This window comes from Xiphophorus maculatus, chromosome 10 (assembly GCF_002775205.1).
Source record: "Xiphophorus maculatus strain JP 163 A chromosome 10, X_maculatus-5.0-male, whole genome shotgun sequence".
Lineage (NCBI taxonomy): Eukaryota > Metazoa > Chordata > Actinopteri > Cyprinodontiformes > Poeciliidae > Xiphophorus > Xiphophorus maculatus.
This window is the reverse complement of record NC_036452.1, coordinates 14097336-14219231: the sequence shown is the minus strand read 5'-3', so window position 1 is coordinate 14219231 and position 121896 is coordinate 14097336. Positions and strand designations below refer to the sequence as shown.

At 38.3% G+C, this 121896-nt stretch overlaps 7 protein-coding genes and 1 non-coding gene across 15 annotated transcripts in view; 6 read left to right on the top strand and 2 right to left on the bottom strand.

The window, feature by feature from the left end:
- The first annotated feature begins 438 nt into the window (after positions 1 to 438).
- Positions 439 to 552, top strand: LOC111609961. The gene has a single exon (XR_002753426.1). It is a non-coding gene; the product is annotated as a U5 spliceosomal RNA (small nuclear RNA).
- Positions 553 to 1984: 1432 nt separating this feature from the next.
- LOC102218069 (rho GTPase-activating protein 27) lies at positions 1985 to 32952 on the top strand. 3 transcript variants are annotated; one of them, XM_023341187.1, is made up of 19 exons: positions 1985 to 2090; positions 3698 to 4595; positions 18777 to 19217; positions 20699 to 20938; positions 22334 to 22414; positions 22538 to 22666; positions 23588 to 23668; positions 23782 to 23844; positions 25087 to 25154; positions 26988 to 27072; positions 28132 to 28233; positions 28401 to 28499; positions 29346 to 29451; positions 30031 to 30165; positions 30522 to 30620; positions 30707 to 30784; positions 30874 to 31005; positions 31154 to 31259; positions 31834 to 32952. In XM_023341187.1, exons 2-19 carry the CDS (start codon positions 3756 to 3758, stop codon positions 32009 to 32011), a joined length of 3063 nt encoding a protein of 1020 aa, XP_023196955.1. In that variant the 5' UTR covers positions 1985 to 2090; positions 3698 to 3755; the 3' UTR covers positions 32012 to 32952. The 3 variants fall into 3 exon arrangements, with proteins under 3 accessions (XP_023196955.1, XP_023196954.1, XP_023196956.1); XM_023341186.1 differs by having other exon boundaries at positions 28129 to 28233; XM_023341188.1 differs by lacking the exon at positions 23782 to 23844 and having other exon boundaries at positions 28129 to 28233.
- Positions 32953 to 34666: 1714 nt separating this feature from the next.
- Positions 34667 to 41309, top strand: vps25 (vacuolar protein sorting 25 homolog). The gene is made up of 6 exons (XM_023340405.1): positions 34667 to 34757; positions 35878 to 36023; positions 37084 to 37137; positions 37221 to 37309; positions 39669 to 39744; positions 40487 to 41309. The coding sequence occupies exons 1-6, from the start codon at positions 34711 to 34713 to the stop codon at positions 40597 to 40599; spliced, it is 525 nt and encodes a 174-aa protein (XP_023196173.1). The 5' UTR covers positions 34667 to 34710; the 3' UTR covers positions 40600 to 41309.
- Positions 41310 to 42406: 1097 nt separating this feature from the next.
- On the top strand, positions 42407 to 90810 carry wnk4 (WNK lysine deficient protein kinase 4). Its single transcript, XM_023341040.1, has 20 exons — positions 42407 to 42535; positions 42730 to 43383; positions 63727 to 63899; positions 65314 to 65534; positions 66821 to 66978; positions 70315 to 70403; positions 71087 to 71306; positions 73033 to 73393; positions 74994 to 75163; positions 75805 to 75878; positions 77261 to 77396; positions 78299 to 78415; positions 80436 to 80609; positions 82016 to 82070; positions 84406 to 85226; positions 85547 to 85634; positions 87929 to 88523; positions 89013 to 89218; positions 89294 to 89391; positions 89469 to 90810. Exons 2-20 carry the CDS (start codon positions 42763 to 42765, stop codon positions 89469 to 89471), a joined length of 4380 nt encoding a protein of 1459 aa, XP_023196808.1. The 5' UTR covers positions 42407 to 42535; positions 42730 to 42762; the 3' UTR covers positions 89472 to 90810.
- A 524-nt stretch (positions 90811 to 91334) lies between these two features.
- Positions 91335 to 93034, bottom strand: LOC102232249 (cytochrome c oxidase assembly factor 3 homolog, mitochondrial). The gene is made up of 2 exons (XM_005794710.3): positions 92791 to 93034; positions 91335 to 91943 (listed from the first exon to the last, which is right to left on the bottom strand). Exons 1-2 carry the CDS (start codon positions 92984 to 92986, stop codon positions 91840 to 91842), a joined length of 300 nt encoding a protein of 99 aa, XP_005794767.1. The 5' UTR covers positions 92987 to 93034; the 3' UTR covers positions 91335 to 91839.
- A 1092-nt stretch (positions 93035 to 94126) lies between these two features.
- Positions 94127 to 97105, top strand: cntd1 (cyclin N-terminal domain containing 1). The gene is made up of 7 exons (XM_023341622.1): positions 94127 to 94338; positions 94929 to 95004; positions 95086 to 95257; positions 95344 to 95506; positions 95970 to 96114; positions 96616 to 96712; positions 96853 to 97105. The coding sequence occupies exons 1-7, from the start codon at positions 94164 to 94166 to the stop codon at positions 96958 to 96960; spliced, it is 936 nt and encodes a 311-aa protein (XP_023197390.1). The 5' UTR covers positions 94127 to 94163; the 3' UTR covers positions 96961 to 97105.
- Positions 97106 to 97247: 142 nt separating this feature from the next.
- On the bottom strand, positions 97248 to 101586 carry LOC102217317 (E3 ubiquitin-protein ligase MARCH7-like). Of its 2 annotated transcripts, none has more exons than XM_023340343.1 (7): positions 101502 to 101586; positions 100326 to 100396; positions 99909 to 100045; positions 99240 to 99409; positions 99081 to 99163; positions 98865 to 98972; positions 97248 to 97398 (listed from the first exon to the last, which is right to left on the bottom strand). In XM_023340343.1, exons 2-7 carry the CDS (start codon positions 100359 to 100361, stop codon positions 97303 to 97305), a joined length of 630 nt encoding a protein of 209 aa, XP_023196111.1. In that variant the 5' UTR covers positions 100362 to 100396; positions 101502 to 101586; the 3' UTR covers positions 97248 to 97302. The 2 variants fall into 2 exon arrangements, with proteins under 2 accessions (XP_023196111.1, XP_023196112.1); XM_023340344.1 differs by having other exon boundaries at positions 99240 to 99406.
- A 5769-nt stretch (positions 101587 to 107355) lies between these two features.
- The window catches only part of LOC102231735 (protein TANC2), a 156606-nt gene continuing 142065 nt past the window's right edge, over positions 107356 to 121896 (top strand). For all 5 annotated transcript variants that reach the window (XM_023340301.1, XM_023340300.1, XM_023340299.1 and 2 more), the window contains exon 1: positions 107356 to 107759. The gene's annotated coding sequence lies outside the window, so the exon portion shown is untranslated. The remainder of the gene's footprint in view (positions 107760 to 121896) is intronic.

Here is a 121896-nt window from a genome sequence, read left to right as displayed (position 1 = left end):
AAACGCGTCTATACGGCGCATGCGTTAAATTTAGAAACCGTCTATAAAGGTTTTCAATCATTTAAAATAAACGTTTTCTCAGTTTATTTTAATCGTCGTGTCCGCCTCTAGGTTTTCGAACAAGTCGCTGATTTTGCTTTATTAATGAGCTAGCCAAACTTTGCTAGGCATTATGTAGCTGTGACGAAAGCGGAGTAATACCCATCAGGCACTGCGCGTTGTGTTGCACAGTTTATTTACGTTAATATTTAAGATACAAACTCTTTTCTGGCGCATTATGTGGTGATATTAATATCCTTTAACGTTATTTTTCAGCCTCCTGTAATATGCTAAAGTTTAAAGTCTGATTTTTGTTGTTGGCTGTTTAGGTTAATCGCTACCGTCAGTGTGAGTTGTATGCTGCAGTATAAAGACTCGAGGAGCCCACAGATAGGCATGCACTCATGTTTCTCTTCAGATCGTATAAATCTTTCGCCTTTTACTAAAGATTTCCGTGGAGAGGAACAACATGAGTTTCACCTAATTTTTTGATGCCCTGCCAACGGCAGGGCTCCTCTTTCTGTCAAATGATAAAACAATTGTTAATCCAGTTTCTCCAAAAATGTTTTGTTTCTTTGAGTATGAATTATCACCGCGGCCATAATGTGAGTGATAGCTGCTAATGTATGGATGAAAACTGGGTCAAACAAAAGAAACGCTAATGCTTTTACTTACTTTTAAGATTATGACTTTGTCAACCCTGGTTTTAAAGAACAAGCAACTAAGGATGTTGAAATTCATAATTTTTAATTCCTTATGACAAAGAGTGACTAAATATTATTTGGCTTTTTGTGTTAGGTTGCTGTACATATTAGTTAAACGCAATCTGAATAAAAGTAAATAAAAGCATTAGCGTTTCTCTTTTTATTTTACGTGTTTTGCTTTTATAATCAATAATTATACTTGTTTACGGCCTTGGATAGCTGTTCCCAGTGAACATTTAACACATAATCTATGTCTAATATTAAAATATGCCTATCAAAATTTTTTGACAAGAAAGCAAAATAAATTTCTAAGGGGGCAAACACTTAAGAGCACAGGATTTGACCGTCGACACTGATAGACATACAGTTCAATTGTGATATAAACAGATATGAATTGTTTTCAGTGGTTTCTACCTTTTACATTTATGGTGCCATTAGTTAGCAGTCTCGCTAGTATATTCAGTTATGTTTCCCTTTTGGTGTTGCTTAATATTGTTATCTTGTTATTTAATCACAAGCTACGTTTTCACTCCTGTTTCAACTACCACAACAATTTTATGGCGTCTGTTCTGTTAAAAAAAAAAAAAAAAAAAGCCACTGTATTGCTATGTCACACTGACTCAACGGCATGCCGCTCAGTCCAAGTCAGCATGCTGCCGTAAAAAGAATTGACATGCCAACTATTCACTAGGAAGTGTGGGTAAAGTCAGACTTCCCATTTCGTGTGGCTTTCAGAGCTCCGATGTTTCACAGTTGGTCTCTTTCGGTAAAGGCGCACAGTACAGGAAATCAGCCAGTCGAGCAGAAACAGTACTTGTGAGCAGCAGGTTCGAGCTCTACAACTCCACATCTCAGTTTGTTTGGACACAGAGGCTGTTTCCCTTCAGTGGCTCGTCTGATCAAGAGGAAACTTCAAGAAATCACAACTGCAGGCAAGTAGAAACAATTAGGCATGCAAGTAATCCTCAAGGCTTCAGGTTCCAGAATGTAACCTTTTTCTGTTTTATTCCACTTCACTGAAGCTACAACTGCTGAGGGACTCGATGTGTGAAACGATACTAATATATCAAATTGAGAAGGATTTTTTAGACAGAATTATCTTTGAAATCGAGTCAGAATCCTTAAAGTATCTGCTGTTCTGAATGCATCTTCTTTTTCTTATAGATTTTCACGCTATTTATATTTGTTGATTTTGTTTCTCACTCACAAAGTTATTTCTGCCTCTGTTTTTACTTCAGGAGGGGCTGTAAGCACCCCGAATATGTCGAGAGTTTAATGAATTAAATGCAGAGGGGAAAAAAGACAAACTGAGATTGCCAGATGACGTCGCACTGATGCCGAGCCAAGGTTGGTGCAGGCTTCCTGTTTTGTGGCCGAGCACTTTACAGTCTGCTGTTTTGTGTCTGTTGGTTGGTTTTGTTCAAGGTTGCATTTGCAGGCAACTTCCTGTGTATCTCCTGTGCATGGAGAGTGACTCTTCCATCTCGGCTTGCCTTGTTAATCAGCATTCTTTAGATTAAATCAAGCACCAAGGCAAGAAATGAATCCTTGAGCAATGCAAGGGAAAAAGAGACAAACCATCCAAAACAGTAGAACTATAAATTCAGAAACATGCAAAGCGAATTAAAACAACAGTAAATATCCCTTATAAAGGAAAAATAGCTGCAGTTACAATGAAACATAGGCAGGAGTTATATTACATAATTCCTTATAAAGCCTTTAAGCAGAAACATTTCCCCTCAAATTGATGATACATCATCGGCTACAGTTTCACTATTTGTTGAGTGAACAAATAGGTCAAAATTAGAATTGCAGTAAAAAAACAAAACTGAATAATCTTCTGAGGCCCTATCAGTCTGTACCATCACTTCATGTGATGCCATTCAAAAGTATTTACACCTCATTGGATATGAATACAATTGTCATGCTGAAAATACAAACAAAGCATGGACTCAATGTATTTTGGGGACTTCTTTGTGCTAGGTCAACACCAAGAAGTGTATAATGGCATAGTAGAAGTAAAAGCGAACATGATTTGTTGTTTACAATATTGCAGCACTTCACTGAGGATTGCACACCTTTGTTTATGCACAGCTCTCTTAAGATGCCTCTCCTTTTCTGCCCCTCTTAGACCTGTTCCTAATTTAAGTTCCTCCAAGCTTCGGTGGAAAGACAGACGGCTTCACATTTGGTTGTTGGTTTTGTTATACATAGAACTTTATGGATGATCATGTCCTGTGGCTACAGAAGAAGCTCAAATAATCACACTGTCACCGCCAAATTTGACGTTTGGGGGGGGAAGTGTTTTTTTTTTTGTTTTTCTTTTTTGCTGAACATATGCTTTGGTTGATTTTGAATAAACAAGGCTCTTTGTATTTTTGGCCAAACTGTTCCTCTTTGCTCTCATCAGACCTTAGAGAAGTCTGTGAAAGCAGTCACATCCCTGCAACATTTTCTCTGACACCCCATATTTAACAGCTTTGTGATAGACTAACTAACTACACTATGTACTACTGAACCATATACTTGTTTGTATTGTTTTAAGCTGTTAAAATGAAAATTAAAAGCAATCTCTCTTTAGAGGCTGCACACTACAACAACTGTAGACTTACAGCCAGTGCTACAACAAGTGCCTCAGATGGAAACATATTTATGTGGTAGTATTTAAAGTCCCATTAAAACTAATTGAATTTTGTGGCTATAACTTGAAACAAACATGGAAAAGTTACAAAATATATTACTAGCCTGTTTTTAGTTTTACAAACTGGGTAGGTTTTGGGACATAAACAAACCGTAGAGTGTAGCTTGTGTGTTGTCCATGTTATCAGGGGAAAGCCGGGCAAAAACAGAAACTCGTTTTGGTAGGCGGAAGAGTGAGAGAGTGAGCCGTGTACTACTTGTTGACATTTTCATTCCGAAACTTATTCTAACATCACATTTCCTCTATTTTGCAGCTCCAACATGTTAGAGCTGCCACCAAAGTAAGTGCGCTTCCACAGGAGGGAGGAGGAGATGGCGTTCGTGTTGGTGGAGTTTGAGTTTGAGTACAAAGCGAAGGATGGCCGGCGCATCTGCATCAAACCTAACGAGAGGTACATCCTCGTCTCCAAGACCAACGACCATTGGTGGCATGTCTCCAAAGACCGAGACTCCAAACCCTTCTATATCCCAGCCGAGTACGTGAAGGAGGTCACTGCTCCTCTTGGAGCCTCTTCTGGCCCTAAAAAAACAGAATCACCAAAGAGTTTGACAAAACGTAAACCAGTGGATGTGACTGGGAAGAACAAAACAGTAAACATGACCAAGAAAACATCACCAGATACAAAAACAGTGACTCATCCGCTTGTTCGGGATGATTCAAAAGAAACCTACCGCTTCTCCACGTTTGGTCTGTGGGTCAACTTGCCAAGTGAAACTTTGAAAGATGCACCAGCAGCCAGGAACCGCGCTCACAGTTTGGACGATAAAAATAAGCTCATGACTCCTAATTCTCCACGCCGTGCATCAGTCACTCCAGAACCATTAACATCTGAAGATCAACAACTTTATGCTACACCTCAGCATGGAGATAAAAAGCAGCAGGGAAAAAACACAAACCAGGACAAGTCCATAGAGAAGTCTCAGGATTCTGCGAATGATAAAGATGTGGATTTACCTCCACATAACATATATGAAATGGATTTTCCTTTACCTCCACCACACTTCTATGACATGACTCCAGAAATAAGCGTAACTGACTATGACTACTTTCCTGAGCCTCCTGATCTCGCCGGGTCTTCACCCAAAGAATCAGCGCCGCAGCAACAGAGTTCTGACCAGACAGCCGAACAGGCTTCTGTCACAACAGAGCAGGTAAAGCTTTTACACAATTATGACTCTGATTGTTTAGAAACATCATTTCTGGCAGGGTGAGATAAAAAATTTGTTTTAACTTTACAGCCACCAGATGGCGCAATTTTACTTGTCAATGTATCGGGACTACCACATTGTTTCTATTTGAAGAAAGTTTCGAAAGAAAAACAAAGAGAAAAAAAAACGCTCATCGAAATGTATTTGGAATCATCTTATTTGTGGTTGATAAACTTAAGGAAGTGTATAATTTAACAGACTTAAAGCATTACTTCACTTTAGTAAGTCCTACAATTGATAATAAACACTGCAACTCATAGAGAGGCTGTTTTAGTAGTCTGAATTTAACGACATTTATTTCCAATTTATGCAGAGGCTGTCGATCCCAATGGCTTCAAATAACTTATTATAAGAAACAAAAACTCCTCCTAATTAGTTGCATTTCATTGTATATTATTTGCAGGGAAATCGAAGCACCAGCTAGCTTTATTTCCTCTGGCTTCTAAAAATTATTAAATGAGTTCCTTTCAGAGGGGAAAGTCACAGGACTTGCATGTACAGTGCAAGTACGGTAAATACTTTTTTCCTCTTGAACTTTCCTACCTTTTGTCACATTATGATCTCAACCTGCAATAACTTTTATTAGGGTTTTATGACAGACCAACACAAAGCACTCCACACTTGTGCAGAGGCAGGAAAACAATGCATGGTTTTCTCTTTTTGTTTGATTAATTCATTATTTTTTTACAAATTAGGAGTCTGGAAAGTGTGATATGTACATTTTATTTGCATGCATAACTGATTTTGATTTGAAAACATGTATCCACTCTGTGTTGGTTTGTCATATAAAATCACAGTAAAGTATTTTCAACCTTTGTGACTGTAAAATATGGATATGATGTGGAAAAGCCCAAAGGTGATCTGATAATCACATCAGATTATTCATCAGAAGGTGTAGCTTCTACTACACCTAGATTGTAGTAGAAGCTGCTTCCTTTGGCGGTAAAGGAGGATCAATCCTGTTCCTGAAGATGTTAGACGACTTACTGGTTAAAATAAGGCTAGATGACCAGAATAAAGGCTTTGGGTTATCCGCTTTATGTTTCTATAGCTTCAAATGAAAAGAAAAGTACAATAATTTAAATAAAAGTTACGACTTCATCTCAAGCTAACTTAATACAATGTTTGAATGAAGCATCTTTGATTTGTACACCTAAAACTTCTGGGTATAGAACTGGCAGAATCAGAATATTAATGCAGAATTTTTTATTTTTTCAAAAGTAGAGTACATAAATTCTACATTTTGCATCTTTAAATCGGGATTTGAAATTCCGGTGTTCACGGAGACATTTTGCAACCAAGCGTAACCCGACAAATGTGTTATTGTGACAACTACCAAACAATAGAAAATCTCAATGCACGCCTGATAACTGTTATCAGTACAAAACAACACTTTGTCCACCTCTGTCTGAGAGAGAGGTACAACTGAAATTTCATCCCACTTCGACATTTTATTTAACCCCACATCATTTCACTTCCCACTCCGAGAAGCAGAAACAGAACTCAGTGGCATCCAAGTCTCAGTTTCACTATTTCATAATTAGGACGCTCTGTTAAATTCACTATTAATACAAGCGGATGATTTGTTTTGTTTGCTCTCTGATCTCTAAAGGGGAAAGAAAGTGATTTTGTCAACAGTTACACGAGTTGAAGGGAATTTTCTTGTGCACATATGGAAAAATGTCATTTAAATATAATTTGTTACAAGTTTTTTGAAAGTAATGCTAAAAGTAATTTAAATTTATTTCAATTACTGAGACTCTTTTGGGGTAATGTAATGCGTCATATTGTATCAATACCTATTTTACAAATATAGTTTATCTTATGGAAACTAACCAAAGTTTTCAGTAAATGTAGAATTAGTGGTTATTTCTTGAAACAGGTACATGGCATATCTTGACTACATTACTTCATTTCTTTGCCAACACTAGTGTCAGAATATGAGGTGACTAATAATACGACTAACTAGCAGCACCAGGTCCTGCTAGCAGAGTGGCTTGCAAAAGCATTAATATAGGCTACTTGTACCTTTTCACACTTTCTCTCATTGCAACTTTTATCTTCAGTAGTGCATTTTATTTGGATTTTAACACAAAGCAGTGCCTAACTGTAAAGTAGAACAGTTAAACAGTTACAGAGTTTTGATCATGTGTATTTATTTTTACTACTAGAACCATCTTTCACTGCAATTGCAGCTGCAGACTTTGGGAGGCCTGTTGTCATCAGCTTTGCACGTCAAATGTTTGCCAGTTCCTCTTTGTAGAGACGAGTCTGGGTTTAGATTGTAGAGCACCTGTGAAGAGTTTTCTAGTGTTACAGATTCTCAATTTGATTTAGGTCTGGGCTTTGACTGGACCAACACGTGAATGTTCTTTGTTGAAAGCATTCGTGGTTGAAGTTTTAGTTTTTTAATAATAATAATTTTTTTTAAAAAAAGTAAAGCAATTTTTCAATTGCACAATAATAAATTAAACAAAATCAGATTTTTTATGGGCCTCTCCATGGTGATGTCATAAATTTGTGATGTTATGTCCCCCATTTTTGTCTGCCCTTGAAAAAGCATGTAACTTAATAACCTAATAAGTGGATCCCCTACCGATACCGTGAGCCCAGTTTCCATCCAGCCAGAGCACCATACACATAGAGCCTACACACACAATATATCTAGTGAGATAAAATTTTAAAAAAGAATAAAAAATGAAGCTTTAGATAGTTATTTTTCAGACCTGTCAACTGGCTCTGGTGTGTATTCTCTAATGTAAGAATGATCCCAATCTTGATGTGGTCAGATTTAGGGGCTGAACCACCTCTTGCAGTTGGGTTTTGTTTTCAGCGCCAGCTCATTTGCATGTGAAAAGCTCACAAGTTCAATGAGGGTAGGGGGGTTGAAAAAAAAAAAAAAAAAAAAAAAAAAAAGGTCTTCCTGAAATTCTCCGGTAAAGGCAGCAGATTCAAGTTCACACTGTCTTCTCAGATTGTTTCCGTGAGGAATTGCCAGCATCCCGGTGCCTACTGGTTGCACTTTGATTTGATTTTCCTGCATTGCCGGCTGCGGATCTGAGGAGCGGGAGTGGCGGCCGTTCACTTCACGCCGTGCAGGAACAGGTTACAAACAGGTTGAGTGAGCTCGGTGAGGGAAGGGAAAGAGTTAAGTCCAGAAGGTGAGAGCCACTCCCAGACCTCCAGCTGTTACTGTACCTGCTTTTCCCCCCCACGGCAACACCGTCGATCCTGGGAATGAAATGATCAAACTCATGCAAGGAGGCACTGAAACAAGTACGAACACCGACTAACAGAACGAATTTGACTCATTTCCCCCCCCCCCCCCTCTTTGGATTTGATTTCTCCGAGAGTAAGCGTCGAAGACTCTCATTCGGGTAAGTTTCGCGTCTGTCTCTGTGTTTTGCACCTGTTGCAAAGGAAGGCTATGCTGTGGTTGAAACATCTTTCCAGCCTCTCCTAGTTTACCCAGTCAGTTTTGTATGCGCGACGCTTTTAATTACACAAGTACAGTTTGTTGATTTAAGTCGAGAGAGGCCTCGCACGTTTCAGTTTGATAAAACAATCTGGCTAAATTCCTGTACTCAAAACCAAACATATTTAAAATCTGGGTTTTCTACATAGATGAATGAACAAAATAAATGAGCCCAGGATCCCTGAAGTCCATTCTCGCCCCGCAATGGATGGGCCTCTCCATGGTGATGTGGTGGGGGGGAATCTGGCCTGACTCCCAGGACGCAGATCTTTTGAGCTTTCAGAGCTTTGCGGTTGGCCTGAGTGTGTGCATATGTAATAAACAGGACTTGCAATTAGCCCCAATGTAGGTCACTTGCTATGGAGGGCGTGTGTGTCGCGATGTGGTCTGTAAAGTATAGTAATTAAAGTTTGTGTCGTTCAATTTGCAAGTAGGCAAAAGAGAGTTGCAGAGTTTTGTATGAAACTTGTGAGGCTAAATGACTCATACGTGCTCCTTATCTTTTAAAGCTCAGAGACTTGTTGAGTCCAAGGTTTCATTGACTTTAGCAGCTGGGACTTAGTAAAAAATGCCTTGTCTGTTGCATGATTTGGTGTTTCAGGCCTCCAAATCCAGCCCTTGGGAGCTGGTTTCTGTCAGGGTGCATCACCTCAGAGAGACACTGCTGATACATCCTGTTCCTTAAAACAAGACAGAAATCAAATGCCAAGGAACTGCACCGACAGGTAGAGTGAGCATCTCGTCAGGCGTCTCCTTGCAGAGCTCACATATCAATCATTTATTTTAAGAACATGTGTATCTAGCTTCCTGGTACTCTTCATTTCTTTTGGGGGGGGGGGGTGAACTCTTCTTCTTGAACTACAAATGACTTTTTCCCCCCCCCACTGGAACAATCCAAATTATGTTTTTGAAATGGCACAGATCTGTCTAACCACTTAGAGATGTAGTCATTATTGCCATTATGATAATTACTGTACCGCCTTGTAGTCTGATTGGAGGGAGCGTTCCAAAAACATACTGCAAATCAACATCAATCAGACAAGGAATCACATTTGGTGTCGTCAAAACATTATTGTCATATGTAGTACTTCCTTGTCATGTCTGCATTTTTTTTAAAACCTGAGGATACATGAAATGTCGAGTTTGGTTGTCTAATTACTTATATCTTAAAATTCAAACATGTCTGGACTGACTTTGTCCCGTCCAGCCAGTTTTTGTGCTTCAATGTTAATTTATGCCAAATTCTGAGCCTCAATCAGAGGTTTGTTTGACCAGGCAAAGCTTTTCAATCTTCAACAAGTTGTGTGCAAATTGTACTCTCAGCTTCTAGTGTTTTTTTTTTTTTATGGCGCTAGGGGCCTCTATTCAACACTAGTCAACAGAGAGGGAAGGGGAAGGCATTAATCCTATGGCTTGGGGCTGGGAATTGAACCTGGAAGAGCCTCATTGAGGACGCCACAGTGCGCCTGCTCTACCACTGAACAGTATGCTGCATCAGTTTCCAGTTCTCAGCTGACAGCAATATCACCCATTGTACTGTAGCTGATTTTCACTAAGACTTAATGTGTTGCGCATTCAGAAAGGGTATTCTGTTTACCTTGTTTACAAGTGATTAGCTCATTTTCTCTTGCTAGTGAGATCAACTAGGCACCTTCATCCACATGATTCCCGCTCACTGGATTATTTATTTATTTTTGTCCATTTTCTGTAAGATCGAAAAAAGATTAGTCACTTAAATCCCTTTCTTCCTCATTCTAATGATCAGGTTGAACTTTATTAAGACATCTTCACCAAGGCGGGGACATGCCTAAAGGCATTTTTCTGCTGCTTTGTTATTGGTTGATTTCCCATTTTTGTTAACAAGCGACTGAGCAGGTGTGACAAGAAAAAAAAGACCTGTGTGTTTAAGCTTATTCAAAATCAAATACTTACTTTGCAATGATTACATGGTTGCAGGTCCAAAATGAAAATGGTGAAATGTGAATGATATTATTCCATCCCGTCCTACTTATTTTTCAGTTCTGTTAACAGCAGCAGCATTTTTTTTTTTTTTTTTTTTACATTTACCGTCGACTCTGACTCACCTGTAATGATCAGCAGCTTAGACACAAGTAGAGTTATGTCTCAAAAATATAATTACTATATATTTTAGACAGGGTTGTAAAGCATTGCTCACACTCTATAGTGATGAGAAAGATGACGTTTCCATGACTATCAGCAGTCATGGGAGACCCTGAGTCCACCTTTTAGCAGTAATTACTTGAAGTAACTGTTTTCTATATAATATTTTCAGGCTTTTATATTGTTGTTGAGGAATATTTCTAGAGTTCATTATATTCATTTCTGTCCAGCTGTCTTCGGGTCCAATTCAGTCTGATTATACAGAGGAATCCATGGTCACTGCAAAAGGCAGTAAAAATCCCAAATCATCACCTCTCCTTTACCATGCCTGATGATTCATTTTAGGGTTGGAGCTGAAATGATATGTTCAGTTGTTTACAAGCTACCCCCCCAATGACCGCTGGAGATAGGCATCGGGGCACCACCAGCCCCAATCCGCCTCCATGTTACTACGACCCAGCAAGGATAAGTGGGTACACTGTAAAACATTTGAGCCACAATTAGTTGTGCTTACTCTGTTCTACGCTTTAAGTCAAATAAATTTAGTGAGTTTTAGATTTTGAACCTAAATGTGTGGGTTTGCGAAAGACAAACTCACAGTAGTAAGTCGGGTTAACTTTTTGTTGTTGAATAAACTAGAGATTTTAGGTTGGCACTTAAAAAAGCTGAAAGAAGAAAAAGCCAGAAGCAGGAACTATTTTCCAGTGTTCTTAGTGGCATGTTTTTGTGACCTGCTTTGCATTGTGAGTGAGATGGAAGTGCGTTACATTGATCTGGCTCTTGTGTGTTACTATAAGTGTTTATTTTAATGCAGCTGGCAGTTTACAAAGCTCGAGGATAACGTCCTGTTCACACTAAATGTTTCGGAGCAGAGTCCGCTGTGATGTTTAATAAAATTCATCAATTGGCGTGAACTTTTGTTAATGCAATTTGAAACAAGAATTTTAATTATTCTAAAGTAAAATAACTTGATATCTTGGGTGAAAATAATAGAGAAATGTGTGCTCTATAACAAAGTCAGGGAAGTCTTTTCTTCCATATTGTGAAATAATTATTTGGTTTAAATTGCAGCAATTAGTTAAAACTCACGATTCAAGATTAATAAACTTAAAAAAAATAATGTTTGGACAACTTGTCTTTTGTTGTTAAATCAACTTCATGAACTTTAATTTCTGAGTCAAAACAAAAACTCAGACTTAAATTGCATTTTCAAGGCAGCAGGTGGACTTTCATGTTCAAATTAAACCACCTTCAAATGTCTCAGTGCATAGACAATGGATAGATTGATGGTTTTTACAAACTAAATACTATGCATTATGATGTCTGTTTCTACTTTTGTCTCATCGGTCTAAATAACATTGCCCTACATTGTGGTTCAATGTGGCAGAAAGTGAGAAGTGAGCTACCCTCAGACTGACGGGTAGCTACAAGAAATCAGTGAGTGCAAGATGAGTAAAATAAGGCTTATTGTAAACTAAGTTAGATTAAATTATTTTCCAGAGATAAGAAGGGGGATAGACAAATTCTATTTTTATTTTCAGATGCATAAATAAAGATAATCTTGTAAATCCTTTGGTTTTTTTGGGGAGGGGGGTTTCTCGTTGGAGTCAGAAGGAAAACATCTATCAAAGAACCAGTTTCGCAATATTTTCTCTTGAATTTGTTACATTTGTGGTTGTTAATGATGAAAAACAATAAATAAGAAAGGATACGATCTAACCTCTGATCTTTCGATCCCTTTGTGATCATAAATCTGGCAGTAATCGGCTAAACAATTTGGTGAAAATATGCCAAAGAAAGCTTGAATGTTGTCATCAGATAGAGGATTAGTAATGTGCTCTAGAATCTCAAAAGTTTACAAAAACATAGTAAAGTTCTAGTGAGCTGCTTGATTGCAATATTCCTGTAGTTTAGTACATTTTACAGTGAACACAAAGGGATTTCTGTTTACTGTAATTATTACAGGTTCCAGGAAGCAGAAACCAGAATCTGTGGACAAACTGTTTCCTGTCCGTTTGCATACTGCCTGATCTTTTACTAGCAACCCAATCTACATACTCCAAAAGGAGTCATGTTTTCCTCTTAGCAGAGAGCTGTGCAGCACCAGGTACGGAAATGTTTCCCCTCCTACACAAATACATTCCATCTACAACTGTGGGAGAAGGTGAAATCTGTCATTAGTGAGTTTTGCACATCAGGATACAGGCCTGACCTGGAAAGCAAAGATAAGATGATGATAAGCGGCTGAGCCTTTTCAGGATCCTGGATTCCACACAGGGATGAGTGTGATGTAAGAAGGAAAGGAGCCAGTTTGATTCAATAGCCCAACTGTGTGCTGTGGCGTGATTTGGGCCCCAATTTGGGACCCCATTGTTAGACTGGATGGGTTCTAATGCGGTTAAGTAATCAGGCAGATTGCTGCTTCATGCTTTGCTCAGGGCACAGAGTTTAAGGTTCTGGACTGAAGGAATTTCGCCTCAAACCATGCCTTGAAAAATTACGAGAAGTACTTTGCAAAGCTTTCCTGCAAATTATTTAGCTTTGTAGTACAGAAAGTGTTCTTTTCCCCTTTTTTATGCAGTACTGTGGAAGAAGCTTGAGCCATCTCTCTTTTCTTAACATTTTCTCTCCAGGAAAATGATATTTTTTTAAATTCTTCAATCAATGGTTCTCTTGGGTTTTGAAGGTTGTGCTGTCTTTGGCTCCTTTTTTAACAAATTTTTGCTCCAGTAATCACTCATGTTCAGAGGACATATTTTTCACAGTTGCTAAGGCACTTAGACCTTACCTTCATTTATTTAGCCATATAAAGACTCTTATATCTAATTTGATCTTAAAAACACATTTTGTTCCCTAATTCTTTTTAGGAAGGTATAGAAGATAACAAAGACAGAAGAGTTTAAGAAGCATTTAGTCTAATTACTAAATGCAATTTCAGCTAAATTGCATTTAGATAAAATATTAAATACAAATCTAGACTGCTATTGCTTGTTGTATGTATCTATTTAACTATGGCCTTTATTGGGACAGACCAGACTAAAAAACAAATCCCAAGTGAAATACACATATCAAGTCTTAATGTGTCCTGCTGCATAGTGAAGTGTCGTACTGTGTCATGTAAAATTGTGTTGTGTTGGGTTTTGTTGCATTATGTTGCATACTACGTCGTGTTGAATTCAGGTTAACTGTAGCTGTTTTGTAAGTTAGTTAATGGGACAGCCCTGAATTTAAAAAACAAATCCCAAAAGGAAGGCTACATATGTACATATGTTGTGTTATGTTTTTTTCTTGAATTTTACATATTTTCACTCATTCATTATCTGGAATTGTCAAAAAAAAAAGTCATACTTCTCCATGTCTCCTCAAACCTCATTTGAAACCAACTCTAACCCAGAAACCTCTAAAACATTGGCCACAAGCTTCATGCTGGGTATTTTGCAATCTAACCAAAACTCAGCTTCCTGTTTGAAGTTTGAATTATGTAGTACTTTCAGATTGGCCCGGGCATGGCAGCTCCCCTCTTTATTGTAAGAAATTATTGCTTCCCCTTTCTCTCCATTATTGTCTGAGTCACCCACCCAAGGAAGGTTAAAGGCTCACCAAAAGCTGCCCCTTCTTCTCCCAAGTGTTTGGTGTCCTTCTTCAAAATCTTTATTTCCATTAGTGTCATTTCTGTTTTACTTGTCATGTGTATACACAGACAGGAAGTAAGTTGAAGTGACCCGCAGAGCTCATGTTGTTCTGCCTACTAAAACTTTTTTTCCTTCCTGTCTGCTTTTTACCGACTCTGTTTTTTTTTTTTTTGTTTTGTTTTTTTTAGCTCTGTCAGACAGTTACCCTCTACCCTCCTACCCTGTGCACAGGAATTTAAGCACACACAAACAGTGACACACACACACACCCCAGCGAGCCCTCACACAGTCCCTTCCTACTGCTTATTGTAACAGACCTCAGTTCTCTTTTCTATCTGGGCTGCAACTATCACAGCTGCTGCGAGAGAAGGCTGCATGCATGAGGAGGGTATTTAGGAGTCTAGCATAGCGCATGTCGACTGAAGGTTGTTGAATAGTTAGCTCGTTGGTTTTGAGTCTATCCATGTTTGGCTCTATGGATCGTGTTGCTAGAAACGGATAAACATGGTGGAGATGTACTCCAGGGTTTGGACAGGTCATCAAGCCCAACGGGGCTTGACTCTGCCGGTGGCTGCCCAGGTAAGAGATTACATCCACCACATTGTAAAATTTAAATTTCTAATTTTACTACTGGTTACTTTGTTCGAACACTTCGACAAGTGTGCTACTTCCTGTTTCAATGAACCGTGCCTCCTCTGCACTTGTCTTTTCCTGTACATGTTGAAGTGGTGTAAATATAAACTCACAACACTCTTATCTTTTCAGCTGTTGTCTTTAATCTGTAACTCTTTTGCTCCTCTGGATGTGAGAGACACTTTGTAAGTGTGCTCAAATGTCATTGCAACAGTTTGCAGCGTACGGCTTTGGGTGAGATCTGAAGGCGAAGACGTTTGCTTGTGTCAGAGTACACTTCATGTGGGTTATAATTTCGGACTGTTCTTGAGGGGAAAAAAAAGACAAGCGTCAGCTCAAAACGTTACAGTGGATCTTGCAGGCAGCGCTTGCTGGATCTTTAGCAAAACACAGAAAGGTAGTTAGAGAGGACAGATTTTCTTCAGGCATGCTGCAAAAATGGGGTCATTAGAACCCTGGTGCAATAAATTCTGATATTATCAGCTCACACAATAAATGCCGTCATGTACAATAACCAAAGCCTTTGCAGAAGTACTTAAACAATGAGAGACAACATCAAAGAGTCACATTTATCTGATGTTGTCCCATCAGATAGATGGGACTTGAACCATTTTAAATGACAGATTACATCATTGTCTGGCATGAAATCTGATGAAGGACTCACTTCTATATCAGGTGGATACAGCGGATTTTCCAAGTATTAATTAATCTCAAAGCTTCTCCTGTTTGTGTCACATTACAACCACTAAGATGATTGTATTTTATTGGGATTTCATGTGGTTAATAAACACAAAGACATTCAAAGATGAGCAATATGACATGATTTTTAAATAAAAATCTGAAAAGTGCAGCATAGGTTTCTATTCAGTCCTCTTTCCTTATTCACGCCTAATTAAAATCCAGTGCAAACAATTGTCCCTAGAAGTAAACTAACTAGCAAAAGGAGTCCACCTGTGTAAAATGGAACTACATAAGTCCAACTTACAGTTTGTCACATGAGAATAAAGCTGATATGTGAAGAATGTGCTCTAGTTAGAGGAAATCAAAACTGAACTTTCTGACCTACATGTAGAATGTAGGCTGGAGTTAAATACAGGGCAAAACTGGAAGAAAACTAAACTTTTGTGGCTGCGAATGTTTGTAGAATATTTCAAAAAGAAAACCATGTATCCATTTCCTTGCATTTCACAGTTATGCACTACTTTGTGTTGGTCTAAAGCTGACATAATGCAAAAATAGTAACTAAATATATTATTTGAAAATGATTGTTCTTTGGGATCAACTCTTACGTTTCCATGGTGTGTTTTGAAAGACTTCAAGCGTAATTTTTTTATGGATCAATGAGACAATCCTTTCATTTCCGTGTCGCATTGTTTGAAATCAATCCGTTTTGAGGTCAGTTGTCCGGGTATCCACATCGATTGGTTTGAGATTACATTTTGATCAGTGACTGAGGCAAAGTCTGTAATGTGATAGGACCAAAACAGATGGATCAAACCACAACATTAAGATAATGTATCCCCTGAAGAACCATCTCTTTGTCAGCTGTGCAGAAAGCTCCAAGCAGAAACACACAGTTAGCTGGGTAACAAACTCTCACTATTTTATATGCTGTAGGTATTTTTCCCGCTGTAAATAATCCATCCTGTTATTTGAGGGACAAAAACTAGCAGGGCAAAGCTGATGTGCAGTTGTTTCCCACAGGTTAGCTTGAAACTGTGATCTGTTATGCTATGCTACGCTAAAGCACACAACATTCCATGCATCCTCACTCAGTCAGCTCCATCAGCTGCCTGCTTCCCTAATCATTGGGTATGCAGCTTTTCCTCCACAACAAGCCATCTGTTATAATCCAGAACCGGTTTGTAACAGATGGTTGTTATTGTTGGTGTCCTACACATAATTTTATTTGTTTTATTAAATAAAGAGCAGCAAATAAACTATGGGGATGACCTTGTTTCTCTGACTTGCTCTGTTTGAGATAGTACAAAGATTTTATGGCGACTCATCAGAGTTGGAATGAGGGTGGCTGCCAATTGTAATCTATTTATTGATAAGTTTGCAGCTAAATGAAATGTGTTTGATATCAGCACAGAGACAAGTAGCAGAAGTTAATAAAGTGTCACCTTTAAGAAAAAATAAGAATTTAAAATTCTTGTGCTTGTCTCTTCAATGCCCATAAATGTTGGCCAGTATTAGGTTTCTAGAGCAAGAGGTGCATGCAGCCATTCTTGAAAAATCCCAAAATATCTTAACACAACCTTTAATCCAGACCTTCCTGTAAATTTGTAACTGTGTGCTCTACAAATGTTTAAATTTCCTTACAGAAAAGCAATATATCAATGCTCATTCAAACTAGAAGAGAATGCAAATGTTGGAAACATGCAAAAAACTTGAAGAGCCTGTAACATTATTTTGTTGACTATCGAGTCCCATTTTTGGAAGAGAACACAATCCCAAGGCCTGTATTTCGTGTGGACTTTGCATGCCCTTTGATCAATCTTTCTTTCAAAAATAAAATGAAAACTAAAGCAGACCTAAAAACAATAAATAAATATAGAAGGTGGCAGATGTTTCAGATTCTTAGGCATCCTTTCTCTTTTTTGAGTTCTGATACTCTACAACAAGTTATTTTTCTCTGTACTAACTTTTGCTACACTTCTCTCTTTTTAGCATGCCGTGTTTATTCTAGTGGTCAGCATATACTGCGCAGAAACACACACGCAGGTTTTGGTAAATATAGCCCAAGAGTCTACAGTAGCTGTGACACAAGATCTGGTTAAAGTTTAGTCTAGAATAGACATGTCACTGCTTTTGTTTGCGCTGTCTTCATGATGGCGAACGAAAGGGTGCGCAGGACCATAATTCCCAGGAGTTTTACTCAGAGAATTAAGCGCCTCACTGGAGCAAAGGTGAGAAAAAAAATCAGCTTACAGAGAAAAGTCATTGCTTTTGATGTTGCCAAGAGGGTATTTTGATGGAAGCTACGACACATATGCATCAGGATGATCAGTTTCAGGAGCACAGAGACAGCCTTTCATCACTCTCTGTCACTCTCATTGGTATTCTTTAAGCAAATTCGTTGTGAAGGCCGAGTCTACTTTACATGCCGTGTTCCTGCCATGTGGAGCTCTGTTTACATACAGCTTCCCTTTCTCATCTGGAAACTGAACGCCTAGTTTGTACGCAAGAAAAACACTGATGAGCTTTTGTACGTGAAAGGTAGCCGGATGAAAAACAGAAGTTAATGCGTGACTGTTACAGTTAGAGAGGTTAGAGCTTAACCCAGTTAGAGTCCACTGAAAATGCCCTGTGTTCACATGTTGGTATTTGTGTGGCTGTTAAACTTTTATTGTCAATCCAGTACATAATTAAACACAACCCAGATTACACAGTTGACGTTTTAATTTGAGCTTAATAGCTTAGTTTAAACCTGACAAGCTTACAGTGGTTCACATCAGAAATGAAGTTTGGGTGCAACATTGCAAAATAAATGCAACTAGGCTCTATTATTGATTATTGGTACGCAGGAACGCCCCAGAGGTTTGTGGGTTTTTTTCAGTGTTAGACTTCCTGTGTTTCAGTTAGTTGCAGAACATAGATTTGGGGTGAACAACAGCTTAGCTTTAAGCGTGGGTGTGGTACTTCCTACAATAGTTTTTCCTGTTTAAACTTTATTTTAATTTACCTGGTATAGCTTGTGTGTTTTCAGAAGAATACATACAAGATACCCACAGGGATATCTACTGGGTAATTACAGTAAACCTATAGGGTACATGCAGGTAATGGGAGTTTAACCTAGCCTGTTATGTAAATGATTCTAAAACTGTGCCTGCAGGATATCTAAAGAATATTTAAGAGGAATTTTGGGAAATCATGAGTACAGGATCTTATTCAGATGCCCACTTGGTATGACAGGATACCTACAAGGTATTTATAGGTTACCTGCGTTGGTTTTTATTTACGGCTTTATGTAAAAACTACAGCAAAACATACTAAGTACTACAATTTACTTTTACCTTTTGTTAACTACTCTAACTTATACTACTCATTAAAATGTTAAACTCTCAGTAGGTATCCTGTAAGTGCCCCCTTGCCACCATGCAGTAAGTCTCATATATTTACCTTAGAAAAGTACCTTGTCTCAACAGGTAGAGGTGGATACAGGCCAGGGTTTCCTTATTCTACAATAGAAACACTAATAGATGTGTTCAGATGTCAGCAATTCTCTATTCTTATTGTATTGTTCTTTCTTATCTTCAGGTGCAGAATGAAAATCTCCGGTCAGGAGTGTACGTCAACGTAGCAGAGCTTCGCCAAAGCATCTCAAAATCTCCCCCATCGGACCCTTCACCCTGCTCTCTTTCCTACCTAAAACAGGAGGGATGGGAGGTTCATGTTGACGAAGACAGTGGACAGGAATACTACTACCACTCCGACACGGGGCGCACCACCTGGGACAACCCCTTCCTAGACTCCCCCACAGACCCTGAGCAATTCCTTCCAGAGGTACCTTTCCCTCCACCATCCCCTCAATCCGATTGGGCCTCAGAGTGGGAGCAGTTGGTGGATGAGACCACTGGTCAGCCATACTTCTATAACCACATGTCCGGGGAGACGTCCTGGGACCCTCCTGAGCAGCAGAGCCCTTACCCCTCTCCGATGGAGCCTATGAGCGTGCACAGGTTTCGCGACGATGAACCGGTAAGGACAGACAGCCTGGCTGCTCTACTTAGGCTTCCTCTGTCTCCTGTTTTAGCTTCACCCAGGGGGAACCTAAATACAGTCTGTTCTTAATGGAATGAAATGTCCTGCACCTACATAACAGACATGACTTAATTCATTATCTCCGAACAGAATAGGCTCAGAGGTAGTCCCAAATAGTTCTCCTGAAAGAACATTTGCCCTCATTTGGATTTCAAAAAGGGACAGTGAGTATTAATTTTTGAATAGCATGAGATTTCACAGGAATTTTGTCATCACAGGGAAAAGTTTTACCCTATCAATAAACATATAAATTCACTTGTTTTGGGGTTTGTTTTTCTTTTACATTCCAAGAAGCAAGTGACCCAATTTTTGCCCTTCAGTGACTTCATATGACTTGCAAAAAGAGGAAGAGAACATGAAAGTCAGTGTAGCTTGCTTCTCTGGAAGTCAAAGACTTGACATGAAGATCGTAGTAGTAACTGAGGAAACTGACATTATTCAGTGACTCTGAATTAAGCTGGAACATTTCAACATGAAGTATGAACAAACAGTTTGTGTCACTTGCTGCAATTGAGGAGCGATAAATCGGAAAACTTACGTGTCTGTTGAAATTCCTGTTTAGAGGTCAAAAGTTTCCATTTTTAATCAGAAATTCCTAGATATACCTAAAATAGAACAAATCTGTTTAAACTGCTCAGTAATCATTTATGACAAACTCTCATTTTGTTTGGATTAATGAAAACCAAAAATGTACAAAACATGCAGTAGAAAGACCATGAGGGTTACTGATTCACCTGTAGTACAGGCATAGGTGTGGCCATTACACACCATTCCTCCAGTAAAACGTGGTGTTGGCAGCATCATCACTGACAAGAAAGCTCGTCAGAGATAATGGGAGGGTGAATAAAGAAAAGTACAAAGCATTCCTGTGTGAGCATTCCTGTTTGAAGCTGAGAAAAGACTTGAGACTGCGGTGTAGGTAGAACAACAACTTTAAACACACAGTCAGAGCTGCATTGAAATGTTTTACATCAAAGCACATTCTGTGTCTATTGTCCGGTCAAGTCTTGACATAAATCTGAGAATCTGTGGCGAGATTTGGAAACTGACCATTACTGAGGCTAAAAATGGCTGAGCTTCTACTATGTTGCAAAGATCAATGGTTTATGGATCAAAGATTATTGGATTAAAAATTACCCTTATTCTTCTCCTTTCTCTTCATAGTATACTACGTTATGTTGATCAATCTAAATGTAATACAGGCAGGTTTATGATTGCGGGTATGAACATTTTTAAAAACATCTGACAAGTGTGTTTTTTCGACTAGATTTACTCCAGATTAATCCCATCTCTGATGATGTCCAACCTTTCCCCAATAGTTTGTTAAAATTTACCCTGCAGTGTAATTTTCACTAAAAAGACAAACAACTTCAAAATAAGCAATAAATTGTTTTAATTGTTTACACTGTTTTTGTTAGCCTCCCTTACCTGTGGAGGACTACCCATCAGAGGATTACCCCGGTGCAGACCAAGCAGAATTTTATGAGGATATCCAGAACACGGGACCCCCCACTCTTCCAAAGGAGTACGCTCTTGGCCACGTGAGTCGGACCACCATCCCCCGGGCCAACCTGGACCGCAGTACCCCGCCTGGCTGGAACCTCACTGTGGAACCCAATGGGACATGGGTTTTCACCAGTGAAAACTCTCCAGATCAGGTATGGACAGAACCTCAATATAACCAAAGAACATTTGAATTATGTGTTTGAATACAAGAAAGGTCGATGTGTCAGTTGGCGTTTGGTGGACTTTAACATTAAATGTGCCAGCATTGCAGGACTTATTTTCAGCCCTGGCTGTTCCTCCTCCGATTTCAGTAGTTCTGCTAGTAGCATAACAAAGAATAGAGCTGGAGAGAAAATGTTAAATGATGCTTTCCTTCACATCTAAGCACATCTTCTGAAGGGGTGGATAATGACAACAAACGTGGAAGTCTCACCTTTTCTGCATTACATACCTACATGGTTTTCTCTATTTTATTCTGAGGAAACATTCTGTTATGCCACTGAAAAGGTAAAAGTGTCTGATTTCTCAGAAAAACTCATCATTTTTGCCTTAAAGTTTAAGCCAATACTACACCAGTTAGAATACTCAGACGGGCACTACAGCCAAAAGTTTTCTCTGTTAATTGGCTCAGACACTGAGGAACAAGCAACGTGACGGGTAATTATCATGCAATGAAAGACATTTCTTACCTGGCACACTTTATTCTCACCATAAATAACAGTCTGCCTGCTGACTCTGCTTGAGCTATGACTGGTAACCCTGACACAAACTGTGTTCTCTCCTGAGTTCAGCCCCCTCCCCCAACCTTGGCTTGCACTCTCACCTAAATTCAAGACCCAATTTGTTGGATACTCCTGAGAGAAAAAGAGACTATTTTTGATGGATGAGGAGAAATTCATTTTCTTCATATCTTCATAACAATCCATGCTGTGATGATAAATGATAAATTTATAGACTCAACATTGTCATACATGCATGAGAGGGCCTTCCTGTTTAGTGGCTGTGACCTAAAAAAAGTTCATTCTTTCAGAAAAGTATGTTTTGAAAATCACGTCAGCTTTGAGAAATATCATTTGTTCATGTTTCGTCCTTTAAGAATCAGTTATGACATCTAAAATGTGATATATGCCCTTTAAAATCACATCCTGTTTTATTAAATGGCACCTGTTTTTCATTATATTGTTGATCTGTTTTTTAAAGCCCTAAATATAATTTGTTGTGAGATTTAAGTCGTCAGGCAGCTCTGGTTGAAAAACTGCATTAGAAAAAGAAGTTCAGTTATTACTCTGAATTAAAAAGAGGCGATCAGTGGAAATGTGTGAAAACAGTTTATGTTGATGAGCACATGACGTTTTTGAGTTACAAGAACTGACATTGTTTTGTCACCACGTTACTAAACATATGATTCAAATGAGAACATGTCTTTCTTTTTCTTTTTTTATAGAAAATATGTTATTCTGTAACTTTTTAGATTTTTTTATTTTGCTTTGTGGCTTAATAAGTTACAGAAAAATATGCCAAATAAAAATGTTTCTGTTGTCTAACAGTGGATCAAGTCTGTGGATGATCAGGGGCAAACCTATTACTACCTAAGAGATGGCACCAAGTCCGAGTGGAATCTACCTGAGGTAAAGACCCTTCTCTACTTTACAGATTTTTCTGGCAAATTAAGTTAAGAATGTGGAATCTCAGTCATTTTTGTGGTGTGAAATTTCTTTCTTACTTTTGTTTTGGTTTTTTTGTCCTTGAAGGCCCCTGCAGCTCCTTCCCACCCCAATGTCCCGAACGGCTTCGAAAATGAAAATGTGCATGTCATCAAAAACTGGAGAGATTCGAGGGTACCTGCTCAATTCTCCACTGGCCAGGAAGATGGGGTACATGTATGTACACACTAACACCATCACAGACATGTGCTTGTACACACAGGTTGTGTGACACATCCAGGGTGTGTCCAACAGCTAAATATAAAGTTATGCAGTTGGCAAGTAGTGTGAGTAAGTCTGTGTTTATCCGCCAACACTGAAAAGGTTTAACCCTTATTTAGCAAGGCAAATCAACTGCATTGCTCTCTGATTGAGGGAGAGGCAACATTTGCACAAACGCCAGTGAGACGCCTGTGTACAAATACGGGCTTTTGCTTTTCCTTACTACAAACCTCGGGATCCAAAGGTTGAACATTTTCCCAATGGGTGCAGTGGAGATCACTTAAACAGAAAATATTGAATTAATAAATTCTTGTCATGTGGGATGACATAGGCAAGGTACTCACGGGCTACTTTTCGACATTAAAAGTAGTCTAATTGTAGAAAATCAATCACTTAAGATGAGAAAGATAGAACAGATTTTGCAGGTTTGCCTTAAAAGAAAGAAGGTTTCTGTTTTGGTCTTGAAAGAAAACATTGTGGTTCAGTTCTTGTAGCATAAGAACTGGAGATGAGAAACTCTTTCTATGTGAACACTTCTTGTATTCAGCCAAGTTCAATACATGAGTGTTCCCAAATCTGCATTTGTGTGAAACTCGCAATGTCTCACTCTGAAACAATTGAAAAAAGTATTACAGCACATTGACAATGAGTTTTAATCACTTGAGTCATTACTCTAACTCCTTGAGTTGAAAATAATCAATCTACCAAAATAAGTTCAGTTTGACTAATTCTGGTAAAATTACTCACTTGTAGGAGGAAGTTGCACCCACTGAAATCTACGACACACTTCAGTTTTTTCCTGCTTATTCTTCTGTCCTGTTTTGTCTTACAGTAGCATAATCAACACTAAGATTTTCATTTGTGCTCTGATTTTAGAGATTCACCCAGAGTCATCTGAGGAACACATCAGACCACAGCAGCGACAGCTCCAGTACGGGAAACTCTCCAGAGCATAATGTAAGTGGACTTTTTGCTCTTCCATTTGAGTTTTGTGACATCAATAATGTTGAACCATTAAGCCCTCCGATCTATCCCTACATCTGAATGGTGTTTTGTTCCTCTCCTTTAAGGCTGTTGGGTTTAGGCCCTGGAGAAATCCTTATTATTTGACCTCAAAGTGGCTGCGCTATAATGTGGGTTATTAGTTTAAGCACTCACCTGAGCTTTAGCCATAGATAGCAGGGTCTATCTATGATGGGCAGAAGGTGTGATATTAATAACTTGATAAGCATTTTTTTTTTTTTATAATTTCCATAAAAACTTTAGCCATTCAAATCACCCTGCCTCTCATTAGCAAACCATCTTTTCCCTGCAGCAATATAAAAAGCATCTCCCATGTGCATCACCACCATTGCAGAAGAATATATTAATAAAGTAATAGGTCTTGCCTTAGTACCAATCCAGGAATACAGTATGTTGTGTTTACTGAAAGCAAAAGCAAAATTTCAATATGCTTGCATCTAGACGCTGATATGAGTTTAGCTGAACAAAATATATGAACAAAATAACTAAAGATTAGTTGATTATCTGTTGGAGTTTCAGATCTTTCACATCATTGTGATTTCCAGAACGAATCCAATTATTTCAAAGTACTTTGTAAGTAATCCTAAGCAGATGTTTCTTCATCCTGCATGGTTGACAGAATATGGCCTTGTTTATGACCTCAAAGCATCAAACTCTTAAAAGCTTCCCTAAGCCAAGTCTTATAATAACTGTGGATTAATAATCTTAACGCGTCTTGCACAGCTTCCCTCCCCACTGCCTGACTTTTACTTCCTGCTGTTCTGCTTCAAGCTTCCACGGCAACAACCTAACTTATGACCTAGCTATTAATTCGCTAAGTATTGGACTTTTTCGGTTAAAAGACTGAAAGAATATTAATCGAAAAGCCAAGTTTCTTCTTAAGTGTTGAGAAATATCTAAGCGGCTTGCAAAGCTGTGCTTTACGTTTCACTTTCAGTCTGTGCTCTTTAATTTTGGTCAGTGAATCTTAGGTCAGGCAGTCTTTTTAGCTTCTACTGACTGTGTGACATTTGTTTCACAATGTAGCATTTATTGTAGTTTTCTTCTACTAAAAAAGGTCCTAATGCCAGGTGATCTTTATACACTCAGTCTGCAGAACAAAATGTCTCGTCCTTGTCTTGGTGTCTATTTGCAAACTTTAGATGCAGATTTTTGTGGTCAGGGTGCAGAGGGTTTTTTTTGTCCTTTGCAGATGTCACTGCACTGTGGAATAATGCAAGAACACCCCAGAATCATTTTACACATTTCATTTTTTGTTTTATTTTCCTGTAGAACATCGCCTGCTCCATCTCATTTTTGCACAAACCAATCTTCAAAACAATGAAATACTGGCTTTTCTGATACAATTCCAGGTACAGAATTTGGAGAAAGCTGGAATTCTCAACAAAACAAAAATCAGTGAGAACGGAAAGAAAGTAAGGTAAGCCACATTGTTAATTTTTTAGACGTTTGTGTTCCATAGTTTATGTATATTTAGATTCTTACACAAGTTAATCTCAATAAACTATAACATTATTGGAAAATGTAGCCTTTATTCAAAAAGTAAAGTAGCATGTGTTTCTGTTAAATTAATTATTGTGGCTTACATCCCATGAAAACCCAAAAGTCAGATCAATAAAAAGTGATTTTTAACCTAGACTTGTAGCCCTCCTGAAAAGTATATTTATCTACTGTAGTGCATATGCATTTGACACTTGGCAAGGACTCCTTTGAGGTGAATTACTGCATTGGCGCTATGCTGCTTATCCTGTGTTAAAGGTGGGTGAAAACGGTTTTAAAAGCGATTTAAAAACTAGAAGGATGGTAAAAAGCAAGATGTTCCAAATTGTTTTAAATTCTCTCTCTCCTCTAAGCAGCCAAGAGCAAACTCTCTGCGAGGAAACGTGAAGCTCAACAGGTTCGACAGCAATTAGAGAGCTAAGCCATGTGGACATTTAAAAGTCACCACAAGTATTTTAAAATCTGTTCTCTGACACACAGAGAGCCAAGGAAGAAAAAACAGAGGAGATGTCATTTGATCAGATTTCCTTGACGGAGGTTAAAAGACAGGCAGCTGCGTTTTCACTTCTTGCAGACATGATAGTGAGGCATGACTAAGTCAACACAAAGTGCATTATGGTAATAAAAACTGCCAGCAATGATTGCTCAACACAGTTGATCAATCTCCCCCTACTGGAAATCATTGCTTGCTGATTGTTTTAGGCATTCTTTCAGAGAATATGGGTTGATTGATGAGGATTTCAGCTCATCTCCTGAGTTGATTCTGGTGTCACATGTTTTCTCCTGCCAATATTCCAAAGGTTACGTCTGGAGTTGACCCAGATTGTTGCCAATCCAGCACAGTGATACCAGGGTCATTAAAGGACCTGTGGTACTTTGTGAAAAAGGTGTGAAGTGAAAGTTTGCGAGCAGAGGCAAGCATTAAGTTCGCTAAAAATTCAGCTGCACTGACTTGGGACTTGAATAAGCACACAAGGGACCGCACCAGCAGATAGGATTAGTCATCAAATCAGTGTGAAAACTTCATACTATCCCTCAAACAGCTTGATTATATACCTCTGCACTATTCCTACTGATTCTGGGACCTTGATTTCCAAATGAAATTCAAACCTGCTTTCATCTGAAAACAGGAGTTGAAGACTTAGCACCAATTTTTTTTTTAGCCTTTTCAGCACAGGGTAAGACATTCTGACATTGTCTCTGGTTCAGGAGAGACTTAACATAAAAAGTGCAACAGTTGCAGTCCATGTCCTTCATAGGTATGTGTGGTGGCTTTTGAAGCCCCCACTCGAGCTGCAGTCCATGCCTTCTGAATCTCTTCCAAACTCTTGAACAGGCTTTGCTTCCTAATCCTCGTAAGGCTTCCGTTTTTCCTGTTGTCTGTGCAAACATTTTCCAACACAATTTTTTCTATTAACATTCTTGGATACAGAACTGTGTCAAACTCCAGCTCCATTGCCGATGGCATTTTGTGGCTTATACTCCTTGTGGAAAGTGTCACTGACTTTCTCCTTGTTAAGTCAGCAGTCAACTCTGTGATTGCAAAGAGGCAGCCTCTGTAGAAATCTGCTTTTACTGCAGTTAAGCCATATTTTTTTCACTTTTGGTTTTCATTAGTTGTAAGCCAGAATGATCAAAATGATCAGGTATAATCTTTTTGCTTTTAAAAACTTAATTATTAAAATCATTTTCAGTAATGTTATCAGTTTTTGAGATGCACCTAATTTATATGTGTCTTGTTTTTTTTTTCCAGGAAAAACTGGGTTCCAACATGGACAGTTCTCCATGGAGGAGTCCTGACGTTCCACAAAGACCCCAAACCCTCCCCAGGGGCTGTGGTAGGGTCCTCACTTTATTAAAATAGGTGCTTTATGTAGAAAAAAAAACAAGTTCTGGCACTTCTGTTATTGTCATACAAATGTGGGCCAGGAATGTGTGTAGTATTTCTATATACTTTTGTTTATCAATCTATACATTAGCAGTTTTATTGTACTTGGAACCACTTTTAATAACTTCAAGCATGGACATGAAAAATAACTGAAAAAACAAAGAAATAAAGGAAAACTCCTAAAAAGCGCAAAGAAGTGACAAGTCACCCTTAGACTCAAGAGTTCAATAAGCTTATTACTATTACAGCCAGAAAAATATATTTCTTCTCAGTATTCAGCCTAGCCTCAACAAACCCGGGGCACCGATGAGTTGTTCAGTCATCAGTTGATCTGATGAAAATCCCAAGTCGACTTTGCCAAAACAAAGATGCTTGTGCTTCCATGGTTGTTTGGATTTTTTGTTTGACTGTTTGATGGGGGTAATTTATGCGTCATAGTTTCTGCCATTTTAGCTCAATCCTTGAGGTTTATTTTCGAAGTTTATTTTTGTTTTCTCCTTCCTTAAAATGTATGTATTTTTTTTCCTGTCATTATCTAATTTGTTTTTAGTACAGCTCAGGACTTGCTATGTTCGATTCAACCCCTTGTATTAATTATTGCCCGTAAGGTCTTGTCATATAAATATATTCCTTTATATTTCGTTTCTTAGTTTATTCTTGCATATTGTTCTTTGCTATTCTGCTTCTTAAACTAGTTTTAGCCTTTCTTGATTTATTCTTATCTCCTTCTCATATTATTAGTCCACCTCCCGTTTCTCTTGCATTCAGGCTCACCAGTAATCTTCACTCTTGTGATTCATCTGCGCTGCCTCTTCATCCCCAAACAAAACCCTAAACCGCAGCACTGCCTCGGCTGTTCTGTCACTTCTATCAGAATCGCCGGCATAGACGAGCTGGCAGTGACAGTCGCGTCTTTTGTTCAACTTCAGCTCACCTCCTGGAATGTGGTGCAGTCAGTTTGGTAATCAGCTGATATTTTTTTTTTTCCCTTTTGTTTTTCAACAAGCAGAACAAGACCAATCAGATTGTTCCAGAGTTTACGGTGGAACTGAAGGGCGCTACGATTGGCTGGGCCACAAAGGACAAATCCAGTAAAAAGAATGTTTTAGAGGTGTGTTTGTTTGTTGACACTGAAAGCAATGTTAAGTGTTCTGCTGAGTGGATGAGTTTTACTTTAGAACATGGTCAGTTAAAAATATAATCATGTACATTAAAAAAAATTATTTGAATCATTAATAAAAACTTTGATTAAATCCCATTGATGTATTTTATTCCCAGCTCAAAGGGAAGAATGGTGTGGAGTTTCTTATCCAGTACGATACGGAAAGCATCATCTATGACTGGCACAAAATTTTAAAGGACACCATTCAACAGCTCGTAAGTCCTTACAGTGAACAGAACCATCAACAGGAAGTAGTTCAATGACAAAAAAAAAAAGCATCTCTTATGCAAATGTTTTGAATTTGCAAATTAGGATTGCTTGATCTTTCCAGGACACAAAGACTGATTTTATGTTTGGGTTTATTTTTAAACGTGAGCCCACAGGGAGAAAATGGTGAACTTTTCATAAAACCAGGAAATGGGAGGAACAACATATTATGGGTTTGGCTTAAGGTTAAAAAGATCCATTCTGTCATCAGCTAATCTCACTGAATACCTTAGATTCTGTTTTACATTTCTTCTGTCAGGTCAGAAAATGCCAAATGAAGTCTTGAATTGAAAGACCTTTACTTTAAGCCATTGAGGCTCTGACTGAGGAATTCAGGTGTTCCTGCACTGAACCCTCCCTGCAAACCTGCAGAAATGCTTTACTGCGTATTGGCTTAAATTTCTATGTTTGTGTAAAGTTAAAACCTTCTTGTCGTGGCCAATCACTCCTAGGTCATTCCCAGGTCCTTTATGAAAGTAAATACTTAAAGAAATTTCTTTTTAAAATTGCCCTCTTTGATTTCAGTATTTGCTTTGGATCTACAAACAATAACATATCTGAATTACGTTATTAATCTTAATCATAAATGTTTTTTTTGTCAAAAAATTGTAAAAGGGCATCTAGTAGCTAGAATGCAAATGGCACCAACTGTACTTACCCAACTGCTGGGAATATTCATTGTTGCCAAAAAATCAAATAAATAAATAAAACTAGTTCTTAATATACTTTGCTCAGATTGAAACTAAATTAATCCATGTTCATGTTTCAACACTGCATTCATCTCTGTTCATCAGGACTACCAGGAGCATCATTCTGAGGAAGAGGATGGGGACCTGTATGAACAAATTGGCAATACAGACAAAGACGAGAAACCCGGCGCTGCCGTAGACAAGCGAAGACGTAGGTTAACTTAATTTTGGTGAAATGGTTTTGATAAACTGAGCTTGGTTGCCTTTGGCGACAAACAGCAGCTTGGTACAAGATGCCCAGAAGGACAATGTTCTGTATGGTTGTAGAATCTAAAAATCATCTGTGGGAGTTTGGAGATTATGTGGAAAAGAACTTTTTTTTTTTTTACCTGAGTGAAGTTCTAAATAATTTATCCTAACTGGGAAAGTTTATTTAGGGTGTTGAAGAGGCTCAGTACTGCTGTTGCTGAGGGGTCATGTGTGTTTGGTTGTCGGGTCTATTTGTGTTTTGTGGATCTGAAGAAGACTTGAAGTACTACATTAGTAAGTAGTACTGTGAATAATTTTAAAGGCTATATTGCTATACTTACATATCCAAAAACAGGAACTGGTTTCACATTCTCAGCACACAGATGAACTTGTTTACAGTGTATACTGGACCTTCCAGGGACGCTTTATGTCTTCAATCCTGTTTGTGATGAAAAACCTGAAGCTAAAAGAGTAGCCTCATGATCTCTGCCTTTACCTATGACCACAAAATATGGACTCACACTCTGCGTATGTTTTTTAGACCCAAGGCCAAGCATATCTCAGTCGCCCAGCAATGCAGGGGAAACTGACCCGAAGAAGGTTCGGACCAAGCTGATGAAGTTCCTCATGAAGCGCCCAACCCTGCAGTCAGTCAAAGAAAAAGGCTACATCAGAGGTCAGTTTGGCAAAGATTTCTAACCAATGATTTTATGGATGGCTGACGGAAATATTCATCCCTTTATTGTTTTAGATACATTTTACTCTTTTGGTTTTTATATTTTAAAAAAATAGGTAAAATTAAGAACTTAAATGGATGACATTAGATTTCTTGTAGGTAATAATATAACTACAACAGATCAAAATAGCTGTACTTTGGTTAAAATTAAAAAAAAAACAGTAATAGTAAAGCTTGTTGCATAAATCTCAATCAATCTTACGCTTTTTGCTGTTTTGTCACGATCTTTGTATTAAGAAGATTGTTAGTATCTTTGTTTTTCATGCCGTCAAAAATAATGATCTTATTTTGTGCAGAAAACGTGTTTGGTTGTCATCTGCACACACTGTGTGCCCTCGAGAGGACCACAGTTCCAAGTTTTGTGGAGAAGTGTATCAAAGCAGTAGAGAGGAGAGGTGAGTTAAATAAGTCAAATATTTAAATCCTTTTTTTTTTCTCTTTATATTAAAGTAGTTAATCAAAAGCTGCTGGTAATTTCCAGGTTTAGACATTGATGGGCTATACAGAGTCAGTGGGAACCTTGCAGTCATACAGAAGCTTCGTTTCAAGGCTGATCATGGTGAGGTCCATTTATGGTTTGTTTTAATTTTATACAGTAGCGCCCCCTGCTGGGTTTTAATGCTTTGTGCGCATGTTGTCTTAAAACAGAGGAGCTGGACCTGGAGGATGGTCAGTGGGAAGACGTTCACGTCATCACCGGAGCACTGAAATTATTTTTCCGAGAACTTCCTGAACCTCTTTTCCCATTCAGCCACTTTAATGACTTCATCGCAGCTATAAGTAACTACATTTTTCACTTCTTAGATATGTAATTTCATGGAACAATTAGTAAAACTTTTGTTTGTTTGTCTTTTTTTAAATCTTATTTTGTTTTTATTGATTGCTCCATATTGATGCTGTATTTACTGGTTTTCTTTCATCTTTCTAGGAATTTCTGATTACAACACAAAATTTTCTCACATTTATGAACTGGTCAAATCACTTCCTACTGTAAACCATGACACTATGAAGCTGCTTTTTGGGCATTTACAAAGGTTTGAGTCATTTTTTCTGCTCTGATTGATTTTCTATTGCATTGCTTTGAAAATAATAGCATTTTATAGTGCCTTCTAAAGTTTTTAATACCACTTCAATGTTTCACCAAAAACATTTTTCATGTCATAGACCAACACAAATTAATGCAAAGTTGTGAAGTCGAGGGCAAATCATAAAAGTTTTTAATATCTGATGACAAACACAACTCAAAAACGCGAGCCAAGCGTCTTTCAGCCCCCCTTACTCTGACATATCTAAATAAAATCCATTGTGACCACTTGCCTTCAGAGGTCTCCTAAAGAGAAAATAATGACCACATCTGCCTAATGTAGTCTCACTTTAAATACAACTGTTCTCTGAAGATTTTACAAGCTTGTTAGAAAACATTAGTGAATAATCAACATCAAGAAGATCTAGGAACACAGCAGGAGCCTGACAATCAAATGAATTGAAATATAAAAAGGAAAACAACTTTATTTTCCTGCTAAAAATAAAAGATTGTATTTCTGTCCCTGGGTAAATTCCAGTTTACCCAGACTCACTGTTTCTTCTCTCTCTCTCTGTGAACGAAAGGGTAATTGAGTATGGAGAAGACAATCGCATGACCGTACAGAATGTTGCCATTGTGTTTGGCCCAACGCTTCTTCGGCCGGAGACGGAGACGGCGAACATCACCATGCACATGGTCTTCCAAAACCAGATTGTGGAGTTCATCCTGAATGAATACAGCCGTATCTTCCACTCTAGCTAAAGCAGTCGCTTGTGCACCCGGACAAAAGTACATAAAGTGCTTGACTTTTCTTTTTTTTTTATGGTTTCCCTTTGCATGTACATCAGCAGCTTGAATGCCACATGTAAAATGGAAGTTGTTTTCTGGAATAAGTTAAATGTGCCATTGCAATTAACCTGCCAAGATGAGGGATTTTCAGCTGTCGTTGCTCTGTATGTTTGTTTTTTTTGTTTTGTTTTGTTTTTACCTGAGGACGCTTGCACTGTCAAACTGTCTGCGCCAGTATTTTAGGAATGTGTCTGAACCGCACAGGTTTGAATTTTCTTCAGTGAAAGAAGCACTGTATCACACTGCTTTCTCTCTTTGAGTCTCTAAATTGTCTAAACCTCACAAGCCACTTTCTCCTATTTTGACTCTTGCTTTTTTTGTTTTTAGTTGAAGTCAAAGTGTCAAAACAAAGCAGGGTACACCTAGAAAGCATTAATGCTGTCTTAAATTAGCTTTCATCTTTATTTTAAAACATTTGACATCTTTTTTTTTTTTTACCTTTCGGATTTTATGCTACAGTATATCATTTAAGTCAATAACTGAGATTGTATTCTAATATTTTCCTTTTTTTCTCACCTTTGCCCTTGAATTTATTGTAATATAGACAACTGAAGTAATGCCACCATGTGCCAACGTGTTGGTCTGAAGTAGAAGATGAAATAGATATAGATTTTAAAAGACAGTAAGAGTATTTTTCAATTTTGCTGTTCTTAAAGAGATTGTAAAATAATGCCATGAAGATGAATAATGATTTAATGAGAGTTTGAAGTAAACAAAATCTAATAGTGAAATAGAAAAGTGAAAATTAGCATAACTGTATGTCCTGTAAATAGTAATAAATGGCATATTTATGCCGCAAGTTGGTGAAAAAAGCACAAGTTCTTTCTGTAATAAATTAACTTTTGAAAAAAAAACACAGAGGTTTCTTTTTTTTTTTGCATCAAAATGTGTCAAATAGTTCACACTCATGTCATTTGGGGGCCCACACCAGCTATGTCCATCACAGGTTTGATGCTTTGTCCACAATGCTAAAATTCAATTACTTGTTGAATTTACAAACAAACTCCAGTTCAAAAATTACTGACAGAAAAGTTTTAGTTTTTAAACAATGACTGGTTTCCAATTGGTTTCCTTAAGAAAACGTTGAACATAGAAAAGTCAGTGTATGTCAGTAACTCAATTCAAATTCAAAAATACTTTATTGATCCCACAGGAAAAATAAATGTTGTAATTCAGATTCTTCAACGAGTTATTGTAGATAGTGATGGCTGTTGGCAGAAAAGATCTCTTGTTGCACTCTGTATTACAGTGAACTTGAAGAATCCTCTGACTGAAGACTCTGTTTTCCTTAGACAGTCTCATGAGGAGGATGGTCAGGGTTGTCCATAATTTCCTTGGTTTTATGATGAATTCTTCATTGCATTGTCATCTCCAGAGGTTCCACAGTCATCCCCAGAACAGAACCAGCTGTCTTTATCAGGCTATTGAGACTTTTTAAGAGGGAAACTCATATAATTTCTTTGCAACATACATTTAAAGCATTTATTTGTTAATAAATAAGTTTATTTATTTGTAAAACAGGAGCACAATAAGAACGAGATGAGATGCAGGAGCCATAGTTCCTATTCACATTCTTATAGTCAATTCAGTTAATTTAAAATGACCCGATAATCTGTGTAAACATGTCTACATTTGCTGCACACCAAACAAGAGAAAAGATTCAGTGCTTCCTGTTCCAAGATTCTCCAAGCTCACAAAGCATGTACACGTTTTAGGTTTATAGGCATGCTGGTAAAGATGCCCTGTGCTTTACCAGTTGCCCTCAGCTCGACTGAATCGTTGGGCCTGGTGTCTCTCATCTTGTTCATGACAATACTCCATACTTCCTCTGTGGAGTTTTTCAGTTTGAAACAGCAGATGTTAGACGTTGAACTTCACGCATAAAAAGTTGTGAAACAAATGAGCACATTTACAGACAACACTTTTGCAGCTTTATTCATCAGCATTAGAAGAAAGCTTTAAAATCTGTTTTTCTTTCTCACAGGCATGAAATTACCATGATAACTTTGACTAGATGTAGTTCCAAAGTCTATACAGAAATTCAAATAAAAATATGAACAAAATCAACAATTATTTCTACTGCTGCAAAAATAATCCAGTATATCAATTATTATAACTATGATAATGTTTATAACTTTTTTATAGTTAGCTGTATGCAGAATAAGCCAACTAAATTTAGTAGTTTTCAGGTGAATGTGCTCATTCTACTGGGGAATATGCACTTTCTGCTGGTCTTTAAGTTTATCGACATATACTGGCTGGGTAATTTGTCAGATTATCTGATTTATTATGACTGTACCTTTTAGTTTTCAATTTATATCCACGTAATATGCTAAAAAAGTAACTTCTTGACAAAGGAATCCCCCCTCCTTCAACTACTTCTGAGTAGCAAAGCAACAAAAAAAAAGTTAAGAAGAAACCAATTCAGAACTTCTTACAGCCTGACGAAATACTGATTACAAAGCTTTAAAAAATTCCAATAAATTCTGATAGACACTTTAATAATGTGTTTAGTCTGTTAGTTCGCTCTGTTCTGTGTGCTCAGCCGGAACTATTTGTGTGGTCGGACGCTCTTCCGGACGCTGTCAACTGTGAACACCGCATCAACTGCGATGAGTTTTGAGTGGCCCTGGCAGTACAATTTCCCTCCGTTTTTTACGTGAGTCATGTTTTTAACAATTACCGCATAAAAAGAGCGTTAAACGTGCTTATGAACTATTGTTTTATCCCTATAGCTGCTTGAAGAAGCGTTGATTTTTCAACCTAGCACTACGTTAGCTAGCTAATTTCGGCTAAGATTGCTAAGGAAGTGAATTTACACTCAGGTTTTCTAAAGTTAAAAAATAGCTACTTATGGCTTGGTTTAATGATGGATTTACATGTAATGTTGATCAAATACCTGATCACATGTAAGTAGTGTTTCATTGTAGGTTTGTGTTGAGGGAAAATCTGTTTTATAGGAAGTGTTTCCGCTGATGTTGACTCACTGTCACTAGTGACATCTCAGATTCGCAGTGCTTGGACTCTGTTTTTTTGCCCTGTCGTTTATCTATCAGAATAACACATTTTGATAACGGGGTTTGCAGTTTTAGACATATCCAAACTATAGCACAGCTGAATTTGCTGAATCTGCACTGCCTCTTCAGTCAATACATACAGTATATATATATGTATATAAAATCCAAGACAAATTGAACATTTTAATACAATAAAATCAATACTTTCATTGTGGGAGCTATTTTGTAAAACACCTGTCTGCTACTTTGTCTGGGCTTGCAACAAAGGTTGAATTTTTTAAAAGTAAATCCTTAAAATACTTATTTATCAAAAATATATTTTTAAAAATGATTAAGTATGTGTAGTGAATATGTGCTGTCAAAAAATATTTACTCGTTAAAAGATTCTTTTCTGTAACCAAATTTGCAAGCTTCATCCTAATACTTGAACCTCTATGTCACATGTGTCAAACTCCAGTCCTCAAGGGCCGCTGTCCTGCAACTTTTAGATGTGCCTCTGCTGCACCACACCTGAATAGAATAATTAGGTCATTAGCAAGACTGTGGAGAACTGATCTACACAAGGAGGAGGTAATTAAGCCATTTCCTTCCAGCATTTCGTACCTGTGGCACATCTAAAAACTGCAGGACAGCGGCCCTCGAGGACTGGAGTTTGACACCCCTGCTCCATGTTTTCTAAAATAACCTGAAGTACATTGATAGCTGTTAAGCTATGAGTATGCCTTACATATCTCGGTTTGTTTGTTTTGTATTTTCGGACAGACTTCAGCCCAATGTTGACACCAGACAGAAACAGTTGGCAGCCTGGTGTTCCCTGGTTCTGTCCTACTGCCGGCATCACAAGCTCTACACTGTGGATGTCATGGAAGCGCAGGAAAGTCCCGTGTTCAACAACAAGAAGATAGAGAGTATCCTGAAAGCACACTTACACTATCTTTAATACAAGAAGTTTAAATTTACTCATTGGAGTTGTAATATTTATATAATTTGTGCCTGTAATGTTTATACATATACAGTATATATACAGTACAGACCAAAAGTTTGGACACAACTGTGTGTCCAAACTTTTGGTCTGTACTCAATACAGACCAAAGGTTTGGACACACTTTCTAATTGAATTCAATGAGAAGGTGTGTCCAAACTTTTGGTCTGTACTGAATTCAGACCAAAAGTTTGGACACACAGTTGTGTACACACTGTGTGTATATATATATATATATATATATATATATATTTCTTTTTGCAATGTAGAATGGCTATGACAGGTACAACCTGTGATTTCTTTCTAAGTATGACAGTTTGACTTTATTAAGGATTTTCTTAAACTTGCAGAGAGGAAAAAAAAGATGAAAACTGCCTCAAACATGTCCATAAACACCCAGAAATATTTGGATGGCTTAACAAGTTGAAGAAAAAAAAATCACACATTATTGTAGGCATACGACATGGAATTATTGTGATCTCTTTTAAAATGATAGGGGGGCGGGGGTTAAGCATTTTGCAAATAGAGGTCGAGGCTTTTAGTAGGCCATTCCAGAAGTGTAACCTGCTTTATTCATTCCAGTCCCAGTTGTGATGCGTTTGTGGAACCCTTGCTCTGTTGGAAAACCTACTTGTGTGTTTTCCTCCAACTTATTAAAAGACAGTTAATTACATATAACTGGTTTGTTGGTTTATGTAAATTGAACCATTTTTTTTAACCGTGATACGAGCTGTAGCTGCTGGAAAAAACATTTTAGCGTAAATTGCCAATGACAAGCTTATTGACTTTTTTTTTTTTCAGTCTTGCTGTTAATTCAAATGAGTGTCCTTTTTAGAGCAGTTCTGGTTTTCCCTTTTATGTTGCAATTTAAGCCTACCAGGTGAAATGTTTTTTTCTTTTGTCTTTTCCTCTATTGAGGTTTGTACCGTTTGATTTACATCTGCCTTTCTGAATGTTGGTTTGGTTCATCCTTAATGCAAGTCCAGGAAAACTCCCAGTGGAAGCAATTCAAGTTGTGTTTGAAGAGTTGAGGAAAAAAGGTAAACCCTCTTCTGTCTTCATGTTCTTGCTGTGTTGATGTTCCAGCGGTGTTAAACACGCCTGTTGTCTGCGACTTCTTCAGGCAACCTGGAATGGTTGGACAAAAATAAGTCGCGGTGTTTAGTCATGTGGAGACGACCAGAGGAATGGGGGAAGTTAATATACCAGTGGGTGAGTTACAAACTGTCCTCTGTTGTCTTGTCTGTGGGGCTGATAAAGTGAGAGAATCTGTTATTTATAGGACCGAGAGAAGAATGTTTCTCTAATCACATGTTCATTATGTCATGGAAACCTCTGAGATTATCAAAGCTCTAAACCAACCTGATCTTAACAACATTATTCTTATCCATGGATATGGAAACATTGAAATAATTGATTTAGCCAGTTAGTCTGCTGTAATCTTATTCCCCTCATGGTGTTCAAAAGACATACGATGGAATTACTGTAATTACTGGCCCTCTTAATTACGAAGTTAAAAGACACGAGGAGAACACTTAACGTGGCATCAGAACAAGGAAACTAAAGAAACTGATTGATGGAAAGGTTACATTCTGTGCACCAATCTCATTCAAAATCTTTCCAAAAGCCCCAATTAGACAGCGCCTCCTACTTTAAAGTTGAAATTGTGCTGCTGAAAACGACATTATTTGTGAACTTCAAACATCGTTGTTATTAAATACTGCCAGTCTAAAGTGAAGCAGTTATTTCCAGAAACCGAGTGGTTTTGTGGGGTTGCTGAAGGCTTGACACTCAATGTCATGATAGTCGTTCACTTATTGCCATTGTAAATCTTCATGTTATCTTCGAGATAAGGATGAGTCTGTGCAAATTCATAACTCGTTGAAACCAAACAAAGATATGGAGAGAGCGTGAGACTCTCCTCTCCGTCTTGTCTCTTAAGAGTCAGAATCCACACTGATTGTCTTTCCGTGGCAAAACTTGAAATATTAGAGATATGAAAACTGCTTATCTGAAACGGACTAACACACCCATTTATGCACTAGCTGACCTTAAACTCTGAGTTAGGCAGCTATGAAGATCACTAGGCATCACACATTTAATATATATTGAAACAAGAATGTATTAACACTACAAAAATAGATAAAGCAAGTATTTTCTAGCTTAAATGGATTGTGTGTCACTTTCTCTTTAAACTTGGGCAATATTGTTATATTTCTAATGTGTTCTTAAGATTATAGTTAATGTGTACACATCTTAGTTAATGTGCCAGTATTTTCTGTCATAAGGTATTTAAACAAGTAATTAACTTTTTAAAATATGTTTGTAAATCTAGAATGTTTTTCAAATAATTTGACAGCTGTTGTTTTGCATCCGACTCCTGTATTTCCCATTTATCTATATTTAGGATTAGGACTGTAAAACATAATCCAGGTCTGGCTACAATCTCCTAAAATATGTTGGAGAATATGGACTGATCAAACCATAACTTGGACCTTGAGCACCATTTCCCACAGTGACACATGGTGGTGGTGGCAGCATCATTCTGCTGGCTTTTTTTCTTCTTCAGATTGAACTGGGGTTTTAGAACCAGGTTATTACATCTTTATAATGTGTTTTCCATTGAATCGCACAGGATAAATGCTACCTTTAAAGTGAACAAGGTTTTGAAACTGTTTATGATTGTGAGACTTTTTGTTCACATCACAAAAACCTTGTTTTTTAGTTCTAGAATTTTTCTTTATGCATCATCAATGCCACCAGTTTCATTTTTCCAAAGGTGCTTGAACCAGGTAACAAAAAGAGTTGCCCCATGTATGTCAAACTTTCTCTTTATACGCAGTAGCAGCTGAGGGCAGTGTGCATATAAACAAACCCGGTGATAATGAATCAACATCATTACCTGTATTTTGGCACCCCGGATTATGTAATTGTATACATTTCTAACAACAAAGGTGCTATGTCACACCATGTGGGGTTTTAGATGACATAAACAGTAGATGTACTTTTGCACTTTTTCACATTTTGTTTGCCAAAATGTACCGGTGGCACATTTTGCCACCAGTAATAATAGTGTTGATGTTCGCTCTCTTTTAAGTTGGCTGACCTATGATGAAAATGCTTGATGTCTCAGTGTCCATTGTGCAAAAAGGAGAACTGATTCTCTTTTTTTTTTTTGAGATTTTGTGTAATTGTGTCAGCAGAAACCAATAGAATGATGAATGAAAATTTGTGTGAAATGGATCTGGAAATAAAGGTTTCAGTAAGAAGTATCAAAATTTCTACTAGAATGTCTTTTTAAATTTTTGGTTCACATTTAAATGTATCTCTGCAGATAGTTTTATCCTATTCTCTCTGTTCCTTTGTGCTTTCACTGCTATTTCCATGGTCTTGTTGCAGCATATGTTTTTAAAAGTTAAGTTGCAAAGTTCTTATGGATGAAAAGAAGTGTGTAGAAGAAAGTATTTTTAGTTGAGAAGAATCTCAGTTTTAAACTGTGCGCTTATTCTTGTTTGTTTTTTTAAGAGCAAATTTAAGGATCAACAGTGTTTTATTTTCTCTGTTTTTTCAGGTGTCCAAAAATGGCATGAACAACTCTGTGTTTACACTTTACGAACTCTCCAATGGTGATGACACAGACGGTGAAGGTATGATATGGTCCTAATTGCTCATATTTCACGACTCTAAAAGGAATCAGAACAATATCTGGAGAATTACTGTATGTACATTTACACTAAATACAATTTTGGTCATTTTTATCAGTATTTCTGTAATTCCCCAACGGCTGAGCTTCTAAGAGAAATAAACTGGTAATTAATGGTTCAGAGGATGTGTACATATTAGAAGTAGGCAGAGAGGAAATGGTCATTCATGGAAAGCTACTGTTGATGTAAACATGAACCAAAACTTTATACCACAATCGTCACAAGGGGGTCGGTGATGTTTCTCCGTCAATGTTGAGCCTCGTCTATCGCATTGATTATGAGTGAATATTAGTTTCATATATTGCAGGGGTCTCAAACTCCAGTCCTCGAGGGCCGCAGTCCTGCAACTTTTAGATGTGCCTCTGCTGCACCACACCTGAACAGAATAATTAGGTCATTAAGGCTCTGGAAAACTGATCTACACAAGGAGGAGGTCATTAAGTCATTTCATTCCAGTGTTTTGTACCTGTGGCACATCTAAAACCTGCAGGACTGCGGCCCTCGAGGCCTGGAGTTTGAGACCCCTGATCTATTGAATTGAATTGCTGAGTTTAAAATTAGACAAACATGGACAGACAAGATGAATAAATAAATAAAATAAGGCATCTACTGATGATCCTCATAGTTACAGAGCCGTAGCGCTCTGATAATACCATCAATTGATCGTGGTTCTTTTTTTATGCAGAGTTCCACGGTTTAGAGGACTGGATGCTGCAGCGCTCCCTGCAGGCTTTACAAACAGAAGGAAAAGCAGAGATCATCTCTATGGATGACGGAAAAGGTGTCAAATTTTTCTAAAGCGGTGCTGGAATCACGCTCGTACACTCCGACCAGGAAGCAAGGCGGATCTTTAGGATGGGTCGCACCTCGATGCAGAGGCCGGTGGATGCTGGCCCTTTAAATGTTTTTGTAGTTGCCTTTTTGGTTCACAACCTTCTCTTTCTGGGAGAGAACCATTATTGTTTGCGGGCAGAAACAACAACAAAAAAAGAGCATCTGAGGTGACACTGTGTTTATAAAATTATCATTGGTGACATTTGTTGCCATTTAAAGATGCAATGAGTATCAGGGGACTAAACACTATCATGTCTGAATATTTTAGGGGAACATTTCCCCATTAGCTGTCACTCAACTTCTTCATTTAGATTTTAAATGCAACTAGTTCTATCTCCATTTACTCTATTAAGGAGTTTACTGTGTATGATTAGCGCTGGTCCTTGGCTCGGCTGTCGTTCCTTGGTGCCCAGCCAGAATTCCCAAAGAAATCCCAGAACACAAGACCTGAGGGACTTTTTTAAATTTCTAAATAAATGCTTCCAGAGGAGGAACACCGCAGAGGCTCGAGGCAATCTTCATTCAACCTGACTGAGTGTGATAATATTGAACTTTGTGTACAGATTTCTGCCATCCTGTTGTTGTACTGTAGCTTCTGTGATGCTTCTGTTATCTTTCCCTCTGTTCTTTTTCATATCCTACAGAAAAAATAAATTAGGAATTTGTTAAATTTGCTTTATTGTCTTTTTTTTGTGTGTGTGTTTCAAATTCTGAGTCATTTCAAATGCTTCAGAGATGCAGTTCTTGCAAGGACACTACAAAGTGTCTTTGTAAGAATCTTGCTAAGACCAAGTGCAAAGTTTGGATGCAAAGATTTTCTTTGCATCCAAAACTGAAACCATTACAAGAAAGTGCCTGTTTGAAAGAAGATAGAAACAGAACTGCGCAGTGTTTAAGCCACTGCGCAGTTCTGTAAATGCCACAGGCAGAGCTCAGCAGAGTAAAACCTTTGTAATGGAGCTCTTTCTGGTTGCAGCTGTGATTAAGGACAGCACCCTGAAAGGTCCACTCACATGATGTGCTGTGAGGATGATACAGCTCCAAGGAGACGTGTATATGTGTGTATTTCCATGTATTTGCTGATCAAACCCTGCAAACGCACTTGTGGCACAGGTGGAGCCCAGTGAGGCCTTTGGTGGTAGAGGTTTCATGTTCCAGAGGCCGCTGCTCCTCCGCCGTGTGGCTCCCCCTGCAGGTCAGCCACGCTGCTCTCCCATTCTCTTTCTCCGAGTGCCGCTTATCTCTCACATTCAGGCTAATAAAAAGAGGTCAGATTTAAAGTGTAAGTAAAATGACTCATCGGTTGTGAATAAATTCAGCTCTTTGTAATCAGTGGAAATGTGGATGTGAATTTAACCCCAAAACATCAAAACTATAGGATGCCTGTGGCACCTGCTAACAAAATCCCATTTCTGTTTGATTTTATGTCAGTTTTAGACATCTTAAAATACATTTTATTTGTTATTAGCTATTAACTAAGTTTAACTTTTTTCGTTTTTGATCTAATTTAAGATCAGAACATATTACTTATGTTTTTGTTGCATTTCTATTTCTTATGTATTTGTATGTTTTTTATCATACCCTTTTATCAGCTTTATTTTTTTTCCTGAATTTATTTATGTAGCACATTTTCTTAAGGCCACAATGTATCAGTTCCATCTGGATGGATTTCTCTGCGCGTCAGAAGCAGCGGTGGGCGGAGCTGGAGCGATCAGGGCGCACAGCCCACTGGAGCTTTGTTGATATTGGCTGCTCCGTCCTTTCACAGGAGGTTATATCTTCAAGTCTTTGGAAAGACAAGAGGTTGAAAAAGAAAGAAAGAAAAGGACAACTAATGGAGACTTTAACTATGCGTTAAATTTGTGCCTCGCTTTTATGGGAGACGTCTTTACACGCACGAGTAAGTATAAAACATAAATTTGTGGATACTTCTCTCTTTTTTTTCCAATGAAGTTATATTTGCGTTGCTTTCAATTAGTCATTCATGTCTAATATTAAGCCATAGCTTGTGTTTTGCCACTGAAACGTGACCTGAAACCTGAATGTACTAATTCAGCTTTGTCCAAATGTGCCAAATGTCATTTCCACATTTAGGCTCTAAATCTGGAAGGTGTTGCAGCGGCCACAATGTCTCACGCACAGGTTGAGATCCCAGGACGCGGCTTTCCAGGCCTCTCCGTGGACATGACGGACGACTGCTTGTCCCGCAACGTGCTCAGGACGCACGGCTTGAACGCGCGGAGGAACTCTTACTGCCTGCAGAAAATCACCATGGACATTGATTCTCCCCTATACAGCAGCGCCCTCTCCAAAGCACTGTCCTGGTCGGCTGAGAATATCCTGTCGCTCGCAGAGTCCAGAGTAGAGGAGGAAAAAGCGGACGAGTCCCCGCAGCAGCTGTCCCCCGTCTCCAGCCGGGACGCCAGCACCGACGCGCCCTCAGGCAGCCAGGAGCCCGACGCGGTGGGAGGAAACTGGCCCTCGGAACGCAGATCCCAAGCTCACGATGCCAGCTCGGACTCTGACAACGAGCTTCAGAACAGACAAAACAAGGTCCTGTCCCGCATCACCTTTGACACCCAGTGGGAGCAGGAGGAGAAGGAGGACGTGGAGACCAAAGCGGTGGCAACCTCACCCGATGGAAGATATCTCAAATTCAACATAGAGATCGGAAGGGGTTCCTTCAAGACTGTGTATAAAGGCTTGGACACGGAGACAACGGTGGAGGTGGCATGGTGTGAGCTACAGGTAGGTGCGCCTACAGTTCACGATTTCACTTCAAACGATTAAAGTAATATTTCTCTTTGTATTTATATTAAATAATGTGTAAGACGCCCATACCTAGACTTCAGAACCCAGCAATACACGCCCCCTCCTCATGCTACATGCTAGAGTAACAAACTTCAGTGTGTTTGCCTTGGATCTTAAAGGATCAACAGGAAGTAGTGCACAATAATAAAGTGAGCAAAAAAATAATACCACGTTTTATAAACTAAAATATGAAAATTGTGGCAGGCGTTTGTATTCGAACTCCGAGAGTGAAATATGTCACAGGACCTCCACCAGCATTTTGTATCTAGAGACTGGAGGGGTTTTTTTTTGTTTTTTGTTTGTCAAGCTCAGTCTGATTGGATGGAGGTAATTTATGAAAATCAGTTTTGAGGTCTTTCCCAGCTTCTCAATTGGATTTTGGTCTGGACTTTGAAGAGGCTGCTGTGACACACCAAAATTATTTATTCTGAATCTTTTGTAGCTCTGATTGTGTATTTAATATCATCGTCCTGCAGCAAAGTGAACCTCCAGCAGAGTTTAACGTTTTTGCAGCATCAAACAGCTTTTATTCCATGACTGACCAGGTTTAACTGTGGTCTCATCTGTCCAGAGAACCATATTCTTCATGTTTACAACACCCCTTACATGGCTTGTGGAAAGATTCTTCCACAAAGGGCATTTGTGAAGTGTGTGACTTTCTCCATCATCAAATTTTCCCACCTGAGCTGTGGATCTCTCCTGCTCCTCCAGAGTCAGGGCAGGGACATCAGAACGAAGGGGAGTGAATGCAAATGCACATCCAAGATTTTCAGATTTTATTGCTGAGAAACTGAAATCCATGCATCACTTCCACTTTGCCATTATGCGCTGCTTTGTGTTCATACATCACTAGAAATTCCCATGCAGTACACTCGGTGTGTGGTTCTAAAGTGAATACATGTAAAGAAAAGTCCAAATCCTGAGAATATTTTTGCAAGACTTTGTGAGATTTTCCCCACTTTCCAGCTCACTCTGCTCCACTTCCTAACGTGAAGCAGCTAATCTGGTGTGTGTTATTCCTTACTGACCTTGTGTTTCCTCATGTAGAGGGCCTGACACGGTAACCCGGGTCATCCTGTTAACAGTCCGTTCCAACTGAACCACTCCTTATAGCATTATCCCCTCCTCTTTCTCTCTAATCCCTTTTTTTTTCATTCAGAACCTGTCGCCGAGGTCCACTTCACGTGGAGCATTTTATATGCAGCTCGGATGGTCTGTTGTGCGCTGTTTGCATGTGACAGATGAGCCGTTTGTTACACTTCCATCTCGCGAGGTCTCGATTGTGTTTTCATGCTCTGTGGGCTGCTGGAGCAGGCAAACACAAACCGAGAAGGTAGGCCGGAGTAAAACGTGTAGAGGTGTTAAAGTTTAGCATGCAGGATCCAAAACAGCCTGGGCAACAGCTGCCTCTCCTCTTATTTAAATGGTGTGATAGCGCCGTGGTGGATTTAAGGGTTTAAGCTTTTAACTCCACCCTTAACATTTGCCTTTGTGCTTGACCCTGGCCAGTGTTGGTGTCTGGCAGACGTGTGAGCCTCGGTAGGCACGAACACTGAGTTAACTGCATGCTTTCGGCTGTTGTTTGTTGTTTGAGAGCAGAGGCTGCAAGTTATTTTAGAATATCAAAAAGGCCTGGTGGTGGAGGTGGGATTTGTATTTTAACTGTGCAGAAGGTTGCTGGGTGCTCATTTTATGGGAGGGACATAAATCTACCCTAAAGCCCCAAGGTTTCACCTATAGGATCACAGAATATCTTTTAGGCTGTAAAGTCACTAGAAAATATTCTCTTCCTGCTCTGTTTCACTCATTCATTTGACTCTACACCTGTTATTCAAATAATGCACACGCCTAACTTTCCGTTTCTTAGTAGAGAAAACCCAAAGTTTATATTTTGTAACTGATCCATTGGCCACAAACCATTTTTTGCGACCAAGCTTTTTCGTTTCATCTCTTCACTCGAGACATGAGTCCAGTTAAGCTTCTTAATCACTGCTAATAAGCTTAGGGATTGCGGCTGTTGATATGGTTGCTGTTGTGATAAGTTAACCTCAAATAGATAGACTTTACCTGCCGTGGCGCTTCTTTACAGAAATTGCTGCCCCGTCCTGCGCCATGTGTGCCCCCCAATGCTTAAAGGGAAGCGCGGCAAGCTCTGCTGTTGGTGGCTAAACACAGTCTCTCCCCTAATGTTGATGGGGCAGCAGTCAGAGATGCGTCATCACAACTCTGCTAGGAACGCCTTAAGCTCCTTTAAATATGTGCAACAGAGGCGGAGATCTAATCTGCAGGAAGTTCAGATCTGCTGTTTGGGTATTTAACGGGGCTTTAAATCGCATCTACTCTGCTTGATTCCCACTTACACAAAGTTATCTATGTTTTTTATATATATGTATATATAGGTATATATATATATATATACAAAGATAATACACAGGTGTTCTTCAGTGTACTACCAACACAGTAAGATAGAATGCAGGTTTGTCTGGGCGGTGTCCACTTGAAATTTTTGTGCTGGCACACAATAAGTAAACAAAACATTTAGATTCTTCCGTGACGTGACACCCACAGCTGGGCTAGGACCATATGTTGGATGCAGTTTCTTCTCACCGCTCGGGAATATAGAGCAAAACTTTACTATTATGATTGGAAAAAACCTGCCTACTGAAGGAAAGGCTCCTATAAGCTTTATTTAGCAGCATTCACACCCCCATAAAACCCTTATCAGGCCTATAAACAAAACATAGCCACTCTCTTTTATGTTAACTTAGAATTTATAACACTGTTTGGAATTATGAATTACAACCAAGGATACAATTAATCTGTTACTGTCTCTGCTTTCTATAATATCAATATAAATCAAATGTAAGCCACGCTGTCTGAATGAATCTCAATGATTTATTTTGGACATTGCATTCAAACGACACATTGCCTCTTAGAAGTCCTCATCATCTTTGAACCTTCTCACATTTCATTACTTTACAACCACCAACTTCAATTCTACCACCATTTTATGTAACAAACCAGAAGCTTTCTCTCAGCACGGTGCTGCCACCACCATGCTTCACCGTGGACGTGGTGCGTTCAGGGCGATGTTCAGTGTCGGTCGTGATTTTTGGTCTTGACCGATCAGATCACATTCCTCCACGTGTTTGTTTTGTCCTCAATGCTTATGTGAAACTAAAAGCAGGACTTTTGGGGGGTTATATTAACGATGGCTTTTGTCTTGGCATTCTCCTACGAAGGCCAGTTTTGTGAAGTGCAACAATGTCAATGGGTGAGATGAGAATTTTGGATTCTCATCTAAAATTTGAAAGACAAGTTACAAAAGTGGGCAGACTTGCAAAAGGAAACCAACATACATTCAGACTAATTAGATATTTTCTTCCCTTTTTTGCCAGAAACCGTTTTGCAGTATATGTTTCGATCCCATTTAGGTTACTGTGAAGCGACTTGATCTCAAGCAACATCAACAACCATTAAAGATGATATATAATTCGGCAAATAAAATTTTGGACAGAAAACCAGTTAGATTTAATCATTTCCATGTTCTCAAAAAACTGAATTTGATGAAATTTAAGAATACATTGTTTAATATATATCATTCATTTTAAAAATGTTTGAAAGTAAGTGATCTTGTGGTTCCTCTTCAGTAATTGCATGAACTGTAAGGTACCTTCTCGTAAAACGTTTTTTGGTCAAACATGAGTCGTTAATATGCATAACGACTCATGTAGAGGACTGGAAACTGATTCAATGTTTATATTAAGACTGAAGCGATTTCGTAAAGAAGATCAGGCGTTCAGTCATGGTTAGTACCCAGCCCCTAACGGTTCCAAGATGACTCCTGTTTCATTGTGGTCTGCTTTAAGTTATAACTTTAGGATTTATGTTATGTAAGACATTTTATTTTGCTATGATGTTTTATTGACTTTTAAACTGTTTAAGTTGTTAAAGGTCCACATGTGCATTGCTAGTTAGTTAAGGCTATGAATGTTATAGTGTTTTGTACTTAACACTTCTCCCTATGCAAATAAACATTAAAGAAAGAAGGATGTTTAAAGCTTGGGATGTTACATTTTTCTAAACTTTTTTCCTGGCCTGTCCGCTGCGTTCCCTCGTCTTCATGATTATATGTGTTCACTAACGTTGTCTAACAAACCCCTAAGGCCTTCATAGTGCAGCTATATTAGACTGATATCAAATTACATACGTGAATGTTGTTTACTAATCAGGTGACCGCTAATGGCTGAGTTTGATTTTTTTCTTTCATTGTCTTTCTTTTCTTTCTTTCTTTCTTTCTTTCTTTCTTTCTTTCTTTCTTTCTTTCTTTCTTTCTTTCTTTCTTTCTTTCTTTCTTTCTTTCTTTCTTTCTTTCTTTCTTTCTTTCTTTCTTTCTTTTTGTTAAGGGGTACCAAAGTAAATGGGACTTAATATATATGCACACTTTTCAGACTTTATAAAATATAAAAATTTCTTCCCTTTCTGCACTAATTTGTGTTGGTCTGTCACATAAAATCCCATACAAATGAAAAACTGTTTGTGATAGTGAAGTAACAAAATGTTTTGCATGTTTAAAGAGAATGTGTTGTCTATACTTAACATGTTTTCTCTACGCAGCAAGTTTTTGAGGAATGAATTAACTTTGTGTCAGAGGTCTTCAAAAGGTGACAGCATAATGGGATTGACATACCTGTACTTGGATATGTTTAATTGTAAATGAGTCTGCAGTCCATCGCACTAGACTCCAGATATACAACCTCTGTTTTTTATTAAAAAATTTTTTTATCTCCTATCTTCCTCATTCTGTACGCATGCCTTATCACTTTAAATCTTGATTTATTAACTCCGTTTAATATTCCCTCTACATTCTTCGCAACCTTTGCAGAGTATGTTGACATTGATGTAATATTTTCAGGTCAAACATTTTGCTATAATTTAGAAATCTATAACCATGAGGAAATTAAAAACTTGAGAACAAAGCCACACGAACACATAATTAGAGTCTGGTGCAGTTACCAAAAAAAAAGAGGGATGATATGTCCATGTGGCAGGTTCCCAGGAACCGCCTCAGATCCACAAGTGACATACTGACATAAAGGAAACCTAGTCCGAGCTTTTGAAGGAAGTGCAGAAGTGATAAAATATGAATGAGCTGTTGTTTGCTCCCTTTCTCTTCCACACATGCATTCATTGGGTTGTGGTGCAAAAACTACCAGATTGCTGCTTTGATGTTCGCTTTAAACCAAGTTTAGTAAGCTGACTGCTGGTTCTTGATGAAACACAGAGCATAAAGCTCCTACGTGGTACCACTTTGATGACTGGATGCACCAGCCATACGAGCTGCTGAATAACCAATAAGAATGAGAGCATTCAAGCGCAAATCCTTGTTGGTGAGCCACTCTAAAGGGCATCAGTTGCACAATACCTGTTCTCATTCAAGGGCAGCGGCTTCCAGCGTGCTCCCCCACTTTGCACCAGACACTTGTGTCGTCTCACGTTTCACTTTTAAGCCCATACCAACTCACATTCTTTAGTGAGGCTCCATCTTATCAAGCTTCACCATAGCCACTTGTAAGTTCAGCAGGATGAATAAGCAACCAACTTTGGGCAAGCGTCATTCAGAATTCTAAGGAAAAAACTGCAAAGCCGACATGAAACGTCAGCTGAAATACATTATTTAAGGCTTATTTTTGTGATAACATTAAGTAGCAAATGTTCAAGAGGACAATTGTTAAATTATTTGTAATTTCAGTTTGGAGAGATTCACTGTATAAAGGTTTTCACAAAACACAGAACTGACATTACATTTTGCTCCAGTTCAGAGTTACACCAAAAATGTAGCGGTACGCCATATTTCAAGTTTTAAAATAACTATTTACAAGCTCCAATAAAACATGAATAATAACTCAGTCAAATTAAATATTTGACTGGAATAAGCTTGTGTTGTTATACTGTCTCATTAATGTGCAGGGGTCTTTAGGTGTTTTAGGGTTTGTGATAAGATGCATTGATATGTTTTGATAAGAGGGTTGATGCTACACGGTGAGAGAGAGCAGTCTATATTACAAAGCTCTTCAGTGAAGCTGGATTCCAACATTGATTAAGTCAAGAGGATTACATGATTTCATTTTAAAGGAGGTTAGAGTTAGAACCCCCAGAAGAAGAAAATACAAGATTACTATTTCAGTCAGAAGACGGTAAATCATACAAGGGTGATGATATAACAGTTTTTAACAACTTTTATTAGCAGCTAACTCCATTCTCAAACTCTGAGAGTTTATTTTCTTGATTGTAAATATTAATATAATTCTGATTGATTCTAGCAACTGCTGACACTCTCAGATTTGTATTTTTTTTATTTCATTTGGGAAAAGAATAAATGGGAAAGAATGAAAAGTTCCAGAATTTCCCCCTCACTTTGCAAATTAACAGTCAAACGGGACTGGCACACTATGCAGTTATCCAGTATGACTTGCCGGGTATAAACACAAATTTACAATACACACAAGGCAAAAGGGTCTGGAATGCAAACAAGATCAGTTTTTATGGTAAACCTCAAAACTACTTTGGCTTGAATTTGATATGAGGTGGATTAAAACAATGAAATTTAATAACTCTGTTTTTGTGGTCACCATTTTTCAGTTACAACCAATGTGATGACATAAGTCATAATTTAATTAAGCTGTAATAAAAGTGACTTCTTCTCTATATTTTCCTTTCCATGTCTAAATGCCACCGGTTTCTAGGAAGCACTGTAGTCTGAGCACAAAATCAAAGCAGGGTGTTGCGGTAAAACATTTACACCAGTCCTGCTGCAGTCGTAGAGCTGCAGCCATCTATGAAGCTGTAAAAGTGGAACTGGAAGCTGTTCTGTCTTCACTTCAAATTTGAAAACTCTTTGAAGTGTTACAGCTTTTCAAAGCCCTGCTTTATCTCGCTGCGTCTCAGTTTGTGCACAGAGTTATGAGCTCAAACAATGATAGCTAAAGCTAGTTTAACCCAAGCCCTTGGTTTATGCTGCTTGTTTGTTTGCCAGCGTTTTAAAGCACAAACCGAACTGTGTATCCTTTATCTGAAAGTGGCCAGTGTTCACTCACAGGCATCCTATCAGCCTGACTGCAGCCAACATCACCACTGTCTTTCCTTCTAGGGCCCACAGAGCGGCAAGACTTTATCAGAGCCAAGTCATGCTCTCCAAGGTGCCGTTAAGAGGGCTCACAAACGATAGCCTACATCTGCACTTGGCAGCACGTCTCTTTGACCCGAAGCCTGTTTGTTTGGATTAGAACTGCTAGACTTAGAAAGAAGGCTGCATCGGGTCACCTATAAAACTGGTACTGTACTCCATATGCGCACACTGCAAGATACGACTTGTCAGTATCAATTCAAGTGTATTTGGTGCCAAGTCGTGATAGCAGTGCCTCATTGGCTGTCTTTGATAGTGTGTCAATGTCTGACTTTGGGTGGGTACTGAAGGAACAAGCACAGGCAGCTTGGTGGCTCCTTTGTTTTGGCCTGAAGGTATTTGGCGTGTTTGTAATGACAACTGAAGGTGTTGTTGGGTGCAGGTTTATGCTACGTCTCTGTAACATATGGTTTAGTATTGCTTACTGCTGAGCAGTTAGCTCCTTATTAATTATTGTATGGATTTTTGTTCCTCTTCTCAATTCTGCAGTACGATGTGTTAGTCTGTCACATAAAGCCCCAACGAAATGCATTTACATGTTGGCTCAACTATGACACAATGTGAACAAACTAAAGGGGTTTGAACACTTTTGTGAGGTGTAACATGTGGACAAAATATTCTGTTTTGAAAAATCTGGAATATTAAATATGAACGCATTGCAAGTAAGACCCTGGCTTGTTTTTGTAGAGCTGGTGTGTGTTTCTGGATATATGGATATGTGGTCTGACCATGTCTAAAACGATTTCTGGTGCCAAAGGATCTGAGCCGAGTCACTGCTTTTATTTGGGTTCTCACAGTCAATCATTTTTTTATGCCAGAGAGATTTCCGTAAGCTGTCCATGTTTGTTGAGAGGTTTCCACCGCCTGCTGAGCTTTATGTTCTACAAATGGAAAAGCGTGTGTCTTGTTTCAAAGCTTATCCCTTTGGAGCCTTTTAAAATTGCATCTGGATCCATGTCTTTCTTTCTAATCACACTTGCTTTTTATCTGAGAGGAGCACACACACACTTGATCTGTTTTACATCTATGTTCAGTTCTCAGACGAGCTTTTCTTCCCAGGTTTTTATATGCATAACAAAACTGTTCTTTATACAGACCATCCCTAACACACTTTAAGTGCTTAACTGGAGGTTAATTGCATGTCCCCTTGTGAGAGACGAGACTTAAAACGTTAGCATGTCTAATTTAAGACTTTGGATGTGAGCATCACCTGGTTTGCTGTGGAACTATTTAACTGTACAAAGGACGTATATAATTTGCAAGTGTTTTATATTCCAGATTTAACCAAATGTATTAAAACTTAGAAACGAGAAACAGGGCCTTTAAGAGTCAATTTGAATTTTAAGAGTTGGAGTTACTTATCAAAATTTTCTTCTATCATGCAGCCCTTTCATGCGGTTGATTTCAATATTTGCCTGGAAATGGAGCACTGGACATTTTTTTTCCAAACTTTGTTCTCTGTCTTGCTGTTCCATCCATCCACGTGTCCATCTGTCCATCTATGTATTTACTTGACTCCTCTTCCATTTTTTTGTCTGTTCATCCATCTGTCCAACTTGACTGGTTTTTGAAACAATTGCAGCAATTTAAGGTATAAACAAATATACCTGGTGTTTTAACCTGGGCTCTTGGATGCAGCAGCTGTGGTTTTCTCTGCCACATTAGAATGAATAGTTTGGATTTATTTGGGCGGTGAACTCATGTCCTGGTATATTCAATAAAATTTTTTCTTTTGCAAGATTCCCTTTTTTTTTGTTTCTGTGTTTACATAATATTGTACAATTTACTTAAATTCCACTCAAAGTGCTTTTTGTTATTGAAAATGTTTCCTCTCTGGAAACTGATATAAATTCAGTATTAGTTAGATGTAAACTGAAAGCATGATTTTTCTGTCATAATAACTAATTAGTTGTGCTACACAACACAAAATGCATTTAGATAATTTTCCCAGCAAACTTTAGAACATCTTGTTGTTTTTCATCGTCTTTAACTGTGTGTTGCTGTGCAGCCGTTAGTTTGGTGAAAGCATGTGGTCACACTGCAGCCCTGCTTCCTGAACAAACCAAAAGACCTCGAGCTTTAATAGCTTCCCAGGCTCTGTTGGTAAGGGGGGAAAGGGAGACCTTCATGCAGAGGTTACTTCTGGTCATTTCTGAAGCGACCGTGTGTGTCGAAGTGTGCAGGACAGAGGTGTTAACAGAGTGAACGTGCTCAAAGGTACCATGTAAGATCCAGGGTGAAGAGTTTATTTAAAAATGGTTTGGTTCCCCTCATTAGCTATCTGCAAACACTGCTATGTGTTTTCTCTGTCAACAGAAAACAGATAAATTAGTGTACCCACCACCCTCTTTATAGCCTCCCCCCACCCCCGCAAAAGTAAATGAAGCAGTTTTGGTTCACGTTCATTTTGCATTGCGGGTTTCTAAACTCGGTTCTCCCTTTTACAGCTTAAAAATACATTTTTAGTGAGAGTCTTTATTGAAAACAAACTGTTGAGTAAAGAGTTCAGGATTCATAAATCTTTCATGCTGTTGCCTTCCTGTGACATGACCACCACTCGAACGCCGTCAACTCGTAAACTATATCCGGTCCTGCTTGCCATTGGCACTCGATAGCACATCCTTGTTTGTCAGTGTAACATGAGGCTCCGTCCACCTCCCGCAGTCAGGGTTGAAGTGCACTGCAAATAAGATGTTGACCAGACTTTCTTTTTTTTTTTAGACGTGGAACATTTCAGTTTTCTTTGACGCTCATAAGAAATCAGAGTTCTCCTAGGGATTATTTGAAAGAATTTTAAATCATCCTCAGATCTTTTCTCACTTTGAACAAGAGAAAGTGATATGACAGGATATGACTGAGATGAAAGCTTCCTCACTTCTTTCTGGTTGCAGAGCCTGAGGCCAAAACAACTTTCAGGCCAAAACAACTCTGATGCTCTCACGGTCTGATCTCAGTCGAATGGCAGCTTTCTACAAAGCATAACGCAATCTGCCTGTTGAAGAAACAAAAACCGCAATCCAGGGGGAAAGTTATGTGATTAAACTGAATCGTTATTATTAATTCACAGATATTTTACCGAACCTACACGAGCCAGTGGCAAATAATCCGTTGAAGAAATATGCGACAAGAAAAAGACTAACAATCTCCTTGATGTTTATTGATTTAAACACTGTGGGCTTTAATTTGATCATTTTTGTTCCCAACAAGTTTATTATCCATTACTTGTACAAATTTTCCACGCCAAACTAAGTGAAAAACCTGTTCCCCTCCTCGTCTGTGTGTGTGGGGGGGGGCACGTGCCTTGAAAAATGAACAGGAACTAGTGGATATTCAGTTTTGTTATAGTTTCTGCAATTTATTTATACAATGTCATGAAAAAGTTACATTTTCAACAGACATCTTTCAGATTATCAAACGAATGTGTAAATACACAAAGCAACTTATTATTTTTATTAAGATCTAATCTATTAAAACCAACCTGGCTCTGTGGAAAATACTACCCTCCTTGTTAAATTGTGTGCTTAAACTCATTTTTTGGTTCAGTTTCACAAGCTACCCTGAGACCTCATTTAAAGGGAATCACTGTTGACCAAAAGAAAGCAACGACCCATTTCAGATTTTCCAAAAATAGCTCTTGACAAACAAATACTTCAGAAAATACGTTGTGAACTGATGAGACAGACAGTTGGGATAGTGTGCTTCCTTTCATAAAGCGAACTCATCATTTCTGAAAAAGAGCATGAGACCAGTGGGTGTTGGTGGTAGTGTGATGGTCTAGGGATACTTTGCTTCACCTGGATGTGGAAAACCTGCCAAAATTGATGGATCTGAATTCTGCTCTGTTGCCAGAAAAATATGAAAGAGAATGTCCAGCCATCAGGTCATGACCTTAAGTTGTTTGACGATGCTACCTTATAAAGAAACTGGTTCAGGTGGATATTTAGCTTTAGCTGTGTAACATCTGTGGTCAAGTGGCCACTTTCTGCAGAGTTTAACTTTAATCCACCTCTTGATGAAACAAAACCCGAACCACACTGAAGAGGAAGATTGGATTGGGTTAACCTGATTAAATAATTGTTATTTAGAGTTTCTTTTCAACTTAACCTTTATTTTGGTAAAGATCACCCTTTCCCATCACATCCCATTAGGAGAAGGAACCAAGGCAGACCCAGAATTTTGAGGAGGGTTTGTGGATGCTTTGAGCTCCCCCAGATTAACCTGGAGAGTCACTAGGAGAGGGTTTTCTTGCTGCACCTGGTTCCTCCATGACCAGTTCTCTAAAAGAAAAGCAATGGTTGCCTGTAGAAACGTATTCCCATGGTTTTAACATAAATCCCAAATCTGTTTGTGTACACAAGACTGTTTAAAACTACAGCAACGACTGCATTTTTGAAACGAAAAGGGAAGTTGTGGGAACATTTGGCATCAATATGCTTCAACAATTCAAAAAATGGTCATTCAAAATGCTTCTACATTGTCAAGTCTTTGTAAGGTTTCTAGTAACGAAAACCAGCCAGAAGACACATAGTTTTAAAACCAGATATGCACTTTCATGGACTTGCAGAGGCCTGTACTCTCCCAACAGTAGTTTGGGTGATTTAGCTCACAAACTGTTTAAAGTATTTAGGGTTGTGGGTTTCTGGATTCATCTGAAGCAGTTGGGACATGACAGTGTTTTATGTGTGGTGCAAAAATGCTTTAAAAAAATTCTTTTGGACCTTTGTAATTGTTATTATTGTAAATGTGACACAAGAAAAATATTGATTTAAAATTGCATATTTTATTATTACCAGAAATAATCAGTGTTGTAAACATTAGCTGTAAAAGTGTCCTGTTATAGTGGATATTATTATTGACCCTTTACAGATGGATCTAGTTTAAAAGTGCCCAGCTCCGGTTTGGGACTTTTACAGCTGCCTAAAAGTGACAAAACATGGCACCCTGGTCTATGATGCTGCTGTGCCATTTATTGAACATGAAACACTGTTTCCGCTAATGAGCAATTAGTGGAAACGGTGTCTAAATCAGGGTTGATAATTTGTGGACGTGCAGGGATCTCACATGGCTGATTGTTAGTTATTGATTTGGTGCACTGCTGCTCCAGGAGAAGACACTTTGACATCAACTGAAAAATTCTTAGGTTTCAAGCAGGCACTTATTTTTTATTACATGTTTTTTTTAATTGTAGTGTTATAATAATGTGTTTTTAAACCATTCGGAATTTCTTTATAATTTGCCTTAAAAGAGACAACACATCTTGCAGCTTTTTCTAGTAGTCTTAATAATTAGTTTTTCAGGTTTTCTGACGGTCCGTTGAAGTTTTTCTTTGGTTTGTGGCTGCTTCACAAATACCTCGTCCATAAGCAACTACTAACAAAATGTAGTGCATTAAAAATTATGTGTTAGATTACCAGAATCTCAGTTAAAGATGAACAGTAAATGCATCATGTTATTTTCAAATGATGATTTCAGTAATTAACCATGAATTAATTGTGCTTAACCACATTTTCTGGTTAGCTAGCTTCAGATTCATGAGCCAGACAAAAGTCTCAGGATTGCTGAACCTGCATATTTAAGAAATAACTTGGAGATAACCTGTCAGCACAAAGTAAGCTAAAATATCTCAAGAAAAGTCTTGAAAGTATTATGAACGACTTTGTAAGTCCAGTTAAAGCACCATGAGAAATTACCACATTTTGGGAAAAAACATGAAATAGTGGTGAACTTTCCCCGGAGTATCCAGCCTACCAAAATTACTCCATCAATGACTCATTCAGAAGAACATCTAAAGCACTGCAGGCTTCACTTAACAGTGTTCATAATTCAGCAATATGACATCTATGAGGGAGTTTCGAGCAGAAAACTACTGCTGCCAAAACAATAACACAGAGGCCTCGCTTACATCTGACAAAAAAAAATCTTGATAATCCCCGAGACCTTTGGAAAAGTTATCTGCGAACTGATAAGTTTAGACATGGAACTTTTTGGAATGCATGTGTCCCATCATAACGGTAAAACAAACAGAAGAATGCAGTGACAGTCAGATGTGACGGCGGTAGGTGGTTTGTCAGAGGGTTTGTTCAACTTGATAAATTTAGCGTTTTAGCAGAAAATCCCAGAGGATACTGTCCGACCAGCTGTTCCTCCTCTTAAGTTCAAGTGAACCTGAGTTATGCATTAGGATGATTATCCATAGCACATCAATAAGGTCCACCTCTGAATGTCTCAAAAACAAAACAACATGAAGATTTCTGAGCGGCCTTGTCAAAGTCTGGAATAAAATCGGAATGAGATGCAGTGGCATCACCTTAAATGAGACATTCCTGCTAAAAAAAAAACCCCAAAAAACTTTAATATGGCTGAATTAAGACAATTCTGCAATAAAAGAGTGAGATAAAAGACTCAGTAGTTTTCGCAAATTCTATACGACATCAGTTTAGAGCCTAATTACTCTTCTGCATCTAGACAGAGTGATTATCCCCTTCACTCAGTGAGATTGTTTGAAAACTATATTTTGTAATATGTTTTTTTATGTCTGATAATAAGACTGGTTTGACTTGACCCATATAAGTTTCAGTAAAAAATAACAAGAAATAACCTTATTTAATAAAATCTAGATAATAGAAGAAAAGCGTAGAGATTTTTAACAGTACTCCATGTTATAGAGCCCATTGCTCACTTTTTGAAATAATCATTTTGAACTTCTGCTTTTAAGACAATACTCCTATAAGCCATGTCCTTCAGGGATCTTGTGATCTTTCTGTGGTTCACTTAGCTTCCTGACTTGGACAGAGTGTTTGTTTCCATTCATGCTCCTCTCCTGAAATGCTCTTTGTACAAATAAAATAGTCACCATCCCTCCCAGTGCCCCTTGAATCTCAAAACTTACCTCACTATTTGGGTAATACGATCAGACCAGATGAAGAATCTCCTCTGCATCTCTGTTTACGCTGGCCTGGGATTACTCAGACGTCAACAGAGTAGGTGTTTCGGGTCAAGCTGATTGTCACACCATTGCGTCAGTCAAGAAAGTTCTGGACGCATCATGGAATCTGATCAGCAACATCAGGCAATGCCACCTTTTGTGGAGAATAACTGATGTCTTTGAGCTACACTCCAACCATCTTTTGTCATCTGGAAAAAAAACTAATCACAAGACCCTCTCCAAGTAACAAAACAAAACAAAAAACCATGTCAGATTGCTTATAGATGGGAATGATTGAGATAAATCTGGCTTGCGGTGTGCAAGAAAACATGATCAGTTTCTGACATTACGCAACTCTGTGCTGAGCTTGAAAGGAAAGAGGATTACTGAAGATGAGATTCAGGGGGAAGAGGACAGTACTGTAAGTGCAAAGCAATTACAGGTCACTGCTAGGTTTTTAATGAGTTACTAAAAGCAGACACCAGAAATGTTAGGACAAGTTACGAAGACCAGAGTAAACGGACAATATGAAACCTAGGAGCTCCCTGATAAATGTGCTGTAAAAAAAAAAGTGAGGCAACTCTTAAAAGAGGACGGCCTTGCACTTATGTAAATATAGCAGCCCTAGATAGATGAACCACATCTATCTAGCAAGTCTGCCTCAGACTTGCTATTCCATGTATTAATAGGATCAATATTAATACTATTAATAATAGGATTAATAGGATCATTTAGGATCAGAGAATGTATCTTAGTAAAACTGACCACAAAGTTTTTGTGCTTTAAATAAACAAGACGCTGTGCAAAGCTGCAGGTTGATGGTAATTGGACATAAGCCACGAGTCATGTCAGGTTCTCTGAGTGAGAGCAGCAGTCAGGAACCTGGTTTGACTCTTCACTCCTGATGAGATTAATGGCTAACCTCCCTCTGGCTGCTCCATTTACGGAGCATGTCAGGTTTTTTCTTGGAACGAGCACACTGCCGCCTCAGTTCTCACCTGCAAACATCTAAAATACAACGCCGTCCCAGCACGAGCACCTACGTGCGTGTTGGTACACTTCATATGTCAGTCATGTGGCAGGTATGCAAGCTTTGCAGCTGTGAGGTCAATTTTTTTTTTTTTACCTGACCCCCTTCAGACATCTCACCTCTGACCTCAGTCCTAGCCAGTCGCCACAGCTTCGGATGGACTATCTGTAGCAGTTCAGGCTCTCGGATGTCAGTGGAAGGACTCTGTAAATTCTGGTTTTGACCTGCAGAACTCTCCTCTGTCAGCTAACATGTCCATGTTAGCTGGTCATGTTATGTTAACATGACCAGCCACATAACGAAAAAATATTATTGTTAGAGATGTACCAATCAATTGGCCACATATTGGAACTGGACAGTTTTCCTGTGATTAGCTCTGACTAGTGATTGGCACAGACACCGAAAAATATTTTTATTCTTCTCTTTTTACTTGTATTTTCTAAATAAATCAAATTTTGTGCTTAAGGTTAAAAAATCTAATAAAGATTAGAGCCATATGTCTATCAAGGATGTACCCCACCTCTTACCGAATGACTGCTGCAGGTTAAGCTGCTATAAACGATGGGTGGCTGGACAGATGGTTAGGGACATCTGCTTGGAAGGATAAATTAGTATATTCTTGTAATTCCTTCATTTCCTTTTAAATAAAAACTACAAATTCTGCGGAGGACCTCTTGTTTTTACATGAGTCACTCTATTATCCATAGAATAACAATTAGGTCAGTCAATATTCCCTAAATTTAAAGACACAACTGTTTGTTAAGCCTAATAAATGATTTAAAGTAACACATTTTAAAATTTATGTTAATTAAAGTTAGATCTTAATTAACCCTCCTTTGTGGACCATTCTACATGCTTCATTACATGGCTGAATTGTGGTAAATGTCTCAAACCTATAGCAAACCAAAAGCAGTCTTAGCACACAGAGCATAAAACCAAAAGGTTTCATGGTTCTATTTTATGTCACATCAAAGATTATCGATTGTCAAAGATCCTAAATAACTGCTCAGATAAAAATAATTGCTTGAAAGTGTACACTTAAGTAATAAAGATGTACATTAAATAGTCAAATGACCATGTTTTACTATGTGGTTTCTTTAATTCACAGTGCCTTCTGGAGAAGGCCTTAGAGAGTAAAAGCATTTCAAAATGCAACTTGCGAAATCACAAAAACAGGATGCAAACAAAACAATGTAGAAAAGTTGACTAAAAAATGAAACGCAAACAAAACCCAATTCTTTGCTATGACAGTTCATTTATCAGTGTTTACACTTGTGTCTGATACAGATGACTAAAAGCAATGCTAAACACTATCATTTTGAGACAAAAAAACTTTGAACCTTTTGATTTAATTATCTCTTGCACAATGTTGCGCAAATATTATGGAGAGCAAAGTGAAAGAAACACCTTCTCCAACCCTACATATTCATTTTTGCACGCTAGAAGTAGTGACAGGACTGATTTCTTTTTCTCCCCCCACTGGACCTATAAATACAGTATATATATACTGTATGTCTACATATATATATATATATATTTGTTTTTTTCTTTTTCAGTATGAATTCCTACAGATACCACAATCTGTCCACTGGTTGTTGCACAAACCCAGTCCAGACTTACTATATCTGTGCGAGCCTTAACACCAGCACACTGTTGGATCTCATTTTAAAACTTTTGAGTGTTCCCACATGGGTTGGAGCAAAAGTTGGCTGCTATTTTGGTGTTTTGTGTTCCTGTCCTGGTTGTCATAATAGTGGCGCTGACCAGGACTTCTTCATACCAACGCCTCCCCGGCCATCAACACACCTTATGTAACTCCACTTACATGGCAACATGTCCAAGTGTTTCCATCGGTTACTAGACCACCAGCCCACTTTTCATTGGCTAAGAATAACTGAGACTGTCATTCTAAGATGCTGTAGCATATTTTAAAGAGAGAGGCAACTTGTCTGATGTTTAATTTAAAAAAAGTGTGAGACTTTGGAGTGTGCTTCTATAAATCCTAGTGACTTATGATAAATATTTCTTATTTTAGTTACAGTAGCTTGATAAAGTATTAATAACTTCACCTTTTTCACATACTTCTGATGATACAACTTCAAACTTTAATTTGTTTTGTCAGGATTTATGTGGGTTAACCTAACAGTCATGTTTTCGGACTGTGGGAGGAAGCCGGAGTACCCGGAGAGAACCCATGCATGCACAGAGAGAATATGCAAACTCCAAGCAAAAAAGATCCCAGGCCGGGAATCAAACCCTGGACCTTTTTGCTGCAAGGCAACAGTGCTACCAACTGTGCCACTGTGCAGCTCATATGTAATTCCATGACAAAAAAATGATACATGGTTTCAAAACTAGTTTATAAATACATTTGGGATTCTAATAGAATCACCTTCTGTGTATTTTTTATTTTTGGAAATACATCTATCATTTTCCATCCCCTTCCAGTTATTTGCTACCCTAAGTTGGACTGTCGCATAAAATCACAACAAAATATGTTCCACTTTGTGGATGTAACTTGACAGAATGTGAAAAATGTCAAGGGATGTGAATACTTTTGCAAGTCTGTGTGAGGTAAAGTTACTTGCCTTACTGGAAGGATAGTATTTGATGTTTTCATAATATTAAAAGCTCCCTCTGTAATATGATTTCTGCTATTAGTCACAGCTTAATTTCCTGCATTCGCTGAGTAAGGTCAGCAATAACTTAATCATATGACTGCATGACAAGCTTAAATCATTTTATTGTTTTTGCATTTTTCCATCACTGCTTGATTTTGCAGTACATTTTCCACTTTTTGACTTTTCGAAAGAACATTGGCTGCTCTGAACATATGAAGGCTTCAGAAAGTCTCCTAGTGTTTTTGTAATCTGCAGCCATGCCATCCATCCATCCAGCGTGCCAAGCTGTGGTGTATCTTGGGGTTTTGGAAGTGCCAGGGTGTCATTTTTGTCTGAATCTTGTGCAACATTTTTATTCTGTAAACTGTCAATTCCTTTGCAGGAGACAAAGCTCACTATACAAAGGTTCTGATGGTATCACAGAGATCCACAAATATCCAGATGCAGATCAACCACAGAAACCCAGTGACTCGCTCATTCTGCAAACACCCATAAACACACACACACACACACCCCCATCCACCTTGTGGTTTATACCGTGTTGTGTGGGGTACCTTGTTTATTTATTTTTAGTCGGAGTGCACTGATCGATGGCAGTGGTAAACCACAGAGTCCACAAGCCTAAATTTAGTGCATCTGGTAGAAATTAACTTGAAACTGCTCTAAGTTATCTGGAAAATGTGTCTAAACTTGTCATTTTACTGCTTTTTGCAGTCTAGTCACATTTTAAACTTGTCAAGATCATTACTTTTCACCCTTAACCCGAGATACTCTGCTCTTTTGCTAATCATTCAGTTTTTCTGAGAAAGGCTTTAGAAATTGAGGATAAGCTTCAGTCCATGTTCACTTCATAAACTTATTTCTATTGACCTGATTGTAATCCGTTTGGTCAGAGGTCGCCTCTGTGTCTTTGCTTCCCCTGCTGGGATTGTTGGTGTAAAATGGCATTTTGACAGGTGAATGACGTAGGCAGAGAATTTTTGTGACCTCATGATGTCGCTCACGTCTCTCAACGGCGTGCGCACGGTGTCGGTGATCGGAGTTAGTACTTGAAGAACTTCGTCCAAGGGAAAAGCAAAAAAGAAGCCGTAGAGCTGATTGTAAACGTAAACACATGCAGAGCGTTTTTCCAAGAACTTTGCCTCAATGCAGGATTCATGGTCCTGTAGATTCCCAGGAGTTTTCCACTAGCCTCCCCACCGCAGTCAGAGTTACTCCACCGGCAGCTAAATCAGGTCATTCATCCTAGAAGAAGCACAAAAATGTCTTTGTTCGTTGAACTTGATTGGAGTGTTTAGTTTGAATTAACATGGCGCTTGGAGATCTCGCCCATAAATCTATAAAGTTGGTACTTCCTTTATTGGCTCTTAAATAAGGTTATGTAACTGGGGCTCACCCAGATGGACGTACCTGTGGTTTCCAATCTGACAGGGGACTCATTAGCTGAAGTAGCAGTGATTTATCCAGTTGCTTTCATTATATTGCTGCAAACTTATGCAATGATGCATGATTCTGAGAAAACCAGAGACCCCGTGCGTGTGCATGCGTGTGTATGTGTGTGTGCGTTAAGACTTCATACCACTGCCAAAGAAAAACATTTTTATGGTTGACAAACTAGTCTTACCTTGAGGTTCATTTAGTTACAGTTGTAGAGCTTTCAACATAATTTATGGTTTGTAAACGCAGTAAGTGCAGTTTAGACTTCCAACCTGGCTGGAATCTTCAAGGTCTTTTTGTTCATTTTGGCGCAAAAAATAAACTAGTGATCAGTTCTTGGCACAGTCAGTCATAGGAAAAAATTACTCTTGTCTTTTATTTCTAGGGTTTCACATATGAGAACATAAAAAGATGATCTCGTCTAAACAGTTTTATTCCGCTTGTGTGTTTAGTACCGATTTACAATAAATGTCGCCTCAATGCAAATTTATTTTCAATAGCCAGGCAGTAAACATTATTAGGACTGGGGTCTACAATTTTTACAATCCAGAGAGCCACTTTTTTCCCCTCCATCCAGTTCCATAAAATTTGTTTAGAGCTGGGAATGTTACATGACCTTTAAATAAACATCTCAGAACTTTTAAAGAGCCACTATTATTTTTATATTATTAGGCTTTAAAATATTGAAAAAGCGTAAATCCAGAATTGGTTGGACACATTTTCTTAAACTGCATATTGATATTTGTGAAAAATTGTTTTAAAAAACACATCATTTCCAACTTAAAGAGAAGAAAAAAAAATGGATTTAGAAATAGATAAAACTTAGTAGTGTATCTATATTTAAAAACATTTGTTTATTTTCTCACTTTTAGTCAAAGTTAGTAGGAGTCGTTGTGCAAGGTCTAAGAAATCACATAGGCTTTAAGAAGGAAGTTTAACAACCTTTATAACCAGATCTGGGATGGAGCTTGCAAGTGTGCTATAATGCAGTGTTAAGGATCAATTTGATGGAGAATGAAAACGAGGCTGTGCAAATCTGTTTTCTTAATTGTTTGTTTTGTTTCACTTTATCCCTTTGTAGACGCGTAAGTTGACCAAAGCGGAGCGGCAGCGTTTCAGCGAGGAAGTGGAGATGCTGAAAGGGCTGCAGCACCCAAACATTGTACGTTTCCACGACTCCTGGAAGTCAACGGTGAAGGGCCACAAGTGCATCATCCTCGTGACTGAACTCATGACCTCGGGCACGCTCAAGACGTTAGTATCTGGAACCTCTTCTTTTCATTCCACATTTTCATTCTTTTTGACTCAGATTACAAAAGTTTTTATTCTATGTAACACTTGTGTATCCCAGGAATAAGTACAGCTGTGTCATGTCTGACAGCTTAATTTCCACTTTTAATCTTTTTGTACCACAGCCTCTTTTTTTGGAAATTTGAAATTTGACAAAATTAATTCCATATATCTCAGGAACTGCAAGGTGTATTTGACTGGTTCAGGTATCAAAATAAAGGTAATATTCCAGAGCATAGAGGTCTAAAAATCAACATTTGTACTACTGAGAACAAATACATATGGCACACAGTGGGGAAAAAAAAGCAAAATAAAAATAATAAATTCTAATAAAATACATTACGTAATGTGGATTTTCCTGAGTCGGAAAATCAGGAAAACTGGTTGGAAAAAAGTCGGAATTGAGTCGGAAAACCAAACCTACAGGGGAGATTTTCTGCCGCCTATTGATTGATTTGGGTGATTGACACATCTGACAGCCAATAGAATCAGGGAGATTACAAAATCACGTAGCAACATCATTCACCAATCACAAACGAGCTTAAACGTATTTGCGCAAACGACCGGAAAGCTTCAGCTGTGCGCTAACAAAGGAAGTCGTTTGAGTGTATAGGCGGTATCCATGGAGACACAAAAGTTGAAAATAGTGAGAAATCACATCGGCGTGACACAAAAACAATAGATTATAGTACTTTAGTGGAAATATTTACTGTAACATGGATTATGACCACGAAACAGCAAAGGTAGGACTGAAGTCATGTTTTTAGCTTCGTGAAATGAGCTTTTTTCATCTTTTGCTGCTGGTTCAGTGAGTTTTGCATGTAGCCTGGTGAATCTAGTATTGATGGAAACGGCAGAGCGTCGGTTTTACTCAGATAGTTTGTGTTCATTTGGGCCATGTTGCACTGTCATTGCTGCATGTTTTACCGGGTATGCCTCTTTAGCATCTAATTATGTTTTTATTTATCAAGCTACTTAGTGTTGAAGCTGAGTGATGTTGAGGTAGAAAATATCGTTTCTGTCATTTAGATGAGCTTTTTCCCGATACGTGGATGTGCAATATGCCTATATTGGTAAATGTCATGTGTTTTTAATTGATTTTGTTGGGTCAAGTGCTGAGGCGCCAAATGTGGGTATTCATGTTAGTATAACGTTAAAGCAGTTGAAAATTACAGAGAAAAAAAAAAAAAAAAAAAAGAGTTCTACTTTCAAAATTCTTGGAGAAAATTCTGTAAACTTGCTAAGTTTAGAACTCCATTTTGGCTGTGAGAATACAGGATGAACTACTTTATGGCTCTTAAAAGCTTCCGCTTCTCACTGTGTAATATCTGGGATATGTTTAGGCCGATGTGTTGAATCATGCCTCTCTGTGTTTCAGGTATTTGAAGAGGTTCAAGGAGATGAAGCTAAAGCTGCTGCAACGCTGGAGTCGCCAGATCCTCAAGGGGCTTCACTTCCTTCACACACGCACTCCCCCCATCATCCACCGGGACCTCAAGTGTGACAACATCTTCATCACCGGCCCCACTGGCTCTGTTAAGATCGGAGATCTGGGGCTCGCCACTCTCAAAAGTGCCTCATTTGCTAAAAGTGTCATTGGTGAGTAATGCCTGGTAGTAACGGGACATCCGCAGAACACAGACAGCCTAGCATGTCGTGCGTTGTAATTGTTGGAAAATCGTTCAAAATGACACTCCTTTACTTGTTTGTTGTTCCTTCTCTCAAGCAATCATAGCCTCTGTTTAACTTTCTGCTGGATTTAAAAAGCTATTTAGTTCTCAGATTGGCTTTAATTAAGCTGGAAATTGCTCTATCAAGTTAATTTAGAAAGTTGCAGGAGTGAGTTTGAGAATGATTTGTTTGTTCCTTCACAGACGGCTGCTCAGATTTAGTCAAACAGGTTTAAGTGAAACACTTTACGGTCAAGCAAACTAAAAGGGGAAACAGCCTTTCACCACCAGCAGGACTCCGAGGCTTTTGGTTTAGTCAGTAATATGGCTTTAGTACTATTCATAATTATTAAACACATTGTCATGAGATGGCGACTACTGTTTTTGGTACTTTTTCATTTTTAAATCAAGATTTTTATGAGCATGTTTCTCAATGTTGGTGATGAATGGCTGTCTTGACACTTTTTATTTAGTGGCTAGGATGTTTCTGAAATTGCAGATGGGTTTCTTTTCCTATCATAGCTCGCATACTTCTGAATTAAATTTGAAGACTGCGTCCAGTTGCACCATAGACTTTGTAAATTTTTGTGGCTTGAAGAAGCAGCTTGTCGATTACTGTTGTTATTTTTAATTAGCAATTAAGATTCCGCACTTTTTTTGTTGTGGTGTGCATTTTTTTTGTGTTACACACAATATTTTTACCGTAACGTCACTATAAACAAATGCCTCTTCCCTTAGAAAATAGACTTTTGAGCTTAAACTTTTTCATTTCTTCTAAAGGTTGGTTCCGTGTTTCCTTTATACCAGATATCTACTATGTATCTTCAATATTATGTGGTCCCACTCAAAATATGTTACTCTGAGTTCACATGAACACCAACAGAGCGACTATTATCATCCAATGCTACTCCAAAGTCAAAAATACTATCACCCCAAATTAAATAACACATGATCACTTTTCTCTACAGCTCTCCATCTGCTGTTTCTGCTACTTTAAGCTATTTCTAATCCTGTACAGTATTGACAAAAACTTGCTAGCTACAGGTGATAATAACTTCTGATTCTGTGAATGCTTTAGATCTTTTGTTGGTTAGAGCTTAGAGGGCCCATTTAGTCAGTAATAAAATAATAAGAAAGTATCATGTTTGTAAGATGCTGTAAACATATTGATCCAAATACTTTTGAATAAATCTAATGCCCTGTAATCCCTGGCAGGAACTCCGGAGTTCATGGCCCCAGAGATGTATGAGGAAAAGTACGATGAAGCAGTGGACGTCTACGCCTTGGGAATGTGCATCCTGGAGATGGCCACGTCCGAGTACCCGTACTATGAGTGCCAAAATGCTGCACAGATCTACCGCAAAGTCACCAGTGTAAGTAAAGACGAAAAGCCTCCCATCTATTTAACATAATGGTCCCCATGTGCTAGCTTTCTTTCATCTGGAATCTAACCAAGACTTCCTTAGTGATAATGTTTGACATCCTGAATAATTAGATAGCAGGGTCTGAAGAACTTTGTCATGCCTGATAAATGTTAGGAGCTTTGTACAGAACACTACCAGGACATTTCTGTTGCATTCAGGCTATGATTAAGGTGCAACCATGCACATGCTTTACCCATTAAAGGTCTGTGTAAAGCTCCAGTTTGACTGGTTTTGCTTGTATCTTTCAAAGAAACTACCTTTACAGTGTAAAACAGAGGAATGTTTGAATAGAAAATTAAAGTGACAAATGTTTTGTTCCCTCCAAAACATTTGTTTTAAATGTTTTGGAGGGAACAGTTTAAAACAGAAGTGCATCTGTTTAAAGTGGAGTTGCATACATAAATGAATTTAATTTGGTTCAAAAATACATAATTCTTAAGGGAATTAAAGGTTGTGGTATCTTAAAATTTCTTAAGGGTTTTTACTGATGGTGTGAGCACAAAGTGTCTTCTGTAGCTGTTAACTATGTGGAGAAGCCTCTGAAGAGGATGTTAAGTGTTGTCCAGGTCATACTTCAATTTAGGAAGCATCCTTCTTTCTACAATCATCTCCAGTCCATTGAATAGATCCAACCATATTTATCAGTTTTTTGAGCTTTTTTAGCCACAAATTATGATGCTGCTTCTCCATCAGAAGATGGCAGAAAGACTGCTCTCTCTAAATCAGTGTGTAAAATATATACAGAAGGCAGGTTTTTATTCTTCTCCGCTACCCGTCCTTCTCAGACTGTGCCACAAAAAACAGCACATTAGTAGCCTCTTAGTTTTTCTTGCTTTTCTTGAGTACTTATTGCTGCAATGATGGTGAGGCTGGGTGAGAGGAGGCGATGGCAGAATTACATGTTTTGGAAATTGTGTCTCACTTTTTACTCTGCAAAAAGGCTGTTTCTTTCCCGTGTGTCGCAAATGAAAAGTAAACAAAGTCTGATGGAGGCTGGAAAGTGAGACTGCGACTACTGCCAATGAGCTCAAGCGCGTTTGGCTGCCTCACCAACAGAGCTATGATAATGTTCCCTGGACCGTCAGAGATGTGTAGCAGTTAATTTCTATAACTTTACATTTTTCCCACGATTAACTACAAACTAAAACCTGTGTAGTTCCCACCACTAATGGCTGGCGTCTGCTTGAAGAAGTTAGCTAATTAGACAATCATAAGTAATAAATGACCATAGTCTGAAAATATAAAACAACTGGAAGGAGAAATATTCTTGGGTCCTGTCTGCAGACTCATTCAGGTTCATAATTTGCCTAAAGAACCGAAAAGGAGAGTGTGCTTGTTTCTGTTGGTGTATTTGTGTTTCAGAAATATTGCAGAAAACATACTGACTTGACAAAATTACATTTTGAGAATAGATGATGCATGCAATTTTAAGGAGGTTCTGTTTTGAATATTCTGAAATTAGGGAAAAACAGCTTCAAGACCTTTTTGCCAAATCAAAAATGCTTTTTACTTATTCCACTTAATGTGGAATAAGTACAACGCTTTAATATGTGGATGAATCCAGCCGTTACTCATGTTTCACTCATATGTCATAATTTGCTCTTCTCAGGACGTTACCCTAGAGATATGGCTGGATTTACACCAGTTTACACAAGAATGCCAGTAAATTCCAACACTAATGTTTTCTGATGAGGCCAAGCTTGCTATGGAAGCTTTATTTAGCGTCGTCACAGTCAGAGCTCATTGCTTCTTCATCAACAAACCAGGAAAACTGTTTGTGCATGGAGCTCCTTCTCTGAATGGGGGTTTTGTCACATTGCACTAAAGAGTGGCCAAAACCATTTGAAATTGAATTATTTTTAATACATTAGAATTTAATTTGTAATTGAATAGTATAAGGTCCTTCTTAGTGGATTAAGCTGAAAATGGCAAAATGTTTGGGTGGTTGTAGTTGGAAAATTTAAATGTACGTTTTATTTAAGTAGAAAAGGACATTAAGGGACTTACGTTAGAAATGTGTGTCTAAATAAATCAAAAATCACAGAATATTTAACTTTATTCAGTAAATCAATTTAGAAAGTTAAACTCCTTTCTAGATTGTAGATTTATTTCTGTTAACTTTGCCTCTTTGAGTATAATGAATACCCAATAATTCAATTTCTTAGAAAATGTGCATTGCATAAGAATAATGAATAAAACAATACTTCCTTCATACTGACATGAGCAAAATGGACTAAAAATTGCACCCTAATTTGTTTTCAGAGATTATTAGAATAAATAAATAAATAAACAAAGCAGCAAACAGAGTTGGGATGACACCAGCGTATTTCTCATGATCTTATCCAAACCTCTCTCACCACAGGAAAGGAGCAGAGTCACAAATTTGATTTAGATCAAGGAAGGGCTGATTTATCCTGAGGGGTCTCATTATGAGGCCAGCTTTAGAAAGAATCCAAAGCTCTCTGAAGCAAGGGACATTTTACAAGTACCAGTAAGTAGTTTTTAGGTGTCCCCTGTTTGCGTCTTTATTCTTTAAAAACTTTAACTGAATTACGTTGAAAGGTTGCCTTTATCTAAGCTATCCCTATCAGTCGTCTAAAGATAAAAAAAACCCCCAAAAAACAAAGTGCACTTACGGGGGAAAGTAAACATCTTCATGTCATCTGCGCTTTGTCAAAGATCTGGTCTTTGTCTCTTTGAAACAGGAAGCCGGGAACATCTCTGATAAATTAAATGTGGTTATAGAACCCATCAGTCACTGCATAACATGGCCGTGTTTAGATGTGATAACGTGACGTAGGACTCTGCCTTTAACTGGTAAATAATTATGTTTGAGTGTTGGATCTAACATCTTCCGGATGCTTGCATACCTTTGTGCCATACGTCTTTCCCTGGTTTTTGCAGGGATTGTGGCTTCTCTGTAATCTATCTGTGCTCTCTTAATAGCGTTCAGACAACCAGCTTGGCTTTCCCATTTGTTTTCTTTTGTGCTTCAGGTAAAAAGATATAGCAAAGACTGAATTCTGGGGATTTTTTTTTGTCCCATATTTTTATGATCTGCTGGTGTGATTGCTCACCCACATGTCATTCCAGCAAGTGACAGATGTCACAAAGCAGAGGACTGCAATGACATGCATTGAATTGGGGAAATGGCTTTTACTGGAGATATATGCAAGTGACAGCCTAAATAGTTTTGTTCTTCCTGAAGACAAATAGGCAACGAGTGAATGAGCTGATTTATAAAAACGCGCTATGTGAAACTCTCGTTACGTTTTGTGTTCACAGGGCATCAAACCTGACAGTTTCTACAAAGTCAAAGTCCCAGAACTCAAGGAGATTATTGAGGGCTGCATTCGCATGATCAAAGATGAAAGGTGAAAACAAAAACATACATTGGCTTTTCATGTTCACACCTGTCAGGCTTTTCCACGGTTTGTCTGGTCACAATAGCCCTGTGTATGCTTTTTAGATATTTATGTGACACACTATCTCACAAAGGCATCTACCTATGAAGTACAAAGAAAAAGACATGTTGCTTTAATTTTTTAAACACATAATCATGTGGCATGCATTTATTTTTAGCCTTCCTGGATTTAGACCTGAACCTACGTCAGGTCTAAATTTTGACTGGGTCATTCTGACCTGTTGATATGCTTTCATCTAAACCATTATATTGTAGCTCTGGCTGCATAGTTTTCAGACGCACGCCAGCATCAAGTCTTTTGCAGCTTTAAACAACTGGTTTGTTTAAAGGTTTGTTTTAATGACTGCCCTGAGGTTAGCTCTGTTCGTCTTCCTGTTAACTGCAGCAGTTGATGTGCCAACTTCCCTATTGGCTCATCAACTATATATATGTAAATATATATATGTATTTATTTTTTTATGTGGCAAAACATAAAAGACTAGAATTTTATGACTAGTTTATCAAGGCAATGTATTTTTAGTAATGATCCAGAATCACCCTTGACCTATAAACATTTTTCCCCTAAACTTAAAATATCTTCAGGATTAAGTTACACAACATGAGTTGAAATAAACACAGTTGCTTGTATTTCAGGTATACCATTCAGGACCTTCTGGACCACCCCTTCTTCCAGGAGAACAACGGCGTTCACGTAGAGCTGGCGGAGGAGGACGACATGGTGAAGTCTGGCCTGAAGCTGTGGCTGCGCATCGACGATACTAAGAAGCTTCACGGGAAGTACAAGGACAACAACGCCATCGAGTTCCTCTTTGAGCTCTACAAGGATGTGCCCGAGGAGGTGGCTCAGGAAATGGTAGGCTGGCCCACGGAGATTGGACGTCATTTTTTTACAGCTCTGCTGACCCAGTTTGAAGCAGCCTTTAGCGAGGAATTCTTTCATAATTGGTTCCACATTAGAGTGTAACCAATCATGTAGATGTAGAAGCAGTATCAGTTAACCCAGAGACGTTTTCTGAGTTCTGGTCTTGATTGATGGAGTTGGTGCCTTTTAATGGGCTTTCAAAAAGGAAGCGATAGAAAGGAGTTCGCTAGGTCTCTGATGTATATAAAGCTAGACGCCTTGATGGGTAAAGAGAGCATCTGTTGGTCATTTTTAGACACATTTGTGGTACTGTACATACATTTTAAACCACTCTTGAATCCTTGTAAGCTTTCAATTGAGCCTTAGTCAATAGTTATCCAGACTTTCTGCATGTCTTGCAAAGCCTACCTTTCAACTTTGGCTGCTTTTTTTTAGCTGTTCAGTTTTTGTTCCAGAACAGCAGTTTGTGCAAAAAGGACAGTGGGCTAGTGGAGGTGCAGCCTGGATGTTTTGTAATTGTAGTCTGCCTGTAGTTTTAGCAATGGCAGCATAGGAAGTGAATGCAACCGTTCAGTTAGTGTTTGCCACACTTCCAAATATTGGATTAACATTAACAGCTGCCTCGTTTGGGTCGGCACTTTTCTCTTTGCGGTGGAGGATGGTTGTTTACACTGCAGGCAATTTCTGGTAAGCTTCTTATAGCCAAACTGGCTCATTACGTACGTCATGGGGAAATGTTAGCGAATGGGTAAAATTTAAATCTTCAACAGAGTCCATGCGTCCAGGAAGCAATCGTTTCTCAACAGTTGAGAGACCAAACCTTCTGTACGAAGCAGAGTGTAGAACAAGGGGCTGGTTTTTACCAGGCTAGTGGTCAAAGATCTACTGATTGCAGGCGTTACCAGATTAAATAACCAGATTAAATAACCAACTAATGTCAAAAGAATAATGTTCCTTCTTTCCTCCCTTCCCTCTTCCTTTCCTTTCTCTGTAGTTTATTCCTGACATTTTGAACTTATTCCTTAAAAACAAGCCCGTAAAATATCTGGAAAGTTTCAATGTGGAAAGTATGAATTTTGATCTTAAAATTAGTAGGAACCCTTGAAATGTAAAAGAAATAATTTTTTTAGAGAGTCAAGGTCACACCACAACATTTAATCATCACTGGCTGGAAATGTGAGCAAGCAACTCAGGAAGCAACTGAGGTCATCCCTTTAATAATACAGCGACTCTTGTGCTCGTTGCGAAACAGGCCCCGATGTTCTCAAAGCAACCTTACCCCTCCACACCCCCCTTAGAGGTCACTTTTAATGAAAAAGCATGCCCACAATTCCTTAATTGTTTACGCCTTTGTTAAAGATTTCATCAAGATCAAATTTGGTATCAGGAGGGGACATCTCGTCCGGCCGCTCTGCTGTAATCTGACTATGTGTTGAGAGGAAGAGCGAGCTACTCTGCTGGACTGAAGAGAACTCGAGAACCTGAAACGACCTAAAGAAGCAGACCGTGTGTCTTGTCGCAAAACAAATGTTGTTAGGACAAACGTTGTTAGCACAAATGTCAGTGCGTGCCTGATCCGGTCAGCAGACCTGCATAAATGTTGTACATATTGCATCAACACATGCGCATGCACACCATTTTAATGCACCGTAACCAATGTGTTATGTTTTTTTTTTTTTTTTTTTCCATTTATTTATTTATTTATTTATTTTTGCAGGTCGTGCTCGGCTTTGTGTGCGAGGCAGACTTTAAAATCGTAGCCAAGGCCATACGGGACCGAGTGACGGCCATCAAGAGGCAGAGAGAGAAGCTGAGGCGGCAGGCGGAGGAGCGTAAAAAAAAGGAGGCACAGGAAGTAATAGAGGAAGAACCAGAGCCGCAGCCACCTTCACCTAAGGTCACTGATGTTGTTGCAGCAGAGTCCCCCACCCCAGCCCTGTCACCTTTGGCTGCTGTTTCATCCCCCATCACCAGCTCTGCAGACTCTGGTGTCAGCTCCAGCTACCCTACAGAGCCAGAGGAGCCCGAGGCAGATCAGCACTTCCGTGTCCGCAACAACAGCCTGTCTTCGGCTAACTGTGAGCAGCCTGATGTTACAACCCAACATCATGAAACATGTTTTTTTTTTTCTGAAAATAGGGACATGAGTTGATTATTTAATGCTTACAAATCCCTTTCAGGTGTTAAGTGCCTGAAAGTTAAAGTCTAAAAACGTCCATTAACTTAAAATAAGAGATTTTTTAAAAGCAATTTTATAATAAAACATACAATGACAAAAAAAAAGTATTTAAGGGTTTATCAGAAGATTGTTATGCAATTTTATTATTATTACTATTGTTAATAAAGCAACATCTGGAGTGCAAGAAAAAGTATTCACACCACCTGAACCTTTTCATAATTTGTGATGTTACAACTACAAGAAACATAAAGTAGTTCACAATTGTTAAATGGAAGAAAAATGGTTTTAATTTTTTTTAGAATTAAAGAAAAAAAATACATGTTTTTATTTAACACTTTGATGCTAAATAAAACCCACTGCTACAGCTACCTGAAGAAGTTTCCTAATTATTAGATCCCACAAATAAATAAAGCTGTTCTGTGAAACCCTCCGAAGTTTGTTCCAGAACAAGCAACACAATGGAGACTAAGAAACGCAGGAGATAGGTCAGAGAGAAAGTTCTGGGGAGATTTAACGCAGAGTTAGATTATAAACAATATCCTAATCTTTGAACGTCTCACAGAGCTCTGCTCAGTCCATCACTGGAAAATGCAAAGAGAGTGACACACCTGGTGTGGTAGTACACCCTTCAGTTAGACAAGCAGTCCTAAACATACCCAGGGAAAACTACGATGCAATGATTTAGATCACAGCGTATTCATATTTAAGAGTGGCCCGGCCAAAATTCAGAACTAAACCAGATGGAAAATCTGTGGAAAGGGTTGAAACTTCACTTTCACAGATGTTCTCCATCCAACGTGTCTATGTTTGAGCTACTTTTCAGAGAAGAATCATGAAAAATCTCACTCTCTATATGTGCATCTCTGGTAGAGACATAAATAATACCGACAAGTATGAAGCAGAATATTGTTTTATTTATTAGAAGGAAATTGGATACTCTGTGTCATATTTGTTTCACTTCACAATTATGCAATACTTTGTAAAGAGTCTATTAAAGCTCTGTTAGTAGCATATACTACCGAAGCATGATCATTTTAAGATTAACTTTCGATACTGTAAATGAAGGTGCTGAGTTAAGTCTTTCAAACATCAAAATGAACTATAGAAATGTTTCCATTATATGAAATCTACAACTGCACAGAACAGAGATCATTCAGATCTCAATGTGTACTAGGCCAAAAGACAAAAGTGTGACACTGTAGATAACTGAATTATTCAACCCCTGTAGGTCTTATCTCATGGTGTGCGCGAGGGCTTTGCTGTAGTTACAAAAAATTCAGTGTCAACAACCTCTAATACATTCACAATCTAAGTTAATCTGATCTGATCTAAACGGACTATGAGTTTGTGTGCATGGTATATTGCTTTGAGGGTCATCAATTGCATGTTTGCATGCACAAATTAGGGTGAATGGTATAGTACAAGTAATTTCTTTTCAGGTCACAGCTGGTTACAGTCTAATTTTTTTTGTTGTTGTTTTTTTTGCTTTGTTGAAACAGCTGACTGTGAAACGGACGGCGACCTGAGTTCCTCTGGCCTTCAGGATCCGCTGGAGGCCGGCGGCTTCAACGGGCCTGCGACCCCTCCGACCCCCTCGACTCCTCTGACCACACACTCCAACACCCCTGCTGTAAACGGCCTCGCCATTCCAGCACTTCGCTTCCCCTCGGTGAGCTGCCTCAGTAAAGAGCTTGTTGTCAAAGTGGAATGCTCAGGGGGGTGGCAGAACACACGTCTTTACAAAACCTCATTTCTTTGGGGATGATTGTCTGCACCTGTTGCAACCAAAGCTGACACACACTTGCATTAACAATATGATGTCTGAAAAAAGTCACTGCTCTTTAGTTATTTTGAAAGGAAAGTAGTGCAAAACGTTCATATTGGACTTTGAGCATCTTTGAACATCGGGTTTCAGGGTTATGACACATTCTTAATTGGATTTTAGGTTTGGGCTTTGGCTGTTGTGTCCCTTAAATGACACGTGGTGAGTTTCTCGTAGTTTTCCTTTATTAGTGGCATTCTTCTTGAAATTCTACCTTAAAAGCTTGTTTTGTGGAAACATAATTAACAGTTTTTGCATCAACTGTTTCTCCTGAGCTGTGTTTATATTTGCAGTTCCTCCAGTGCCACCATGTTGTGCTTGGTTTTCTCTCAGCACTGATTATGGTTCATCAATTTACTGTTTAGCTCCATATCAATACCAAGGTTTAAATAGCTAATTGGATTGATATAAACAAAAATCTGGAGCAAAGAATTTCCCAAGCTGCCATCTTCATATAAAGCTAAACCAGTTTTCATTTGTTTTTACAGAGTATTGCAGTCTGCAGCAACACAGAACAAGGCAGCTCAGGTCCTCCAAGTGGGTTCAACTCTCCTGTGGACAGGTAAAGTTTATCATCTGTCTTCCTTCTACTGTCTGATCCTTATCATATTGCACAATAGAGCCTTGCTCTATCTTTAATATTTACATTAGAGACCTGAAAAATTAGCTTGGTATTTTAGGAAATGTAACTCCCCCTCCTTGCTCCACATCTGTGGGGCTGAAACAACATGCCTGGGGCAATCGCAGGCTGCTCTGTGTTTTTGTTGAAGCAAGGCACGGTGGACCCTTGCAGCTTTCTGTTCGACTGTGTCTCAGATGTTGTGCAGAACTGACTTTCCAAGTTAGAGAGATTGTGCAAAAAAGAAATGGGAAGAGATCATTTCGAGGTGTGGTATCATTTGAAAACATGACACTGCAGTGGTTTATCATTCAGCTTGGGAATTTGCTTTGCTCTTGAATAGTCCACATATCTTTACCTTTTAAAAGAAAACAAGGCCTCATTCTTGTTTCTGTCAAAGGGAAGACTATGTCAAGAGAAAAAAACAAAAACACCTGCAGAGGATCTTGGTAACTATTATGTAATAAAAACAAGAAAGTCTTCTTGGCCTTTTGAAAGAAATGGGTGTGGCTGAAGTCTTTTACGCAGAAGTGTAATGAGAGTAATAGTAATCAGAGACAATCTGACTCTGTCTTCAAATAAATCACCTTACAGTGTAATTTGTAACATCACCACCATGTTCTAGTGAGAATAGTAAACACATTCTGGCTCTTCCTCTGACACAGGTCCTGATTACCTCTGAACAGAACAGGACAAGTGTTTGCAGCATCACCACATAAGTTCACTCTTACTTTGTTTAGCTTATTCTCTGGAGGTGACAACAGGCTTCTCTTTAAGCTGAAGTCCACCATGAGGTAGAGAACATTTAAACAGAGGCAGGTGAAGGCTGCCAAGCAATAGGCTGTTAAACGGTTGCAGCTTTCGTCGGGGAGGTGGATGGAGGGGAGTTTGTAACCGCAGTGATCTTAAAAGACCCAGGAGATGCAATTAGCTGAAACTATTTACTGAATGCTCTCCAGCCATCTGAAACCCCAAACCTACTCATAGCATGAATACATGGATGTGTGCTGCTTCCGTCAGACATTCGACAGCTTCCTGTACACTTTGAAGAAACAGTTCAAACTGCATTGGTTTGACTATAAAAACATCCAGGGAATAAACAAATGCAACGCATTATGCTTTATGTGATACTTAGGAGTGCTGTTTATAATTAGGGATGCTGAATTTTACACTTCATCTGTCGATGACAGCTGTCGATGACGATTTTTAAAGTTCATTGGTGCTGGCTGCCATTAGATTTGAGGTGACATTTAGGCTTCTGAGGATGTTTGCTTTTCAAACAAAGAGGCAACACCAATTTTTTGTTATCTTTTTATTTTTTGCAGCTACGCTTCTGATGTGACATCGGGCTTGAGCGATGGTTACGAAGGCCTATCTGAGAAGAGCGAGAAAACAGCTGCAAGGCGAACGGCTGCGAAGCTGTTCAGGCGAAGGGCGCGCTCGCGGCTTCGCATCACAGGGGTACCGTAAATTAAATAGACTGTCTTCACCTTCAAACAGGCACTTTTATTTTCCCTCACAAGATTAACTAATAAATCAACCTTGACTGAATTATTTCATTAGGCGTTTCTCTTTTTGAGCTTGTGGCCCGGCTCCACGCTGTTTATTTGACTTTGGATCAGCGTCTTTGCTCTTTGTTTTCCCCTTCTGACGACCACACATTATTGTTCTCTTCAGAACACTGTGTGATCATTTTAACGACCATGTTTTGGCTGAGTCTAGAATCACATGCAACAACACGCACGTACAGTTCGTCAGAGAGTATACATTATAACATGGGGTTGCTATGTGGTCTGGGTTTGGCCTTTTATGTATATATATTTTTTTGGATCTGGATGCAAGAAAACAACACAAGCATATTGTTTATATTTCTTTTTTACTTACTGACAGTAATAACCTACAGATAAATTGACTGTAATTATCAAGGTAAAGTAAGATTTTAAAAAGTTACTTTGCTAAAATTTTTGTTCCTACAGTTTAAAGTCCTTTTTTAATAAGATGCCAAACAAATAGGTGGATTTACCTGAGTTTTTTGTTGCTGTCTCTCCCCCACCTGTTCCTGTGCTCTGCCGGTCAGCTGGCTAAAGGAGGGCACCTAAGCTTTTACTCTCACTTAGTAGAAAGAGATTCCATCTGGAAAAAGTTCAAGTGGCAAGACATATGAACAGATACAGTTTGGAAACTAAAGGAAATTTGAAAAATAAAAATTGAGTCAGGGAAAATGAAATAATTATGAAATGGAAAATGTTGACTTACTAATATAACACCAGACTCGTCTTTCTACAGTTAAATAAGAATATTTTATTCTGTATTTATCTCTCAGCAACTGACAACATTACTGTTGATTCCCTCTGTCTCTGCAGCTTTCTGATAAAGTGGACCGGGTAGTCGAGTGTCAGCTTCAGACACACAATGACAAGATGGTGACCTTCAAGTTTGATTTGGATGGAGATAACCCAGAAGACATCGCTGCTGTCATGGTGAGTCACAAACCAAAGCAATGATAAGCCTATTCCTATAGCTGTAAATTACTATTTCATACTGCATCTTTGGTCAACTCATCAGGGGTAGTCAATAGTGACAGTAAGTTTTTCTGCTTTGACCTGAAACTCCAGAAGAGATGAGTATTGAAAAGTCTCAATACTGAGAATTTCCAGCTAATTGTATAATCAAAAGGTAATTGATTTTACAATTAGCTTTGTAAAATCAAGCCTAATTTATTAAACTTTTGTTGGCTGGAGAAAGATAACAAAGCCAGTGTACGTTTATTATTTTTGAATGTGGACAGAATTTAGACTGACAGCAGCTTCTGTGCGCCTCAGGGTACATGACATGAGCATTTTTTAGGTAGATTAAATTAATATCACATTTGGAGACATGTCTGCCAGCCTAGCTGTTTTTTATGTCACAGGAGACAGGCAGTATACATATGTTAAAGGATTAAAAGCTGTCTTAAACCTTTATCAAGAAATGTAGAAATGAATTTTTCAGGACAGCTTTACAGCCACTTTACCTCGTCTGCAAATACACCTGATTCACCCTGTCAAAGTTAACAACTGATTGGCTGACATTGTGTCAGGTTGTCAGGGCGTCATGTAATGTCAGTAAGCAGTTGAACATGGTGCGATGGACTGGTGTTTTACAGCAGCACACTTCATTCACTCAGTTTGCTGCCTCTCTGACTCTAAAATACAGTGGCCTTTTGTTTACTGTGTCTGGGCACAGCAGGGAAACCTGGCATCACAAACAGCCCTGTGGTTCTCGGTACTGAGCTTTAAATGAGCTGAAATGTGCCATGCTGTCAAAAATAAAAAATAAAAAAAATTCACACACTAAAACAGCAGCTTTAAGCAAAGCATAAAATGGTACAACTTAGATTTTACATTAGATGTCTAAGTTATAATAATAAGCCTTAGGCAATTTTTTGTCAGATGCCTGTTTTCAAATGGAAAGGTCCTTAAGTTCATTCATTATTCCATTTTCTTTATTAAACCAGCAAGTCACTTGAGCTCGTCATCTCTTTTCTGAGACATTTCTGACCATAAAAGATACATGTTCACAATCTAAAAAAAATATATATGAACATTAACATACATAGATAAAATAAAGTTAGTCAGAGTCAATATAGCCAGGTACAAAGTCCAGCTTAAGAGCAGCAGTTCAGCAGAGATCTTAGACTTTTCATTCTTTCATAATATCTGAAGATTATTTTATGACATAGTGAAACATGGCACATTTATAATGATTTTATTTTGGCAAGATAATAAAATTGTTGATAAACTACACAGTTAGGGCTTTTCTATCAAATAGTTTCCAGTTTTTAGCTGGTTCTGTAATAGAACCGGTTTGTTTCTCCACCACCCAAAAGCCAAATCGGAAAAGTTGGTGTAAAAAATGTATTGATGTAAAACTGAGACCCCATAATAATCCCGTTCATATGAGTTTGCAGGAGCCTTGCCTCTGGCAATAAAACAAGTTTCCCTCTAATGGCTTTGTTTCTGGTTTAGTTCATTGCCCCTCCATATGTTTCGCATTTTTGGACAAGAAAGTAAACCCCCCAAAATATTTCCAGAGGCACCTATCTGTAATTTTGTGACCGAGAAATACAATTCAAACACTTTCCAAATCCAGCCTATTAGAAAGGTGCTATACAAATGGAGACCATTTATGATATACAGTATCTGTTGCAAGTTATCCAAGTACCAATGCATATGCAGTCTTTTGTAGGTCAAAGTCTTCACCTTGTGCTTAGATCATTAAAAGTAAAGTTATTCCTTTTTACATTTTCCAGAGGCGTTCTATGCTCACAGATCATTTTTCTGATGTCAGTGCTTTCCTGCTAGATTGGAGCATACTAATAATAGCTGCCAATTTATTAGCATTTATTTGCACCTTTGCTGTATAACTGTAAAACTGTATATTTAAACCTAGAAGGTGTGAGAATTGGCTAGTAATGAAGTAATAATTTTGAATAATGTGACTTCTCCCATTATCTTCTAGATTCGAAGTGAATTCATCCTGCCGTCTGAGAAGGAGGGCTTTATCCACCGAATGGGGGACATCATCAAACGTGCCGAGGCTCTGATGTCCAAAGACCCGTCGGTTCACAACAGCGGACATCGCCTCGCCCAGCTGGCTTCCAGTGGTGTGGCTAACTCATTGTCTTCTTCACAGGTTAGCAGCTTCTGTGCAGAAACTGGTAAACAAGGTCATACTAGCCTGGCCATTGTAAATTACGTCACATTGTGTCTGTGTTGGGCAGAGCTGTAAATTTAAATAGTAAAAAGTTAAAGGCAGTGCTGGATTTAAACAGTTTTTAAGACGGAAGATTAAGTGTCAGTGAAGCTGGTGATGGTACAGCTGTTATTTGGAACATTGTGTTACTAAAAGCACTGGTGATGTAAAACCATGTGATTTCTGGTTGATATAAAGAAAAAAAAGCCACACATCCATCTTAAGCTTTTTTTGCTCCCACAAGCACCAACTCTTTCCAGCTCTTAAGAAGCTTTCCAATGTACCTGCCAACACTAAGTGGGTAAAATAATTTATGTTCCGACGTATTAATCCCTGATGAATGAAGCTTCTGTGAAACTGTAAAAAGAAATACTTCTTTGGGGCAGTGCCATCCCAAAGCTATGACCTAATGGCTTATCAGATATGGTTTGTCCATTTAAGGGAAAGAAGTGCTCATTCTGTTGTGCTCTGTTTCACTTTGTGGAGGATAAAGAACAAAATATTCTGGTAACTTCAAGCAAAAGGATAAAGAGGAGTAAACATCTTTCCTTTCCTATTAGATAAGAGACACAAAAGAGATAAAATCCTTTAGTGCCATATTTTACTCCAACATAAGAAAAGTGCTATAGATGTGTGATGCATTAGAGGAAAAATAAAGTATATATTATTAGTAGTAGTAAGCTCCAGAAAAAAACTGAAAGCCAGTTTGCAGGACCACCTGTCTGCAGGCTGTTTTATTCTTAGTTCATTCTTAGGTAGGCTACTATTTTTAAATTCTATTATTATTTGCTTTAAATAGATCTTAAATCCCTGGAAAGCTGTGCTTGTCTGGCTGCCACAACCTTCCTAAACAGTTTAAAGTCAATGTCAGCGTGACGGTATGATAACTTCCTATTGACACCGAAAACGGCTACAACTAAAACAGGAAAAACATTCTAAAGGTAGTGGTGCATCGTCTTATAGAAATGAGTGTTCCAGATATTGTTAGGCTGTAGTATTTGGAAAATATTTGACGTTTTCTGTTTGTGCTGTATTGCTGGCTGTGGAAAGAAAAAGAAAAGCTTGAACATTCATCCATTTCCTGCATCTATTTAGTCCCGGATGGGCAAATCTGTGACATTTTGTGTAATAAATACACTCACTGTGAAGATCATTTTTCGAAATTGGTTTCTAAACACTTTTTATCAATATTTAATTTTTTTGAATGCACCCAGGAATGATGGTCGACTTTCTACTTCTACACATTACTGTGTGTCCCGTGCTTACCTAACAATGAAGTGTTAATATATTGCAATAAAATGCTTCCTGACTGACTGATTTTTATTGTTTGTGACTTTTTTTTACAGCCTAATCTGCACAGTCACTTTATGCCTCGAACACACTCATCTTCTTCTCTCCCCGGTAAGTCTCCTGTGTTTTAATAACTAAATCCACCACTAATGTGGAAATTAACCACTGATCTTCTGCTCTGAAAATTCAGATTCAGATTTACTGAGACTCATTAAATGTGCTGTCGTTCTCTCAGCCTGTCCTATTAACCTCCTGCATCTTTTTTTTTTTTTTACTATGCATGATCATCTTGTGTGTGCGTGTGTGTCCGCAGTTTTGTGTGACTCAAAGTCTTCTCATGTATGTGTGTGTCTTGTTGTAGAGGGTTAGGGTTAGGGTTAACCCTAACCCTAACCCTATAGACTACAGTATGGCTAACCCCAGTGTAGAAGCGCGTGGCTCCCCCCTTATCCTAATGGCGATGTCCTGAGTTCAGATATTACTTCACCTGGGCGACCTCTTGTACGCTCACAGTCTTTCTACAACACCCCAGGTAAACAGACCGTGGCCCTCCCTCCGGTTCCCACCTAAAGAGACCCAGCATTGTTTACTGTTGCTGAAAAATCGTAATGGTCTTCTGGCAGCGAATAAGTCAAAGCTCGGTTCACCCAACTCACAAGCATCCCCTACAACCTCTCACCTCCCACCCCTTCCTTAGTATTGTTCAGAAATCCACATGGCGCCATCCGCCATCACTGCACCTCAAAGAGTCAGTCTGTGTCTGCTTTGCAGCAGGGCCTCTTGGGTAATTACCTCACCTGAAGGGAGCCTTCTGGCTTTCAGGGAGCTGTGAATGCTGTCGCTGTAAAGCATGAGGTCTCTGCTGTGTTGTGATAGTCAGCCACATCTGTTTGCCAGCACAAACTCCGGCCGAATTTCCAAGAATTTTCTCTCCTGGCCTCCAAGTCCTTCGTAAAACTCACAGCAGCAGCGACATTTGAAGTTACTCTAATAGCACACATGCTGCATTTGGCTCTAGTATCAGAACATCCTCATTTCTTCCTGTCCTGTGTCCTTTTTCTACTGGATGTCCATTTGCATGGCAGTTTTCGCAATGCTTTATGGCTACCCGCCACCATTTACAGTGTTGCCTAACTCATGTTTCCGTCAGCGTGGAAAAAGTAGAGGCTGGTTTGCATCATCACCGAGTGGAGCTGTGGTTTATAACTGTGCTCCCATTGTTGAGACATCCTAAACCATTCCTCAGGGATGATTTAGAGATCCTGACTTCTTTAATCAAACCCAATAAGCCAATATGCCCATACACACACACGCGCGCGCACGTTTTCCATTTAAACTGCTGAAACGTGAAAGCTTCACTTGCTCTGGTGATGCTAAATCCCCGCATAGTCATGCAAGCCTTGTGTGCAAATGTTCTGGCTTACAAATGCAATTACAGTCAGATGGAGCTTTAAACAAAAAGTCTTTGTTCAGCATGGAAACCCTCACTTTAATACACGAAAGATTTATGTGCTATAAGATGACAGAACCCTGTTCTTTATTAATAAAGTGTTCCACCACAACTCTTCAAGTCACTTTGATGGACAACTTAAACATATTAATCCTACTTCTTTTTTTCAACAAATTCATACTAGCAGTGTAAACAACGCTCTATTTGACAATGACTGAAAAACCTAGGGAGCCTATACACATATAGAGGGACTGAATTGATGAGAATAAGTAATGGAATGTGGAGCTGAATGACACTAGTGGAGAATGTTCTTCAAGGAACACATTACAGAAATAGCTTCTCTAATTTTTTGACAATAAAGGATAATCTAATTTTCTAAGAAAATTCAGCATAAACTTGATTAGCTGAAAAACTTTTCCAGCTCTAGAAAATAAAGGGTTTTTTCCTACACAGTGAATTAATACAATTACTCCAAATATAAACTATAGCAAACAACTGCAACTTCAAAACAACCGAGGTACAAATACCCGGAGACAGTGATGAAGCATAGTAATCTAGTGTGAAAAAATAGCATCATATGCCTTCAATAAGGTGGTTAAACCCAGGGCCTCTGTTTAACCAGCTTATTGGTTAAACAGACGTTCTATTACGTCCCAAGTTCTGTTTTTTCCATTGTGTTTTTTTTTTGTTGTTATGTTAAATTCTCCAAAATTGATTGGGATTTATTCAATGCTAAAATTTATTTTTGTAAAATAAAAATGTACGTTCACTCAGCATTGTATAATTATTACACGGTCAGCAAGAGCATTGTAATTGAACTGTAACCATTTAACTTACTATTTACAATGTCCAGCTTCCCTTGCTCTGATACAGGTTTAACTGGGTTAACCCTGTTCCTTCTGCATACTACTTGGAAAGCTGTAAATATTAAAGACTAGTCTTAAACCTAAGATAAGTTTACATGGCAATACTTATAACTGTTGTTTCCTCCTTTAGGATCTCCTCTTCATTATCATCAGCATCAACGACCTTCATCTCTCCTGTCCCACCAGCAGCACTACCATTTACCCTACATGGGCCAAACTCATTTTCCATTCCCATATCCAGGATCTCCAGGTTCTCCAAAGCCAGCAGGGCTGCATCCTCCCCTTACTCGGGTAGCCAGTTACCCTACCTTTCCCTCTGTTCCCTCACCAACACCCAGCTCACCCAGTCCAGTGAATGAGACCCCAAGTGCCACAGTGGAAAGTGTCACCATGTCCCCACCTGCACCACAGCCTCCCAACATGTGGCCCGCCCACTCTCAGCCGTTATTCTCTTTAGCTAACGTCATCTCCATGGCCATGAGTATGGCTCAGTCATTCATCCCCCCTCCAAACCTGCCCACTCAGGTGATGCCCTCGTATCCGGGCTTCCACCCCCACCTGCAAAGTCCCATCGCTCCTCCGTCAGGTTACCCATCCGTCTACCCTCACCATTACCAGACTCCACCACCGGTGGGCATCCCAGCTCAGAACATCTATCACAGTCCAGAGCATGCGCATCAGATGGATGGACTCGGGTTTTACCAGAACAATCATCCACAGTGGCAGCATCCTGTGTCTCCACCTTCTATGCCGTCCACTCCTCCGCTGGCCACGCTGGAGCCTCAGCAACAGGTCCGACTAAACAGTTCACCCATTCCACAAAAGCAGGATAGCAATATGGCCTCATACTTAGCCCAGATTTCACCCCAGCTTCAAACTGGAACAGAAGTATCCATGTCACAGTCTTCATCAGAGGCTTCCCCATCTCCACCAGTGAGCCCAGAGAACACTGTGAGTTTCAATGAATTTCTTTTATTTTAGAAACATATATGATTAGGGAGACTCTCTTCAATATTTTAAAGCTGGGGGGGGAAAAATCTGGGAGCTACCACAGGATCTCCTATCAGTCTAGCTCTCACCAAAATAATGAACATTTTTCTGATTATACTTGAACTGAATTGGCACCAGGTGCCAGTTCAGGGGAGGCACTTTATATTTTCCAAAATTTTTATTTTGACATGTTCATCAAAGAAATGAAATGTTTTACTTTTTTTTTCACTTTGGATTGTTGTTGCAATTTCTTTCAGTCGGCTGTGTTTATGCTTCTTCAGGTTTCCTCCTTCAGCAATCAGTTGCACTCAGTAGGATCTGCAGCCAGGACCAGCAGCCCAAACCTGAAAACTTCTTCCACTGAATGTGGTAAGAGTTTCTGTGTACGTTCTCATGTTGCTAAAACAGATCTCTGCATCACTAACACCTGAAATAGGTTTTTATTTTTCACTAAAGGCTCTGAGACCTGGAACATGAAGTCCTGTACTACCTTTATGTTTACACCCCAAATAAACCAAACAAATAAATGCCAAAGTCCAACTTGAGACATTTACTAGCTTTCTTGCATTTTTATTTAGCACATCATGGACTTGGTTAAAAAAACGACTGACATGTCTTTAATAGACACTCTCCTGTTCTATTCAGTCCCTTTTGTGTCTCTCTGTGGACGTTATTAGGGGTTGTTGCGTAACTGGGAGTCTGGATGTAATGTTCCATTCGACGTGAACTCAGACGTAGGTGTAATGGCTGCCCGACCCACTGGCGGTGACCAATCAGTCAACAGCTTAGCTCGTTACAGGCCTCTCCTCCCACATCTACACCTGTCAGTATTTATACCCTCCCCAGAATCCCACAGTCAACAGAGCCCCTCTGTTTTACAAGGTACAAATACAGGCACTTTGTGTATTCACTGTAAGAAGGACCCACAGTGGGCAAACTGCAGCACTGCAGAACTTCAAAGTCTCTAATGGTGTGCAGATGTGAGCATAAATTGTTTTAATGTGGGTGACAACTTACTGCAAAAGAGAGAGAAAGAAATAAGGATTAAATTGATTTTTAGCTTTTGATAAACATCACCCAATCAGGTTTTTATGTTGGCCGTTTAATAGCGATATTTTGGCTTATAGATTAATCACACTCATTAACCTTTCCCACATTTTTTCACATTACAGCCACAAACTACAACGTATTTTATTAGGATTTATGTCGTTGCTTTCAAAAGCCATTGAGTTAGAAAACAAAGTCCATCTGTGTTCAATATAATCTAAGTATAAATCTGGCTGTTCTTGGATTGTGTTCCTTGCTGTTCCTTCCTTGAACAAGGAACACAGCAGATGCTGGTCAGGTCATCAGTCCATCCTTGACCCAGTTAGATGTCTTTAACCAAGTAATTATTTTTGGAATGAATAATTTGAAAGAAAAATGTAAATTGATTATGCTGATCGCTTTTTTTTGTTGTTGATTGAATTGTAAAAATCATCAAATCAGTCCCATTTAATTACAAGACACGTTTATATAACATGTCCATGCTATTTATGCAGTTTAAGGATTTTCATGTTTTCTATGCAGTGTGAAGTAGTTTGTGTAAAGAGAATAGGTCATTCTGGCCTTGTAAATGACGCTTCAAGACTTTAAATGTGTGGCTGTTCCATTAATCCTATTAGCCTGCAACTTTAATCAAGCTAGTTAGAAGACCTTGACATGAGAGGTAAAGAAAGCATTCAAAAGTCGATCACAATTCCAGCTGCCTGCTGTTAAAGCACTTAAGTTTAGAAATGAGTGGAAATTTATCCAACAAATTCTCATCACTACATTATAGTGTGATCAGTAAGGCTTTTTGGGGCTCATCCTACAGATCTTTCAGAATCTTTTTGTTTACATTGCTAACAGTTTTGTAAAAATTCATTGTTTAGTGCAAATTCAATTCACACAACTCCTATTCAGTCTAATACAATCTAATGATAGTCAGATTCAATTACATACATTCAAATTCAATTTATTTATTCATTACAAAAGCACTGTCAGATTGAGTTGTTGAATTGAAGCCCGGCATCGGGGATACTTTCTTTAGCAAAGAAAAACTGATGGTTTCATCAACAACATAAACAGCTAAACACTGAATCGCAAAGTCAGAAGTACTTTCTATAAGAAGAAAAACCTCTACATTAGATAATGGAACAAGTGACTCTACCTGAGGAGAGGAAAAACTGCTCTAATTTGGAATCATCTCAGAGTCGATATTTAGTTGGATCAACTTCATGGCTGCCAGCTTTGCACATGTAGAGACTTCAATTTTTCTACGCATTCTCCTTCACAAAATAGCTTAGTAAAAAAATAATGTGGTGTAGATTTGAGAAGTCTGTTACTAATTTTATAATAGAGCTGATCTACCTTGGTTCAGATGCCATGAGGTCATTGAGATACGCCTTTTACAAATCTTTGAATTAATAACCGACTTCAGCATTGTCTTGTTTCGTGATTTGTGTTAATATTATATGTAAATTATAAATATTATTGTTAATAATATTTCCCAATGATATTTTTAGTATTTAAATGCTCACAGATTCTTAGAAGGTGTTATTCAACTAACTTTACAGAAGTTAAATTCTGTGTAGAGCACATCATTTTCAAACATACCTGTTTTTTGTCTTTTACCATCACAGAAGTGAAGTCAGCACCTGTGACGGTTGGGAGATTCCAGGTGACGCCCAGTGTTGACATTTTGGACCCGCCTGTCCCAGTGGTCGCTGCACCACAGCCAGCCAACAACAACAGGACCTCGTCAGAGAGCAGCACAGAGGAGGTGGGGGGTTCTGAAACCAGCCTCAACACCTCCCTCACCATGTCCCCTCCTCAGCCTCTGCCCCACAGAGGACCCACGGGGGTCCCCCAGAAGGTGGACAGGCCGGCGGGGTGGGCTGTGAGCCAGCAGCAACGTCAGCATCATAAAAGAGACGATGAAGAAGATGAGGAAGAGAGTGAGATTTTAGGGGAGCGATCGAGGGTGAGGAAGAGGGGTCGGAGGAGGACTTGCAGTCTCAGTCTGATGGGGACCTCTGCGGACAGCGGCCTCTCTGTGACGGCCGCTGAGATGGAGGGGAGGCTGTGGGATGGAGCAACGGGGAGCCCCCAGTACAGCAACGCCCTTCACAACCTGTGGTTGACGACTTATAACCGCAGCGCCCCCTATCTGAGCAGTGACGACTCGGACAGCGAGGACGAGGAGATGATGGAGGAACTTCAGGAACTCAGAGAAAAGCAAGTGATGTTTCGTCTCTGGACAGACACTGAAAATACAATGCAAACTACTGTAACTATATAGTAGGAAAGCAATCTCAAGGAAAGAAAAAAATGTCAGATTTTGTGCTTAGAAATAAAATGGGTTTTTTTGGTCTCTTCAAGGAACTTTTTTCAGAGACACTTAAACACTAGCTTGCCCTTTTTAGATGTACTTTTTGAGGATAAGCTTCTCTTTTTGCTCAACTTTGGCTGCGTTCAGTGTAGGCATGGGTTATATGGCATGAAAAAAATTGTTCATTCAGCTTAAGGCAAGGCAATTTATTCACGTTGTACATTTAAATAACAACTCCACATAGATTGACCTGTAATTGCCTAGAATTATTTTAGTAGAATTTAAATCCATTATTTTAACTTCCAAGAAATTAAGTAAATTCAACAAATTGCAGATTTTCAGAACCTTCTTTACGCATGCCCTCTCTTAACTTTTTTTTTTTTTTTCATTTACAGACACCTATCAGAGGTTCAGGCTTTGGAGGCCGAACAGAAGAGAGAGATCGAGGAACTGTATGCAAGGATGGGGAAGGTTCCTCCGCCGGGCATCGTCTCTCCTGCAGCCATGCTGTGCAGCCGGCAGCGCCGCCTTTCCAAAGGGAATGGCTTTCCCTCATCGCGCAGGAACAGTCTGCAACGTGTGGACATACTGCCTCTCCAAGGTAAGAAAGGACTTTTGTTTCCCTTATGACAACTTACTCTCTATGTAGATTTATTGAGAACCACTTTTTAACCAGGCATCATTAGGAGAAACTCTCTCGGAGGCAGCAGCAGCAGCGGCTCGCAGGATAAACCCAGTAAAGGCGTCACTTTTGCTACCGACATCAGTAGAATGGTGAGTAAGATGAGCATCAACTAAACTTCACCTGCCTCCTCGCTGCCCTCATCATTGTTTTCATTTCCTATTTCCAGTAAGAACCTGGGCCAAGAACTCTAAATATCCAGACTACCTCATCTGAAGTGTGACCGCAAGAGGTCAAAATCCTTCAGCCCTTTCACTGGTGCACCATCCAACAATCTGCGCTTCTCTGTCAGTGATCATGTGGTTCCGCCAGCTGCTCATTTACCTCACTTGTACAGAAGCCGTTTCTGACCAGGCTGGAGACGATACAGGACAATCCAGTTCTCAGTGTTGACCAGTCTGGTTCACTCCTACAGTACAAAGGTAAATCTGCCATAGCTCTCTGCTGATTATTCTCCCTGATAACAATGCAATGACGCAGTCAAGCGATGGTACCATGTGCTGCAGAAGCGTGGGGTCTACCATGAAGCTGACCCAGAATGAAATTGATGTTTTCCTGCTTGTCTGACTTGATGTTGTTCAGATTAACAGTAACAGGAGCCACTGTGAGGCTGACACACTTGCTGTACTTTATAATGAACTCACATCCTCTGCTGAATGAACAGTGAATATATTCTCATTCAGAAGAGCGGCAGTTACTTCCTTCCTTGAACTAATGCGAAGAATCTACCTGCATCATATTCTGATTTATTCAAATAGGTACTGTTAAGACAACTAATTTAATATCTGCATTCTGGGGGGACAAAAATGTGACATTTAATGTTTCTGTTGTGCAAGATTTTTCTCATTAAGGTACTATCAAGTGAGAAAGTTGGTGCAGAAAGCACATTATGTTAGGGATTCTCTAGCTGGGTTAAATTGTTTCAAAACTACTGGCTTTCCTGTTGACTGTACATTTGTATATAGCTGAGTGCATTTAATATAGATCATGTTTACAGTTTCAAAAGTAAACCAAAATATTTCTGGTACCATAAATCCTTTTGGAGCAAAATGAAACATGCAGGTGCATCAGTGTAAATTAAAAATATAATTGTACTCAATTTATTTTAGTAATTCAGCTCAAAATGCTCAACTCTTTTTAGACTCATTACACACAGAGTGAATGTAGCTAATGAAACCCCAAAATTCAGGTTTTCTTAAAGTTTTAATGAAAAAAATAAATTAAAAATTTGAAAATTGAAATCTCCATTTGCTAAGGTTTATATGTGCAAAGGCTGGTTTTGCATAAATTATTGAATCGGCATTGCTTCACATTCGTTTCTTCCACAAATGTTTCATTTTCATAAATATGTCTGGATACAGCAGTATGACCAGAAGCTTTTTTAGCTATTGACCATTTCTGGCATACCTACATTGTAATGGGCTCTGACTGTCTGCAGGACAACGGTCAAATTGTCGTCTTATGCTTCATTATGCAAAATCTTCATAGCAAAATCTTCCAAAAAAAAAAAAGAGACAAACGTCACGCCATGTGTAATGAATCTGAATTTGTCTTTTTAACTGAAATGCTAAATAACTTTTAGATTGTATTCTAATTTGCATTTATGTGTATTATTTTATAGATCAAGCACCTTGTGCACTTTAGCAGATTCAATTGTAATTCTCAGTCAGTCCAACAACTTGCTTGTGGTTTAAAAACTCAGTTGTCCATCTGTCCTGCTTCGATTCGGACTGTGTTCAAGAGTCCAAGCTGTGAATCTGTAGCTGTTGCCTTATACACAGGATTTTCTGGCAGACAAACTCCTGAAATGCATTAAAGATGTTGAATGTAAATACATAATCATATTGCTCACTGAAGCTGCTGTCCTGCCAAGCTCGATCTGTGCCTTTCTCTTGCAATGTCTTACTTTATATTTTTATTCTAGATCAGATTGCATATATAAATAAATTTTGAACAAAATAAAAGCAATTGTAAATACTTCGGCTCTTGTCATTTTTACTCCGATGTACAATAACTCAAACAACTTGTAAAGATATATTGTTTTGAATTCAATACATTTATATAGTACAAACACATTTTATCAACATAAATAACATTTTATCAAGCTGATCCATGTGTCTTTTTACCAGTGTAGTAGTAGTTATTTTCATCCAAGGCCACTAGTATAAAATGTTCATAGCTAGCTTCTGTTATGTTTCTCAAACATGGTGCAATTGCATGATTAGAAATGGACGAGTCAGGCAGAAATACCATCAAGGCCTTCCACAGAGCACTGAAAGGCCATGTTGAGGTCAGTAGATTAAAATGTTGCGCTGACTGAAGCCTAATGACGCTCAAGACAAATCAATGATTGAAACAAAACAACCACCCCTTAAATCCTTGTTATCAAAACAAAGCAAAGTCCTGCTCTGTCTCAAATAAAAAAAATTTAAAAAACACAGCCAGGTATGGAATATTACTCAGTGGCATCATCCATCCTCTCCTTATTAAGAGCAGGACAAAACACACAGTCCATAAAGAGACTAGCAGCCTGGTTTTCCTCAATTGGCTCCAGTCTTCGGTCCCTTCAGTCTGGCACGCTTGGCCTCCTCATCGATTTCGTCCATGATCCGCTCCTGGGAGACTGAATAAAACGTGTAGCCATCTGAATTAAGAGCGATGGGTCAAGGCAAATGTTTGAAATCAGAAGGGAAACATGTGACGAATGAATCAAAAGATCTACTTAGTATAACATATGAAATGGGACAAAAGCACAAACAGATGTTTAAAATAAAAAATTCTTAGACATTCATCATCATTCTGAAATACAGCGGTATGTAAAATAATTAATTGAACTTTTCCATATTTTTTTATGTTCAAACATTAAATTCCAATACATTTCAGTGGGATTTTATGTGATAGACTAACACAAAATAGTGCAAAAACAGTAAAGTGGAAGGAAAAGGACAAATTCTTTTACGAAGATCTCAAGATTGTGTTTTTTTCTTTTTGTTCAGCCCTATTTATCCTTAAACTAAACTAACTTCTGAGAGCAAATAATTTCTCCTCAAGCAGAACTTTGCTTGAGGAGAAATTATTGGCAGCATGCGGATATGGGGGCGATTTTCTTCTTCAACAATAAAAGGAAAGATTGATGGAGCGAAATTAACATTGTCCGCTAAATGTTAATTTCCGGAATTTTTAACTTGTCTATACTATGCTAATGAAAACATTGAAATGCAACATTGAGTGACATTCATTAGCAACATTAGTGAGTTAGCATACTACACTACAAAGTTAGACGTAAGCAAACCAAGAAATCTACGTAGTAAATGGAACAGTTAACTCAGTAAATTTAAAGACGGTTGATTATGATTAATGTGTTAATTAGTACTAAAATTCAGTGAGTTTTAGAACTATTTATTTATTTAGTATTTTGTACGCAGTAGAAGTAACATTAGCATGCTAAGCTAACGTTACGTAGTTCACCTTGCAGTTGACGTAAAGGATACAGATACCGAGCACGAGCGCTCCTATTGCGAGTCCCGTCACAACGTTCCGCGTTCGGAGCTTTGATGTGTTCTTCTTCCACTGTTCCAGCTCCGCCTGCCTGATGAAATGCATCTGATCCTGGGAAAGATTCTCTTTGGTCGGGTCTATCTTGGTGGCGAACGGAAAGTCAGACTTTGGAGGTTTCTTTTCAGCCATGTCTACAGTCAGTGGAGCGTCAGGGGGCGGTTCCAGACCACGCTACCGAGCTTTAAATCATCTGCTACTACGGAACTTAACGATGTCACGTGATTGCGTACTGCCTCGTCACATGATTGTCAGATCTTTTTTCCTCTTCCTTTTCATTGGTGGGTGGCAAATCACATTTCAGATGTAAGAGCAGGAACAGATTTAAAGACAGATATATGGTTAATTTCTTAATCATATACTGTGTATTTTTATTAAGCGAATACTTTTCAAAAGTGTTCCGTGGCTCTTTGGACCTTCCACATGACTTTTAATAACTTTGGCTAAAATGAAAAAGAACCAGCTATTGTTTTTAAATTTAAACATAAAAACAACACTGTTAAAGTTTTTCTTAGAATACAATTAAAATTAATGACAAAAGTACCAGTTGTACTTTTAATTTCCCACAAATATACAAAACAAAACAACCAGAAATAAAATGGAAACACGTTATAGGAAGCGTATTTACTATATAACATAAAAAAAAACTATACAGTTTTGCTGGATTCATAGCAAACAAGGTATTTTGACTGTAAAGTTTGCTGACCCCTGCAATAGACAAATTACCAACCATTATTTTAATTCAAGTGAAACCAAATATGCCTAGTTGTGTTGTAAATGTTATTCACCGTGGATTACGGATTTACTTTTGAAATTTACTTAATTTACGTAATTTCCCCACGGACATTTTCAGAATAAATGGGATTTTTGTTTTTAGACAATTGGCTGCTATAATCATGTGCTTTACATTTCCACACATGAGCTTCACAGATTTTAACTGACTACCGAGCATACGTGAGAAAGATTCATCAACATTTATTGAATGCAAACCTTTGTGTTTGTATTAAATGGAGACCGTGATTTTCAATACTAGTCTACTTGTGTCGGATTTACGGACATGCTTGCCTTTCACAATATGGCGGATGCTTTGGCGTGTCCGGTGGGGAATAAAAGTCGGGTACGTTGGTTCCTACTAAAGAAAGGTCCTAGAAAGGAGCTTTCTTAACAGTGCCATCTTGTGGTAGATATAATTCCCAGACGAGGGGTAATATTTGTATTTCGGAACAGAGTAAAATGTCAATTCTGTCTGTAATGTAACACTTAGTATCTAGGAGAACAGCACGTTAAACGTTAGGTTTGTCAAAGCAGCATGTCAAAAACGTTAGCTTATTTTCCGCGTCAATGTGGCGTCGCACGTCTACAGTTTGGCGAAACTCCATTCGACATTCTCAATGATTTCCTCAATAATTTAAACAACATTAACAAGGACTATCTTGATGGCTTACCGAAATGGAGCGGAACCTTTAAACAGAAAGGACTCGTTGGTAAGTAAAAAATGTTTTATAAAATTAAGCCATCTTTTTTTAATTATTGTTGACTATTAAAAAAGGACGGAAAATGTTTTTTGCACTTTAAGAAAATTGTAATACTTTTTACTCGTATAACTCTAATTGTACCATTCTTTTGGATATACAATAACAGCCGTTAATTTTGTTCAGTAAAACAATTTTAAGCAATGTTTCCCCCATGTATAGTCGCTCATAATTTAAGATTAAGAAAATATGCTTTCTATATTGTTTTATTTTATTTTTTCTCTACCTTAAATAAATAGAGAGTAATAGTATGTTTTCTCGTTTTTGGAAGGTGACAGAAAACACCAGTGTTTTTTTTTTTCTATAAAAAGTTACTTCTATAGAACTTTAGAAAAAGAATGTATCTTGAGAATAATTTTTTTCTTTCTGCATGTTCCTGTAATGTTGAATTATTATTTCTATAAAACACAACAATACTTTTCCTTCACAGATGTTTGCTCTACATAAAATTAACTTGTCAATGTAACAGAATTATTGAAACAAAAAACACCTCGGTTTTCTGAATTTATATACTTCCATCCTAAAGTCGTCCTGTTTCCTAGAATACATCTTCTTGATCACTCAAGAACTGAAACTTGATCCATCAGTAGGATACCATGCCATTGAACTGCTGCAGAGGTAAGAAGATTACACACCTCTTGCTTTCCTTTTCACATGTTATCCATTATTAATGCAGACAGTGTTTTTAATCTCTTCTAGGTTTATGGTAAAGCATGTTGCAGATACACTTGCCAAAATCCCAATTCAAAGTGTAGCTATTAACAAGGCAAAGAGTTATGGGGATCTGATTTTTGACAATCTCAAAGATAAATTCCCTCTGATCCTCTTCTCTTGTGTGCAGCTTGCAAACAAACTGTTTTTGCATTGTCATGTAAGTGTTTTAGTGCAGTTGACTGATAATTGTCAGTATTTTCAAATAATAAAAAAAGATTTTACAGGACTTTTTCTTCATTGCAGATGATAGACGCCTCCACTGCTGTACAGTTCCTGTATTCTTTCGGCCTCAGTGTTTCCAAACAGACCCTCCTGGAATCAGAGCTGATGGTCTTTAAAGGCGTTGAATACAGACTTGATGTCATTAACTCTCTGACGTACGTGGAAGTTATTCTGGAGGTCCTTGGTAAGGTGTTTTGTTGATAATGACTAATTTACTGTACATTAGGAATGTACCGTTCCAGTCAAAGGTTTGCATACACTCATAATGGGAATAAATGTCATGTGAATTTTGATCTTTTAATTTGTGCACTTGAAATGTTTTCTTAGGGTGGATTTATTCAACAAACAACTTTAATTGATTTTTAAACACTACTGAAACCTATTATTCAGTAAGTAGATAAGTTTGAATTGATATTAGATCTTCTCTAATCCAGCAAATTATGTTATGTGTACTGGCTGTAATATATAAAGATATTCACTTAAATCTGTTTTAAATTAAACTGAAGGTTGTTAAAAAGCATTTTAGCTTTCAAGGATGATTATATTCTCATAACTAACTGTGTAAACCTCTGACTGCCACTGTAAGAAGTATGTGAATTAAAATACATGTGATGTATATTTTGAATTTGATCGGTTCACTTTTGTAGGGCACAATGAGCCGTCCATGCCTGTAGAGCACCTTTATCAACTCTGCCATAATGTCCTCCAGTACGTCACCCTGAACCAGACTACAATCTATGAGTCTCTGCTAAGAAGTGTCTCTCAGTGTGTCAGCCCGTCCAGGGAACAGAGGTATTACAATTGTCTAGCCACTGAAGTTTTCCATCAGGTAGTTTATGTAACAATATTCTCTAATTGATGTAGATCTCTGTCGCTCCAATAGCATTTTCAAAAAAAGTTGTTGCTTGGTCAGCAACATCTGTCCAGTGGCTTGCTTTCAATCTCTATAGTCACTAAATGCTCTACTGGCCAGTAGATGGTGATATCCTCAACAGCATCAGGTCATAGACACATTAGATCCACGATTTTGTTGTTGAACAGAAGAATGTCAGCTGTTAGCACTTGCAGCAAAGCCAGTTGGATTCAGATGTGTAACAATGAAGCCAAACATAAAATCACAGCAGTTTCCTACTTGTGTCAATAAATGCTGCACTTGTATTTGTAGCTATACATCCATAAAGCTACAAATACATAGGAGGAAGACCATTAGAGGGAAAAGCAGCTGTGTGTTTGTTTTATAAGATGTCCCTGTCTTGCTATGTGGTCTTAATGTAAATGATTTTTTAACACCAGGGAAAATTTTGTGACAGTGACTGAGGATCGCATGCTTCTTGGAGTTTGTGTCATTGCAGTGGCAACATACATCCTCTGTTTCAAAAAGTGGAGACAGGTGAAAAGCATACTTTCTATAAATAAGTATCTGTTGTATTGTTAAAATAGCCCCATGCTTCTCTGTGTTATTCTTTCTCTGATGCTTTCTGTCAACACAAAACAAACTGAGTGATTTCTCTTTCTGCGCTTATGCTACAGGTGGTTGATGAGCTGAGCCACATCACAGGAATCACCAGAAGAAACATTGCTAATTTTGCTCAAGTGGTAATAGAGCACATTCTTGAGACCAGTTCTTCAGCGGTGTAGACTAGGAAACTCACAGTAGTGACGCTGTTAGAAGTTCAACATATCTAGATGGAAAATGTCCAGCATGCAATTTAGGGGAACAATTTCTCCATCCCCGAAAACGAATTACAACTGTGTTCTAGGAATTGAATGTGTTTCGGGAAATTTCTGTAAATGTTATATTTATTTTGCTGATCAGAAAAAAAATGGGAAAGATTTGTAAATTATTTTTGGTCTCACTTTGTTGACATATTTCACAATAAATCTCATCCTGTTTCATCTGCCACATTGATCAACTCACCAGAATTGCTTTACTGTTTATTGCTTAGTTCCCCAGAGATTAAGATGGACTTGGCTTCTTGATTAGGTATCAGGTGTGTGTGGACGAACATTTAGTATAACCTCCCATCCTATAGTTCTTAGCGGGCTCCCTATTCTGTTGAAATAAGTTGTGTACACCTGTAAAAAACAAAAAGAGAGAATTTTATAAAAACTTTACAGATTCCACTGCAAGTCCCTGGAGGTTGGAAATACAGATGCATGACTGATAAATTAGATTATCATCGAGAGATAATCTATTTTAGTCATTTTAAATCAGAAAGTTAACTTGCATACCTATTTATAACAAATCAAAAAGATACCATGTGGGGAAGGTCGCTGACACCCTTGACAAGAAGGTAAAGTCAAATGAGTATTTGTTAAAATAACTGGCTTGGGTGTGCCGTGGTGGCGTATAGCGTGACCCATGTTTGGAGGCCTTGAGTCCTCGACGCGGGTTCAACTCCTGGACCCGACGATATTTGCCGCATGTCTTACCCCTCTTCTTCCCCCTTCCTGTCAGCCTACTTTCATATAAGGGACACTAGAGCCCACAAAAGACCCCCTGGAGGGGAAAAACAAAAAAACTGTCTGCTCACAATGCTATTTCCAAACATGTTCATGGAAGACTAATAAAAGTGGACTGTTCTGTAGTCCAAAGTCTGCTTTTCAGGAGTAAGTAATTTAAAAAAAATTTTTATTTATTTATTTTTTCAGAAATCAAGATTCCACACTGGAGGAAGAGTGGAGAGGTACAGAATCAATTTTCCTTAAGTTCCAGTGTGAGGTTTTCACAATAAATAATCATTTGAAGATCATTTCTTTTTTGGTCCATTGTGCTTTATCACGTCCAAAGTCAATATCGTCTCTCAAATGTCCAGCGGAACTTGACACCTGCCAATGTTATCATATTATTGCAAGATTTTGCAAAAATAACTGCACTAATGTATTAACTCTTGAAAAATGACTAACCCATTGTTGGATTGAAATACATTGACAGCCTTTTGTGTATTGAAAACCATCTATAATTATCCATACTATCGTTGTCCCTGCTACTTGTGCACCCTTTTTTCCCCAGGCTTTTTCCTTTTGCTTAATTTTCTAAGTACTTATGGCATTACATGAGTACTTAGCTTCTCCAGCAATCAACTTCTGTGACCTACTTTACCTTTGAGCAGTTCTAAAAACTGTTTGCTTGGTAACTCAAGATAGCTGTCTTCCCTATGATAGTATGCCATACCATTGTTGTATCAAAAAATATTTTATTATCCTTGCCGAGCATTCTAAATTTCATAAGAAATTTAATTTGGGTTTTTTGTTAGCTTATATGCCATAATAATTGAAATTTACTGAATCAATCACATATGAATCTGTGTGTAACTAATCTTCAATTGAATTACTGAAATAAATAAATTCTTCACAGATTTTCTGATTTCTTGCTAACCTCACTTATTCAAACCAAACTGTTTAGTTGGGGCATTCTGGTTCCAATAAACTGGAACTATGTTTTGGAGGTCTTCCAATTCTGAGATTTTGGTAAAGCTGTATTTCACATTACAATAAACTCATTAAATACATAAAAGCAAGGTTAAAGAACATTACGTTACCATAGGTGATAACCAAAGTACTTTGTTCATAAACAACGCAGTACTCAGGAGTTCCAGTTCCGACATCAGATGTTCCACTTCGAATATGAGTTCTTCGAAGTCATTCTGCTGAAAATGTTAGGACAGCATTTTTTCAAGAAATGCTCCTCTTAATAGCTGCTATTTTGTCTGTTCTACATTTTACTTTGTTCAATAAGAGGTCCTGTGAGTGTTTACCTCTGACTCTTGCTGGTTGTTGTCCACAGAGTAAAATGTTTTGGTGCAAATCTCACATCTTGTGGCAGCACCCAAGGTGGACCCTGTAAAAAGTGTTGGCAGGTTACCCAACAACATGATGGCAGACTCACTTTTATCACCTACTTTTCCGTAGCTGACCTGACTGTAGTCGGGTCCTGATCCATGTTCTCAGGCAACTGCAGTGAATATATGTCAGACTTCCTGAACACTGGCAGGGTGACAGGAGGGGGTCAGCATCTGAATGGTCTCCGTAGCAGATGCGGCACTGGTTGTCCTCATTATCATGTGCTGTATCACCTGGTGTACTGCTAAGACAAAGTGATCCAGTCAAGAGTGTGCAATATGACACCCAATAATTTCTGTACTTTTAGAACTTCCTGTATGTTTTCATGAACTAACTGGTCAATACAAGAAATTATAAATGCAGTGTTTTGCTGTGCAGGAGATACAGTTGAGATAGGCTAATAAATAAAAGAGTTGATCAGTTTTCATAACCAGCAGCACAAGGCTAATAATAGAAGCAAATAGTTGCTTCTAAGACGACATTTGCACCTTATTTACATATATTTTCCAAAATGCCATGTAAGACCACAGAAATCTTATTGAAAAGAGTTTGATATTTTAGGATAGTGTTATCACAGTACATCTTTACTGTTATTACACCAATTACATTCCTAAGGAGGCTATTTTTCAGTTGTTTTTTTTTTTTTTTAAAGAAAATAACATCTTATTAGATTGCAAGAAATCAGTCTTGCAATTGATTTCGGTTGCAAGAAATCAAAAAGTTAAACCTTTTTTTGTTATTACCTCTCTTTGTGATCGCAGGCAGCATCATTTTTTAAACTTTCTGGTGATTGAGCTGCTTCATCTGTAGCTGTGGTCCATTGACTCTGCTCTCTTGCTGACTCAGGTAATGGACTGTCCTCAGAGGTGTTGAAAGATAACTGAAAACGACCACCACAAAATGTCTTAGTTTATTAAAATGTGTTTAAAGATTTGACAGTTCTTGACATGTTTACCCCTGTCTTACAGTTTATATTAAACAGTTTCTATGGCTAATTAGAAGTCTGGCTTTAAGTGAATAACTATGCAGTGTTAACTTTCTACACTTCATGTACTGTAAGTACAGTCACTTCGTTAAATCCAGCTCGCCAAAAAACTTGAGACATTCCTATCAGGTTTTTAACATTTTAGATAAACAAGAGATCATAAATGTGTCATTACCCATTGACGAATACGTTTCCACAACTTGTTAAACATTTTTGAAGATCCTCTTCTTTGCTACTTAATTTAACCTGTAATACAAAAGGAGTTAAAGTCTTTTTTTTTTTTTTACATAATTGTAACAGAGCAGATGGAGCTATAGTACCTTGTTTTATAAAAGTAATAATCACAATTCTGAGCAAAACAAAAGTATTTTTAACAGAACTTTAATTAAACAGGAAACGGGGTGAGGATTCCTGAAGTTGAATTTAATGAGAAATAGGTTGGAAACTTAACAACACTGTGATTGACCATGGTGACACACATGTAACATAATTTCAGTGCTGTGGAAAATTCCTCCTTGTGATGACATGATTTTTAAAACGTGTCTGATCAGCTGATGCGATAGAACCACATAAATTTGAATCGTATGTCTCAAAAGGTCAGATTTGTCTAATTTAGTTGTTACAAGACTATAAGAACATGTATTAAAACATATTACTAACAACTCACCTAAATGATCTTAAAGTTAGGAAGAATTGCTCCTCATTGCATTGGAACACAGACTCGCTTGCTAATTTTGGATATTTTTGAAAATAAACAACTCTTTGTTTACTTTATTTGAAATAGCAAAACAACTGAATCTGGACTTCATTTAAGTAGATGTTTTTTTTTCTGAAAAGCTTAGACAAAAATGCCTTTGAAGATAATTTCAAAACAAATATTATTTACTCGGTATTGTTATAAAATTTATGTTCTGGTTATTTTTCAAGTTAAATACATTTTTACCACAAAAGCAAACAAAAAAAATAAAATAAATAACATGACTATCCAATCAACTGAGCATTTTTTATTACATAAACAACTGGTCTGGGATTAAAATGTTTACTATACCTGGTCTTGCTATTCTACTCAATGTTCATCTAAGATCCACTGTAAATATGGAGATGCAAAATATGCCATCTTGTGGCTACATGGCTTAACGAGGATCTCATTGATGAAACTCAATCATGAAACCTGACTAATTTAATAGAGAGGACCTTCGGTGAGTAAAAGGAGCATGGGGCTTCAGGGAAATGGCAGAAATTATATAAATTCTCTACTTCATAAATCTTCAAAAGAAAATATTGACAGTTTTAGGTATAATAATTATGGACACAAACTGAGAATAAACAGTTGCACAGCAGTTTTACTTACTTTTCAAATGAACAGTTGTGGAGAGGTCAGCTTTCAGAGGGAGTTGTGGAGATTAATGCTTTAAATGAAATTGTCAGTGTTTTTTGTTTTTCAAATGATGTGTTTCTATGGAGATAAGAAAAGAAGCCTGAAATGTTGCACAGTGACCCAAAATATCTCTTTTCAGATCAGAACACATTTGTCAATTGCTTTTGGAAATCAAGTTTCCAAAGTCTGGAGGAAGAAGGGTGAGACATGGAATCCAAGTTATGTGTTGAGCCATGTCATCTACCGATGATGGTGCTCTGTGATTTTTCAAGTCCAATCTTAGCACAGCTATCTAAAGATTTCATGTATCTGCTGATAAAATTCTATGGAGATGCTGATTTAATTTTCCAGCAGGAGAAACTACTTTCTCACATTCCCACTAGTACCAATACCTGCTTTAATGAGGAGGATGGTTTTGCTCCTCTTGATTGGGCAGCAACCTGGTCTGACCTAAACCCCTAAGAATCTTTACAGTATTGTCATGAGAATGACCCAAGCCAATTATCCTGACAGGCTCTAGGCCCTATTAAATCAACCTGGTCTTCTTTAACACCTCAGCTGGGCCACAGGCTGATCACTTCCACTCCATGCTGCATTTATGCAGTAATTTATGCAGAAGTTGGTTAAATCACATACTGATACTGTGTTGTGGCACATGGACATACTTTTCAGTAAGCTGGCATTTCTGTATTCTAACTCCTTTTTACTGCTTGTTTGCCATATTTTCAGAGGAACTGAATATCTTGGTAATGTTCTTTGTGTTAGCAAGATTGTACCCAAATCAATAATTTATTGCATAACTAAGCACTTTAAGTAAAAGAAGAAGGTTGAACTGCTTACACAGAGAATCCAGCTGTAAACACTTACTTACAGTTAGATGGAGATTTTTGAGTTTTTGTCTGGTCACAAGTAGAGCAGCAAAGAAGCTATTTCTGTCTAACAAAAAAGATAAAAGACACGTGTTTTCAAAGAAGTAACATGTTTGGGCTGTTGAGACTTGATAAAGCTCTTTTCAGACTGGCTGAGACATCTAGAAAAAAAGTCTGTCTGAAGAAGAAAACTTGAAGGTTAACATGATATGTCTGACAAAGAGGCATCCAGAAACCATTCATGTGTGGGGTTGCCTCCAATCAAAGAGTGGTCTCACTCACAGTTTTGCCTAAAACAGTGTAATAAAGAATGGGATGAAAACACACTTTAAGGAGCAAATTGGTATTGAACCTTGTCTGACCTAATGCTTTGTTTCAGCATGTCATGAGGCAAAAGACATCAAAACATTTTGGTTTTGCCTCATTAGACAGGTACATTTTAGCTCTCAATCCCATTTAGAACCTGTTGATTTTTCTCCATTTACTTGAAGGCTAAGAACCTTTGAAACATGCAAAATATTTTTTTAACCAAACTTTGCTATATTGCAGAAACAAAAAGAAGTAATAATACTGAAAACCAGATTTATTTCAGTTTAAAAATGTTTTACCATAACTGTATTCATTTTTAATCCGCTCTGTTCTTGTCATTCCCAGTGGCTAGCTTGACAGGTTGAACTCTTAATTCATTTGATCTGTTCATGTAGTCATTTGAATTTTCATTTCTAACTTTTAAGGTTTAGATTCAGGTTCACAAACAGATTCAAGTTTTTTCGAGTCCGAAAGAGCAATTACTGTTACAGTAAATGAAAAAAAACAGATGTAAAAATTAAGAGACATAAGTCAAGTTCTAAAAGTGAGGGACAATACATTCTGCCAAAACAACATCGATAGCAGTCCATACAAGACAGAGCACCAACACTATATATCACCATCAGTAACACATGTGGAATAAATAAAAACAAAAAACTGCCTATCAAACCAACAATCAGATGCAAAGACCTAATATGTAAACGGAGATCACGATCAAAGTTAATCAAACTATGGTAGTAGCACATATTAGATTTTATTGTGATTGATAAACAAAATTTGAAATGGAAAGTAAGAGAATTATTTTATACATTTCAAAACGATTTTGTTCACGAACTCTTGTATAGTTCAGCATTGCTTATGTTTTTATGTCAGAAAAGTATGTTTTAAGTGTATTCTTCAATCAAGTTGAATCTTGAAATTATTCTGCACGCTGTGAATCTGCCTTTTTCAACATTAAACAAAGCAATCCTTTGTCTTTTCTCGGTTACATCACCCAGCCATGTGCAACTTATAAAAGCAATAAAGACACAGACTGTAAATTCTTTATTCCTCATAGTGGCACCGCATCTAGTGAGCCAAAGTAGCCAAAGCTCCAGTAGATTAGCAGAAGACCCAGAGTCAGAAATGACTGAAACACCTCTCTGGCTCCCCGTGACTGTGATGATCCTGTTTCAGGACCCCTCATTAATCTTTTCTCCTCCTGCAGTCTGTTAGAGGAAGAGTGGACTCCACACTCACCTTCAGTGTTTTCTTTCTTTATATTCATGCGGAGGGGAAGATCTGGGAACTGCAGAGGCTGAGAAATCTCTGCAGGGATTGAGTCAAAGCCAGGACAAGCATATGTGTTTCCAGAGGTGAGTGGAGGCTTAAACACTCTGCTATCTGTGACCACTTCATCCATCACTCCGACTGACACACAGAGTTCACATACACATAGTTAGTCTAGGACTGTACACACAAAAAAGCACAATTTTTAGGCTCCTCTTTAAAAACAAAATACAAATGCTTATCATCTGGACCCTGTTCTGGCATGTATGCTATATGATCTTTCCTTCAATCTAACAAATATAGAAGGGCATTTCCTTAAAAATGATTTTGTGCAATAGGAACACAGCATTTTATATTATTAGAAATGACAAATATTTGTGTTCCAGGTGTACAACATAGGTGTCACTAGTAAACCCATTGTACTGGAAAAATGTCCCAGAACATTTATTCTTTGCCACAGTAAAATTTCTGATCACTGGCCAAATGCCACGAGAAGAGTATCTGACTGCTTGGAAGGAAAATACAAAGAAGCCTAAAAATCATTCACAGTAGCCTATCATTTGTACGAATGCAATAATGATATGCTGCGCTGATTCTTTATAAATTGACAATAAAAATTTGGAACATGAAAGAGATGTTGCAGATGCTTTGTCTGGTCGTTGTCTCAATTTCAACATTATCATTTTACAAAACAATAATTCTGTACCTGTCATAATCTCAAGAATTATTATGGCAAATATGCGGAGTCAGACTCAAGCAGTTTGTAAAAGGTAAAATATGGGGTTTTTTACAAGATGGCAGGGATATGTGCAAAGAGGTGAGAGTCTGGAGTTTTCCAGCAACATGGTTCGAGGAGAGCTTTTGGTGTGATGAGGGCAGAGCTGGATCCCTGGAGGCAAGACGTAGTGCAGACTGAGTTGTGTCTGTCTGACCTGGTTTTTCGTCCTAAAGGGAGAGAAACTGTGGAGGATGACCCTGGAACACAGGAGATCCGGAGGAGAAGCAGAAGGAAGTGACTCTTGGTTAACAGGAAACAGAAAGCAAAGGTAAGCTGCATTTGGACAGGAATGGGGGAAACTTGTAAGCCTGAGAACACCACCCCATCTGTGAAGTACAGGAGTGGCAGCATGATGTTTGGTGGGCGTTTTGCTGCAAGAGGGACTGGTGTACTTCTCAAAATGGCAGGCATCTTGTGGAAAAAACATCATGCAATAAAACTGAAGCAACATCTCAAGACAACACCCAGGAAGTCTCCTGCATAGACAATGACTCTAAGCACGATGCCAAATTAATTACAAAGGATAATGCCCAACAGAATCAATATTTTGGAATGGTCATCTCAAACCAATGACCTGTGTCGTAGAAAATGGAAGGTTTTGTGTGAGTAAGCAAAGCTCCAGACCTGTAGCCTTGTTTGTAGCTACATGTTACAGATGATCTGTCAGATGGGCGAACTTGTGAGAAGCTGGGGTAAGGATACGTATGATGATAGGCTATAGTCAATCAATTAAAGGCAATGTTACAAACACTAAAGAACTGTTGTTTGTTCCCCATAATATTTTACCTCTCATAATCATGAAATGATTGTGGCAATGTGTTTTAATTTTGACATATGGAATGTAAATCCTTTCAAAAAGTTATTGGTCAATATCTTCCAAACAGATCAGAGTTAAAGTTAAACTGCAATAAAAAGAAGAGTGAGTAAAAATTTTTAAATTATTCCTGCATAGTGTAGAAATAACCTATATTCAATCTGGACTTTATTTTTATTGCATGGAAATATGGACGTACTTGGAAGTATGACTTTATGTGTGGCAATGCCTGTTTTCAACATTATTATCCTATAATACCATATTGGAATCTGTTTAAGTTTTGAGGGTGATTCATAATAACCAAGAATTAGCACTAATGTGATGGTAACTAAATAAGTAATTAAAATTAAGCATCACGTTTGTTCAATTCCCACAGTGTTTAAATGGTGCACTGCTCTCTTTGAAGTGACAGTTCAGCTAACAGGCTGCTTTATAGTTTAATTATGATGCATTCAGCCTTCACAGCATCCCTTATTCTTATTCTGGCAAATAGGCTTGTAATTTCTTTTGACTTATTGGACAACGGGGCCAGAAAAATCTCCGACATTCGCCGTCGTCTTCCCCATTTATCATTTCAAAAGTCAGATACTGCGATCTGCAGGGGGACGAATTGAGTTTTGATTGACACGGACCTTGTTTCTCCAGAATAATTATGAATGATTGAGGTATTAGTGCCTGCTTTCATCATAAATAATTCATTAAACCTGCCTTCCTTCTGCCCCCCACTTAATGCTTGCTCCTCTGCTGTTTCTGCATAAATTTATTGTTGGTAAATGTGATACGTTTGGTCAAATATTATTGGGGTTCTAAACGTTGATTTATAAATAAATGATCTGGCAGTCAGCTGCACTGATGTTGAACACAGTGGACCAACACCAGCAGATGGCATCATTCTGAAATCATCCCAGACAGTGGAAACATCACTAGTCTAGACTAGCAACTTGGATTCTGTTCCTTTACAGACTCCCTCTAGACTCAGGAACTTTGATTTTTCAAATGAGATGCAAAACTACTTCATGGGGCAGCAGTCACTTTTTCCTTTAGCTCATGTAAGACACTTCTGGCTCTTATAGCACTGACTCCAGCCACTGTCTACATCGTGTGGCACTTACCTTCTGTCCTTATGGTTAGCATTTTGAAGACATAAACAACATAGATTTTTTATTTTATTTTATAAGTCGTTGAATGGAGGCAGATTTCATCTCCAACCTGTTTAGAATAAGAACTGCATACTGAATACTGTATGCCTCAAAATAAAAATAAAATAAAAACCAAAGGGATCTTGTTTATTTCACTGTTCTGTGTAGGCGGCAGTTATCCATGTTTCTTTTGCACCTTTTTCTACCACACGTTTTCCTTCCACTTACTTTTCAATAATATTATCAGATACATACGAACAACCAGCTACTTTAGCAGTAACATCTTATGGCTTACCTTCCTTGTGGAGGGTGTCAATATCTGTCTGCTGAACAAACGTTAGGTCTGATCTTAGCATTTCTGTGTTGAAAATCAAGTTTTTTTTACTGGTCTCGTAATTTTCAGGGGGAAAAAAGAAAGAAAAACAAAAACATTTTTGGTTTTCATTAGCTGTAAACCGTAATAATCAAAACTAGCAGAAAATAAACGTTGACAACATATCTTTTTGATGACATTTGTAATTCATAGGGGACGCATGTGTTGTGTATATTCAGTCTGCAATAAGAATCGATTCCCATTCTTCAAGTTAAAGAACCGGCCAGTTGAGTCGGCTCGGCGTCGAGCAACACGTGAGGATTTCAGTGGCAGGGAAGGCGGCTCTCCATGTTGCGGCGCTGCGTGGCAGTGGGCACCGATCTGCCGCTGGCTGGCTGCACAACAAACGCACGCGTGGCTTTAGTCGTGAACGGCCTTAACGCCTGGCACTTACATTCGGCGAGAAGCAGCCGCGAGTCTCGGACGAAGCTACCTGCTGCGGAGCGACTTTGCGCTTTGCGTCCTACACCCAGGAGGACAAGGTGTGGGGGGGTCGCTCCTGTGACCGGGCTGAATGTGGTCGCTTTGATCGGTGCAGTTATTCCTAGAGTCAGTGGCTTGGGCTGTTTTGAAGCGATTGGACGCGGACAGGGAGAGCGGTGGACCGCAAGCAGCAACACAGGAGCCGTGAATGTGATGCCCGAGCTGGAAAGAAAACCCCAGCTTCAAGTCTAGAGAAGGTAAACTCTCTGTTGTATTCTGCGACTTTTGCTTCATCTCAGCAGTACCCGTTTGTTTCCCAAATTTTTTTTTTTTTGCTTTAAGCAGAAAGTTTCGACATATATTATTATTACATCAGTGCAGATATAATCTGTTCTGCCGGTATCTGGCGCCTGCTCAAGCTAAGCCAATAAACAACCCCCAGTAGTGTTTTAATGAGATAGACTTAGCTGCTTCTTTGAACACAACGAGAAGCGTTTTCTTCTTATGGGTTAAATGCATCATGTGTGATGCTACCAAACTACACAAGGCAACACACTGTGTTGATCTACTCTATAATCAAATGATCTTTATTCCCACTTTTAACCTCCCAGACTGAATGCAGAGCGATGCTGGATTTATTTAAGGTTCAGCCTATAAATCTAGATTTGCATTCTTCTAACCTATTTTCAGCAGTTTCTGTGTAAGAGGGACTGCCCACCCAGACAACAAACTGTCCATAAAATGAAGAGGTCTATATAGAAGAAGCTGTTTCTACTTGTTCACTCGCTCCAGGCCAGCATCTACCTCCCTGTGCACAGCCTATTATCTGACATCTGGTCCCTCTTTGACAGAGACTTATGTGGTAATAGTATGTTTCAGCAGAGGCACTTAATCTGTGTAATGCCTGTTGTTTGGAAGGGGAAAACACTTATTTCCCCTTTGTTCGCCATTTGGATCATCATACAGAAGAAATTGTACATAGATTTGGACATTAAAGCTGAATCCTGTTTTCCCCTTATTCGTAACCCTCCTCCCTAAGTCTGTGAGAAAGGTGAAGGTGAATTTAGCTGTTTTAAAATGGAGACTTGTAGGGGAACAGTTGGAAACAAAGAACTCTGAGCTGTACTGTAAATACACTGAAATATTTTCCTACTTAACTTATTTTGATGATGCAATAACTTCATCAAGAATAAAAAAAAAGCAAAAATATGTATACATTTTTATATGCTTTTCTGCTTACTCATAGTTAAATTCAATTTATAGGAATATTACTGAAAAGTCATTTTATTTTAGTAACTCGGTTCACTAATTGAAGCACATTGTGTAGATTAATAACTCACCAATGGGTTTTCAAATCTTTATTTTTGTTAATTATTATGGTTTCCCACTTACTGCTAATTAAAACATCATCCCATTGGTAGTTTGTCCCGAAACATCCTTACATGTTTGTCCTCAAACATGTATAAATGTCCTCCGATCAAATTAGACCAAAATGCAACTTTTTGGTGTAGATGCAGAATGCTATATGAGGTAGAAAACTAACACTGGGCCTCTACTGTATATGGACACACAATCTCCAGATAATGGTCCAGTCAAATCCAACTGAGAATCTGTTGGAAGACTTGAAAATTGCCAGTAAAAGATACTCTCCATTCAGTCTAACTGAGCTTGAACTATTCTGCAAAACAAAAAAAAAATAAAAAGGAAAAATGCAACAAATTTAGTTTGATGTGTTATATCACATAAAATGCAGTGGATTTTAAGCACAACATGGTAGGTTTGCTTTTCAATAGGTTCAAATTGGTATGATTGTTTGTGTCCGTCTTTAACAATCATAAATACTGCCTAGATTTTGTAGGACACGTTCAGGCATATTAAGTCATTCTATGTGCATGCGGTAGGAAACAGTAATGATAATTCTTGTAGAAGTGTCCCATTTCTTAGCGGGATATTTTAACCACTATCTGAAATAATAATTGGGTCGTGCAGAGGGGTAACCCTACGAAATGGCAGCTAAAACATAATGAAATGTTAAATTATTTAACTATGTTACAAACACAAAGTTATGCCTTTTCAGCGGCTGATTTTTTTTTTTCTTTCTTTTTTTTTTAACAAAGCACTTATCACAAGAATATGAAGTGTGCTTCAGTTTTCATGGTTTCTGTGTGAGGCTTGAGATGACTGCTGCCTCGTTGTAGTTTTTTATTAAAGTTCTTGGTTGTCAGCTCTTCTCTGCACAGATGAAAGACACTCATCCTCAAAGCGTTCTCTCATCACACCACTGACATGCGCTGGTTTTGCCTCCCTGTCCTGACACACATCTGTGAGCTCACAGTGTGTATGTTTTCCATTGTGAGATCACCATGTTCTCCCTTTTTTTGTCGTTCAGGCCTAAACCTTTTCTTTTTTTTTTTGTCTTGTGCGGTGCTTATCTCTCCCTTCTCAGTGGGGGTAGTGACGAGTCCTGGTTTTTCCACAGTTTGAGCTAGTGCAGTCCTCGTTTTTTTTTTCTTCCCCTTCACAGCTCACTGACAGGCCAAAGGTCTGTACAAAAAAAGGATTCTGGTGCAGAAAATGGGTGATGGATTTCTCACAAAACTAAGCTGTCACAAAACACAGCCTTCAGTCTTTGTGCCACATGAATAAAACATTCCTCACATCTTTAAATCTAAACTGACCTCTCTAAACTCACAGTGTAAGTGTTGTTGCAAGTCAAATGGGGAGCTATTTTTCACCTATGATTAAGAATAAAGATCCCAGTTGGAGGCAATCAAAATAAATGCTCATATTTGCAGTTACGTTTCAGAAAACTGAAATATTTACTCCTTTTAATTCACAAAGTGAAATTCATTAATCACAGAATAAGTTACAAATGTAATTTTGATGATTATGGCTGACAGCTAACAATAGTCCAAAATTCAGTTTGTTTGAATGTTTGTATATGATATCAGAGCAATGCAGCAACAGAATTTCTAAATTTTACCCCTCAGAGTACCAAGACTTTTTTTCCCCAGTGTTCAGTATGTACAGGTTTTTTTTTTTTATGATGAAACATGGTGCGTCAGTCTGCTCTTCCCCATCAAAAAGTTCTCCCTTACAGCTCCTCACCTCAGAATTCTCGCCCACAGCCCGTAACCGGTGCACTCTGTTCTGTAGACAGCTAGTAATGAGAGGCATTAGTGAGAATTTTTTTTATAAACAAACAAAACGTACAAAACTGAGGGACAGGAAGAACGGTGCAAAGAACTCGATGGAAATCATAAAAACGGTGCCGAATAGTGACAAATCAACGGAGTGGCAGATCAAGGGACACGGGGATGATAAGGGAGTGACGGTGAATGGCAAGAGAAGAGCTCACTGCTGAGTTTGAATACAATAGAAACAAGAGGCAGACTAAAATCGTGAGAAGATAAACTTAGAGAGGCTAAGAGTAATATAAGGAAACTAAATAGAAATCCACAAAGCCACTTATTGAGGGTGGTAACATTAACTTGGGTTGCTGTCTGAATTTATTTGTCCCAGTTTCATTGGTTTTAAACTTTATTTAATTATTGCCCTGGCTCTTAAGTATGGGCAAGCTTAGGCGAGCTGGAATTTTCTTGTTGCCATTTCCCGACTGAAGATCAACACAAATCTGCCCAACTTGATTACATGTTATCTTATTTTCTTTTTCCATTTTAAAGTAAGGCTACTTTATCTGTTTGAATTGTGTTACCTAATTTGGATAAAACAATTCTCTCTTAACCTGGGAGAGAATTGAACCCTCTCCATTGAGGGTGCTGTAAATTGTATAGTAAATAGTGTTCTAGACCTGCATGGCTGTACCAAGTCAAGCAGCAAGCCTCTCCTTTATTGACTCTGAGGAGGTCATGTTCATTTTACATCTGTTGGTGAGAAATGCCTGTTGGGTTACCGTCGCAACACCCGTAAAACTAGATAACCTTACAATTAAGATTTTCAATTAACAAGTAAGTTGTGAGTGGTGAAAAAAAAGTGCTGCAAAGTCTTAGGAAAACATGCAATATGTGGTAATATTGGTGAATCCTGCTATAACTTACTTGGAAAATTAAATGAGTTAACAGTAGAAATGTCAACCATAGAATCCCAGATAATGAGTAGTATATCCATCTACTGGAAAAATATTATTATCATTTCCATCTGAATTACAAGCTTTTATACAAAAGGTCCCAGGCATCTCTTGTTTAGCACTGAAATAGTTTAATTCTTCTGAAATACATTTTTCCTTTATGACTTTACTTTCAACCTCTTACCTTCTGGAATGATTCAGGTAACAACCGTAGGAACTTTATGGCAGACGTTTTAAGGGATTGTAACACAAACTTTCCAAAATCTTACTTCTCAATACTGGCTAGCGGGAAATACCTGTATGAGTCCATGGAAAAATAATTTCACTCCTGTTCTTTTCCTGCATCATTGATTATATCATAAAATGAGACAGCTGAAATCTTCAAGCACACCTTGATGAGCTTCTGTAGGTCAGTCTTGGAAATGTAGAGCATCATTGATTCAATCAGCTGCACACGTGTTAAGTTGAGGCCTGTTAAATTGAGGCACTTCTTCAGAATAATAATAACAAGACATTATGTATTAATTTTTGCAATCCAGATTTAGAGAAGTGTAAATTCAATTTATTGTCTAATTGTGCCCTCAATGGTAGCTGGAGTTAATTAAAAGGCATTTAAATGTCTTTGTGCTCTTTCAGAGATTAAAATGTTTTCAGTTTAATTAGATAAAGCAGCTTTGCAAGGCAGATAGTCCTGGATGTTGCTCTCTTACTCTTATCGGCTGCAGAAATGCTATAAAACATCATCCTCCTGGGGTTTTTGATCTATGTTCTCACCAGCGACACTTTTTGTACTTTCTTTATGTTTTTAAAACTGCATTCTGTGTAACCAGTAAGAGCCTACTGGGAAAAATGTTTGGCAGTGTGTGCACATGCCTGTACAAATGGAGCATAATCATCAGTTTAGGAAAAATGCGAAGTGAAGGGAGTTATAATTGATATTTTGGCCATAATTTATTTTCCTCTTGGTCAGTAACTCAGCTTATGCCCCAGAGTGGGGAGGGCAATCATCCAATGCCAATGATCCTGAGCAGTTTTGTTCATACTGCAGATTGTTAGTTTTCAAGCCTTGCCAAGTTTCTCTTTTTGGTTGAGGTCTGGACTTTGACTCGACAATTCTAATACATAACAAAATCTTAAACATTTTTATTATTTCCTTCTAGGATTGTCCTGTATTTAGCTGTATCCATCTGCTCTTCAACTCTGACAAGTTTCCTTGTAATTGCAGAAGAAAAATACACCATCTCCACCTCTCAGCTTGATAATGCATTTTGCATGTTAGCAAGAATCTTCAGTTTTAGTTTTATTTGACCAGAACTTCTTCTCAGACATGTTTGCTTTGTTTCTATGTAAACAGCAGAGGGTTTCTTGGAGGATCGGGGGTTCTTTCATTCATTCCATCTGCCCAGTCTTTCATAAAACCTACATATGTGTAGTACACCGCTAATATTTAAGAATGTCTCCCACCTGAGGTGTGGTTCTCTGCAGTTCCTCCAGAGTCATTATTGTTTTACCTAATCATGCTTTAAACTTTTCTTCAGCCTTGTCTTTGACATCTCTGGTGTGTTCTTAGATCTTCATTTGGGGCTGTTTGACCACTCAGGCTTTCACAGAACAACTCAGGTTAAATATCACACAAATGGGCTGTTGTTAGTGATTTAGCAACAGCAGGAGGCTGTAGGTTGCATTGGGTTTAAATTAGGAGTATCAGTGCAATGAGGGACTGAATGTGTGTTACACGTGTATCATATTTGGATGATACACATGTAACATGTCATGTCAACATGTAAATAAATCCACGAATGAAGATATTCCTGATCAGTCTCCAGTCAAACAGTGAAATTGTCTCATTTGGAAGAAATCTTGGTGCGTGACCTAACTTTCTTTCTTTCTTTCATTCTTTCTTAATGAGAGACAGATTCTCTTTCAGGCATGTCCTTCTTTTTCATTGTAGCATTTTGATTATGTAAGAGTGAGCAGGAGGAGGCGTTTTCTTAGCCCTTCCTTCTTTTTGGTTACAGAGACATGACTTTTAGGGAAGCAGGATTGTTAAATCTTGGCATTCCTGATTCTCTGAGAAGAATGACCATTTTTCATGTGGGAGCCATTGATGTGTGCATATATATATATATATATATATATATATATATATATATATATATATATATATATATATATAATGAGTGCACTCTGACTCCTCGTTTATATTTTGGTTAGAGAAAGTTTTGAATCATGTAGTTTATATATACATATTTCACAGAAAAAGCACTTTGTCAAAAAAAAAAAAAAACTAACACAGCTGCAGTGTTTCTGGGAAAGATATTTTTGGTGTTAAAAGTATATTACCATGCTGGTAATACTGTTGTGTTACTTGTTGTCTGTTTCTCTTCGAAGGATTTTCCTATACACCTTAAACAGTAATCCAGCAGCTTTGTCTAAAATACATCAGCAGATCAAATAACTTTAGTGTTTTGGATTGCTACAACAGAAGGTTGTATAGGCTGTTGACCTAGTTACCGTTTCATAACAATAGAAGATAACATAGCATCAGTCTGGTCGCATATTTTAGCTTAGGATCTGGAAGCACTTTGACAATGCTGTTTTTAGCTTGACATGGTAGTAGTGATAAAATGATTTCCAAATTTATCTGTTACCAATATAGCATTTTTTTTCAAACAATCCATTACTGTGCATCAAATGCAGCATCTCAGATGTGTCGTCTCAGACATGAGCAGAAATGAAAGTAAATCAACAAAGAACGCCGAGTTTTTCGTGTAGCTGTTTTCGAGACTTTCTAACTGCACAGGTTAGACGTTTTGAAGATGTTTTTTCTACTCTCCGTTCAGAAGGAAACTCAGTTGTGTACCTTTAGCTGCCTCTCACTGCCTCATGGCTAATCCAATATAAATGAGCATTTGGCCAGATGTATGTGGCCTTGAGAACGGCTTGGTTTAACTTGTTAACAGCTTGGAATACCGTTATTGTAGTAGCTGTGAAGCTGCTTTTACTTACCAGTCAAAATCCTACCACAAGGCTTTATGTCTTTTTGTCTTTGTCTTTGTGTCCATAATGTCAAAACAGGAAGTAGACGGGGAAGCAACTTCCTTCAAACCTCCACAATAAGAGCCTTAATCATTCTATATGCTGCAATTTTACCTTCATATTTGAAGCAAATAAAATATGCTTAGGTGTCATCTCAGCTTGTGAACACATATTACTCTGGAGGTTGAACCCTGGTATGTCATATGTTTCTAACTTTAATCACCATTTGTAAAATTATCTTGACACCAGATGCATCAAAATGAGCTATAGGCCACATTTTGTGATATTTGTTTAACTTAAGTTAGTAGTTTATATAAATTTCCTCCCATTTTGATGATTCTTTTTGATTAAATATTTTGTGGAAGACAAAATTGTAACTTTCTGGATAGTGTAACCTATCTTACATCTGGCGTAATACTAACAGCCTGTCAGAAAATAGTATAATAGTGACAGTCAGATAGTAGGATTATGTTTGTCTTACTGACTTTCTGTTTATGGCATTAACCTTCGGGAAATCACTGTAAGCATCCTTGTGGTCAGTGTTGTTTTTGTTTTTATTTCACTGTGTGCAGTCAAACCACAATCTGTAAATGGCTCTTTAAAACCTGAGACATGCTGACTTGTACCAACTTGCTCACTGATGCATTAGTGCAGACATTTGTTAAACTAGAAGCCTGAGTCACTGTCACTGAGTCTGGATGTGTGCGAAATCTTTTCTGCCACTTCCCCCCTCTGTGCACTGATATATATCTTGCTGGCAGTTACTGCCGAGCCTGAACACTTGGATCTCATTGCTGCATAGCAGCTTTAATGAAATCAAGTTAATCACTTGTCCTCAGACAAGCAAGAGTGTTATATGCATTCCTTCATGTCGCCTACCTCTTGGATTACATGAACATACCTGACTTTGCCAAGCCTTTGGATAAGACAGATTTGCTCTACGGCTGTATCAGATCACTCTGCCACTCAAACTTCCTTTCGGGGAAACAAAGATCCCCGTCAGCCCATTAGACAGCTTGCTTGAGCTGGCCCCAGCTGTTGTCGGCAGATGACTGGCAGGGTCCTCATTAGGTCTGCGGGCTTCGCCTCATGGCTGCAGCAACAACTACGGCAACCACATCCTCAGCTCTGCAGCTTAGACGGGAGCAGTCAGTGACCTTTGCTCTGTTCACCTTTGCCTAGTTTTACAACCGCCACATTGTTTCCTTACTCTGTGTCCTTCTGTCCTTCCTCTAAAGGCACAATCATTCAACTTTCTTGGTCTAGTCACTAACATCTGGTGTTACTATTGGGATATAAAGAAAAATTTTGTTAGCTATCGTCAAAGCTGCATAGTTACCATCTTCAGTGATAGATAAACACCATAACGTGTGAACAGTAACACAGTCGTATCAGGAACTTTGACATGGGATCAGCGGGCTGGTCTGAGGTGTTACTGAGTGAAAGCTTCTTCAATCAAGACGGAGGCTCAGATGTCTTTTACTGAACATTTCTGTTCAGTTTTTATTGAGGAGAAAAACGGCGACAGCTGATAACGGCAACGGCTGTTCGTTACCTAGCAACCAAAATCAACAGAAGCAAGACAGTGACAAAAGACAGAACCAGATCCTGTTAGGCATTCTTCAAAATAAAACACTTTCTCTATTCAAATAAATCGTGCCTCGCACTTAAATATGTTTCACTTCAACTTTTGTAATTATATAATCATGTTAAATTCAATTAATAAGAATCCTCATGTAAATTATGCTGAACATATAATTGTAAAGCAGTCACTTATCATGCAAATTATACTTAACAACAAATAAGTGTAAAGAAATCACAACATGAGGTCCTTATCGTTACACCAGTTCTTTCTCTCATTGTTCATTTTTTAAGTTATTCTCATTTGGCTGTAGAAGATGAGTTTAGATATGTAATGTGAAGCACCATTAATGGGTTAACTTCATCATTGCTTTCCAGGTGTTTGTAAAACACAGTGGATCTGTTGATGTTAGTACAAATGCTTTCAGTGTCTAAAACTGGGAGTAGGAGTGAAGAGAAAAGGATTTAATGAAAGGTAGCATTGTTTTCACTTTGACACAGCTTTCCCTCCTTCATCAAACACTTTGTAATGAAGACGTTCTAAAATAAGTGTGTGTAAATGTAAATTCAAGTCTCAAAATGGGTTTGGAAAGAAGGACTGTTCATATGTACATTAACATAACACATAACATAACCTCGCAGTCATACATATATATCCCCCACCCCCACACAGTCATATTGTTCTGCACTTTGCACTGTCACATCATCTGTACTTTGCCATAATTGGACCTGCTGCTACTTCTTTGGTGTGGTTGAGTGCCTTTAGTTAATTTAGTTGTATATATTGTTATTATTATTATTGTGTGTTTGCTTATTTTTACTGTATATATTTGACCTTTACACGGGAGCTGCAATGGAAATTTCGTTGAATTCTGTTCAATGACAATAAATGCTATCCATCCATCCATCCATCCATCCATCCATCCATCCATCCATCCATCCATCCATCCATCCATCCATCCATCCATCCATCCATCCATCCATCCATCCATCCATTTTTCATAACAACTTGAAACTCATCCTTAGGACACAACACTAAGACTCCTATACCCAAATCTGGCCATGTCCGTTTTTTCATAGCCGCAAATAGTATAACAGCATGGATCCATCTTGCTTTGTACAACTGATATTGAAGGTGGTGAAACCTGAGACATGCAACCATGTGATGCTGTCATGTCAATATGGACTGAAATCTCAGAGGATAATTTTTTGACACTTTGAGTCTACGCATGAAGCAGTAAGGCAGTTCTGAAGATGAAAGAAGATTCAACTTGCCACAAGCAAACTGTACCTAATAAATTGTCTACTGTAAAACGAATAACCACAATGGCTTTAATTTTGTATGAATTAAAACACATTAAATTCAAATATAAATTTTTTCGGAAATGGAAGATTTTATGCAAATCATGCTTCACTGAACATAAATGAACTTTTTGCCCACAAGCAAGAAATTCTGACTGAGCCAAAGCTAAAGGAAGTGGTTCTTGTTCTGCCTTCTGTCCGTTTCTGGCTTTCTGAAGCTATGGGTAGTCTATTATTAGAACTCGTTTTAACAAACCGTTGTATTTTCCTCAGGGCTCACATGACTTTCTAAGACCAAACATGTATTGTGTGCATATATATTTCAAAGAGGATGGCACATATAGATAAAAAGATCTTTTTTCAGTTCAGCCAAAAGTCAGCATATTGAATACATAGCTTGCAGCTGCAATGGCTTATGAATTGACTGCACTTAGACTTCCCTGGGGGTATCATACAAAACTTCTTAGTCTTGAGATATTGTAAGCATAGAGCACTCAGTCTAACACTGAGATTTCCTGTATTTCTTTGTAAATGTGGCATATTTTGGATTATCCAGTTCTTAATCTTGTGAATAGATAAATACCCTTGTTGACAGAGGGCAAACCTGGCAGGAGCAGAGCTTTACTGAGGCATGTTCCTTCAATAGACGCTTGTTTTCAGAGTGGAGGAGCGGTCTATGGCTTTAGGGTACGGCCACTAAAGTATGTCCTTGTTCAGGCATGAGAGTTCATTGTGTTAGCTGTCAGAACACAAAGTCCCCTCAGAGTCTGTCTAAAAATATTTCATACCACCTCTGCCCCAAACAACACAGCGAGGGGCATAAATATAGAGAAGCAGCATGAGTCTGGCTGAGCAAATTCTGAGCAGAAAAACAAAAAGCAAACTTCCCCACTGCAGACTTCACATCAGTAAAAACACAATATGAAGCTTTAAGAAGTAAAATCTCTTAAAGAGGCAGAAGTGTGAAGACTTGATTACGTATATAACTATAAATTCTATTCAGAAATAAAATGCAGCATTCTAATAAACATGTTTATTGTTAACTAATACAGTCATGTTGTTTGGTATATAGAATTACCTATTGTAATAAATAATTTTGTTGTGTGTGTATGTGTTCATGCCTTGTCCTGGTGGCTTTAAAAAAGGTGGAAGGCACCCCCAAAGTCAGCAGATGTATAGAAGGCTGTTTACACAGGCCTGAGAGCAGTAGCCACCTGCACCATGTGCCTCCCTGAAATCTCTGCAATGCCAAAGGACACAACCCATGGTTGTGGAAGACCGCAACCACTATCTACCAACAACCCCAAAACAGAACACACCACACCTAGCAAATGACCCTACAGAGCCCACAACTGGCCCATGTGGAAGTCCTAACATCAGATAGAATATCCTTACCATTATGATGGTTAAAATAAATGTCATTCCATTTAAAGATTGTGGGTGACTGACTGTCCAGGGTTGAACGTCTGAAAACATGACAAACACAAAATGGTCATGTATAGTTAAAATTACAGATCATAAACCACAAAAATACATATCTAAAGCAACAAGCAGACAATAGATGAACTTTTTGGGAGACTCGACGAGTGGCAGCAGATATGAACCAACATAAAACCCCTGCACTGTAATGCATTTCTCAGCCTCTGTAGGTTTTATTTAGCTGTTTTATTTTACAAAACATTGTAAAATATAAAGCGTGCATCATGTTGTTCAGTAGAATGTTTAGAAAAAATGTATAGGCTCTTAGCAGATCTTCATAAAAGTTTTCTTTTGTAGGAGGAAGAAAGAAAAACTAGTATATGTGTTCACTGGTTTTTAGTTGAAAATGGTCTCTCATTGTTCAGAAATTGCCTTTTTAAATGACTTTATAACTCAGCAGTATTTTCTCTTTAAGGCTAATGAAAGTTAAGGGGTTAAAAAGTTAAATTGAAATCTTGTTATTAGTGGTATCATTTATGTGGATACGTCTTCACCAGTCAAAGTTTTTAAAACGTCTTTAAGAATACAAATGAGCTGCTGATCAAAGTCATTGATTCATTTTCTTTAATTTGTCAAGTTATTTGTTTTGTTTTTATTTTGGTGATTTTGAAGTGTGTCTTCAGAAATACAAGCTGCAAAGGGAGCATAATTAACACACTTGCTCCAAAAGCCCTTCTTCTCTATGGGCTCAAAAGAAGGAGCACACCAGGCTTTTCCTCGAGGTCAGGGTCAGCCACTTTCACAGCAGGCTACAGGAAGCCGGAGGGACTGCCGTCTCTAAGCGCCTAATGAGCCTCTAATTGATATCCAGCTGAAAAACCCCACAGAGTGTTAATGCCACTTCCAAGGAAACTATATTACGTCCTCTCTTCATTTAGCTAACAAGCCTCAGAATGCCCGGAAGCATACATTTTTAACACAGAGCCACAGTGGTGACACAGCAGTTGGTGTTTGAAATGATTTTCTGTTGGCTCAAGACAGATAACAAACAATTACACACTGATGCACATTCAGTACTTCTCCTTATTTTCCTGTTGGGCCGGCCGGAAAATTAACGATGACTGCCGAATTGGAGAACTGCGGTCTTCCTCTGGTCAGGCAGTTCTTATGGCTCCTCAGGCTGTGTGTTTGGGATCCAGATGTAAAGAAACAGCAACTTATTCCATTTGCGGCTCCACTTCAAGTTGCAACAACAGCAACAAAAAAATAGTCTTATCTTAGTCGTTTCTTAGACAAAACCTCTGTAATAAGATAGAATTTAAGAAAGGGGCTAATCCTAGAAAATGCTTTTAACCAGCTTCCCTATGGTATCCCATTTGCTATGCTTTGAAAGCTCCAGCCCTCCTGCCAGGATAACTCTCTGGGTGTGTTGCTCAAAATGTTTCATGTTCACAGTAGCAGCTGTGGTAAAGTGCTTTCAGACTTTACATTTTAACCATATTCTGGAAAATGTGTTGTTTTATAGCTTGCTTTGTTTAAACCTGATCCCTGTTAACTTAAATATGTACCTGCCACAAAAAGCAGAGGCACCTGCCAAGCTATGTCTCAGATGTTCTATTTTAGCTTCGTATGGTTAGTAAGCACATTGGTGGGATGGCTTTCTGTCAGCTATAGTAGCATATGGAGACGCTTGTGGTGTGTAGCTGCCAGTGCTTATATCCGAAGCTTCTAAGCATGCAGAATCCTTTTTCATTTTGGGTAAACCAAGGCACTTCTCTGCCTCATAGTGTCGTCTTCCTCTGTGCCAATGTTGGCACAATCTTCTAATGAGCCAAGTTCTTTTCATACAAAACCTTTGCACCTGTGTGCTGTACATATGTCATAGATATATACGTTTTTTTGACTACAGATTTATTTTTTAAAAAGTCTTTTCAAATATCTAGGCTACAAAAAACACCAACTAGACTTAGTACTTAGTATAAACATTACAGAGTATTCGAGGTATTGGGATCATCACAGGAGATGCCATTTTCTTTTAGGAAGATGTTTGGGAATCTAGTCCAACTAAAGTGAGAAACTACCCTATTTTTTTGTTTTCAGAAAGAATAGAATCAATGTTTTAAACATCACAAAATGGCAAAATATATTTTGTAGAATCTGTGATCAGTGTAGAATCTTTCAGTTCTACTTTGACTGGACCAAATGCTATTGTTTTTTTTTTCTATCTGTCTAGTTCTAAAGTGCTAGTAATGCTCACAAAATATGCTTTTTGGTGTTTCGCAATAAAATAAAGGTTTCTCAAACCTTCAACTGCACTTTAATGAATAGTCTGGGAACAATTATCCTGTTAAGTTTTGATCAACCAAAGATTTTAGATTTTAAACTGAAGATGATTAAATCCTTCACTTTACCCACAACAGACAAATTGCTTCTTGTTTGTTTGCTTCTTCTTGTAAAAAGAACCCAAATTGCTCAAATTCAATTAATTTGAAAGTGTTTGTGGCTGCGACAGGGCGTTTGTAGCTAAGTTTTGTTATCCATCTGACTCCGTCAGTACAACGGTGCTGCAGCATAACCGGGGGGATACAAACAGTATGGCAGAAGGCTTTAGTGGTTGAGTGGGTGTGGCTTTTTACAACTGCGGCATACTTCGAAACCAGATTCCCACCCATCTCTCTTGTCATTTTAAAGATTGCAAATTTTAAATGACCCGGGTATATTTTAAAAGTAAGCAGAAAACTATCTCCCCAGCCTTGAGAATATCTGTGTGCTCTAAAAATAAATTTGCCTTGCCTGCGTTGTGCCACTTTGTTTGGCATTTGTATCACAAGGACAATGTTTTTCCGATTGGGAGAAGGATTAAGTGAGAGAGTCACACAACCCTATTTTTGTCTTTTACTGTTTTTTGGAAGTCATTCATACAGTGCAGCATATGTGGAAAAGTAGCATTAACATATTACCATTTT

What these genes read in the sequence shown, in the direction of transcription:
- wnk4 (XM_023341040.1), top strand. Translation starts at nt 42,763, where the DNA reads ATGTCTCACGCACAGGTTGAGATCCCAGGACGCGGCTTTCCAGGCCTC. An exon ending in ATTTGCTAAAAGTGTCATTG is followed by an intron (nt 65,535 to 66,820) that starts GTGAGTAATGCC and finishes AATCCCTGGCAG; the next exon opens with GAACTCCGGAGTTCATGGCC. An exon ending in CGCATGATCAAAGATGAAAG is followed by an intron (nt 70,404 to 71,086) that starts GTGAAAACAAAA and finishes CTTGTATTTCAG; the next exon opens with GTATACCATTCAGGACCTTC.
- LOC102232249 (XM_005794710.3), bottom strand. Translation starts at nt 92,986, where the DNA reads ATGGCTGAAAAGAAACCTCCAAAGTCTGACTTTCCGTTCGCCACCAAG. An exon ending in AGCGCTCGTGCTCGGTATCT is followed by an intron (nt 91,944 to 92,790) that starts GTATCCTTTACG and finishes CTCTTAATTCAG; the next exon opens with ATGGCTACACGTTTTATTCA.
- LOC102218069 (XM_023341186.1), top strand. Translation starts at nt 3,756, where the DNA reads ATGGCGTTCGTGTTGGTGGAGTTTGAGTTTGAGTACAAAGCGAAGGAT. An exon ending in GAAACTCTCCAGAGCATAAT is followed by an intron (nt 23,669 to 23,781) that starts GTAAGTGGACTT and finishes CTCTCCTTTAAG; the next exon opens with GCTGTTGGGTTTAGGCCCTG. An exon ending in AGAAAAAGGCTACATCAGAG is followed by an intron (nt 30,166 to 30,521) that starts GTCAGTTTGGCA and finishes TATTTTGTGCAG; the next exon opens with AAAACGTGTTTGGTTGTCAT.
- LOC102217317 (XM_023340343.1), bottom strand. Translation starts at nt 100,361, where the DNA reads ATGTTTAACAAGTTGTGGAAACGTATTCGTCAATGG. An exon ending in GGAAACGTATTCGTCAATGG is followed by an intron (nt 100,046 to 100,325) that starts GTAATGACACAT and finishes GGTCGTTTTCAG; the next exon opens with TTATCTTTCAACACCTCTGA. An exon ending in ACAACCAGCAAGAGTCAGAG is followed by an intron (nt 98,973 to 99,080) that starts GTAAACACTCAC and finishes TAACATTTTCAG; the next exon opens with CAGAATGACTTCGAAGAACT.
- vps25 (XM_023340405.1), top strand. Translation starts at nt 34,711, where the DNA reads ATGAGTTTTGAGTGGCCCTGGCAGTACAATTTCCCTCCGTTTTTTAC. An exon ending in CAACAACAAGAAGATAGAGA is followed by an intron (nt 36,024 to 37,083) that starts GTATCCTGAAAG and finishes ATGCAAGTCCAG; the next exon opens with GAAAACTCCCAGTGGAAGCA. An exon ending in TGATGACACAGACGGTGAAG is followed by an intron (nt 39,745 to 40,486) that starts GTATGATATGGT and finishes TTTTTTATGCAG; the next exon opens with AGTTCCACGGTTTAGAGGAC.
- cntd1 (XM_023341622.1), top strand. Translation starts at nt 94,164, where the DNA reads ATGTCAAAAACGTTAGCTTATTTTCCGCGTCAATGTGGCGTCGCACGT. An exon ending in AACTGTTTTTGCATTGTCAT is followed by an intron (nt 95,258 to 95,343) that starts GTAAGTGTTTTA and finishes TCTTCATTGCAG; the next exon opens with ATGATAGACGCCTCCACTGC. An exon ending in GTTTCAAAAAGTGGAGACAG is followed by an intron (nt 96,713 to 96,852) that starts GTGAAAAGCATA and finishes CTTATGCTACAG; the next exon opens with GTGGTTGATGAGCTGAGCCA.